We start from the raw sequence: 121,896 nt of genomic DNA, 5'->3' as shown, positions 1-121,896 counted from the left end.
CTGGGCTATTGTGTAAGACAGCTTTACAGACTTACCTTGTTTTCTTTGATGACCTTGACTGGCTTGAGTACTGCTCAGGTAAACTGTAGGATGCCCCTCTATTGGGATTTTAAAAATAATTTCCCCCATTTATTAGGCCGAGGTTCTCGGTGTTTGGAGGAAGACGTCAGAAGCAAAGTACCATTGTCAGCCAGCTGTACGGAGTGTGTGTGATCAACTTGAAGCATCAGCACTGGCGTTGATCCTGATCACCAGGCAGAGGTAGTGTTTGTCAGGCTTGTTTGTAAAGTTATTCTCTCTTCTCTTTTCCTAACCCACTCCAAACTATTCTAGGGCCCCCTCCTTTGCTCAGCCCTGTCCTGCTCCTCTGACTGCCCATCTATGCAGGTGGTTTGAGCACCCAGTGCCTGGCTTTCCCGATCCAGTTCTACACCCAAGCCTTTCCCCATGAATTCCTGTGGAAGGGCACTGGATATCACGACCTGGGCGCGAGGCCTGCTCACTGCCCCGTTGTCAGCCCACTGAGACGAGCGTCGTGTGCGTAGACTCCCCAGTGGCCGCGAGCGTGCCAGGCCAACACGAGCTGTCTGACGTCCGGCTCCGACCCTGCTCCATCTGTCTGTGCAGTGCTCGGCTCACGGCGGGGCAGGGAAAGGCAGCAGACCCCGTTCCACTTCCCAGGCCCCTGGACCTGCTCGGGCTTGGGAAGCAATGGCTGCGGCCTGGGAGACGGCGGGGCGATGTCTGAGTCAGCAGAGCCCGGCCGTGCCCCACCTAGAGCTCAGGGAAAGTGAGTCCTCCGCAGAACCGTAGAACCATGGCCTGGATAGAGTGGCTGTGGGCAGAGCCCGAACTTATGGGCGGGAATCAGAATTTATGGGTGAGGCCTGAGTCTGTGGGTGGGGTCGAAGGGGCGGAGCCCAGGCATGTGGGCGGGCCAGGGTATGTGGGCGTGGTCTACAGACCAGGCCACGGGCTGTGGGCGGGGCACGGCCCGGAAACCTAACGCAGCATGGCCCTGGGGGTCCGGGGCTTCTCGTGGCTCCGTGGCCTCCTGGGCGGGAGCGCGACGCCATCCGGGGCCCTTCGGGGCGTGGCCGGGCGAGGTGCGTGGGGCGCGGCGGGGGAGGTGTGTGGGGCGCGGGCGTCGCCAAGTCCCCATGTAGGGCACGGGCCGCGCGTCCGGGGCGCCCTCTAAACCCTGGTTGCGCGTCTGCGCTGTAGTGTCCGTGGCGAGGGGCGTGGACGGTCCCGAGCCCTCGGGGTCGCACTGTCTGTGTGGCACCTGGCCCACACCGGACGCCCAGCGCCGCCTCGGATCCTCGTTTCCAGCTCAGTGCTGGGGAGGAGTCGTGAGCGCCAGCACGGGGGCTGTTTAATTTGAAAGTTTATCCCCCACATGTTCGGGTCTCAGTCTTGAGTGACTGAAATTAAACATGATTCCATGTCAGGGCCGTCCAGGGTTCCTATGACTGTGTCCTTCACAGAGACCTATGAGGGACACGGTGACTCTGGGCTCTGCCTTGACCTCGCGGGGCGTGCGTGAGAGCTTCCACCTGGCTCTGAAAATCAGCGAGCTCTGCTCTGAGTCTGCACAATTCCATTTCTGTGACAGAACTGACTACGGTCATTCTTAAATTATTTCTTTAGAACATTGTTCTTTGAATTTCCAATCTTTGGGGGCTTCTTTCCAGCCCTGTCAAATGGTGCAAGGTTATTAATCACTGTTCATCAGCTCCGCGTGAACTGCTCGGTCTCCCTATCCTGACCTGAGTCACAGCAGCAGTTATAACGCAGATACTTGGTTGTAGCCGCGTGGTACCTGCGCACAAGCACATACACACCCACTCAGGCAGAATTCAGGTCTTCTCTTAATGGCTTCTTTATAATTTACAGTAGTGGAGTCCAGTGAGACTATTGGAATGCTATTTTTCGTGTAGATGTTGGAAAGCTATTTTGGAAAGCTCTTTTTCATGTAGATGACAGGAAGTATTACTTTCAGCCTGGCTCCATTTCATCTCACTTGATACACGTTTTAACTATATAAAAGCAGATATTATTTTTATAGTGTTTTTTTAGACAGCACTGGTCAGGTTAGGGCAGGGTAATGCTTCTGATACTCTCTTGGCGCTGGATGCAATATCTGGAGGTGAGAGTGGTTGTGAGGTTGAGATATACCTTGGGCATGTGGTCTCTCTTGCATGTTGATGCCTACTGGTTTTTCTCTTTTCTTCCAGGACCAGAAGAGAGGAGAGAGTCCATCTTCCCGAGGTCACCACTGTCTGCCACCCCACCTGTTCTCACCGCAGACAGATTTGTAAAAATACATTAGCTGTATAGTTCCTCATAGTGGATGTCATTTATATTTGATGTCATTCCTGTTGACATAATATTTGCACCTCAATATTATTTTTACTAAACATTGTCTTCGAGTTTGATAAAATCCCCAGTGATAGTGACTTTTAATTTAAGCGATTTATCACCAGTTTCTGAGCTACCTAGAGCCTTAAATTAGAAAGTTTTAGATTATTTTTCATAGTATTTTTAATTACGTACCTATAATAATGGAATGTATTAAGTACATACATTTTGGGAGAAGTTTTTAAAAATAAATATTTCAAGAAATAATATTTGACAGAATTTGGAAATTACGGAATCTTGAGGTATTATTTAACATTTCTCTTTCAGTGATTTTTTTTCCTGTGTATGGATGAGAAATTAGTTCTTATTAATTGAGGGGAAATTAATGTCAAGTAAGCCCTTCTATTTGTCGTAACTTATTTCTCGAATGTATTACCTACACAGGCGAAATTTAAAAATGTTCTTAATGATTAAATGTTTTACATTTTGCCATGTTGGGTAAAGAGTTTTTGAATTGGGTTATAAACCTCGTGTGATTGCATGCTGTGCTTTTCAGTGGATAGAGGCTGGTGGGGATGGTACAGACCTTTACTTCACTGCTTTGAAGGTTCCTGCAGCCCCATACCAGGACCTCCCCAAATCCCACCCTTGATTCTGCACCTGGACTACTCATTTCAGTAACTAAATGGAAATTCCATGCATTTGTTCCATGTTTACCTGCTGCTCAATTCTCTTTTTTCCCTCCTTACAGATGCTATTGTCTCTTTTACCATCTGTAGAATTTTGTGTACCAGCCTAGAGTTTTTAATGGAAGCTTCATCTTTCTTTATGTCTCCTGCTAATAGCATTATATTTGCAGCTAGACCAGCATTTATTTATTTATTTATTTATTTTATTTATTTATGGGACCAGGGATTGAACTCAGGACCTTGTGCTTGCCAGGAAGGTACTACAGCATTTTTAAAAGAAAATTTCCATTTTTGGAATAAAAAACACTAATGTATGTTATTTAAATATTCATGTCTAGGGCTGGGGATTTAGCTCAGTGACACAGTGCCAAAAAAAAAAAAAAAGACAAATATTCATGTCTTTTAGAGTGAGTAGATGAGTTTAATAGTTTAACAAAGACAAGTTTTAACAGTAACACTATTCATTTTGCTTCTGGCTTTCCTTCTAGTACTTAATATTTGTATCTCTGCAGTGGAATGATTTGATTTAAAGATCTTTTTATTCTCATATGAAGCTTGAAGGACCCAGACTCCAGTTAGAACCTTAACCAAAGCTGCTTTTTTATAGACTGATTTCAACCAAGATAGAATTAGTCCTACTGGCTAACAAAGGGAGTTTCTCAAAATCATGTTCTACTTTGTTGGCAATGTGATGTTGTGGTTTTCCTGTCTTAGTCCTGCACCTATTCTAATGAAAGTGAGATATAGTAGCGCTCTGACTACAGTTTTGATTTCTAAGCAGTTCTTAATTCAGAAGTAAATGATCCACTGTTTGGTGTATTACATTCTAGTTTTATCAGCCAGTTGTGTCCCAGTTGTTTAGAGACATTGTATTCTAATGCACTGTCTCCAAAAAATCAAACTTTCTGATGGGCATGGATCAGTAGATGAGAAAAGGGGGCTGATAGTAATGTTGTATCTTGTTAGTTGTGGTCTTAATTTAGCAATTTCCTTAGTGATCTGAATTTTTGATTTTCAAGTGGATTGGAGTTATTCTTGTTGATACCCTGGTGGGATGATACAAACAGCAGGGGAAAATAAAAGAAAGTCAAGGCACTAGATGGTCTTCTGTGGCCACATATGCTTTCCATTAATCACAGGGAGCTCAAAGAAGGTTTTGTTGAAATAGTCGGGTTTAGAGATGATTAAAGTTGTTGGTGGAGGAAGTTTGAAGAGAAACTTGGGTGGAATTTGAACTGTTAAGTAAATGGGATAAATTGAAGGAACAATTAGAAACTAATGAGATTCTCTAAGAAGTGCAATTTGAATCTGCTAAGAAAGTGCTACTTACCTGATAGAAAACTTTGTGGTGAGAAAGGAACATAACCTAAGCCTACCTTAATAGTAGAGCGGGAGAGACTCTCAGGGCTGGGTATATCCAAGAAGGCTGTGGCTGCCCTACTTAGCGTCACATCATAAGCTTCCATGTTGTTACTTTATTAACATCTTAATGTGTACATTGTATGACATTAAATCTGTGTCTCTAATTTACTTAACTGTCCTGTTATTTTTTAATGACTAGTTCTTGGAAAATATGAAATATTAACTCTCAAACTCAAGTCATGTTCTTGTCAACATTGTACCAACCAGATTTATTCATTTAATGTGAACTCTAAGTAGGTTTTTGCGACAGTGCTTCTTAAAGAGTGTGCCTTGAGCCAATGGCCATCTAAAGATTCAGAATACTAAAATATTGGGTATCATTTACTTAAATTTAATATCAAATTATGGCCTAACACAAAATGATTGAAATATGGTATACGTTAACATCATAGAAAACCTTGAACTACTAATGATTATATTGGGCTTTTTCACCTTTATAGATCCTAAAACGGTTCCTTGAAGCCCTAATTAAAATTGTGATTAAAAATGAGATTGAGGGCCTGGGATTTAGCTCAGCGGTTTTGCTGCCTGCTGCACAAGTGCAAGGACCTGAGTTCGATCCCCAGTACCAAAAAAAAAAAAATGAGATTGAAACAGATATAGGATGATTTTCTTTTTTCTTTTTTTTTGCAAATTGACTTTGTTCTAATTTTACTAAACACCGTGTTAGTTCTAGTAACTATAAATTACAAAGGTCACAGTTTTCTGGAAGTATAGGTAATTAAACTCATAGGAACAGTGCTAAGTACAAATGATTTCCTATTTTCATATTGCTTAAGTTATCTAAATATGCCTCTATCTGTTGTTTAACAGAAAGAGAAGACAGACAGATGACAGAGAGCGAGAGCCATTTTTGCAAATTAGTCAATAACCGCAGCATAGCCTCTTAGATGAGATCAGCAGGGAGTATTCCCATTGTACAGATGAGGAAATTACATGTCTTGCAGAGAGCTAAGCGGTTTGCCTAACCTTGTTATGGCTGCTTACGGTGAACCCTGGCTGACACTCAGAAGTTAAGGCTTCAGATGAGCAATTTTTTACTGCATACAGCTGCCCAATACTGTCCCCTCCCAGGACCCTTCTGCTGTGCTGAAATGATTCCTAATGAAGCCCCATGTAGTGGCTAGCCCAATACCACAGGAAAGAGAAAGTATGGGGAGGAGAGAAAATTTGGGAAGAGCTCCTGTCCTGCCTTCCTTGGGAAATGATCACAACATTCCTGACTTTTGGGGGAAGCAGACCTCTACAAACTGTGAGAAGGTGTGTTGTGTGAAGAGTACCTAAACGATCAAGTTGACTGCACTTTTGATACATTAATGGCAAGGGACCACATAATTTTTTGACCAAATTAGCATATATTTGAAAGTTAAAAGAGGGCATAAAAATAGTGAAAATTGCACATTTGAAGTATTTATTGGATTAAAAATGTATTAGTGGACCTATAAAATAGTTTCTACTCAAACTATTTTCAAAAGATAACATCCTTATAAATTTAAAAATTTATGTTAATTTGTGATTTTTAACATGCTGAATAATTATTCTTGATATATATTGACTTGAATCCGTTTCTTTAGCTATATCTTCCTTTAATATTTCAATACTAATATTTTCTGAAAAGTTATTGATAAGATCTTATGCTTAATTTAAAAATTAAATTCCCTGCAATTTTCTTACAAATTGCAACTTAACTGTTTTGTTTAATAATAGTAATAGTTTTAAAAATACTTTATCAAAACAAACTAAAGCACTTGGTAAACTCAGAGTGAACAGCCAAATGGATATCCCAATTTCAGATTTTCTTGTAGAAATGTCAAGGTATTTCAACTGCATATTCTTAGGTGTTTTCTGTTCTTTCAGTATGTCCTTCTTTGACAGATACTTAAGATAAAAGCCACCAAGTAAGTTGTCCCATTTATGGGATTTTTCAAATATCCTGCCACATTTAGACATTGTAAAATTCTATTTCCTCAACTATATTCCATGATGTTATGAAATTAAATTTATTCAATCAAGTAGAACATTTAAAATTGGAATTGTGGTACCCTCTTCTTTTCATTGTTTCAGTTTCACTTTCCATGGTTTCAGTTACCTGAAAATTTTCTACATGGAAAACTCAAAAGATAAGCAGTCCACAAGTTTTTAATTGTATGCTGTTCTGAGACATGTGATGAAATCGCGGACTATCCTGCTTCATCCCACTCAGGATGGGAACCATCCCTTTGTCCAGGATGTTCAGGCTGTCTATGCTGCTCATTGCTTAGCAACTGTTTCATTTACAGAATCCACTGTGGTATTGCAGTGCTTGTGTTCAACTAATATATAGGGTTCTGTAATTTTCGTGATTTCAAAATAATCTAGAGGTCTTAGAACACATCCCTCACAGATGAGGCAGGAACTACTAACAATGCTGTAAGCAAAGCACCAGGAATGAGGTAGGTGGCTTAGAACAATGGAAATCTATCTTCACCTATCTGGAAGCTAGAAGTTTGAAATGAAGCTGTCTGTAGACCTACGCTGTCTTGTAGCTTCTGGTTGTGGCCCGTAATCCTTGGCATTCTGTAGTCTGCAGCTGTATAATTTTATCTTTGCCCCTGTATCATGTGGGTGTCTTTTTACATGGTATTTCCTCTTCATGAAAGAACAGCAATCCTACTAGAATAAGACCCTACTCTACTGCAGTATGATGTTAGCTTGCATCTTAATTATATATGCAAAGACTTTATTTTCAAATAAGATCACAGGCACTAAAAGGTAGGAGTGAGCATGTCTTTTTGGGGGACATAATTCAATCACAAAAGGATTTCAAACTTACTTGTACATTGCTAAACTATCATTTAATTTGATCAGTTCTTCCCCTTTTTTGAAGGTATGTTTCTGTTTGGAAGCTTTGTTTTCATTGATTGCAATTCACTAAAAGCTTCAAGTCTGAAGGAACCTTTCTCTCTTTTTGGTGTATTTGTTAAATATATTGACTAACAATTTTCCACAGATTTTAAACAAAATGCAACAACTGTAGTCCTTCTAGACTGCTTTATAAAATGATTTTTCAAATTATAATTTCTAAAACCTGGTATAGGCAGCAAAGAGAAAAGAGTATATTCTGCTATATTAAAATATTTTTATATTAAATTTTATCACTAGTTTTTAAATGCAGTTTTAATGGTGTGTATAATATTTAACTTTGTTATGGATATATACTTCATTTGATAGACAATTATTATAGTTTGTTTGTCCACAGTTATAGATAGTAATATGTTCCATGAACAATTTCTAAAAGACAAGATAGGTACCTCCTTTTTAACTGCTCAATCACCAGTGATTCAGTGTTCATTCACAGCATCACAAATAATCAGGAAAACATGCCATTACCTATGGAACAACCTATAAATACTGATAACTGCCCTTAAAGTAATGGAGAGCTTCAAACTGCCTAACAAAGAATTCTAAATAGCTATCGTAAAGGAGCTCAGTGAGCTACAAGAGATTATCTATAGACAACTTAATGAAATCAGGAAAACAATACAGAAACAAAATTAGAAGTCCAACAGTAAGATAGAAACCATTTAAAACAAAAAACCAAATTCTGGAGGTACTGACATACTAAGACAAAAAGTTCATATACATCTTACAGCACACTTGATCAAGTAGAAGAAAGTTGAAGACAGGTTTTTTTTTTTTTTAACTTACTCAATTTGAGAAACAAGAAAGAAAAAGAGTGGAGAAAGTCTATAGAACTTACAGATCACTAGCAAGGGGAACAGTATACAAATTATAGGAGTTTTGGAAGGAGAGCCAGAAGAGAGAAGACTCAAAGTTACAAATGAAAGAAGTCAATACAACTGATACCACAGAAATATAAAGGACCCTAAGAGACTCCATGAACATTTATACACTGAAAAATGGGATAACCTAGAAAAAATAGATAAATTCCTAGAAATTTTCAACTACCAAGATGGAATCATAAAGAAATAGAAAATATGAACACACTAAGAATGAGTAAGGGGATTGAATCAGTAATCAAAAAACCTTGAACAAAGAAAAGCCTAGAATCTGATGGCTTTTTTGATGCACACTATATATTTTGAAGAAGTAATGCCAACCCTTTAAAAACTCTTGCAAAAAAATGGAAGCGGGGAAACATTTACAGTCTCATTCTGTAAGGCCCAGAAAATCCTAAGAAAGGAAAACTGTAAGCCAGTGCCTCTGATGAACATAGATGCTGAAGTACTCAGAAAAGTATTAGCAAAAGGAATTCAACAGCACATTAAAATGATTCTATACCATAATCAAGTGGGTATAACTCTTGGATGCAAATAAGTTCCACTTACGCATATCAATAAATGTGCTACTCGACATGAACAGAGTGAAGAATAAAAATCATGATCATTGGTGAGCACTGTGTTCTTTAGCAGTGAGTCTGAGGAAGCTCAGGTGGAGGTATATAAGCATTAGGAAATTTGGGGTTTAGTGAAAACTCCTTTTTACTAGTTTCTGAGTTAAAAAAAATTGGCATTGTCTTTGCCTTTTGTTATTTTTTCTCATGCTCTACATCCTACATCATGCCCTGCAGTCTCAGTAAATGTCATTGGATGCCTCTCTCAAAACAGATTTAGAATTAGAGGACTGATCACCTCCACTACTATAGTCTTGCCCAGCAAGCCATCATCATCCCTTGCCTGGAATACCACGTGGGCCTTTCAGCTGGCATCTCCTCCCTTTGCTACCATAAAATCCATTCTCTATATTTTCACCAGATGGCTGTTTTTAAAATGAACAGATTGTGTCACTCTTCAGAAACTCCAAATGCCTGCCTGTGTCACTCACAGTAAAGCCGTGCTTCTTTCAAAGGCCTATAGGGCCTCATCTGATCTGAGATCCACTTTTCTGACTTCCGACCTTCTCTTGTCTAGTTGTTCTTTCCAGTACAGTAACTCTGTCCTTGAATTCACTGTTTAAAATGAAAAAAGAATGAAAACAAGTGGAGAAAGCCTGTGAGACTTATAGAACATTGACAAGGAACCAATATGAAAATGATGGGGATCTCGGAGCACAAAAGAGAAGAGAGAAGACTCAAGCAGGCCAGCAGCATCCTGCCCTCATACTTGCTATTCACTTTTCCCTGGGCTACAATTCCTTTCCCTCTGATACCCACACTGTATATTTCCTAATTTCCTTTATTTCTACTCAAAGGCAACCTGACTTACCAGAGAAATGATACCTTAATCTATTGATAGAAAATAATTCTGGCTTTCCTTAGTTATGTCCTTTCTGTTCATTATGTCACACAATGATAGATTAAATTTTTACTTTTTAAAGGAAATTGTTTATCTCTTCAATCACAGTATAGTTTCCATGGAAGTGTGTATTTGTTGGGTGCACTATTACTTCTCTTCCCAGTGTTTATTGCCTCATATATGGAAGACTTTCAATATGGATTAAATGAACAAACAAAATTATGAGGAGTTTTAACCTAGGGGATTTACAATTAAATTTAGAAAAATCACTCTGGCTGCAGTATTGAAAATGGATTAAAGAGGATCAAGGATTGATCCAGGAGTTCTCTTGGGTGCTTGTGTTCTCCAGTGGCTGAACATTTGAATTGTTGCTGATATTGTTGCTTTTTTAGCCTTTCAACAACATGTATATTGAAAAATCTCAGTTTTTTGTACACTGGACTCTATGAGCCAAATAATGTATGTTTGCCGATTATTCCAGCATGTGGGCCAATGCAGGCATTTTCTCTTTGGGTCTCACTAGTTCTGGGGAGCTTGCTACAGCTGTTTACTGTGTTTCTGCAGAGGTAGACTTACTGGTGTTCTGATGACTGAGGAAGTCTGTGGTAAGGGGCGATTACAATTGAAAATGCTTAGAGTTTCAATTCCTAATTTACCCATAGCCACCAGCTAGGGTATGTCATGCCACCTATAATTACCAAGCTGACTTAGCACCTCAGTGCTATAGTGCAAAGTAAGACTGCCAGAGTCCCAGACCCTAACCTGCAGCGTGCCAGCAAATTGAGTCCCTGTAGACAGTTTATCTCTTTGGAAGACAGGATTCATTTCATGCCATTACGACCTCTGACATTCTGAAGATCACACATCTTTGCATGGTCTAGGCTCCAATTAGCCTAGATTGTGTTCAGCCATTGCCAGCTTTACAGTAGTATGTGTAATAGAGAATCAACTAATGATAGCATTAATAGTAGCATTGCTACTCATATGCTATAAAATGCAAGATAGAGATCAGCTGGCTTGGAATTTTAAAATATATAATTATGTTCTTTACTGTGAGTAAATTCTAGCTTATTAGAGGTGTGATAATATGATGAATGTTTAAATGAAAAAAATTAATACAGTAAAAGATACATTGCCATTAATTCTTCTTAAAATCTCCTCACTTCAAACATTTACACCATCATTTTTGGCAATGTGTCTTTTACTATAATAAGTTTTAAAAATATTTATAAATGTATATATAAATTTTTAAAATATATAAATGTATAGTATCTTAACTGAATACTGCAAATTAACTTATAGAAAGTATTTGCTTCTTACTATCTCTTAGAAATGAGCTGTGCTGGAATTAGTGCCATATCTGCTCTCATCTTAGTAATAGAATGTTGATTTAACATTTGAATTAGTGTAAACCACCATATTAACAGACTAACATCAAAAACTCCTATATATGATCATTTCAATAGGTACAGAAAAATAATTTGATAATATATCAAACTAGCATAGAACTAAATTACAGAACTAAGTGTATAACCTGAACCCATAAAACTTCTAGAAGAAAACATTAGAGAAAACTTTTGAGACCTTGAGTTAGGCAAAACTTTCTAATATACAGCATTCAAACATGATCCATAGAAGGAAAAAACAATAAATTGGAATACATCAAAATTAAAAAGTAGTTTTCTTGAGACACAGGCAAGAGATTAGAAACACAAAGCTCAGACTAGTAGAAAACAATTCAAGTTATATATATGTTAAAAGACTTGAACCTATGGTATATAAGGAACTCTTAAACAACCCGTGCAACAATAGGCAAAAGTTTAAATTATGCAATTTACTGAAGGAAGGAGATGGAAAATAAGCACGTGAAAGAGCTCAACATTATTCATTAAGGAAATACAAATTAAAAGCACATGGTGCTGCTATATATCCACTAGAATACCACTGGCCATACCAAGTGATGGCAAGTACATGCAGCAACTGAAATTCTTATACACTGCTTGTAGGAGTATAAAATGGTGCAACTACTTCAGAAAATAGTTTGATAGTTTCGTTTAAATATACATAGCAGATGACCCATGCATTCTAATCCTTGGGATTCCCGCAAGAGAAATGAAGCATTTGTACATACAGTAATTTGCACATTAATGTTATAACAGCTTTCATTTGTCATGACTAAAAACTGGAAACAATTCAAATAGCTTTCAACAGTTGAGTAGGTAAACAAATACTGGTATATCCACACAATAAAGTACTACTCAGCAGCTGTTGTTTTTTTTTATTTAAAGAAAAGAACCATTGATACATGAAACAATATGAATGAACCTTAAAATAATTGTGCTAAGAAATAATAGCTGGACAAAAGAGAATATGTAGTGTATGATTTCATTTTAATGAAATTCTTGATAATATAAACTAACATGTATTGGCAGAATCTAGATCAATGGGAGCCTGTGAGTGAAGGGCAAGTCTTGCAGAGACAGGTTGCAGGGGGATTACAGAGGGACACTTGGGAACTTTGTGCGGTGAAAGATATATTCATTGTATTAATATTTCCTGGCTATAGACATTTTAAAACTCACCAAATCATACATTTTGAGTATATGTAGTTTATTATATGTCAGTTATATTTAATAAATACATTGTATTTATTAAAAGTAGGACAGTGGAGCAAAATTGATATGTTGAATTTACCCTGATCTTCTATATCCTGAAATCTATTAATTTTTTTAACTGAAGAGCAGGCAAAGTTAAAATCAGAAGTAGAGTTTATTTAGGGTCCACGTGTAATTGTTTTGTGTAACTGTTTATTTTCTCAGTTAATTGTCTACCAATGAATTATGATTTTTAAGATACAGCTTTGTGTTTAATTGCAGAAGTAGTTTTCACATATGGTCTTGTACAAAAATCATCTGTGGAAACTTAGATTTCCAGGCTTTACCCCTAGGGATTCTGAACTACAGGTGTGGTTCTGTGTAAGTTCAGCAAGCTTCTCTTGTGATTTTGATATGTGTAGCCATAGACCACTCTTGGGGATCACTTGTTAACAATATACTCCACATCAACATTACATGAACCTGAATAAATGTCATGGACCACTGATACTGAGCTGAAATTGAGTAACTTTGACTTGGTTTTATCTATCTGTATACAAACCTATTAGACAGCACAGTTTACTTACTTGGTGAGGGCAGCAAGTTTGCATTTGTGTGTTGACTGATAGTCATTGTGGATACTCTTATTAGGAAATAAGCATGCAGGTGCTAGAAAGAATTAAGATTCTCCTTTTTGTCTTCTGACTCCCCCCTCTTTCTCCTTTTTCTCTTCTTCATAATGGGTGCAGACCTAGATCTGGTGGGGTTTTTTTGTCATGTGCTGTAGGTCACGCTTTGACCAAGCCTTTCAATAGTGAAAGGGCAGACAGAACAGGGAGAAGGAGCCACTTTCTACTTTGCTCTGTACCTCTAAATCATCAGCACACAGAGCAACACAGTTCACCTGAACATAATTCAGCTGAACATTAAATACAGTTTGACATCATGGAGAATAGAAACACCTTCCTGCAGTACATTAATTTGTGCCTTTCTAGAGATGGTTTATGTCATCTATCAAGTACTTATAAATTGCCAAGAATAATTTTGTATAGAATTTTGTTCTATACATTTCTCTGTTAGAAATGATGTCATAGTGCATCATTTGAGCCATCTGCTCACTGACCTGGTCCCACCATGATCATTATCAGCAGTAAGCATGATAAGACTGACAGCTCTTGTCTGGGGTTGGTCTGGGACTGTGACATAAGAGCTGTGTAGCACAAAACTTGTAACTTCAGGGTCCTCTGGGGGTTATGCTAACCAAGAGTGAACTGGTTGAGCCTAAGATCTTGTGCCTGGATGGCTACATATATCCAACATGAAGCATAACTTTGAGGGATAGTGCCGGGGCTAACCAGGCTATGCTAACCAGGCTATGCTGATGTACTTTAGAAAAAAGAGTTTTTATTACAGTCAGTATTGTAATGCCGATCTTGAGTATGCGGTTTTGACAGTTGCATTGAATGAAAGTTGTGAAAGAATTCATCCTGTAGATAACAGCACACCACTCTCTCTGGCTTAGGAACAGCAGGCATTTGCTACTCACACTTCTGGAGGCTGACATCGGCAGAGTCCGTATCTGTTGAGGGCCTCTTTATTGATTCCCACTTGGTCACCTTCTTGCTGGGCACTCACATGGGGAAGGATGCAGGAGCTCTCTGGAGTCTGATGAGGCTACTGAGCTCATTCCTGGGGTCTCCAACCTCATGACCCAAGCACCTCCTAAGGCCCCACCTCCTGATTCTGTAACATCAGCAGCCACGATTTCAACATAGATACTGGAAGTTGGTCATAAGCATTCAGCCTGTAGAAGACAGATTATAAGGTAGAATTAAAAAGAAGAATTAGAACCTTTCACAAAATTTTTATGAACCTGAAGAATGAGTATCAAATATAATTGGAAAAAAGCAAATTTTGGATTCTTATGGTTGTTTTGTCCATTTTTGTACCTTAAATGTATGCAGTTGAAGGCTATTTATTGTCTTTTGAGTATTATACTTTTGCTTTGCTTTCCATAGACACGAAGCCATTATTATCTCTGGTACTGAAATGGCCAAACAGATCCAGAAGGAAGTTCAGCAAGGTGTGGAGGCCTGGCTCACCCTTGGGAACGAGAGGCCTCACCTGAGCATTGTTTTAGTGGGCGACAACCCAGCAAGCCACACATATGTGAGGAATAAGATACGAGCTGCCTCTGCTGTAGGTGGGCATTGTTTAGTTGTATTTGTTCTAAATGTTTTCTGTTTTTGCTTAAAAGTGATGATTTTGTGATAATTATAATTTTGTGATAATTTTGAACAATAATTATCAGATAAGTCCCATTTGAATAACATATGTTAGAGATTATTCAGTTACCAAAGTTCACATTAATTTCTTGCAATTTTCTTTAGATTTTTTTATACTGTATAATCAGTGTGATTTCATAATTTACAGATGTGTAGGATACTTCACATTTAAAGGGCCTACGTTTGTTACATTTGCAGTCAGCAAAAAGTAAATCTTAGGAGTTTACTCTGTCCAATTTGGCCTAGTAGTATCTATGGTAGCAGTATTTCTACTCTCTTCAAATCTGCTAACAGGAGATTAGGTTGTCAAAATTAGTGCACATTGTGGGGTCGGGGATTTAGCTCAGTGGTTCCGCCGCCTGCTTCGCAAGCGCAAGGTCCCGAGTTTGATCCCTGGTACCAAAAAAGAAAAAAAAAATTAGTGCACATTGGCCTCTCAGATAGCAGTCAAAGAATGCATGCAAGTTATGAGAAAACACCTGTACTACCTGAGAAATCTCTTGTGGTACGTGGATCCATATCTTTGTAGAAGGCTTTCCTTCCAGTGGACAGGGGCTCGGGCAACCAGTCACACACTGTGTAACACACCAATCATGAGAAGCCACATCTTGGTTCGTCCAGTGACTTTCTCTGCTTGTTTTTCTTGCAGGTATCTGTAGTGAGCTCATTCTAAAACCTAAGGAAGTTTCTCAGGAAGAACTTTTGGATATAACTGATCAGTTGAACATGGATCCCAAAGTCAGTGGTATATTAGTTCAGTTACCACTTCCAGGTACATAATGCTCTTTTATATATCTTGTTTGGTTAGGAGAAAGGGCATCTTTCAATATAATATGTATGACACTGTGGGTAATTTGTAAAATATATTCAGGAGGGGACTAGCTGTTATATAGTAATGGGTCAATAAGTGAAAATTTCGAATGATTTATGCTTACAGTGTTGAAAAACTATGAAATAAAATTTAGACATTGACCATTATGCCCTTCTTGCTTTTACATAGTGATGTATACCCATTAAAAATGATCTTAATCAGTGGGAATGAAAACAATTTTTTGTGACTTTGAAAAATTATTGTCAAAGATTAGAAAGTCAGTCGTTTTCAAATGTAAAGTAAAATAAAAAAGTAAAATAGTATATATTTAATGCACTATAGATCAAAACAGTACAAACATTGAGAATTAAAGTTACTGTTTTGCAAAAACATCAAGTGTAGCTTGAGTAGTGCTTGCCTTCTTATCATTGTATAGCTTATGGCATGGAGGGAGCATCTTTTCAGTGCCATGGAGAATTGAATTGTCACATTCTTCTGTACGTTTGGCTCAGGTTCCAACATTTTATCTTTTGTACTTTCAGTGTCATGAAATAATGCTGAGTAGGAATTCCTCTAAGGTAAAGTCTATGATGGTGGCATATCCTGTGGGACACTGTCGTTCCTCTCATAGTCAGTTTTTATTTATGAGGATCAGTTGACCTTCACTGTTTCTCTGGCTGTGTAACTACGTCTCTTCAAAGGCAAGCTGCCAGTATCCACAGTCCATGATGCAACTATTGTCATTCAGTGAGAATCTGATTGAAGCGACTTATCTTTTTATGTTCATCAGTCTTTTTCAGCATAGTTCTTGCAAGCCCTGGTGTTTGCTGTCTTTGCTCTTTTCTCACCATTTTTCAGATCTGCTAGAAACATACATCTCACTTCCAGCATGAGCATGGTTTGTGCCTTTGCTGTACTTTGATCTTCGTAGGCTAATCCCCTCTGCAGGGACCCACTTTGTAAGATGCCATGAGGATTAATCTGCCTGTGAGATGTGGAGACCACATAGGCTGCTGTCCATATTTGAAGTGAATAGCAAACAAGCAGGGCCCAATCATTAGCGGTCTGTGAGAGAGGGGCCACGATTAGTCACTGGTTATGACACACACCTCTTGTTCACATGGTGATGTGTGGCCTGCAGAGCCGGTAACTCTGATATAATTGCGGCTAATACAGTGTGACAGCTGAAATTTGAACTGTGTTGTTAGAGAACTGGTGTTACTCAACTAAATTGTGATTCTGAAATTTGTGCATTTAAACTGTGCAAAGTGAGGGCTACTGGTATAGTATAGATTACAGTAGCTTTGAGTTCTGTAAGTTTTGATCAGTAATTATATAACATACAGAAAGTGAAGCTGTGTGATGCTATTACATGGGATCTTTATATGGTAGTAGTATTTTCCTCTGTCTATGATACAACACCTAATATCTGTTATAGATTTTTGTGTATTTAAATCATATTAAATTTCACATTTCTAGTCCTTTTCCTGCAGTATCTTTGCACTTAAAATTATGATCAGATTGGAAGGGACCTTGGAAGTTGTCAAGGTTTCTCTCAGAAATAGTGTAGATTGATCATAGTAAAATTAATGTAGTGATGTATCACTTATTTTTAAAAATAGAAAATAATTTAACATGTGCAACATTCTCATTATGCATCATAAGAAATTGAGACTTACAGAAGATTAGGAATTTATTAACACGACAGATCTCTGTAGAAAGTTGTAGCAGTGTTTAGCAATTCTTTGTCTTATGCAAAAAAAAAAAAAAAGACTCTACTTTTGGTATTGTGTTTGCCAAGCAGTCATCTTATAGTTTGTAGGCTTTGGAACTTCTCTTTCTTGTACATTTATAAGATTCAAATAGTTTTATAAGATATATCACAGTTAACTTTAATTCTTAAAATTTCCATACTACCTACAGTGATCTATGGATTTATTGTAATCCCCATCAAAATTCCAGTAGTCTTTTTTTTTTTTTTTACAGGAGTAGGAAATATAATCCTAAAATTCATCTGGAACTGCAAAATACCCCCAAATAGCCAAACCAATCCTGAGGAAAAAGAATAAAGCTGGAGGCATCACACTGCCTGATCTCAAAGCTATAGTAATCACAGCAGCATAGTACTGGCTCAGATAGAGACATCTAGATCAGTGCAACAGAATAGAGCCCTGAAATAAATCCATAGTCACGATCAACTAATCTTGATGAAGGTGCCAAGACTACACATAGGGAAAAGGACAGTGACATTAGGGAAATCGGATACCCACATGCACAGGAAGGAAATTAGATCTTATTTCACCCGTTATACAAATACCAACTCAAAATGCTTAAATGTAGATCTGAAACTGTAAGCTAGTAGAGGAAAACTTGCAGAAAAACTTCTTGACATTGGTCTGGTCAAAAACACAGGCAATAAGAGCAAAAATAGGCAAAAAGGATTGTATTAAACTAAAACATGTATATACAGCATAGGAAGCAATCAACAGAATGAAGAGACAATGTACAGAATAAGAGAAAATATCTGTGAATCATACAACTGATAAGGGATTAATATGCAAAATATATAATATATAAGGAAATCAATTTGATAGCAAGAAAACAACTTGATTTTTAACATGTGTAAAGGGCCTGAATAGATATTTCCCAAAGAAGACATATAAATGATGAACCCTAATGATTCGGGAAAAGCAAATTAAAACCATAATGCTGATGGTATATGAAAAAATGCTCAACCACATTAGCATTAGAGGAAATCAAATTAAAACCACAGTGAAGTAGGATGGCTATGACTATGAAAGCAAAAAGTGGGTGTTGGCAAGGACATGGAGGAAAGGGAACCTTTGTGCATTGTTGTTGAGGTTGTAAACTGGCACAGCCATTAGTGGAAACAGTGTAGAAGTTCCTCACAAAATTAAAACTAAAACTACCATATGATCCAGCAATCCCACTCTTGGGTGTATATCCAACAGAAATAAAATCAGCTTGTCAAAGAGACCTCTGTCCTTCCATGTTTACTGCAGCATTCTTCACAGTGGCAGAGTTAAATGCCCACCAGCAGATGAATGAATGAGCAAAATGTGGTACACACATAGAAGTGAATACTACTTCCCAAAAGGAAGTACATCCTGGCATTGCAACAGCAGGGGCAAATATGGGGTGTATTATGCTAAGTGAAACAAGCCAGGCATGGAAGATAGGTATGCATGGTCTTACTCATGAAAGTCACACTCGTGGAACCAGAGTAGAATGGTGGTTACCATGGCCTGAAAACCAGGGTGTTTGTGTGTGGAAAGGTTGGCCAGAGAAGGCAAAAATTTGGGTACACTTGATAAGTTCTGGCGATACATTGTACAAAGTGGTGACTGTAGTTGATAACACATTATAGACTGAAAAAAGTAGATTTTTACATATTCTTACCACAAAAAATAAGTATATGATATGTTGGCTATATTAATTAGATTAATTTAGCTATTTTATAATATAAACATGTTTCAAAACCATGTTACCAAAAATAATGTCATTTTGTCAATTAAAATTTTTAAGAATCTCTCAAACTATTCAGTTTGTGAGAGATTTCTAAATACATTAGATTTAGTTCACCTTATCAAAATCAAATTTGTGTCTATACAAATTTCACCCTTTATAAGCAGTTCCTCATTTGGTGACTTTATTATCCACTTGCCAGTAGATGGCACTGGTGATCTGTCTGTACCAGAGACATCTCTTGAGTCCTTTTTGATTTCCGGTAAGAAGCATAATTAGAGGGACCACAGCAAATGTTGGTTGCTCTGAGAAAGGATAGTTTTCTCTCTAGCTGAAAAGCTAGTAGCATATATAGAAAGTAATAATGGCTAACATGTATTACATTAAGAATTATGTCAGGCACTTTACATTTATTTACTCATTGAATCCTCAATAGTCTTGTAGAGTTGGAGCTATTATTATATATGTTTACCTGATGCAGTATTAAAGACAATAGCTAATGTCTCCCAACATCACTGAATTGCGGGATTGAGTTGAATCCAGGCCAATGCCCCAAATCATTGTTAACACCCTCCTCAGTGGGTCAGTATTAGCTGTGCAAAATGTGAATGTTGGAAACACATGTGCTTGCCTTACAGTAGTCTAAGAGGCAGTAAAATGTAGCATAAATTCTGAAGGCAGGCTCAGGTATCACATGTCTTTGGTTTGGGTCTTGGCGCTCTCATTTACTCACAGGTGATACTGGTCACTTTATTTCTCTAGGTTTTAGGCCCCCTACCTGTAAAATGAAAAGCATAATTCCCACCACACAAGGATTTTTGTGGATTAAATAAATAAATATAAAGGAGTACCTGCCATATAATCATACATTTAGATTTCAAATTATTTCATGATTGGAAATCTGATATTTTTCAAAATTAGAGCAGCATCTTAAGTAAAAAGAAATTGCAAACTAGAATCACAATTCTAATATTGAAAGACAAGTCTGCATGAGGATTAACCAGAATGTGTAAGTAGTTTCCACTTTCTGGGAGGGAGAAGAAAAAGAGGTAGAATTATGTCCTGTGGAAGGATGCTAGCTGTGGCACTGGTGGATCTCTGGTTATGTCAAGAGCTTGTAGCACTGGTGAGGATCACAAGTGCTGAGAGCTGCCTGTGCCTGCCACCCACACTGCTGCCTTGTTGCTCATCCTCATACTGTGGTGGCATAGGAAAACCTTAGGTAGATGCGTCCATATCCTGTACTGACTGTGTGCGTATTCTGTCAGCATCAGTAAGTGACCATTTGGTCAAGGTGAGAGACAAGTTATTTGTATTCTTTCTCCTAAGTAGGCATTTTATTTGCTTTTAATTTTTATTGTTATGTCTGTTAAACTGATGTTACATTGGAATCTTTTAAATCTTTTATGAAATATGTATCTATATATTAAGTCACAAAAAATGGAATGATGATCTTTTAAAACTAAGTACTAATGATATCCCTTTCAAACTAGAGTAATGAATGGCCAATTATAATATCCAGAAGCTTGAAGCCACTGGGATTTTGTTATTAACATTTGTCATTGTGTGGGATTTGGTACATGGTGGCCTTTGTTTAAGAGGGTAAAGTTATGAACTGTGTGAAAGCATTCAGATCTAAGCCTATGAAACAGTAATCACTCATTTAACACTCAGAAGCCTTACTATGAGAATCTTATTTTTATCTGTGGTTTATTATTACGGAAACTGGGTGAACTTGTAGTCATGTGAGTGCACAGAGGCGGTGAGCAGCAGAGCTTTGCCAGATGAAACAATGCTAGCACCTTCCTCCCAGTCAGGGGCCCATGGCAGAACCTCCACAGTAGGCACCTAGAGTTGCCCACCTGTGTGCTGTTTACTGAGAAGTCTCCAGCTCATTCATTTTTTGTTTGTTTGTTTCTGGTACCGGGGATCAAACTTGGGTCCTTGTGCTTTTGAGGCAAGCATCGGAACCACTGAGCTAAATCCCCGGCCCTCCAGCTCATTCATTTTTGAAGCACAGTTAATTAGAATGCAAAGACAGCCAAATCATGGCTTTGTCCTCCTAGTTTCATGGCCTTTGGGTTTGTGAGGTGCTCCCCTCCCCATTCCAGAGGCCCCTATGTTCATACACCCCAGGCTGTGTCAGCTGTCTAAGCCAAGGCATGTTCTTTGTGGATAGGGAAAGCAAATAGGTCCCTGATTTCTGAGCTGGATGTAGGCAGCAGAGAAGGGGTTCAAGCAGGCTGCTAGACTTAATACCAGTACTTTCATACCCAGCCATCTCTAAAAGCCACACATGACCAGCCTCCTTCTCACTTCAGAGGGTAGGGCCCCTGCATCCTTCCTGGCCTAAGGTTTAACTTCTTAGAGGGTCTACATCTAACCTGTACCTGCTCTGCAGTTATCTTGTGATTGTCTCCCACCCAGTTACTATGGTAGGGTAACACTGCAAGCCCTGAAGTAAAGTTGTTCTGTAGTTGTTCTGTGGCTCCATCTTAAATAATTAACCTTTTCCCAAGATGACTTCTGATTAAACCCTTTAAAATATTGCAGGCACTGCTCTGGATTTCTTCTCCAGCTCTAGCCTGCCACATGGAAGGAGTCACTTTCAAAGTAACATCCATGCTATTTTTGCAGTTTAAAACAGCCATGTGCTTTTCTTGGGATAGCACCGCTGGCCTGGTCCATTGTTTCTCCTTGGGTCTGCTGGCCCTCTTTGAGCTTACCTGGTCAGGGGGTCAGGACTCCCTTTCCAGGAGCCGGCCTCAGCTTTCCAGACTTCTTCTTTTTCTGCATTGTGCTCCATTTCTCCTGCTTCTCTGGAGCTTCTCATTTTCCTGTCAGCTCCTTTCGATTCCCAGAGATTTACTGCTTTATTTCTCTTTATCAACTTGCTATTTTCCAGATATCTTGATTACTAGTTCCAGAGAGACTATATTTTGCTGTTGATTGCTACTATGCCATTTTGTCCTCTTATTAGTGTATTTTTGAAAATAAAAAATAGGCAATGCCATATATACTGTTTTGTAACCTGCTGTTTCACTTAGGGGAGTATACCTTTTCACCTCAGTAGATTCATATCAACATTGTGATCCCTTAATAACTAAATAAAATTAGTAACTTTTTTCCATTCTTTCTACTACCTTTCCTTATACCTCACTACCCCCTTTCCAAGTCCTCTATTTTTTCTAAAGAAATTGTGATATATATACACAATGGAACATTATTTGGCCATAAAGAAGAATGTCATTTTCAGGGAAATGGGCCCCTGCATCCTATTACATGAAATAAGCAGACTCAGAGAGACAAGTATCATGTGTTTTTCCTACCACATGTTAGCTAAAAAAAATGGTGTTAAGGTAGAAAGGAGACTATTATTAGGCCTAAATTATTATGAAAAATAACTAAAATTATACAGTATTTGGACTAATATTGAGGTTGTGTTTTAAGCCAGGAATTATGATTAATCCATTTTCTACACTTGATGTTCAGTCAAAGAAAGTAGACCGGATTTCAAATGGAAGATTTTATTTCAACTGCTTCTTGACATTATTTACATGCAGAGTCATCTCCATGTGTCATTTATCCACTTTAGAAATATAGATGCCCATAGGTAACTTTTTTTTTTTGGTACTGGGAATCGAACTCGGGTCCTTATGCTTTTGAGACAGGTGGCGTAACCACTGAGCTAAATCCCCAGCCCCCATAGGTAACTTTTTACTTCAGACTGGGGAGCAAGGGGAAGACCAATGTAAGCCAGTGGTCCTGCAGTGGAGTGTGAGCCACAGAGAGCGGCACTGAGCAAGCAGTGAGTTTTAGAAAATCACAAGGTCTTAACAGGTTGGTGGGGTTGGTTGATCTGGAAATCATCCTAAGAGGTTTTTCTAGCTGCTCAAATCTGTAGAATTACATCTTTTTTTTTTTTTTTTTTTGGTACTGGGGATTGAACTCACAACCTTGCGCTTGTGGGGCAGGTGCCAATGCCACTGAGCTAAATCCCTGGCCCTAGTCATTATAAGTTTACAGTATTATCTAACTTCAGATCATTTACTTCAAAAAGCTGCTTGAAATTCAGGGATTTCTTAAACAGCAGTAGTTACTGCTTTTCCTTTTGATCTTTTGTTTTTCCCTTACGTCCTTTCCTTATATATCCTCATCTGTTTTCATTTTTGTTCAGCTTGAAATGCTAACAAAAGATTTACCAGAATTAAAAGGCCCTTTGAATATTGGCTATTTCTCCATAGAAAGTCTTTGAACAGCCTACTTTATGATAGCTCTCTGACCCTTTCAATTCATTTGTTGGGTCAACAAATATGTACCTGGAGTACAGTTTGTGTGTGGCTGTGTCAGGCACCAGGGGAATGGGACAGTTAGGAAATAATCTGGCACTAACTTGCTGTCCTTGAGAAGTTTGGATACCAATTCTGGGCAACAAAGACAAGGCAGGAAGCATCACAATCCCTGACTTTAAATTATAGTACAAAGCTACTGTGATAAAAACAGCATGATACTGGCAAAAAAAGAGACCTAAGGATCAATGGAACAGACTAGAAGATGCAGGAACAACTCCAGACATACTCAGCCACCTTATCTTTGACAAAGGAGCCAAATACCTTCACTGGAAGAAAGCCTCTTTAATAAATGGTGCTGGAAAAACTGGCTTTCCACATGCTGAAGACTGAAACCAGTCTTCTGAAACCATAGCTTTCACCACATGCTAACCTAAAATTGAAATGGATCAAAGATCTAAACATTTAAAAAGAAACACTAAATCTGCTGGAAGAGAGAATAGATAGAATGTTTGAGGGCATAGGAGTACCCAAAGACTTCATGAAGAAAACCCAGACCACACAGGAAATACTACAAAGAATCAACAACTGGGACCTCATCTTATTAACAGGCTTTTGCACAGCAAGAGAAACCACCAACCGAGTTAAGAGACAACCCACAGCATGGGAAAAATTTTTACCAGCTATTCAGATAAAGGACTATTATCTAGAATATATAAAGAACTCAAAAAAATAAGATCCCCCAGATTTAAAGACCCAATCCAAATATGGGCATCTGAAATGAAAAGATACTTCTCAAAAGAAGAATTAGAAATGGCAAGTAAATATATGAATAAATGTTCAACATCACTGGTCACTCATGAAATGCAAATGCAAAAATGCTGAGATTCCACCTCACCCCAGATTGGGAGCTATGGCAAATCATGGTTAACAAGAGCATCTAGAATTTAACCCTCTGAGGCTTAGCTCCAGGCATGCCCAGCCCCTTCCTGTCCTTTCCTCATCAAATTCCTTTTCTAAGATCAAAATTTGCCATTTGTAGAGCATCTGAAATGAAAAGACACTTCTTATATGAAGAAGTAGAAACAGCAAATAAATATATGAAAAAACGTTCAACATCACTGGTCATTCATGAAATGCAGATGAAAACAACACTGAGATTCCATCTCACTCCACAAAGAATGGCTGCTATCAAGAAATCAACCAATAATAAATGCTGGTGAGGCTGTGGGGAAAAAGGAATCCTCCACTGTTGATGGGAGTGTAGACTGGTGCAACCACTGTGGAAATCAGTATGGAGATACCTCAAAGAACTAAAACTAGAGGTTCCATTTGACCCAACCCGAGAGTCAGCCTATCTGGGATCTCCTTGGTGATTTCTGGGCTGTAGGAGAAGGAGGCTGAGGCAGGGTGGGGAGCTAGGTCAGCCCTGTGGCCTAGAGAGCACTCTTGGTCCACCTTTAAGCTGCAAGCATTGTCAAATTGGGGGTGGAGTAGCCTCAAGAGGCGGTAGAGACACTCATTCCTTTTCTTTCCTCTCATCCCTGATGATGAAACAGGCCAAGGATGTTGTTGGACAAGTGCTAGGCACCTGGGAAGTGTTTTCTCTCTTGAAACTTTATCTAGAACCCAGAGAGCATTTGTGGGCTTGAGAGCAGTGAACATGGCTTCAAGAAGTATGTAATTTACTCCATTAAGAAACTATAGCTAAATAATTTGATTAGGCAGACATTATTCGATTAGCGTGTGAATTCCAGAGGGCATGAGAGTTCTATCTTTCAGCTAACTTACATATCCTAAGCCCCCACTGGGGACATGAAAGACACCCAGTAAATATTTGTTGACTGAATAAATGAGTGAATTCCTATAGGCCTTACACCCACACTGTGAGTTTAGACTTTAACCTAGTAGCATAAATATTTGCCTGGAATATTTTATTTTTCAGGCCCTGAAAGGAAGAAATAAATGACAAAACAAACAAATATGAATCTTTTACCTTAAATTTATATTGGAGGATGTACTAGTCCCAGGCATCCAAAATATGAATGCAAAGACATCGACAAACCAAGATTTTTTCCTTCCTTCCTTCCTTCTTTCTCTCTCTTCTCTCTCTCTCCTTCCTCCCCCTCCCCTTTCTCTCCTTCTCTCTCCTTCCTTCCTTCCTTCCTTCCTTTCTTTTCTCTGATTCATTCATTTTTTGGTACCGGGGATCAAACTCGGGACCTGGTGCTTCCAAAGCACGAGGCGGCACCTTCTACAGCTAAATCCCCGGCCCTTCTTTATATTTTTAAAAGAAGGATTGGACATTTTTCCTTATGCTAACCAATTCTAATTGTTCCCTGTTATCCACTAACTTTCTCTTAGCTGCTTCATCTGTAAGTTAAGGATGATAGTAGTCATTTATTCAGTAACTATTTCTTGAGTGCCTCCTATTTTCCAGGCACTATTTGGCTGTGGAATATATCACTGAAGGAAACAAGACCATAATTTCTGCCCTTGTGGAATATCAGGGGAGATAAAAAATAAGCATAATAAGTAAGCAACTATATTTTCAAAAGCTGCTAGCTAAGGGAAAAAAGAATAAAGCAGACCATGGTAAGAGGGATGAGGACATTAGAAAAGTTTCTATTTTTGCCCCCTAACCCAACAGTTTGTTATGAAAGATTTCAGGCATAAAGAAAAAATTAAAGAATAATATAATGAACACTCACATGCCATCAGTCTGGATTCTGTAGTTCTAAACTTTTTGCTCTGTTTCCTTTGTTATAAAGTGTATCTGTTCCTCCATCTGTTCCTCCTATTTTTAGGGCATTTAAATGTAGGAATACATATTATACTCCTAGAACTTCAGAGTGCATATTGTTAACAAATTCAGTCTTTAGGCTTTTCTGTGCAATTGAAATGCATACATCTTAAGTGTACTATCCCATATTGTTTGGAAAATGCAAACTCTTATGTAACTTAAAGCCCTCTCAAAATATAGAACATTTTCATCAACAGAGGTTTCTTCATATGCTTCCCAGTCAACCCCTGTCTTTACCTGTCATCTTCACCATATGATAACAAATGATCTTATTTTTTCACATTCATATTATCCATTGGAATGTTTTCTTTCTTATTTAAGTATTTAGCTTATTTAGAAAAGTTATATGTCTTTTAATGGTTATTTATTTATTTTTTTTTTGGTACCAGGGATCAAACTCAGGATCTTGTGCTTGTGAGACAGTTGGCAGCGCCACTGAGCTAAATCCCCAGTCCTTAATAGTTAAGTTTTATGTGTTCTTTATGTATCGCAATACTAATTTTGTATCAGACATATATGTTTAACAAATATTTTCTCCCAGTATCTTATCATTATTTGATGGGCATAAGATTTTGATTTTTCTGAAGTTGAATTAATTTTTTTCTTTAATGCTTTATACATTTTATATTCTAGAAGAAGCAACCCATAAAGATATTCTTTGAAGATTTTACTCAGTAACTATATAGTTTTAGCATTTATGAAGTTTATAATTGATTTCTTGTTAATTTTCCTGTGTAGTGAATATTTCTTTTTTGCAGATGTTCACTCTCCTGAAAATCTGTCTTTGACTCATTTTTTTTCAGATAGTTGATTTTTTTTAGTGATTTCTCTAAAGTTTGCAGTTCTTTTCTGTGAGAGGTTTGATCTAATATGAGCTACTTCTCCATTATAATAATTGGAACCCATATTTTTAAGTAGTATGACAAAAATAGTGTGATTGTTACCAAAAATGTGACATTTAAGGAGATATTTGAAGGAAGGGAGGTGACAGTTAAGGTGATAGTGTTTATCTGGTTATTTTTGTTATCATTTTGTTTATTAAAAGCTTCCCAGGCAGATAGAGAAGGCTTAGCAAAGAAGGGAAAAATGCCTGTTTTTTTTTTTTTTTTTTTTTTTTTTGAGGAATATTGAGGGAACCAGAGGGATCCTGACAGATGAGAGACAAAGACAGTAGCTGGGAGTAACCCGTGATGAGACCAGGCCGTGATGGGGTGGGGAGGGGGGCGCGTGTTTGAGCAGGGTGCATCATGGTGGCCCTGAGATGAGCCATCATGCATTTCCAAAGTATGCCTCTGGTGCTGTTTGCAAATAGATGATATGGGTGCAGACAGAGAAACAAAGAACTAATTAGGAGGCTGTTTCAAGAACTCACAAGAGGGAAAATGTCTACTCAGCTAGAGTAGGATCAGTGGATGTGGTTAACTGGTGGTGTGTGAGATGTATTATGAAGAAAGAGCCCAGGCATCTTCCAAAGGATTGAATGCAGGTGAGAAGAAGAAAAGTGTTTAGCACAATGCCAGGGCTTTTGGCAAGCAGCACAGAGGGATGAGATTGCCATTAACTGAGATAGAAAAGCAAATCTGGTTTTTTAAAATTCTTTTATTGGTACATTTTAGGTATACAACACATTTACATTCCATATTGGGAATTGTACCTTTATATGATGCATCTTGGTTCCTATTTTTTCCCCATTCCTAGCCCGCCCTTCACCCCCTCCACCCTCCCCTATTTACAAAGACTTTGTTTCCATTTTTTCCATTTCTCATCATTTTTCCTTTCCCTTCTTTCCTTTCCCCTGCCCCTCCCACTACCCCTACCACTTTGGACCTTTTCTTCCTATTTTGCATTAGCAAATCTGTTTCATAAGACAAGGTCTGTGTCCTAAAATCCTCACGGCAGGGGGGAGGGGGGAATGAGGATGAATTAAACAATGTGATCAAGTAGCTGAGCTAATGTGGAAGAACACAGGGAAAAAGTATCATTTTAATCTTGACGAGGAAGCAGGTGGCAAGGATCCATGTATTAGAGAATGAGGAGGATGTGAAAATTGAGAAGGGGTTTATTAGTGGAAAAATCATCATAAGAAATAGCAATGCAAAAATAGTGTTTAGGTGGAACTTGGAGAGTAGGAAAGCATGTATGACCAGTGTGGCAGCCAGGTGCTGAAAAGGATTGGGGCACGCAGAGAGGAAACTATAGGAGAGATATGGTCAGGTATTGGCTAAGTCACAAACTCTGCCCTTCATTTTCAAAATGAAGATGATGCCTTTTCAATTTGAGTCCCCAGTAACTATGAAGATCATTGTAAGCCATTATTCAAATTAAAGTATGCTAATTTAAATCAGTGCTATGTACTTTACATTATGTACTGAAAGGTAGATCTTTTCTGAAAAAGGATGCAGGTGAAATTTAATCCACTCCTGAGTTTAACAGAGTTTGAATTGTACTTCCTGCTTTTATGATCTTGACATTTTTCATTTATTCATACTTTTAAGCTAAGTAATGTCAGTGTTTATGAATCCTTTATGTCACACTTTGTGTATGTCCACACATCTCTTTTTAACTGCCAGTAATTAAGTAGCTTAAGACAAAATTGTTCTGAAACAGTGATCTAGGTTATGATTTGAGTTGAAATTGTTTAAGCACACAAGCGATAAACATGTGCTTACATAAGCAAGGTCCTGGGTTCCATGTCTACCACCAACCCCAGCCAAAAGAAAGTGAGGAGGAGGGGGAGGGGAAGGGGGGGAGAAGAAAAGGAAGGGGAAGGAGAAGACGATTTGAAAGAAAAAAGTACAGTACACAAGAGGACAGGTCTATAATCACGTCTCTAGCTCTGACTACCAAATTTTCAGCTTTTTCAGATGTTTCTATTTCAAGTATTTCACCTAATGTGTGAAATGAATAATATGTTACAGTTTCAGCATGTCTTTCAGGGAATGGGACAGCGAAGACCATTAGATAGTGGAATTCAGGGTAACTCGAGCTCATTGATAAGATGACTCTTAATATAGATAGGGTCCTGTTTAAATTCCTTAGTCAGTGGCTCAGGATATACATGTATTAGTGGATTTTGCTCTTATCAATGAACTAATCTGAGCCCTTGCTTTAAAAAAGAATCTTCAAATATAATTGTTCTTAACATTTACAAAGCCTTTAATTCTGTTGTGAGAGACATGCATGTCGTGAGGGGTAGGTTACTAAAACATGACTCAGCGCCATCATCATCACCGCTAGAATAAGCATCGTCCAGATTGTTAAAGCCATTATTTTTTATTTAAAAAGTGAATTAAGGGGACAGGGATTTAGCTCAGTGGCACCACCCCTGCCTTGCAAGTCCAAGGTCCTGAGTTGGATCCCCGGTACCAAAAAAAGAAAGAAAAAAAAAAGTAAATTAAGCATGTAATTTTTAAGTTTCTATAATGTCCTTCTGGTTTCAGAGAAAACAGATGAGGTTCACTCTTCTAGAATATTCTAGAAAAAATGTCATCTTTGGAAGTGAAAAATTTGCATGGAAGGACATTTCAGAGACCCAGTTTATATTTGAAAATGATTCAAGTGACTCTTTTATATAGTTAAAGGGCTGGTTAAAGTGTTGACGTGATGGTAAATTGGATCTGTCTAGAGTAATAGGGGAGTAGCCATCTTCAGAATATAAAAGACTTAAGACAAAAAATAGCTCATAGTTGGCAGTTTTTTTTTTCTTTTTGGTGGTACTAGGGGTTGAACCCCTAGTACACTGGCTACCTCCCCAGACCTTTTTAATTTTTTACTTTTTATTTTGAGACAGGTATTGCTAAGTTGCAGAATTGCTCAGGTTAGTCTCAAACTCATGATCCTCCTGCCTCAGCCTCTCAGAATGCTGGGACTATAGGGGCATGCCACTCTGCTTGAAGACATAGCTATTTAGAAGCAGTTCTAACTTGTGCTTTTATAAAGTTTTTTAGTTATGTCTAAGCAGCCATTGTGCAGTGGATTTATATACCAAATACATTTTATTTTAATATTTTAGGCACATGGTTTAGTTATTGGCTTAATGGTAACCTAAGCTACTCTGCACAGAGCAGAAAGAGCCTACTATATTTTATACTTCGTATTTGTATACTTTTTTGTGTGTGTGTGGTACTGGGGATCAAACTCAGGACCTTGTGCTTGCAAGGTAGGCATTGTGCCGCCGAGCTAAATCACTGGCCCATTTCTATTCTTTTTAAAATGAGATGGTCGGCATCCCATATTTTCTTTAATTCCCTCATTGTTCAGGTTATATTTTTTCCTCTAGTATAGTGATATTTTGGATTTCAGTGTGCTATGCTTCAGGAAAAGGAAAGGTGTGTGTGTGTGTGTGTGTGTGTGTGTGCGCGCGCGTGCGCGCACGCGGGCATGTGGGTGATATTTACTTTTTTATTATGTAATTTAAGGCAAGGCTAGGAACTAGCAATGTTATGACTGTTTTTCACCCTAATGAAGCCCTTTTAATGTGCAATGGTCAAAGTTCTTAATAAAAGCCTATTAGTGGAAATTTCTTATAGTGGAAAAACAGCATTTAAAGAATGTTTCAGTTGACTTCAGATGTTTAATTTGCTTTTTTGATTGCTTTATTATTCTTATAGAATCATACATGTAAGCCTTAAACCCTCTAAATATGCAAACTTCTTGAAGCAAAGATTTCAGGCTCAGCTTCTCTCAGGTCTCACTAGAGTTATCTTAATTCACACGTTTCCCCCTTTCTCCAGGCCAGCTGCCTCTGGCCCCGTAGAAGCACGTGCTCCAGCAGCAGTGAATTCCAGTGCCAGCATAAGCACTTGGTTCACTGTTTGGTGGCCAAAAGAGAGTGATGATTTCACATCTTCCTGGAACTGAATCATATGTGACCTGACTACAGGTCCCATGTTTCATATTCCAGGTTTGTATATCACAGCAATTTAATAAAGAAACCATTTTTATTTTCTTCTCAGATCATGTGGATGAGCGGACAGTGTGCAATGGAATTGCCCCAGGAAAAGATGTGGATGGGTTTCATGTTGTCAACATGGGGAGACTGTGCCTGGACCAGCATTCGTTCATCCCTGCCACTGCCAGTGCTGTCTGGGAGATCATCAAAAGGACAGGTAGTAACCTGCAGGACACAGGTGTCAGTTGCTGAACTGAGCATTTGTCCATTGCTTTGATGAAACTACCTCAGTCTTGTAGAAGGGCAGAATATGATAAGCCATAAAGCTTCAATCCCTAGGTAGGTAAAAAGCTATAGAAATCAAAAAATAATTCAAAATGAAATAAAATCAAGAACATGTGCCAGGTTTCAGGTAACTGCAGTTGGAAGTTGTAGGGGTGAATTTTCCAGATAATATTTATGGCTTGCTACCTTTAAACTAAATGTTGTACATTTTAATGAAAGCTGATCCAAAATGTATACATATTACATTTCTCCTACTACAATGATGTGCTGATGGTCTAGGAACCCACCACTGTTGCCCCAGGTATCTGTTGTAAGCATTCCCCTTGAATCACATCAGACACAGTCACACTCGCTCACTGTCAGGTGTACAGAGCTGGTCACCTCTCCGTGAACTGACCCCTGTCATTCAAGATATCGCCTGCCTGGAGGTAGAGATCACCTGTATCCACCACTCTCCTGCCATTTCTCGTAGCATCTTTGCCTCTGTAATCTATTTTCTATTTTTTTTTTTTTTTGGTACCGGGGATCAAACTCCGGTTTTTCTGCTTGTGAGGCAGGTGGTGGAACCATTGAGCTAAATCGCCGGCCCCTCTATTTTCTAACTGACAAAATATTTCGAAGAGAAAGCAGAACCTAGAATCATACATGTAGGATGTTAGTACTTGGACAGTCATTAGTTCTAACTTCTTTTACTTATGAAGAACTAAGCCCAAAAGAGGCTATGTTAAATCTGCAAGCTTTATCTTTCACATCCTTCTAAATCTCCCAAGTTTAGTGCTTCTTTCCTCTGGTGTAAAGTACATGAACTTTGTGAAAAATACTTTTTCCCACTCTATTTTATCCCACCTTTGCTCAAATGTTTGATTGCTGATTAAGCCTGATATTATTACTTGGCATATTTTATAATTAGTAATTAATATAAAGGCTCTGTACTTCTTCATGTAGATTGCAATGTTTAAAAGTAATTTAATGGTATCTTGAAGGTGTTTGTGGTTTTTAAATGAGGATATAATCAGAGAGGAAGTAGGTGACAAATCCACAAAGCATAAAAGGAAATACTCATAAATAATTGAATACAGGCACATAAGAGACAAGCCATGTAATTCAGATTTAATTAGAGCTTTTTAAAGAATGCTTCAGTTGACAATGTATGCTTCTTGTTATTGATTTTTGCATTTAAATCAACTCTGTATTTCAAGGAATTGAAACTTTTGGGAAAAATGTGGTTGTGGCTGGAAGATCCAAGAACGTAGGCTTGCCCATTGCCATGCTTCTGCACACAGATGGAGACCACGAGCGACCAGGAGGTGGGTAGGACCCAGACTCATGAAGTCTTATGACTCCCTTCCTTCTTAGGGCATCAAGTAAAAGTTATTGATGATGCGAATTTGCATAATTTTGGCCTTAAACAATTAGTTTCCTTTATTCCTCATCTAATAGTGTGAACACCTAGGAAGTGAATAAAGGAATTTCTGAAAATATTTGGCCCCTTTGTTCCTGTTGTTTCTTTTGGCCACATATATTTCTTTAAATCGTTAATAATTTAGACATAAAGAAAGGTGAAAAGTCACTAGATACATAAAAATTACATTTAAGAAAGTTCTCAAAATCTTGGAAAAATGGATGTGGCATTCTTGAAACGGCAAGGTCCTGGTATTTCACATGACAGCAAATTAGTTCACTTTACAGACAAGGGGTTGAGGTGTAGGCGGTAAACTGGTCATCTAGCTTAGGCAAGTACTTACTGAGCTGCTGGGAGTAGTCATTAAGAAAGCTGGGTAACTTGCTAGTGTTTGTGAACGTGTGGCTGGTTCTCCAGCAGCACACCACCTCACCACCATCCCAACAGCCTCTTAGCCAGAGGCAGAGCAGTTCCCTGGGGTGAAAAGGGGGTGACCAAGAGGAGATCCAGCAGAGGGATGCTGGGGTGCTGTTCATGGTCATCTGAGCCAGTGTGGTAGGTAGAGAATAAAAGATTACTTGGCTCATTGCCAATGGCTAGATTCTGCATCTTGTCCCAACAGGGCAAAAAGACAAGGTTCACGTTCTTATTAGAAGTAGTTATTGGTCTATGTGTGTCTTAGAGATTTTTATTACTTCCTTTTCTGCTAACTATTCTTAATATTTTTAGGGGGCAGGAGAGGAGGCTAATCTTTTATATAGCAAGTACTTCCTTGGTTTCTTTAGTTCCAAAAAAGAGAAGCGATACTTTTTTGTTTTCTAGTATTAAAACAGAGTATAGACATGCATTTGGTTGTGTATAACGCATACACATACACACACACACACACACATACACACACAGAGAAAGAGACCATGCGTAGGTATAATCTTGGTGAATTATTTTCCCTTTCTGTGCCTAAGAATTTAAATATGCCAGAAACCAATATGTATATAAAGATCATAGTAAATTACAGCCTGATAGTGACTCCAGGTAACTTTTTAAGTGCACAGTTATGAAGAGCTCTTTGAGAAGCCAAATCTGGTGGTATGATAAGTTTTATTATATCCATCTCCAAAGCTGAATTCTTGGTTTCAGTGTTCCCTTTAGATTACTCTATTCCTGCTTATCTATCTCATAGGTTATCATAACAATATTGATTTGCATTTGTCTTTACATGATGGCTTATATGTTAAGCAAGGTAAAATAATCAGGAACATTTACCTGGTGTGGTATTTTTCTTGGAAAATTTTGACCAAGAGCTGATAAGTAGGTTTTTCTTTATTCAACAGTTTGTTTTCTTATCTCAGTAACAATAGGCAGCATTATGTAGCTCTATGTTTTACGCAGTACTTTCTCATAAACTATCAATATTACTTTCATTTTGTAGCTAACAGAAATGAGCTTTAGAGAGCTTGGAGAATGTGCCCAAGGCCACACAGGAAGTGAGGATTCCAGCATAGGAAGGTGACACTGAGTCTTATCAGGAGGGCAGGCCTGGAGTCAGGCTCCACCATACTGTGCCCTTGATTTTGGACAGATCATTTAATCTGTGTAGAACTCCATTTTCCTCATCTGCAAAATGCAAATAATATTAACATTTCCTTTACTTGGTTGTTGTGAAAATTAAATGAGATACAAATGGAAAACAATGACAGTGCCTGAACCACAGTGAGTTAAGTCTATGGGTATAGTTGTGGCTGTTGCTATTATTTCAGTTATTATGGTTAATAACCATAACTATGGTAACCATCAGGTATAGAGTAATGAGATCTGAGATGAATTATTTTTTTTTGTTTTGGTACCAGGGATCGAACTCGGGTCCTTGCGCTTGTGAGGCAGGTGGCAGAACCACTGAGCTAAATCCCTGGCCCAGATGAATGATTTTTAAAAATTTTATTTGAAGTTTTTTTTTTTACTGGGTTTGAGTTGGCTTGGCTTTTTTGGTTCATAGTTTTTTTTGGTAACAATTTTTTTTTTTTTGATACCAGGGATTGAACTCACGACCTTGCACTTGTGAGGTAGGCATGGTGCCACTGAGCTAAATCCCTAGCCCAGCTTTTATAAATTTTGAAGTCATTCAAAAAGTCACTCAAAAGTCACACAAAAAGGGCCAGGGATTTAGCTCAGTGGCACTGTGCCTACCTCACAAGTGCAAGGTCCTGAGTTCGATACCCAGTACTCCAAAAAAAAAAAAATTATAAAAGCTTACATAGTATTTGATAAAAATGTGACATGACATTATTCCGGTTAGTACTTTACAATGCACTTTTTCTTATAGGCATGTGTATATTATATGCTCACTTCCTGTTAAATTTCAATTTTGAAACTTTGTATGTAAAGTACCTAAGAAAATTATCTTAGCCCTTCTTAATGCAGTTGTAGACTAGCTAATCTGTATAATAAACAGTATATATTTTATTATATATTTTATTACTATGGCTTACTTATAGGTACATACATATATAATAAAAATATTGAATTAACCATGAGAAATACAAACACAAATTGGTGGTAGCAATGACCTCTGAGCAGAGAATTGTAAAGCCATATTACTTTTAAAAATATTTTCTGCTTTGTATAATAGAATATTCTCACTTAAAAAAGCATGTTAAAATCAGATAAATATGGAACTGCTTATAATGCTGCTTACAAGCCAAATAGTTAAAGTTAGGTTTATTACAGTGGCTGATGCCATCACAGTTACAGCACGTAAAAAGTAAGAAACTACATAGAAATGTCCATGGAAGGTTCACAGCATGGATGCTGTTGAAGGTTGTACACTTGTAACAGGAGTGTGGTGACATGTACTCTTCAAATAATGACTGTCGAGAACTGCTTCCAGAAGACTGGCCATCTGTGGGAAGATGAGCATTCTGAAAGCTGGGGTCTGGCCAAGCAGCAGCTCTGTGGTGGGCTTCCCAGGGTATCATCAGCTAATGGAGACAATGCAGGACATTAACTTGGCAGGTTCCTGCCTCTGGGCTCATTCTAAAGACACCCCCAATATGGAGCATTCAGCTTGCACTGTCTCTGCCAGAAGAGATTCAGAACCCTAATGATTCATTTTTTTAAAAAATATCGAAGCCAAAGATAATTGCATTAAAAGAAAAAAAAAGCCATACTGTAATTTAGCTTGATTTGTATGTCTCTCCCCTGTCTGACTTTGAGTTTAGATGCAAAGGATGCAGACCTGAGCTGTTTAATGCAGAAAATGTCCTTTTAATTCACTTATGGCTAGAAATACTTCGTGAGAATATACTAAAATCTTGAATTGGAAGGGTAATGCTGACATGGGCTCCTCAGGAGGGAAGGGCTCACAGAGGCAGTTTGAAACCTGTGGTGCAGAGAGGAGATGGGGAGCCGGTTCTTCTACCTGAAGGTGTGGTCTTGCAGATGGTGACAGAATGCAAAGGGACACTGTGTAAAAATATGGGGAACTTAAACTTTAAAGATTCATGGGCACAAAATACAAGTTGGCATCCATCAGCAAATATACTCTTTGCTTAGGGAAGGCCAGGGTTAATTGAAATGACGTACAGAGATGGGCTGTGACAGGTCCCTTCCTGTGACCCCACTGGTTACCTGGACAGTTGAGTACATTGTGCCCCTCCTCAGGTTTTTCAGCTTCTTCCTGTGTAGTGTACTTTGAGAGTTTCACCTTCTTTCAGAATAAAACTGAATACCATTAACTCTAGCAGAATGTCTTTATTTTTTTTTTGTTTTATCGTGAGAAAGGAAGAGAGAAACTCTCCAAATTCTAGAAAACAGTTTTTTTCTTAAAAATAAATTGTCATAATGACTAAAGTATTATTGTTATTATTGCCAGAGAAATTCAGGATCTAAGTATACCTCAGAATTTAGTAGGCTAAGTTCTTCCCTGGATTTTTTTTTTATATGTAGAACATCTCATAAAACAGGCCCTGCAATATGTCCACACACAAATCACATGCGACTCCTTTAGCTGAAAGGTTGTGGTCTGACTGCAGGGCACTGACACTGACATACTTAAAACAACCATTTTGGAGGGACCGGCTCTCACTGCTCTTTTAGCCACAGAAACTGTAAGTAATGTTCTTGACCTTATGCAGCTGGTACCCATGAGGTGCTCACTGCATACCCAGCAGTGTATGCTCTCTGGATGCAGCAGTCTCCTGAAGCTCCCACTCTGCGTCTTTAGGATGCTTCTGTGGAAGGTTTGTCTTCTTCAGCCCTGTCTCTGCCTTTGCACTTTACATTCAGGCTGATCTGCTGGTGAATTTTCTTCATTGCAGGCATTTTTGTTCAAGAGACTCCCTATCTAAAAGGAAAATCACAAGACTTGCCAGAAGAATTTCTTGACTCCATTTGGGAAAATGAATACTTTGCCAGCCAGGGAACATTATGTCCCCTGCAGGACGCATTAACTCAGTAATGGATGCTCAAGGCAGTGTGTGATACTATGTGAGTGGCTTGTGTGAAGTGCTGCCCAGGGGCAGGTGGGGCCAAGCTTGCTTAGGGGCCAAAGAATGGAACCACACATAAGCACACAAGAAGGCAGGGGTTAGGCAGAGCCGTCACCCTCCAGGACTGAAGCGCTCAGTCATGAGGCCACAGAGCACAGTGGGATGTGTACTCTCTCTTCAGAAAGAACTATTGTCAGCTCGAACCATGGAAGCATTTTGTCTCTGAAAGCTGGAAGCATTTCATCTCTGCTACTCCGTCCTAGTGGCCCAGGTTACGAGCATTATAGCCAGATGTCAGGATACAACAATTCACAATGCCTCTGAGACTTCACTGAATCAAACTCATGAGTCTCAGTAGTTGATATGGTAGCAAAGAACAAATGATGATTCTAATCTCCTTTTCTAAAATGAGTAATAACAGCACTATTTCATTTTCATTGTCTCCTAAATTCTGAGACTAAAAACTGAAAACATCACAGGCACATGGTAATATATAATCCATGATGCAAATGAGCAATAATGAAGAAAAAGGAAAGGAAAATAGAACTAAAATAGAGCCAGAGAGAAGACTTCTAAAATGAACAGATCATTTCTTCCTGGCTCACTTCCCATTGTTGCACACAATCTTTTAAAAACAATGTATGTTTGGTAATTTTATTTAATTAACTTTAAATTATACTTGCTATGCTTGGGTAACTAATTTCATCCTGAGAGCTTATTAGTAGCAAAATAAATGACTAGTTACTCAAGTAAGTGCCTTTAAAATTAAAAATAAACATATGCTCGGGAAAAATAAAACATTTTCTGTTATTGAGATGGAAAAGTAATTTCTCCTGAAGGTTCTTATATTTTTCATTAAACAGAAAACCATATGACAGATCGACTAATGTTCATAACATGCTTTTCAACTTAACAAATGGCCACATTTTATGGGCTGTTTCTCTTGTTATTTAAACACAGATTTGAGCTACCACTGGCATGCATTGTGGGCTTTTCTCATTGGACTTTTCTGATTCTGTTTCTGGGTCACTCCCTTCTTTGCAACTTATGGACTGGTGATTCCTTGCCCCAGGTGCCCACTAGAATTGTCAGGGGGCTTTAAAAGGAGATACCTGCCTGCCTACAGCACAGAAGAAAGTTAGATCTTCAGGACTTAGACCTGCACATCACTTTTTTTTTTTTTTTTTTAGAAAGCATCATAGAAGAATCTAATATAGTTAGTACTGAGAATGATGGCTCAAAACATTGGGACGGGCACAGGATTTCTTTCTCTGTAGCCATTCCCTAAGTGACTCACTGCATCCCCATAGCTCTGAGTACCACCTGCATCCCTGTGGACTCTAGACCCTTATGACTATTGTCCAGCCAACACCAACCCCACTTACATGGCAAATGAGCATTCCAAACTTAGTGCATACAAACTTTTACTCCTAATTTTACCAAGTTCTTCCAGCCTGCCAGGGCAGTGGTGCAGGCTTATAATCCCATCTACTCAGGAGGTTGAGGTAGGAAGTCTCAAGCTCAAGGCCAGCCTGGACAACTTAGATCCTGTCCCAAAAGAAAATGAAAAACAAAGGGCTGGGGATGTAGCTCAGTGGTAAAGTACCTCTGGATTTGATCCCTTGTTCCACAAAACAACAACAAAAACAGCAAAACAAAGCTAGAACAAACAGCATCACCTGCTTCGCTTTTTAGTACCTTTTTTTTCCTTAAAATTAATGCGTTCACTTCAAAAAAATATTTCTACACTATTGTCTACCTTCATTTATTCAATAATCAAGAAACAACCCTGGAATTATGCTAGACAATAGGATGCATGGTTCTCTGCTCTCATACAGAGAAAGGCATGGAAATAGGGGTTCCCTTCAGAGTCCCAGGTTAGAAGAGGCAGGTGTTATGGTGCTGACCGGGTGCACTGTCTGCTGTGGTGGAGGAAGGCACATCATGGACTCTTACCATGTTGTGTTGTGGGTGTTCTGGGAAGCCCTGCCATGGGAGTGTGCACTGTGTAGAGGAGGAGCACGGTGGCTGCAGGGAAGCCAGCTCATAACAGTGTCATGTTCCACTTGAGAGGTGGCAGGGGCCTGGACCAGGATCTGCTGACTAGGGTGGTGACAGCATAGGCACATTCCACACTGCTTACTATTGAGTCAGACGTGTGTGAGAGAGACACCTCAGATGGACTGAAGAGCTGAGGAATCCTGGGTGCTGCTTAGTAAGATGGTCTGGCAGTCAACTTTCTGTTACTGTAACAAACACCTGAGATGATCAGTTCACAGAAAGATTTATCTTGGCCCACCATTTAGGGGTTTCATCCACAGTCATTTGGCTCCATTGTGGTGGAATGGGTGGTAGAACAGAACTACTCACTTTATGTTCAGAAAACTAAAGAGACTGGAGGCCCACAGTCTCCCGGAGGGCAGGCCCCCCAACACCTGAAAGCCTCCCCTAGGCCCCACCTCTTGAAGGCTCTGTCTCCTCTCAACAGTGCCTCCCTGGGGAGTGAGCTTTACCATGCGGACATTCGAACTACCTCAGATGTAACAGCAGGCATTTCCTCAGATTAGCATTCTGGGTTGATTCTGCACTACCACCTTCTCTACCATGTTACTTTACATAAATTCCTGAGGTGCTGATAGCCTGGAAAACTGCTCAGGTGCCTCCAGTGAACAAGTCTTGCTTAACTGAATTTTATATAGTCAGAAACACATCTTTCCCAGTAGTTAATTATAGAATTCTTACAAAATTCTAGGAGATAAGCTCTGAGTCTTTTATTCTTTCTATGTTTTATAAGTGTAATGCAAAGCACAGGGCATCAATAAGTTGCTTCAAACTCTGTTTATAATTTTTTAAAAATCTGGTTCTCTGTGCTATTTAAAAATGTAAGATGCAGTCTGTGGGGACAAACTGAGCATGGGAAAGTGCCATTGGGGACCAGGAATGAGCACCCTTCCCTGGAGCAGCTGCTGCAGCTTGCGGGCCTGCCCTCTGAGGAGGTAGAAAGGACCAGAGGAGCAAGCCAGAGGTTCCACTGGAGAAAGTTAACAAGACTTTTCACAGAGCCAAGTAAGACAGGTTAAATAAGGTGCTAATGACCAGGAAAGCCAGGTGCCAGGCCAGCAGCAGACACCAAGGCTTTACCAACAAGGTCAGAAGCAGAAGAGTCTGAGGCATCTCTGGAAAACTTTTGCTTTGTTTCTCTTGTAAGCATCATTGGATCTCTAAATAGCAGACTGAAAGCTCCACTGTGGCCTAGTTATTACTGTAGTCATAAACTGATCAAGCGAGTCTAAATATGATTGTCAGCTTTGATATTTTCCTGGACATTGCCTGCTAAGCTCATGTTGGAATCTCAAGGTAACCTGATGATACTTAAAAGATTTTGCCATGCAGATTGAAATTTATTTCTCTTCTGCCTGAAACTTTACAGATTGTTAATTATATGTATGTACATAATCACTGGATTATGCTGTATCTCTCAATTCTTTCCTGAAAATAGCATGGTTGGAAGGTGAGAGGTCTTGACTTTGTTTTGATTTTGATTGTGTGTGTGTCTGTGTGTGCATGTGTGTGTGTATGTATTGGAGAAGTTCTTATTTGGAACTAGAGAACATTTGTATAGTTGCTGGGGTACAAGATGGTCCTCTGAGTAGAAAAGAACTAAGAAATGGGAGGGTGCTTCTTAATGTTGGTGCTTTAGGATGTAATGCCAACATGTACTTTACAGTTGTTGGTTTTATAGTGAGTGGAGGAAAGATCAAGGGGCACTCAGGCTTTTACTCTAAGTAACTGGATTGATGTTGGTACCATTAGCAAAAAGGGAAATACTATTAGTAACTTCTTATTGTTCTTCTTTTGCAAAGTTTTCCTGGTTATCCTTTCATTTTTTTTTTTTCATTTTAACTTTAGTGTCAAATTATATGCTTCCTCTAAAAGGCAAAAGTGTTTTATTAGAATTGCATTATATTTGTAATGAACATAGGAAGAATTGGCATTATTGTACTGTCGAATCCTTTTGTCCAAGAGCATGGCTTATCACTTAGGCATACTTCTGTCTTTTGATGTTGACCTAGAGATTTTCTTGTTCCACATAAAGTTTCTACATTTTTTTGTTAAGGTTATTTCTAAGTATTTCATCTGCTATTATAGCAGGGCCTTTTCTTCTAATATATCTCTAACATTATATATGAAATCTCTTTACTTCTACATACACAGTTTTTCCTTGGAAGACTTACTGCATTCTCTTTATGTTTTTTTTTTTTTTTTGGTACTGGGGATCGAACTCGGGACCTTGTGCTTGTGAGGCAGGCAGCAGAACCACTGAACTAAATCCCCGGCCTTCTTCATGTTTTAATAATATATTTTTAGGTTTATTTATCAAACACACTTTAACTTTTATGTTTATTAACCTTTTTCTCTTTTATTTTTCTTTATGTAACTAAGTTAAATGATTATTTTATTTCTGTCTGATTGGTATAATAATTTAAGCCTGTACATTTTCTTTAAGAATTGGTTTGTATTTGTACTAGATTTGTACTGGGCTGCGTTTGCATGTCTTCCAGGAGGTGAAGAAAGAAAGTGTGTTCCGTGCTGCCACCCTCTTAGAGAACCCCCTTCCCCACTTTCCTGCCGTGGCTGGCACTTTCAGCCCTGGAATGCCTCAGGCTGCCTCCTTGTCCTGTTATCTACAGCTCCATGAAAGTTTTCCTCTGATATTCTAAGCTTCTTCACTATTTCCTAAACACAGTATTTTAAAGTTGTTTTTTCCCCCCTGCTTTCCTTTAGCTTGCATTGCTCTTCCTTGGCATACTCATGTTCATGCTTTAAGACTTCAAACATAGTTTGTCTTCTTTCGAAATCCTTCCTTGACACCTCTTCCGGTGGAATTAATCTCTCACCTGTGTGCCCCCATATATTGTCCCATTATTAGTACGTCTTACCTTGTTGCTTCCAGTCTTTATCTTCCTGTCATCAGCAACCCAGTGAGTAATCCATACCAGTGTGTTACCTGCTCAGGATGGAATTCTCACATCCTGGGTTTCTAGGGTTGATAGCCCTCCTTTGATAATCAGCACTCACCTCACCTGGCCTTGTCGATGTTCACCCATCCAGTAAAAAGGTACAATATTCTGATTTGCCTTCAGTTCCTTATCTTGCTTTTGGTCTTGGAGTGACTTAGTCATGTCAAGGCAATGTTTCTGCTCTGGGGCAGTAACTGAAACATCTCTTGATTTACAGCTTTCATACAATGTGGGAAAGACTGTGATCACTAATGGAAGCCCTTCTGCATTGCAGGTGATGCAACGGTGACCATAGCACACAGATACACCCCCAGGGAGAGGCTGAAGACCCAGACTCGGCTGGCAGACATTATTGTGGTCGCTGCAGGTGGGCCTCTGTGATGTTTTGTGGGGGAGATTATCAGCAGAGCGGGTCTTGCCCTGACTGCTAACATATTTGAGAGAATAGCTTCTTGGGAGATATGTTCATAGGGGTGTGTGTCACTTAACCTTTGTCGATCCTGTCTCTTTGCAGTCATCATACTGGTCCATTGTGTCTCTGTCAACATTTGTCCCTTCATTGTGGAAAATGCAGGTAGTTTAGGATGACAGATTAGGCACAGGAAGCTGTTATTTGAGACCAAAAACTAGATAAGGAACTGAAGATATTGTGGCTGTAGGGACAAAGAAATAAAACTTGTAAGTAGTCTTCATGAAAATAGAATGTCCAGTGGGAGGAAGAGACAGACAGCTGCCAGGCATACCCAGGCTGAAGAACCAGGTATGAATTCCACACTCGGAGGGCAAAGTTGCTGGACTGGACCATGTCCAAAGCCCAGGACCTGGGAGGTGTTTCCTCAGGAGGGCATGTGTACTTGGAACTGATGGACTGAGTATGCTTGGTCTACAAGGAAGAAAGGGTGACTTAGAGAAGATACAAAGGACATTTTTCTATAACATAAGGAAAAAAAGCTAAACCCACTGTTAAATTCTAATAAGACCTGTAAGTTACCAGTTCCTGAAACAGTCAGTTCCCTCTCTCCACAATTAGAAAGATGGATAAAATTATAATTGTGTATTAATTCTTCCTGTATTTTAGTGACAAAAATATTTTGTACCCTTTTGAAGATTACTATTTTAATAGATCATATATCACACATGTGAGCAGGTGTGATTGTTGTGAACATGTATTCTTGGGGGAAAGATACCTTCTTTCTTTCCTCTTGATGTCTAGGACCATTGTAGAAAATGTCTGTTTATTGAGCACAGGGTTGGGCATGAAGCATTCTAATTTTTTTTCCAGTTCTGGGATTCTGTTATTCTGTAACAGGGACTATTACTTCATTCAGGAAACACTGAACTCTTGCTGTGAGGTAGGAGCTGTTTTGTGCAGGGATTTGGTAGTCAATATGAATGACAGAATCTCAGCCCCTGAGAAGCCTATGTTTTAGAGGAAGAGGCAAAAAAGAAACCAACAACACAGAGTAGAGATGAGCATGTGACAGAGCTATATGCGTGGGTGCCATTTAGGCAGGTGGATTGGAGGCTCTTCTAGGAGGCGGCCTTTGGAGCAGGGTCCTTACCCTGGCCATTCCGCACTTGCCGGGCAGACCCATGCCCACCCTGCCTTGCCATGTCCCAGAGAAGTGTTACTGTGCCACTGGCTCTTGGCAGGGTTGAGAGATCCAAGGCAGGAGCAGAGAAAAGACAGGCTATTTCTTCTTTCCTCCTTCTCCTCCACACTGCCAACTTCCTCCTGTGTCCATGGCTCTGCTAGTGGACTCCTACAGCTCTGGTTCTTACTGAGCTGCAGGGACACTGCCCTCTCCACCTGCCTCTCAGGCTCAGGGATGGCACAAGCACCTCCTGTTTACAGTTTCCAAGCCCCTCAACAACCCTTGTGTTTCGCTTAACCCTGAATGCGTCCCTGGGACAGTTCCTGCAGGAATTTCTCTTCCTATAATGATCAGAAGTGGATTCTGTGTCCTGTGGGGACATTGCTGGTATAGCATGAAAGGAAGGGATAATATAGGAATGAAAGGTATAGCATGAAAGAATGGCACAAATCCAGGAAGTATCTGGGAGGAGAGCCTTCCAAGCAGAGGGAGAGGCACACACAAAACTCCTGAAGAGGAGCTCAAATTGTGTGTTGTGGAGCATAGAGCTATGAGTTTAGTCAGGAGGGATAAGTGTAGGAAATGCTGTTGGGAGGATAACCAAAGTTGGCTCACGGGGACCCCAAAGGCTGTGAAGAGGACTGTGATGCTCACCACTAGTGGCAGAGAGCAGAGGGACACTTGTGGATCATGTAGGCTCAGACAAGTATGTGCAGGAAAACTGATGCCAGAGAGGTAGGAGTAGAAACAGAGAGCAGACTTATTGCAGTTCATTGAATGGATCCTGGTTTTTCCTTAACTTCTTTTATCTTTGAACACACAAGATAGTTCTACTTTTCACGTCTGCCTTTATTCCTGCCACACAGTATCCCAATACTTCCTGCTTTATCCAAGGCTTGAGTGAGAGCTTTTACTCTTTTGCTTATCAATTAGATGTTACTGTCAATTTCTAGACTTTAAACTTGAATATATGAGCATTTACTAAATATGAAGGGAGGGTAAAGTTCCAGAAGAAATAAAGTTTGATGAGGAAAATACTGATAGTTCACATTAGTTTCAACCAAATTAACTCAATTTCTTGTTTTTATATCTGCCGTTTTCTGGAACCCAGACTGTAACTGTGGCTGGTGCACAAGTAATTTTCGCCTCACAGAGTAAAAACAGAAATGCTCCCTTTCCAGCAGTCATCAGGAAGTAGGTACACCTAATTATAGCTAACAAGTTATATTCAGGTGACAGCAAATGCAGATTTTTGAACCGGATCACCAAAAGTCAGATGTGATTAGAGAGGCAGTGATGGCAAACTTTTCTAGAGCTTTCAATGATAATAAACAGCATGCTGTGGCATGCGTGCTGTAGGGTTGCCATCACTGCAATAGTGTGTTTCAGACCACCACTTAGTAGGTAAAATACCACTGCAGGGCTTGGCGTGTCCTAGGAGATGAGCATCATGTTAACTTCATCTCAGAAACACTTGCTTTCACACACACACAGGGCTTAAAATTGGTGAGTGGAGAAGCATTTTCCATCTCTATCTCTTGACAGAATGAAGTTTTTGTTATATTTTAACAGTGTTGTTTGACACCCTGAGCAACTCCTAAGGAACATGGCTCAGGTACCCTTAGTTCCCATCCATTCTAATATTTGGCAAGCATTTTCTTCTCATGGGGCAAATGCTCAGCACACATCTATACCCATGTTTTGTATTGCTTTCATCACAACAAATGGCAAATGGGTGATTGATGCTCTTGGATGATCCACCGATGTTCTTATATGGCTAAAGATGCCTGCTGTCCAAGTCACGATGCCAACATTGTTCCCATCCTGGAGTTTCTCCCATAACTTCCTTTGTAAAGTCCTAAATCAGCATATGGTATTTAAAAAGGTGAGAGGAAAGAAGAAGAAAAAGAGAATAAAGGGAGGAAAGGAAAAGGAAGCATCACACTTAACAAACTGGGAGCCAGGAGGTATAATGTCCCCTGTGTGTGACTGCGGAGCCTGGTCCTGTGCCACAGCTGTCCCACTAGGGTCCTCTGACCACCTTAAAGCTACAGTCAGAGAGCAGTGATTTTAGATACAGGTATTTTGGCCACAACCCATTCTAGTCCTGGCCAGTGGCATTTTGAGCAAAGACGGTGGGTACAGCTCTGTCCCCTGCCTGAGTTCTGCTGGTGGTGACTGTCTAGATGCAGAGGTGTGCTGGACGTCAGGAGACTGTCCTCAAGTAGCCTTGTCCTCAACTTGGAGAAAGAAGTATTTGGTGAATAGGGAAGAAGACTGAGACTTCATGAGAAGTGACTAAATACTGCTGCATTTCAACTTCATTAATCAGAGCAAACATGAGTTAGTGAAAAAATAGATTCCAAATAAGCAGACAATAGGAACAAAGTCTTACCAAGGTGACCATGTGGTGCAGTGTGGGAAACAAACATGCAATTAGCCATGGGTCCATGGGTCATAGCGATGGTGATAGTGATCTAATGGCAGAGGCAGCTGCAGCAGGGCGGGCCGGGCCATGTCATCACTGGGCGTCAGCATCTATGGAAGCAGCCTGGTCCAGGAGCCAGGAAGAGTGGAAGGAGGAGGATTGCGTGTGTGAGGTGTCAGAAAGATTGATGAGGTTTCCCAGATGACAGTGAAGAATGTGCTGATGCAATCTTGAAATGGGCCTGCAGAAGTAAAAAGGAAAAGGAGAAATCGTTGTGTGAAGATCCTGAGGCGTACATGAATTAGCATATGCTAATAGTAATATCTTCCCTCCAGTTTCTCATGTATTAATATATATATATATAAACTGCATATCACTTACTTTTTAAACATCTCTGCTAAAATAGTGATTTAGACTAAGTTAGAGACTCAGATCTGAACATCAGACCGTGCCCATGCAATTAGAAATAAAAGGCTTCAAGCCTCTACTCAAAGCCACTGGTTGGAATTCAGAGAATGAATTGGGTTCTAGGATACTTTAATGAAATAGGTATGCCATTTAATAGTTGTTTGTAGTTGTCTGTCTCCTGAACTAAATTACAACAGGGATAGGCCTGATTTTTTTTTCTAAGCTTGGTAGATAAATTAAGTTATCGGTTCACAAACTTAATTTGTTCTATGATTCTGGAAAAGATGGCCATGTTTGTGTTTGTATGGGAAAGCTGGCCACAGTCATGTTCGTTATCCAATGCAGAGTTTGCAAACCAAAACAAAATTTTACCAAACGCTTCTGTTTGTGAACCAAATTGTTTGCAGAAAAAAGCATTCATGAACCAAGGTAACACTGTGCTTAGAATAATACCTGGCACATAGTGGCTGCCTAATTACTGTTGCTGCTTTGATTTTGAGATTATAAAAGGAACATGTACTGTCTCAAATCCATACAGACCTAGCTGGTACATTTTAAGGTACTTTTTAAAAGATGGAATCATTATGCTGGTTACTGGTGATTTACATAGTGTAGCTCTATTTAGAGGAGCAACTAATCATTCCTAGTTTGTCACTGTAATTTAGTTAAATCTTAAAAATGAAATATTTATTCATAAAAGAATAATTCATGACATTAAGTGAATGAGTGGACTGATTTGAGTTTGATATTAAAACTGAGAGATTATGAGAAGGGAGAAGAAAGAGGACAGTCACAGGCATTAAGCGCAGGGCTGCATGGAAGGAGTGTTGAGTGGAAGGCCAAATTAGCTTTCCAGAAGGTCAGTGAGGAAGAAGGGGCAACAAGCTTGCATAGGACATCAAGTCTAAAGTTGCACCAGAGATCCTTGGGTCTTCTATCTTGTGCTTCAAAGAAATGGGGGGAGGGAGGTAATATTCCTTATTACCAGGCAGGATAGGCAGATGCTTTGCAGACATGCCCCCCTGGACCAGTTCTTGTCTGAGTGAAGTCTCTGGAACTAAGCTCATCCGGGAGATGAGCTGCCGAGTCATGAGCTGTCCCCTGGCTGGAATCACAGTAGTGAAACTGTGTTTTGTCCACTAAGCCATCTCCTTGAGCACAGTGATCAAGCCTTCGCAGTTGCAATTCTAGTGTCTCTGTTACAACACTTTTAATGATGGACGTTGTAATATAAAACAAGATAAATGGGAAATTCAGTGGAGTAATTTGGAATGTTCATACTTACTCATCATAAAATACAAAGTGACCTACTAACTCCCTGTCGCCATTTCTTCCAAGACGATACCAAATCTCAGACACATTCCCATCAGACATCACCCTGTGTTCTCAAAAAAATTTCCCCTCAGGTGGATTTCTTCCTCCTTGGAGCAGGATTAGCCATGTTCACTGAGAAGTTCCCAGGGTGGGGCAGCCATCTGCCCCACCATCTGCAGCTCCTCCAACTGGGGAGGGAACCTGGCTTGCTTTCAGCCCCTGCAGCCTCCCAAGCGGACGCCAGCACCTTTTGTAGCTTCATTAATGCCATTGTCCCTCCCCTGTCCTGTTTCTCAATCTCCAGTCCTGCCCCTCTAGCTAAACTCTGCATCTCCACTTGGGGTTCCTTCCTTCCTAAAGTTGCCATTTATCACTTTTGTCAAGTGTTTTAACTGGTATAGAGTAGAGTAAATGCACAGGCCATGCAAGGTAAGAACTCCAAGATTTAAATCTCAGCTCCGCCGCTTACTGCCTGGGTAATGTTGGTCAAGTCACCCATTCTCTGAACCTCAGACGCTTCCTTGACACAGCGTGAAGTGTCATGGCCTTTCTTTCTCAGGGGTTGTGACACCAACCTGTACATGGAAGGAGAACAGCTCAGTGTCCAGCATGTTGTCAGTATTCAATAAATAGTTTGTGTCAGTCATTACATGCCCATCCTTCTTAGGCTAACATATATGAAGATTTAAACAATAATTTAAAAATAACAAGCCCATTGATTATTAAGCTACAGCTTGACATAACTAAAGGAATATGCTTCTTGGATCATCTTGATACTAACAACATCAGAGTTAACTGATGATCATAAACATAAACCTAGAAGTGACTTGCACATGAGTCCAACTGTATAAAAACTTTCTTTTTACTTGTGAATTATAATTCTCAGGATGACATTAGTATTTGTTCAGAGCTGTGTATTGTGCTGTGTGCTGGAAAAGTCCTGATTGCCTCTCCTTCTGTGGGCACCTGACTTTGGGAGGGGTTGGGAGGCTGAGGCCCTGCCCCCAGGACCCACTCCCAGCCTCCTGCTCTCTCTCTCCGGCCCCTCTCCCCTCCCAGCTCCTCCCACTGTGAAACACGGAGCCTGAATTGCCAACTAGGAAAACTGCTTGGAATCCATGAGTTTTGTTCCTGTGTGAGAGGGCAGTAGGACTCGTGAATTCCCCCAGCTCAGTCATCCTTCCTCATTGCCAAAGCCCAGAAAACGGCCCCAGAGAGGCACGGAAAACCCGGCTAAAGTAGGACTGAAGGCAATGATTTTATTATGTTGGCTTTCCACTATCCCATACTTAGAGTAATTCAAATATTTAAACAGCTCTTTCACCCTGCACATACTATTTGTATTTTGCAGAGCTGCGCTCTGTACCTGTTTCTTCTTATGACTCCATGTTATTGCATACTATTATTTATTCCTACAGTTCTTGGATATGGGACATTTAGATGGTTCCTAGTTTTCCACTACAATACTATAGTAAATAACTTTGAACATCTTTATAAACACTTAGGATTATTTGCACACAGTACCTAGAATATTTATCATATTGATCTTAAGTCCTTTATTTACTTATTAATGGCCATTCATGTTCTCAAAACAAAATCAACAGTTAAGCCTTGTGTATAACAAAGGTACGTATGAGGTGTGTTATGGAACAGGTTTAGAGCACACAAAGGGAGTGTGTGTGTCATCTGTGCAGTCTATAGACCTGTGACCTTAAAGATCAATACTTGGAATGTCAGGGCCACAGAAGGAGATGCAGCCTATGTCCAAAGGGGAAGGAATTGGGAAGTAGGCAGGATGTGTGGTAGTGAAAGACAAGACTGTAAAGTAAAAGGACTTGGTTTCAGTTTCAATTCAGTGTTACAAAATAACATGTAACACTATGGGTTCGCTTTCAACTCTTGTACAATGGAGGCAGGAGTCCCAGTGTCACAGCTGCTGTTAGAATCCGGTACCTCGCACGGAACCACTGGTCAGTGGAGGCCTTTCCCGTCCTCTGTCTCTGGAGTTGGGACTCTCTCTATGCCTAACATCACATCATGTTAAATGTAAATACGCTAACGTTTATCATCTAGCACCAGAATACTTCTTATGTTGCTGATACTTGAGTGATATAGACGGGAAAAATGCATGCAAACTTTTGCATTTTTCCTTGACTCCCATTAGCCTCAAATAGGCAAAAATAGGCCTCCAAAATTGAGTACCTAAGAATCATCCCAAGGCTTTATTTATTTTTCTTCATTTGCCTAAAACCCTAGTAATTTTTTTCTAAACTTGCTGTATTTGCAGGATTTTTGCAGAGGGGACCATCATCTCCTCCTCCCCAAGAGCTCCCACTCTGGTAGCAGGACGTGCAGCAGAGGTGGGCATTTCCCTTGCAGGTTTGTCATGCTGCACACCTCTGCAGTTCTGATTTTTCATGAGTAAAGCAACCATTCATGCTGATAGTGAAACAACTTTTGCAGTGAAAACATTTAGATCAAAGATCTTTTTTCCTCATGTAGAAAGGCAGATTTCCTTAGAAATGTATAATAGGAGGCTGGGGCATGAGGATCACAAGTTTGAGCCCAGCCTGAGCAGACCCTGCCTCAAAAAAGAAAGAAAGTAAAGAAAGGCAGGGGATGTAGCTAAGCACAGGTTTCCTAGGTTCAATCCCCAGTACTGAAAACAAATGTATTATAAATGGTTAAATGACAGGTTGTTTCATCATAATTCTTCCTGGTTGCTTATGTGGATGTCAGGGGCAGTGAGGGTAAGTCCTTTCAGATGTAGCTCAAGCCCTTGCCTTTCCCTGCTTTATAGCTTTCTATGGCTAAGTCTCCAGCAGGTTATATTATGAAAAACTTACAATATGCATAAAAGTAAGGAAAGAATAATGTTGGCACCTGTATAATCACCACCCAATATTTGTCATGTGTACTGTCAGTCTCTATATGTTGTATATTCCTGCAAATTGCTGTGTTCTTGTTAACATTGTGATTTAGAGCTCTTCCCAGGCCAATGTGGGCAGCACTAGTTGTGTAATATTCGACTAAATGACTCTCCAGTTTCTGTTTATGGATATGCATATTATTTCCAAGTTATTGCTACCATAAATAGTGCTGTAGTTTAGAACTCTGATATATGTTTCCTACCTATATTAATGTTGCCATTACTACATATTAGTCCCTATATTAGGCGCTAAAAAAACAAATTATGTAAAGTATGTTTTCAAAGCTTATCAAGGCCAGAGTCTAGTAGAGGATAAAGATGTATAAATAAGTCTGTGTAATACAGTTTGCTAGTGCATGTTATTGCATGTGTGTGGGTATATAGGTAAATGTTGCCTATAGAGAGAAAAACAGACAGAGCATGTTACCAGAGAGGGAGCAATAGTTACGTTTCACTGAACATGAAGACTAAATGATTAGGCTGGGTCCTGTCTCACAGAATGAACAGAAATTCATGAGGCAAAATAAAAAAGAAGGGGGTTTCTGGCAGCTTCTAACTGTAAAAATGCTATCATATCAGAGAAAACATTAACTCCACAGATACCTGTCTGTAATGAAAGATGAAGCAGAACATTTAAGATAGGTTCAGACAGTATAATAATCAAGAGATTTGGATTTTATATAGTAGGAGCATGGGCAGCCTTATGTAGCTGTGAACAGAGGAACAACAGGTTGATTTAAGTTTTTAAAAGGTCTCTGGGCCAGGATGAAACTGGAAGTAGTATTGATATGGTTCTGAAGTTATACAGTAATGGGTGGAAGAGAGGAGAAATGAGAAGTAGACTTAAAGACATACTGGCTTTGGAGCCTGGGCATATGGTGTTACCGTTCACAGAAAAGAATACATAAAATGGAAGTGAAGAATGGGAGAGGTAAAGATGAGTAGATTGGAAAAGATGCTGAGTTCAATTTGAGCTTGTTAAGTTTAAGACACTTGTGGTGTATTTTAGAGGAAAAGGCCAGTAGCTGGCTGTGAATTTGGGTTTGGTAGTGAGCACTAATCTGGAGTGATAGGTTTGAAGCGTCTAGCCTTGGTGGTAGGGGGCCAGAGGCATGGATAAAGCCATCTGGAGTAGGTTTGTTTGTATTTGTAGGTTGAACAGTCCTGTCCTGTTGTGTGTGAAGTGTGCTAGTTGATATGGTTAGCTCCAGACATTGCCTTCTTGCCTCTGTGCATAGCCAGTGCCAACAAAGGATGGCCCTTTCTTGCTTCAGCATTGACTTTGATTGATGGTGTAAGGAAAAAATGATAACTTCCTGAAATGATAACTTCTTTTGCCTCATGCCTGTCGTTCTCTCACAACCCCAGCTTTTATCATCTCTGAGTGTATTGTATATGTAATATGAGAAAATATTTGATAAACCAAAATATACCACATGATAGAGACAAATTCAGGTCCTACAAATGAAATGATTGACTTAACTTTCTAAATGCCGAAGCCTTTCCTTGGATAAATGTTAGTGTTGTTAACATGGTCTTAACAGCCTTTGTCTTCTGTTCCCATTGCATTTCCAGTGTGCATGGTGGACATGTCATGGCCAAGCATTGTCAGCTGTTCCACAGGATGTGGCCTGGCCAAGTTTTCCAAGTACCAGCGTCCTCCCTCCATTCTCACAGCCCAGTGTGTCTCCATTGTGGTTTTAGTTGCCACAGAGTTTGGTTTTTAGTAATCATATATTTCTCATACCTGTTATTTCATTATTTAAATGCTTTATAAAGTGAGAAGAAATTATTTTTTAAAATCTTTATTGTTTGTCTCATTTCTGGGCCTGTGTTGACTAAGTTTTGTTTGAACATTAGTTAACTCATTACTTTTCTTTAAAAACTAGTTCTATGTCTGTGGATGAACTCCCTAACTTTAACCAGCCATCTGCCTGTTCCCTGTGGGCTGTTTATTCTTCCACACCTGTGCTGTCCACTCAACAGCCTGGAGGCTCTGATCGGGTCCTTCATAACACATCAAGGCCTGGACGCTAGTATGGTTGGAAAGTTCCCTCCCCTCCTGCTAGTAAATGATTATCTCTGTGTCAAAACAAGATAAATTCTGGAGTGTCTATATCTAATAAAGAATGGTGCCTACAGCCATTCTGTTTTTCTTAGTGTATCAGTAGATGATTGGACACCTACTTTAAGGTCTCTGTGTCCTTTTCAGATAGTATCTCTTGAGTACTATCACTCCAATAAGTGACTCACTCTACTATGTGAGACTCACTGAAGAGGAGATTAAAGGCATATTTTTCATCACATTTTAGTGGACTTATGTCTTTGTAGGTTTACTAATTTTTTAATAGTCTTACTTTGTAGGAGGCTATATCCAGTTGCAGTTTATGATTGTAAAAAGGTACTTAACCTTCCTGTAAGGCATAAACTATGCCTCAGTATTACATAAAATATAAATATGTCATGACAAGGTAAATATGCGAGAACATGAGCACCAGGAAAGTCCTTTCCTAGGGATCACATTTTTAATCTTGAAGTATAATAAAAAAATAAAATAGGAGAAGGAAAATAGAAACACAAAGGAGCTGGAAAGGGTAGAGCTAGTAGGAAAGACAGGGGTAGGGTCAAGTGGCTCCTGCCATCTTGGACTTCCAGCAGTTGGGGTCAATCTTAGGTATCTCTTCATTTCTTAACCCAGCAAAGAATGTTGTTCTCAGGCTTGACACCTCACTGTTGAATTAGCGAATATCCTCTTTAGAAGTCAGATGCTTATCTTGGCTTTAGGCCTTTCTCCCAGAAGGTGAGGAGGGTTTTCTGCAGGTAGATGATCTCTTAATTGGACTCATTCAGCCTTAGCTTCTCTTTGCACCTCATCTGGATCTGTCCTCGCTTTGTGAAGGCTTAATATGGCATTACACCAGCTCCTGTGACTCAGAGCTTACGCTGCAGAGTTTAGAGGTAAGGCAGGGAGGAGAAAGAGAAACAACTGAGAAGCGATGACTGCCTGCAGTGAAAGAACTAGAGAGTACTATTGGTTTACTTTCTGATGTAGTAGGAACTGAGCCGTCTGAGGGTGGAGTCGTTGTCGCTGTGGTGTGTTCTGCTTCCAGACGTGTGTTGCCTGGGCAAAAGTCAAATGATTTTATTCAATCTGCTGTCAGTCAATCTTTAGTTGTAGCTTTGTAACAGCAGCATTCACAGATCTGACTAAAATCCAGGAAGATTGAAAATTAAAAATAATTCAGGGATCAAAATGTTACATCCATGCTTGCATAACAGATGGAACAGAGGCACTGTGGAGAGCTGGCTGTCACCTGCTACCTGCTTCAGTGGCACCAGTCCTGATGGAGGGCACTGAGCAGGAAGGACTCACTGTCTGGCACATGTCTATGGTGACTTCTTGAGCAGCTTTCCACGACAGTCTGTTCTTTATATCCATTTATACAGTCATAGCAAGATTCCTGCCTCATGCCTTCATCTTTCATCTAAGTGCCTTTCCCCCAAATTTATTTCTGGTTTGATTAGTTAAAATGTCTTCACTTTGTTACAAAACCCGAGAGTCAATGGGTACAATATACAAGTGTGGGCCTTGCCACTGTGGGCAGAACAAATTCAAATACATAGCTTTTGTCTGAGCAGGCAGACCACAGAGAATTCATTCTTAGTAGTTTATTGATAGGTGCCCTATAGATCAAGATAATAATATCAAAGATGAGATATTGCATTGTTTTAAAAAGGCAGGTACATTGCAATAATGTTTCTATTGAATTTCTGTAGTGTGTTTCATAACTCAAAGTTACATTTATTTTGAAGATAACCAGGAAAATTCCTTGTCTCTGCAAAATGCAAACATACATGTACACCCAAAGACACATTGTAATATATATCTCTCCTAGGGTAGTAGGTTAAGATATTCCTAAAAATAATGTGGAATGCCAAATCAGAATGAGTGAGAATTCCTCTGTGTGCTCTACTCACATTGTTTTAGGTCACTAAGATCACACTCAAATTTACCTCTTTTGAATAAAAAAACACGTGAAGGGCTTCACCCTACACCACTTCATGATATATTTTATGCTCCATGTAGGCATCTGGTATATTTTTATTACAGTGCATTTCAATTTTTTTCAGTCTTCCCCACAGCAAATCCCAAATTCCCTGAGCCCAGGTGCTCTGTCAGCTGTATCTGTACCCAAATGAGAGGGTACAATCTCCTTCTACTCCTTTAGGCTGCCTGGAAAGAGACAGTTATGGTAGAAGTCAACCATAAAGATCCGTGATGTATTTCAGGGACAGCCTGGAAGCTCTCTTAGGTCCACTTTTGTTTATTTTTAAAAAAGAAACATTTGATTTATTTTGGCGTTTTATTTTTAATCAGCATTTTTACCTCAAAAATTATTCCTTTGATTTACATGATTTTATCTGAGGCCTGTTCAGAGTTCCTTTCTCTGCATGTCTGTAGTGTTTCCTCATGAGCGTGATGAACATAGTACCCTCATGTTTTGTTTGGCCTTTGCATCACAAAGTATATTTCATTAATTCTCCCAAAACAATGCTTTGGGCAAGGTAACAGAGTTACCCATTAAATCCTCACAAGTATGGACAGGTTTTTTTTGGTTTTGTTTTTGTTTTTTTTTAAAAAAAATTCCCATTCTTTCTTGACTTTGGCTTCTAAAATGAATTTACGTGTGGCAATCTACTCTGCACGATATGGCCCCAAACACTGTAACATAGTATTGTTTTTATGCTTTATATAACCAAAATTAGAAATAACACCAGATATAGCGGAACAATCCTCTTGTTACTATTTTTCCAGCTATCATTATGTGATTCTTATGTGTTAGCAGTTGGACCTGTGGGAAAAAATACCAACCCCTTTTGTGGGGGCTGAGGTCTTGCAGGAAAATTGAGATCATCTTCATATTCATCTCCACATGGTTTCAGATCTGCTGAGATATGTGGTAAAATTCTCAGACCAGAAAGATGGACTGGTGGTACAGGTAGAACCTTCTCCTTTCTTTGCAGAAAGGGGGTCAGAGTGCTCCTTCATCTGCATGTGTTGGGGGTAAGGAAGAGATCAAGCCAAAGACTGGTAGTGGATACCAAAGACGCTCAGGCGAGTTGCTGCAGATTTGTACCAGCCTTCTGAGCTAGGCTGTAGTGTGATTTTGAGGAACATAGGAGTCTGCAAAAGCAGTGTTACCCACTGTGAACTTGGCAGTTTCCCAATACTTAACACTTTTTCTGATGAGATCAATGATGATGTTAATGAAGACATCTTTTTATATTGCATAGTGACAGAAAACAACTTGTGGAAGTTCTGTATAACCTGGTGAAGTGATATTTTTCCAAGTATGCAATGCATGGTGTCATTAAATCCATTCAAAATACAAGGTAGATCAATGACTTTTTTTTTTTGGTACCGGGGATTGAACTCGGGTCCTTGCGCTTGCGAAGCAGGCACCGGAACCACTGAGCTAAATCCCCGGCAATAACTTTTAATATTACCCAAGATAAGAAATTTAGGAAATCACCAGTTGTCAAGTTTTAGTACTAGAGTACCCTGAATTATTATAAAATATTATTAAAATGTCACTTCCCCAGCAAATATGGTCAGTTATCACAAGATGTTCTCTCATGTTAACCCTTTCAGCACGTTTTCTCCATAGCGCACAAGATCATGTATGTTTTGGGATGAGGTCCTATTACCCCTGTAGAATAGCCTCTAGCCAGCCTGCCTTTCTAACCAAGATACACTGGATCCCTCCTGGGAGAGCTGCATGGAATTTTCTTGCAGAATGGAAAGAAAGGCCTCTTCCTCGTGGTGCCCTCCCTCAGAAGGACACTGACACAGTGCAGAAGTTTTAGGGAACTCAGTTCAGAATCCTTACTTATGATTTCTTCTCTGTGACTCCCGTGGACTCTGTGGGAGCCTGGAATAGCCACCAACAGGAGTGATGAACACTACACCTTCCCAGGCTCACTTCTCCTTAGTGACAGATATCATATGGGCCGAGCCAATCATAGGGACTCCACTGGGCCATCCCTCCAGGTCACTGGCCAAACCCAGTCATGGTTTTCATGTGAGTTCAGTGTAATGTAATCCTTGCTGTTTCTGATATTTTCAGTAAAATCTCATGAATAGAGAATATGCCTGAAATAGAATGTGATCTCTTAAAATGAGCCAGCCTTTCTTTCCTCTCAGGTGCATGTGGGAATGAAACATCGCTTCATATCATTCGGGGTTGTGTTCAGATGTCGGCTTCATCTCCAGCTCTGCCCTCAGCTTGCGTGCTAGACTATAGCCACCCCAGCTCTTCTGTTCTGTAAGGCTTTCAGGTTGATTGGAAGTCCGTGTTTTTTGTGTTGTGTGTGACTCCTCTATGTGAAAAAGCTTTTCTTTTTTTATTCTTGAAAAGTTTCTTTTTTATTTAGAAATTTTATTTTAATTTATTTTAGCCCATATTTTCACTTTTTTTCTTGCCTCTTCCTTTTTTTCTCCCTCCCTCTTCCCTTGTTCCCCTTCCCATTTGAACACTTCCTTCCCATTTCCCAGCATCCATTATACATTTCAGTCCTTATTTCCACTTTCAGCTTCTCACACCAGAGAAACAATGCGGTATTTAAACATGTGTGTCTGATTTATTTCACTTAAGAGTATGGTCTCAGGGTCCATCCATTTAGCTATAAATGTCTGAAGCTCATCCTTCCGAAAAGCTTTTCTCACTACATTCTCCTGATATCCTTCAAGACTCTCCAGAGAACCAGTGTATGCCTCTGGAAAACATCCCTTCATTGCCACAAGCTGGCCTCTATGTCCTTCCATGAATCCTTTCCTGGGTGATATAACTGTTTCCTGGGCATTTCCGCATCACAGTCCTGTACCCTGTTATAACTAACATACCTCTTCTGTGACAGTAGCTCCTAAACAGATCATAGATTTTTTTAAAATTTCCAGCATCAAGACAGAGTTTTGCATAGTAAAATAAGGTTTTACAAAATAAGTGCTTGTAAAATGGATAAGTAGGAAGACGTATATTACATGTTGGGAAAAGCTAGTGAATAGTTTATAAAATATTTATATTTGGAGTGTTTTCATGGGTTACATATTCACAACTCTAATCTTACATATGATTTCCAGAGAATCATAGGATTTTTCTTGGCTTATACAGTTAGTAGTGGTATGCCTAGAATTAGGACTGGAAATTTCTGATAGTTGGTTCAGTTCTTTTGATGTTTAAAATTTTGTTGTGGCTTTTTATTGGTCTTGTGTTTTTAGACTTTGATTTTGGTTGATTATTAATGGTTTAGCCAGTGCTAGGGAGGAAAACATATTTCTTAGTATAACTGAGATATTTGGAAGAAGCTATTAAGTTCTCATACTGTTCAGCTACCACAGTCCATGGTATCTGCACTCATGGTCCTTTACCAGCCTATAGTAAATGCTCAAATAGTTTCTTTGAAATATATCTATATTTCAATATTCTATAATTCAATATTTCAATATATCAGTATTTCTTTTAATATATCTAAAACATAGTAAGAGATGCATAGTAATTGCACTTAAAATTTGTACTAGATAAAATTTTAAAGCAAGATGAAGAAAGCAAGAAAGAACATTTTAAATAATACAAGCTGTATTACCTGACTATTAGAGTATACTGGTAAGTTAACATAAGATGGGAAATACAAATATACTCACCCTTCACACAGTGACAGTTACTGCAAGTTGCTTCCAATACAAGTGTTATGCTTCATTGTGGGAAAGTGTAGAAATGAAAGATATGATTTACTTTTCATTCAACATGGTCCCTAAATCTGAGCCAGCTACAACATCTGACATGAAGCAGGGGAACAAATCTGATCAGGGAGGAAACTGCCATGTTGGGTTCTCTGAGAGAGGGAGTATGTTCTCTGACCTGGTACCATCATGAGCAGCTTTCATAGACTTTAAAACCTACCATCCCACTGAGTGTGTTTCTAGTCTATGTCTGAATAAATAATACTTCTCCATGTGTCATATATATGTCATATATGCTGAGTATACTAGGTAGTAGACAACATGGAACATTTTATGTAAAGAAATTGTTTGTTTGGTTGCCTGGTTGGTAATGATGAATAGAGCACATGTTAAAACATACCCTACCCCATCTGTTACAAACTCAGGCATTAGGGGAAAAGTTTTTTAAATAATAAACATTGTTTTAGAAGACAGCTAGAAATAGAAGAACAAGCTATACTTAAAACAAGGAGAATGAAGGAAATAATAAAGATTATAACAGAGATTTGTGAAAAACAAAATAGAAACAAAAGAGATTATATGTATAGTCTTTATAATTTGGTTTTATTTAAAACCAAAAATTGGGGTTTTTTGAAAGACCAATTAATTTTCAAAATTTTACTTATATCGACCAAGAAAAAAGAGATAAGCATTAAATTAGTAGTGAAAGAGGGGATATCACTACTACATTTATAGAAATAAAAATAATTATAAGGAAATGCTAAAATGGACATAATTGTAGAGAGACACAAATTGTCAAAATTAATCAAGAAGAAATAGAAAACCTGAGTAGACTTATAACAAAGACATGGAATTAGTCATTTAAAAACTTTCTTTTTTTTTAAAAATTAAATTCTTTTATTGGTACATTGTAGGTATACAACACAATTACATTTCTTATTGGGAATTGTACCTTTACATAATGCATCTTGGTTCTTATTTTTTCCCCATTCCTAGCCCTCCCTTCACACCCTCCACCCTTCCCTATTTACAAAGACTTTATTTCCATTTTTTTCTATTTCTCATCATTTTTCCTTTCCAAAGGGGTAGGGGTAGTGGGAGGGGCAGGGGAAGGGAAAGGAAAAATGATAAAAACTTTCAAAAAGAAAAACCCAGGTCGAAATGGCTTCGCTGATGAATTCTCCCATATTTAAAAAAACCTATTTTTAGTACATGTTTACAGTACATAATAATGATCACATTCCTGGTGGGGAGTTGGTACATGTGCACAACATATCCTACTACTTTTTAAAATTCCTTTTCCCTCCCTTCCTTTCCCCTGTCTCCAACTGTTGGTATCCCTTCTCATTTGAGAAAGATCTTTCTTCCCATTTCCTGTTATCTATCTTTTATTTTACTCTTTATTTATATTTTGGGTTACTCATGTAAAAGAAACCACATGACATTTAAGCTTGTGGGTCTTATTTATTTCACTTAACATTATGTTCTCAAGGTTCATCCATTTCTCTAGAAATGACTCAAATTTATCCCCTTTTATAGTAGAGAAGTACTCCATTGTATATAAATAGCATTTTCTTTATTCATTCATCTGTTGATGGACATATAGGCTGCTTCCAAGATTTAGCTATTAGGAATTGTGCTGCTAAAAACATGGATATGCACATATTGTAATATGATGTCTTTAATTTTTGGGAAGACAGCTAGAAGGGGAACCATTGAGTCAAATGGAATTGGTATTTTCAGTTTTTTGAGGAGTCTCTATACTGATTTCCATGGTGGTTGCACTAGTTTACATTCCCATCAACACTGTAGAAGGGTTCCTTTTTCCCACATCCCCATTAGCATTAGTTATTTGATTTCTTGATGATGGCCATTCTTTTTGGGGTAAGATGGAATCTCAACATCTCTGACTAGTAGAGAAATACAAATCTGCCATATTTAAAAAACAAATTAATATCACTTTTTCAGCCTTCCAAAAATAAAAGGGATAGGAGCATTTCCCTAGTTGTTCTATGAGACCAGCATTACACTAAAACCAAAACCAGACAAAAGCATCACACAGACATCAACAGCAGCAACAACACTGCAGACCAAAGAGCTTATAAAGCATGGATCCCCATATCATCAACAAAATATGAGCACATTGACTCCAGCAACAGGTGAAAAGTATATACTATACAATGACCTTCTGCACTGTGCCCTGGGAATGTAGTGTTGCTTTAATCTACAAAACCAGTTAATGTAATAGTGTTAGAATATAATAACAGAATAAAAGACAAAAGCTATATGATCATCTCATAATATATATAATATCTATACACAAAATCCAGCATTTTATGGGCATGGTGATGCACACCTATAATTCCAGCACTCAGGAGACTGAGGCAGGAGATTCATCTCGAGTTCAAGGCTCGCCTGAGCTACATAGTGAGTTTAAGGCCAGCCTGGGCTACATAGTTTAAAACCCTGTCTCAAAACACCAAAAAAAAAAAAAAAGAAAAAGAAAAAAAAAAGGGAAAGAAGAAAAAAGAAAAAAAATCTGACATTCTTCTAAGTTAAAAACTCACAACAAACTAGGTTTAGGAGGGAACTTTCTTAATATAATAAACATCACTGAAAAGCCCACAGCTACAATCATGTTTATTAGTAAAAGACAACCATCTCTTCTAAAATCAAGAACAAGACAAGCTTGTTCATTCCTACTACTAATATGCAATATTGGATGAAAGTTTTTACATACAACAAAATGTAGTAAATGGCATCCAGATTGAAAAGGAAGAAATACAACCATGTCTATGTACATGCATTATGACCTTAAATACAGAAAATCCTAAAGAATCCACTAAAACTAGGAACTAGAAGTAGGAAAATGAGTCTAGCAATATTTCAAAATAAAAGATATGATTCATAAAAATCAGTTGTATTCCTACATATAAGCAGTAAATAATTTAAAACTGAAGTTAGGGAAACAATTGTAAAGAGAACAACACACTCCATATTAATTTTAACCAAAAAGCAAAAAAGGAAAGAAAAGCTTCAATAATTAAAAAACAGCAAAATAGTGTAAGTGAATTAAAGAAACTCTATTAAAAGCCATTCCATATTCATTAATTTTCATATTATTTTAAGAATAGATTTAGGGGCTAGGGACATAGCTCAGAAGAAGACATGCTTAGTGTTCACAGAGTCCTGGGTTCAATCACATCCACCACCAAAAATTAGAGAAAAAGAAAAGGACAAAGAGGGGGAAGGAGGAGGAGCAGAAGTGTAGATTGTAAATTTCTACAAAAAAACTCCTGCACTTATAATAAGAATTGCATTGAATCTGTGGATAATTTGAGGAGTATTGCCCCATCTTAATCAGTTTTCTGTCACTATAACAAAACACCTGAGATAAACGTGGTTGAGGATCTAAAATGTTCTAGAAAAGTCTCCTGTGTTCAGACCTGGGGCTTTTGGAAGGTGATAAGAGCATGGGGTGCTATACTTATCAGTGGATTCATCCATTGATGAGTTTATAGCTGAATTTGCAGTTAGGAGGTGGGGCCTGGTCAGAAGAGATGAGTCACTGGGATGTGACCTGTAAGAGTGCATTTTTATCCCCAGCTCCTCCCTTCTCTGTCTGCTTCCTGGCTGCTATGGGCTGAGCAGCTTTCCTCTGCCATGCCTTTTTGCCACACCATTTCTGTCTTGGAGTATCAGCCATCGACTGAATCCTCTGAAAATTATGAGCCAGAAGAGACCTCTCCTTTTTAAAGTTGCAGGTGCTAGGTATTTTGTCCTAGCAACAAGAAAGTGACAAATAAAATGTTTAAAAAGAAAAAGTTTATTTTGATTCACAGTTTTGATTTAGAAGACAGACTTGAAGGCAAAGATAAGATGGTGTTTGCTTGAACACAGTGTACCTTTAAAGCTCAAAGTAATCAATTGATAAAATATCAGACCCAATGAAAATTCAGCAAGGTTGCTGAACATACCAACATAAAGGTACATATTATCCACAGATATCAGTTACATAATATTAGTAAAAACCTACCTTACTCACAGCAGTAACAAAAATATAAAATTCCAGGGAAAAATATGTGTAGAAATAATATATGCAAAACTATATAATTAAGGGGCAATTCTGAATAAATGGAGATCTAATCTATATTCTAACATGGAAGAATATATTCACATAATGATGTTAATTATTCCCAAATTAACCTATAAATTTAATACATCAAAGTCATGATTTTGAAAATACTGATAAACTTCATTCTTAAAAGAAGGTAACAGAAATAATAAGGCTACATATCATGATTTGTTTGAAATATTTCAGGATTATGTCTGGTCACTTGCAATTATTATTATTTCCCAGTTTGCTCTCAGAATTGTCTCATTTGGGGCCATATAAATATATAATGACCTTATTTATAAGAATAAAGTACAACTGAGGAAAAAGTAAAAAGTAGTTGCTTCTTTGTTTTTACTTGTGCCTCTCAGCTTTTGTACTTGCTAGCTGTGTGACTTAATTATTCAACTTAGATTACTTAAGCTCATTTCTAGATGAGCTCAGTTTCCTCATCTCAAGGGTAGGGATGGAAAAGTGTACATTATATGTTGATCTAACTTTAATAGATATACATGTAAAGCAATTAGAACACTGACTAAAGCAATATAGGTATGCAGCAAGTGTCAGTTATCATGAATAGGAGTGCTTTATCATATATCAAGTTATAAAGTACCAGTAATTAAAAAGTATGTATGGGTGCAAGAAAATACAGATACAGCAGGGGAAGGAAATGGGAAAGCAAGAAACATGCAGTGTAGGAACCAGCCTATGAGTTTATCCGGGCCTGGAGGGGACAAATGAGGATCAAAGACAAAAGATACAAAAATAATTTGCAAGAGGAGGGCCATGGGACTTCTGTCTCTAGTGGACAAAGAGCCCCAAACTGACAGTGCTCCTCACTTTTATGAGACTCGCACAAAGAAGAAGCAAGCAAGCATATGATTCAAGGTTCAGACAAAGATCATCCAGTTCTCATAATTTACAGACTGTACCTGAATGTGTATTTTCTTTAATCAGACTTCAGCTGTAGTTGACCTTCTCCTTGAAACTGGCTGGCACTGGCATGCTAATGTGCAGTCCAAAGGAGTAACAGCTTGCTATCCTCCCTCATGTCTCAAGGAGAGGCCAACCAAGGCCTCAGTCTTTATACCTGGTTTCCTTTAATACATACATGTGAATCTTTGTACAGGACAGGTCCATTAAACACTGGGGAAAAGAACAACTTAATCATGTTGACATTTAACTTCACACTTGGAAAAAAAACATTTACCATCAAACCTTGGATTATGAGTAAGTTGGTCTACAAGTTTTCTGCAAGATGAGCAGACATTTCTAAGAAATTTTAACTGATAAATGAGTGATGTCTTGTAATACACGTAATATGTGATGCTGAATGTCACATGATCACAACTGAGCCAGTGGTTCCTCTCTCACCTCTCTCTTTCCTCCCTCTCTCTCCTTCCCTCTCTCCCCCTCTGCCTCTCTCCCTCTTTTTCTTTCTCCTCACTGCTTTGATATACAAATGTTTTGAATTGAGAGCAGAACAAATTATTCTGGCAAACTAAGGTTTTACTGTAATTAAATTTCCATCTTGCACCATACATAAAAATTAATTCCTGATGGAAAAATTAGCATATAAAAAATAAAATCATTGGATAATTATTCTCATGAATTTAGAGCAAGCTTTCTTAGAAGAAAATACACAGACATACAAGTAAAAATCAAGAGAAAAACTACACACAAACATTGGGAGGAAATATTTGCATCATAACTAAAGAATTAGTATTCAATATATATAAATGCATTTTTAAAAACATGACTGACTTTATAAAATCTAATTTTCAAAAATGATCATCTATAGAAAAGGATTATTTTTCTTATCAAATGTAATTTCACTTTATGATAATGTTATGAGCACATTTTAGAAGGCTTTTGTGGGAGTACAGCCCACACACTTATGGTCCAACTCTCTAAATAATTATCACTGGACAAAATGGATACCCTCAGACATATGTACAGATCTGCATAGAAAAGTGCACGTGTGCTTCAATTTATCTTCCTTTTCTAGTACGGTAGGAAATAGCATACCCTTCCTTTGCCAGAAGCAGCACTTGTACTATGGCAGCTGCTTGCTACTCCTATTATATAGTAAAGCAGTGAGGGGAAGGGCAGGGACAGGAAATGGGGGTGAATTAGGGGAGGGTGGGGAGTTGTCAACTTGGGCAGGAGATGAAGAGCACAAAGGAAGGTCTCTGTTGTCACAGACATGCACAGGCTCTGTAAGCTAGGACACAGGAGACATCTCAGTTTATGACCCCCAAGCCCAAAAATGTCACCTCCTTTTCTGTTCCCTCTAATACAGTACTTCTGGATTCCTCCTAAACAAGAATGCAGAAAGAGCATGGAAAATTGCTCACTGAAAGGAAACCTCTGAAGAAAAGTAAGGGAGGGAATGTAGAAATTAAGAAGTTATACAGAGCACTAAATTATAATTAATTACATTTTCCTATCTTTATAGTAATATAAAACAGTCACTTTCAGAACTGGTTCAGGTTACTTAAATACCACATATATTTTTAGTGTTTGGAAGTTACTTATAAATAAGTGTATGAAATGAAGCTATTAATATTTCCTTCAGTAACTGTGTGCTAGGAAGACCAACCCAAGCAGAAATTAGGGAAGAGCTGCAGTGTGCAGAGATGACAAACAGCTGACCCCATGCACATGGATGGATTCTTAGCTATAGGAAATCCAAGGGAAATAAGAGAGTGGAAAAAGAGAAGGATGACAAGCAGTATGCATTTAGTTATCAATCACTTTTGCTGCTGTTCAGCTCCTGCACTCTCTGATGTCATTGTGTTAAGTCATCTCTAAGCAACTTCATGGTGACCTCATAAGGTCTTTGTGGAGTGTGTCGAGTTGTGCAATGGCCAAATCAAGAGCTGTTTAGCTACAGTACAGACAAACTCTTGTCTGGGTTCCTGAGGAAGTCATTAAATGCAGAGAGAATGCCTTATTCTCTGGATTAAGACATTGATCTATAGTTCTCTTTTTCACTTGGATCCTTGACTAGTTTTGGAATCAGGATAATTGTAGCTTCCAGGAATGACTTTGGGAGTACTCCTTAAAGAATTCAAAAAAATTAACCCAAAGTAAAGGACCCGATGACAAAATGGACAACTAAAATGAATAGACACTTCATAGAAGTAGTACAAATGGACAATAAATATATGAAATGCTCAATGTTGCTACCTATTAGAAATTTAAAACAACAAATTTAAAACAACACTGAGATTCTCTTACCCAAGAAAGAATAGCCATGATCAAAAACTCAAATGGTGGTGAGGCTGCAGGGAAAAGAAAACCTACACTGTGGTGGGAACGTAAGTTAGTACAGCCACTTTGGAAATCAGTATGGAGGTTCTTCAAAAAACTAAAACTAGCAAGTCCATTTAACCCAGCTATTCTCCTTCTAGATATCTTCCCCAAAGAGTTGAAGACATCATATTAGATGACACATGCATACCTATGTTTATAGCAGCACAACTCATAATATCTAAATCTTGGAAGTGGCTGTGTGTTCATTAACAGTTGAGTGGGCAGAGAAAATGTAGTTTCTACACACAGTAGAGTACTACTCTGCCATAAAGAAAGATAAGCAAGTCATTTGTAGGAAATGGATGCACCTTGAGACCATAATGTTAAGTGAAATAAATCAGACACACAAAGTTAAGTATCACAGTTTCTCTTATATGATCTAAAGATAAAGAATATGATAAAAGATAGATGATAGGAAGTAGGGAGACTGATCTTTTTAAAGGGGGATTAAAAAAGAATTAAGATGTGTTATATACATGTACCAACTTCACAAAAGAAATATAAATAGTATATACTGCAAACAAGCACTAATAAAAAGGGTTGGTTAACAGGTATAAAAAATATTAGATCAGAAAATTACACTTAGGTGTTCCATAGCATTGTAGAGTGCCTATAATTAAGAATTTATTGTATATTTTAAAGTAGCTAGAAGAGAGGATTTTTAAAATTGTTTCCAACACAAAATAATGATAAATGTTTGAGGTGATGGCTATTGGTAATTACTGATTTGATTTCTGGTCACTGCATTCATGTGTTGAAATTTCACACTGTCCCCCACAAATATGTATAATTATTCTGTCAGTTAAAACTATAACTCTTCAGGGCCAAGGATTCAGCTCAGTGGTTCTGCTGCCTGCCTCACAAGTGCAAGGTCCTGAGTTCAATCCCCAGTACCAAAAAAAAAAATTATATATATATATAAAACTCTTTGTCTTAGACTTTCTATTAAAAAGAAAGAAAAGTAAACTGAGACCAATGTCCCTCATGGATATGGATGTACAAATCCCAAACATAATTTAATCCAGAATAACATTAGTAAACTGACAGAATAGGATCTCTTAGCCCTTATCTTCCCCTAGAAACACCAAGAACAAACATCCATAGATGAAAATACTTTTATGAGAGCTTTGCAGTTCCATTGAGAGGATCCGATATGTTATGCTCAGCTCCCTTGCCTCACCTCTTTTAATTAGCACAACTCTCCTTCTTTTGACATGTTATATGCTGAGCTTCATAAGTATTTTTCCTTTAAAGAAGAATTCAAAAACTATTTGAAATCCATTCTGCTCAACTCTAGAATTCTGTGTATAACATGGCACCTGATGATATGGACCCTTACCTGCTATTCCCTCTGGCCTCTGGGCTGTGCTCCTTCCCTAATACACCAGTGTATTGTTTTAGAGAGTTTAAAATTACATTGACTAGAGGAAGAAAAGAGAATCATGCCTTTGGATGCCATAGGTCCATTGACTTTGCAGAAAAATGGTTCAAAGCAGAAGATGATGGAACTATCCGAGTGCTCTAAAGATTTCTAAGTACAAAGAGGTTCTGTATTCCCAGTTCCTCAAGTCTAACACAGGACAGGACTCTGCTGGCCCTCAGCTCTGTAGGAAACTGATCATCGTTCTGGTTTTCAAGAAATAGAAGCTTTGAGAGCATCCAGACACTTTCTCAGCATGAACATTTTTCTCTGGATGGGTGTAGAGAAGATGGATGTTCTTGAGACTAATGTTAAGTAAATAAATGAAACACAAGCCTAAGCACCTTGAGGTTTGTCTCATATGAGAAACCCAAGATACAATTAAAGAGTGAAATAGAAGATAGATAGGGGGCCAGGGATTTAGCTCAGTGGTTTTGCCGCCTGCCTTGCAAGTGCAAGGTCCCAAGTTTGATCCCAGGTACCAAAAAAATAAATAAAAAATAAAAGATAGATAGTAGGAAATAGGAAGAGAGATGTTTTGCAAATGGAAAGAGGACTAAGATGGAAGAAGAGGGTGGGAAGTGGAGAGGAAGGGGGTTGTAAAAAGAATTAAGATGTGTTAGGTACAAGTACCAATTCCACATGGTAAATGTAATCATTATGTACTGCAGACATTACGGATAAAAACAAAAATTTTAAAAACTATCAGATAGGAACTGAAGAAGTGAGGGAAAAAGAAAAAAACAGGATATGCTAGGTGGTTACTGTCACTGACTCACAGGTTTGTAAATACTTCTTGAGAATCCCTAGAAATAACATGAGACTCTTGGAAGAAGGCACCCTTACCATTAATTGGCTCAGTTGAACTAGGATACATTCATCTACCACATGACTCTGCAAAACAAACTATGCTGAGGAGAGTTTTTCTACTCTAGGGAAAAGCTTGTGCATCCATACAAATTCTATCTATGTAGTAAGATAACTTCCAGCTGAAGGAGTGATCCCCTGAATAAGCATTTCTGTGGTGTTTCTTTCATATCTGTACTAGAGTTCTGGTGTCATTCCTAGCCTCACCTCTGACTCATCATTGTGAAACTGAGAGATCATTTAGCCTCTCAGCACCTCAGAGTCTCTCTTCTGTGAATGAGGATAATGGGTAAACCTTCTCTTGCTTCACTGATTTGTTGTGAAGTTTAATTAGGTAATGTTGCACAGCCCTTTGAACTCTTCTAATTAAAGTAATGTGTAAATACCGTGTGTCTTTTTATCAGGACACCTTGACTGCACCGTTTCATAAAGACTTAAAGATGATTGTGATAGGAGGAGCTGTAGGAAGGGACTACTTTTTAAAAACTTCATGTGAACTCAATTCTAAGATTGTCAAATTGGCATAAGAAAATACCCTGTTGGGGCTCTAATTGGTGAGAATAAGGAGACAGCCTCATAATTGCTCAAGAGGTAATGGTTACGCCTTCTGATAAAGGGAAACTTCATTCCTATATAGATGATGCCCTTCATTCCTATGTAGGTAGTAGGTATGGCTCTCATTGTCAAACCTTACATTGTTCAGTATATATTGCTAAGACAATAGTGGTAATTTATTTTATGTTGTCCATGTAAGGAATCACAGAAAAGCAAATTTGCATCACCTAATAAGAAAGGAATTACCTTGAAGCAATGTGATTCTGTGTAGATCTCCCATTATTCAGATTACTTCCTAGTCAGAATCTTAGATAAGTTAGAGATCTTTCTAAGTTTTCTGATGAGATCATTTTACCCTAACATATTTATATTTATTACCCTAACATATTTATATTTATATTGGGATAAATAGATCTTTTCTTCTGCCAGAAATAAATTTACAGATGGATTAAGTAGCTTGGATAAAAAACAACAAGCTTATCTTGAGCCTGTGCTTTCCTATATAACTATATTTGTAGAAACTGGAATTTTTTAATGATAAATATATAACAATTTGATTTTAAATGTTAGTGATGATGTAAAAGTTAGAGTTAAAATGTTTTATTGGAAACTTAAGGCAACTGGTAATAAAGTTTGAAAACTGCTAAATATAAAAGTGGACATTTGTAACAGCAAATGCTTCTATAAAATCTAATAAGTAGCTTATTATATTTGCAATGTTTCTTATTACCTGTGCACTTTGAGAATATATCTGCTGATGCATAAACATAACATAAAAGCATTTTAAACTGTTAGAAACTTTGAATCCAGAGTCTGATTCACATAATCTAAAATGTATTTCTACTTAAAAATCCCATCAACCCTAAAAGAGTAAAATTACAAGGAGATTCCAATTTTCAAATACAGATCCTTGTGAAAGACTTGTGAAAGGTATGACGGCGCCTTCTTAAAAACCTAGGCCGTAAAAGGGAAAGGCATATTGTTAGTACTTCCAGTGGGTGGTTAAGTGTTGATTATATTGATATAAAGAGACATTAAAGTAACAAAAATACATATCTAGTACTGTAAAATATATAGTTTCATGAGGCACAAAGGTAAAATAGAATTGAGTTTGCCAGTGCAAGGAAGTGAGGAATGAATATTCTGTTTATAGCTCAATGGTCTGAATGAATGTGTATCCCCACCTGTCAGCGTTTTTACTAAGATGACATGATCTTTCTTCCCTCACATCTTTTTATTTTGACTGGCCACCATCTGCTGATAGGTCCTCATGAAATGCCAGACCAATGGGGCTGCCTGGTCTTGGACTTCGAACCTCCAAATCTATGAGCCACATAAACCTCCTTTCCTCTGTAAGTCACCCACCTCAGATATTTTATTGAAGTGACAGAAAGCTACTTAATGCAAGAGCTCTGAATTATAATGTGCCAAAAGCTACTCTTAATTCCATTACAAAGTTTGTTGGGGCTGGGCTTTAGAAAACTTTTATTAACAGTGAATTTTATCTAAGAATGAGACTAAGACTTAATGTCAACAGTAAGGGGTTTTCTCTGTTTTTGTGGTGGGGTGTAATTTTATGAGGTTATTGCCCGTGAGGAACTTCTGGCCAACCAGCCTGTCTGTCTGTCTCTATCTCTGTCTCTGTTCATTCTCTCTCTCTCTCTCTCTCTCTCTCTCTCTCTCTCTCTCTCTCTCTGCCTTGGCCAAGGACTGTAGTAAGGGAAAAAGATGCAGACTATTGGATGTTTGAAGTTTTATTCTTTTATATTCTAAGGTGCTTCTTGAATATTTTTTTCTTTATCAAAAGTTCTTGAATGGTTATTATAATTTTAAATTATCATTAGTGAAGTGATGCCATTTATAAAGGTAATAAGTATGAGAATCTGGGGCTATGTTATAGACACAGTAAGCATCAGGGGTCCATATCAGAGGGGTAGAGGTCTGCAGTTTAAACCCAGGAAAATCCAGCAAAGAGCCCAACAGGGCTTAGCTCACACTGCTACCTCCTGCTGACTGCCCCACAATCCAGTGGCTGTTGCATCTCCAGCTACAGAGCTTGACTAATTTGCAGTTCCCCACAGGTGGCAAGGTCTAGACAAATTTCACAGACAAGACAGACTAAGAGAGTATTCTAAATATCTTGCTAAGTGATCAGACTCAAAGATTTTTCAAAGAATTTTTTTAAAATTTAGGAGAAACCTCTGTACTTCTCAGTCCTAAACTCAGGTTCAGAATGGGTTTTTCTAACTTACACCTATCTTTTTCCTGTAAACCTCCTTTTTATGAAAAACAACAAAATGACAGAGACAAGGACAAGTAGTGTTGTTAGTAATGAAGCTGATTTCCAACAAAGACAGCATTTTTTTCATATCTGATCAGAAAATCAAAGGATTCCTAAGGAGGGTTCTGAATTCATAGGGAACAAAATGAACTCAGCATTTGAAGAGTTTCAGTTAAAGGAAGTTTCAGAGTAGTCAGTGCAAGACTTGTCATCAAAGAGAGATAACAGCTTCTGCTCCAGCAGGAAGCCTAGGGAACTAGAGAGACACTGATGATTTCTAACTTGAGGTCTTGGGTCATGGCCAAGAGAAATTCTGGGTTAGATCTTTGGGGATCCCCAAGGTTGGAAAATGGTGACTTTTTGTGGTTTCTATCTAGATGTCCCCCAAAGTCTAATGCACTTATAGGTGGAGATTTGGAAGGTGTTTGGATCATGGGGAGCATGGTACTTATCAGGAGATTAGCCCACTGATGGGTTTATAGCTAAATGTGATGTTGGGAGGTGGAGACTGGCTGGAGGAGGTGGTCACTGTGGGCATAGCCTGGAAGAGTTTGTCTCCTCCCCTTCCCTTGATCTCTCTCTTCTTCCTGCTACCATGCCATAAGCTGCTCCTCTGCCACACCACCCTGACTTGGGGCCAGCTGACTATGGATCAAAACCTCTACAAACTGTGAGCCAAAATAAACCTTTCCTCTTTTGAGTTGTGGATGTCAGGTACTGTGTCCCAGCAATGGGAAAGTAACTAAGACTTGGCTTTCCAAAAGCATTATCCTGACAATCCAGTGGCAAGTCAAACCTGCGAGATGTGTGGGAATAACCTTGCCATCCTTCACAGTAGAGGTGTGCTGGGATCAGTTCCAGTCAGCCTGAGAAGGTGAGCTTCCAGCATCCCTTCCATGGTCTGTGTCCAGTGATGTTACACTAGTAATTTGAAGACAGACACAGTAGGAATGTTTATTCCACAGAAATCAGTCGACTCTGCAAATCATGAAGTCTCCTCCCCAACAAGTGTCAGCTTACCTTAACAGCATTTTGGTGTGTGAAGGCAAAGTTGGGATATTGATGAGATGTGGGAGGGTTTTTTGTAAAAGGCAAACCTTCTAACTTGAGGGCTTGATTAGGATTGGGTAAGAATCATATAAAAATGTTAAATTAGTAACCACAATAGGAGAGCTCTGGTTTTGATGCATGAATTTCAAAGTCATGGAGAACAAGAAGCCATTCCACTTAATGCTACCCACTGAAAAGTGATAGAGTTTGATGCTCACTACATCAAGTTTTCTGTAAGTCCTGAGACAAAAATAATTAACTTTCATCTTTCTAAGCAAGTCTACTGGAATAAGAAAGTCATGTTAATGTATAAAATAAGCTATGCGGGAATGGATGGTTTCCATTCTTGTATGTGATGCTTGAGCCTTCAAATTGTGTGAGAATTAAAGATAGAATTCACGGGGTATATAACAGCAAAAAAGAAATAAGGCTCCTAGGAATTGTTCACTTAAAATAACTCACCTTCAACTTTAACAAAAAGCCAAAAAAAGAAAAATCTGACTTCACATCATAATGGTATATGTCTTTTCTTAACTAAATATTTAAGTAGCTTTTAATGCTATTTTACATACATCACATGATTAGATTTTATAGTGTATATTTATAATTGGGGAATTAAATCATGTTTAAGAAATTTATTTTCAATATCTTTAAATGGACAATTGTTGGATAACTATTTCCAACCATTTGCTCCTGTGCAAGAGAGCAGTGTAAAGCAGACTACTTATAGTACTTAGCAGATCTGAAAGAGAGGTTGTTGTATGTCCGTTTGTTACAGTTTCAATCAATGCCAGTGGTGTTAGTCAGCTTTGACAGAGTACTGAGATAAAAGGCTTGATTTTGGCTCACAATTTCAAGATTTCATTCCTGGTTGGGTGGCTCTGTTGTTTTGGGTCCTGTGGCCAGACAAAGTGGCAGAGGAGACCACTCCCTTCGTGGCAACAGGGAAACAGGGAGTGGGGAAAGTGCTGCTCCAAGGGGCATCCTGTTCCCATCGACCTAACTTCCTCTGTCCAGGCTCCACCCCCTAACAATGCCACTGCCTCCTACAGTGGCACACACAGGTAGCTTGGCTCCGAGCCTTTGGGGGGCATTCAAGATCCAAACCATAACACTGATTACACTTGCATTATTTCTTCTTTTTCTTAAGTGGAATGAGAGGATCAGAAGTCACAAAGATTCAGAAAGGAATTAGCCAGGAAAAGAAAAAGGTTATATTTTTAAATTGTTAAAAGAAGATGAAAGTTTGAATTCTGGACTTGGAAGGCATCACCAGGCACAAATTCATGAATAGGGCATATGCTTAGAGTGGAGCTGCACCATAACAGCAGCTATGAGGTCAAAAAGAACCCCACTGCCCCTCTACCTGTGTGCATCTCATGAGATAGAACACCCGCAGCAAGCCAGGAAAGCAGATGTATTACAGAAAGCCCACAGAATAAACAGAAGCCTAGGATCTACAGTAAACCAGTCCCCTAAGGGTCAGGGAAGAAAAAGTCTCTTCTGTGCCAGGTGCTCCACTTCACACAGCTGAGGGACCCTAAGGCAACGCACCCCGAGCTTATATCCCTGAGGCGCCACCTGGCTTGTCCAGCTCAGGCTCTGCAGAACAGCTGTTTCTAAGAGAGATGAACCTAGCGTGAGTGGTGCATCCCTGGAGGTCTCATTCTTCGTGCACTGTGAGAATTACAAGTGGGAAGGGAGAGGGCTGGGCTGGCTGGGGCCATCTGTAGACCAATCCTCACACAACTGACCTTTCCAATTCAGTCCCTCTTTTACTCTATTCTGAGCAGTTCTACTGAGGGAAAAGAATAGTTAGAATGTTTCTCATTGTAGCATATTTTATTCTTAAAATCTTTATACTGAACTAAATTCCACTGTCTTCCTTTGTGTACCTTCTTTTTAAATTCTTCTCTCTGAAACCATACACAGTTTAACATATGGAAGACATTACCACAAATACTTTTTTTGTTTGTTTGTTTAGTTTTAGGCTCTTTTTTCTGAGGCCAGAAGCTTGAGTTCAGTCTTCTGTTTGAGAGGCTCTCAGTGAGTGGTCTGTACGCTGTTGCTGCTGGTAAATGTTTCTCACCCTCTAGGAATGTGATGTTTCGGGTCACCAACAACATAAGGCACTTATAAATACGCAGAGCACAGTCCAACACACTGCTTCTTTCATTGAGAAAGTCTTGGTATGAAAAAATAGAGAAAGCTAAACGTACTTAAAATTATAGCTGGTTTACATTCCAACTCAAGCTATTTGATCTTGTTCCAGACTGATAATAAACAGTTGAACCAAAGAGCAGAACAGTCGGCATGATTTCTAGACAGTTCTCATCATTCTTAATCTGGAACTGCCTCTAGAATGCAGCCTACTTTCCCAGCGACAGTCTACTTTAAAATCTAGTGGAAAAATATCACACCTTTAGATTTCAACATCACTTGACTTAGTTTTTAGTACATTTTAAACCAAATATATCATCTGGTATTCTTCTCCCTTCAGATTCTTTTTGCTGCTTGTAATCCATCATTCCAAAGTTATAACCTGCTAGCTATTTGTTATGATTTATATCTGGATGACCCTAAAAGTCTCATGTATTTGTAGGTGGGGCTTTTGAAAGGTGGTTGAATCATGGGGGTGCATAGCTAAAATGTGATGTTAGAAGGTGGGGCCTGGTCAGAAGAGGTAGTGGCTGAAGATGTGACCTACTAGGGTGTCTGTCTCTCCCTCCCTGGCTCCTGCCTTCTCTCTCTGCTTCCTGGCTGCCATGAGGTGAGCAGCTTTTCTCCACCAGACCCTCCTACCTTGCCTTCCTGTCTTCGACTCTCCAATTGTGGACTAAAAATGTGAGCCAAGGGCCTAGGATTTGGCTCAGTGGTTCCGCCGCCGACCACACAAGCGCAAGAATCTGAGTTTGATCCCCGGTACCAAAAAAAAAAAATAGCCCAAATAAACCTTTTTTCTCTTAAGTTGTGGGTGTCGGGTACTGTGTTTCAGTGATGAAGGCATTATTCTATACAATTTTATGTCATATGCAAATGTGGTCTATTTAGTTATTAAAGTATTTTAAAAAGCCACAGAACTCCAATACCCAGTCATTTACACAGCAGTTATTTTTTATTTATTTTACTTTTTTTGTATATCCTTTTATTGGTACATTTTAGGTGTACAATATAATGACATTCATAACTGGAGATATGTACCTTTACATACTCTCTTGGTTCTTATTTTTTCCCCTTTCCGCTGCCCTTGCTTCAACCCCTCCATCCCTCCCTATTTACAGAGACTTTGTTTCCATTTTTTCATTTTCTCATATTAATTCCACTCCCTTCTTTCCTTTCCCCTACTCCTTCCACTTCCCCCTCCCCTTTGCCCCTTTTCTTCCTACTTCACATTATCTATTATACCTTTTAGTACTTATTTACACTTTCAGTTTCTCACACTAGAGAAACTATTTGGTATTTACACATGTGTATTGTATTTATTTCACTTAAGAGTATCACCTCAATGTGCATCCATTTAGCAATAAATGTCTCTAATTTCTCATTTTTGATGGCTGAGTAGTACTCCATTTTATAACAAACCACATTTTCTTGATCCAGTCTCCAGTTGATGGGCAAACACCCTGACCAAGTGGGATTCATCCCAGGGATGCAGGGATGGTTCAACATACACAAATCAATCAATGTAATACACTATATCAATAGAGCCAGGGACAAAAACCATATGATCATCTCAAAAGATGCAGAAAAAGCATTTGACAAAATCCAACATGTATTTATGATAAAAACCCTACAAAAAATTGGAATAGACGGTCTCTACCTCAATCTGATAAAAGCCATCTATGAAAAACCAACAGCCAATATCATACTAAATGGTCAAAAACTGAAATCCTTCACACTAAAATCAGGAACAAGACAAGGATGTCCACTATCACCACTCTTGTTCAATATAGTTTTGGAAACATTAGCCATGGCAATTAGACAAGAGAAAGAAAAGGAATAAAGATAGGAAATGAAGAAGTCAAATTGTCATTATTTGCAGATGACATGATACTCTACATAGAAGAACCCAAGAACTCCACCAAAAGTCTTCTAGACTTAATAACTAAATTCAGTGAAGTAGCTGGATACAAGGTCAACATACAAAAATCAATAGCTTTCCTTTACATGAACAACAGACTCACTGAGAGAGAAATAAGGCAAACAATTCCTTTCACAATAGCATCCAAAAAACTGAAATACCTAGGAATCAACCTAATGAAAGAAATCAAAGACCTCTGAAAACTATAGCACTTTGAATAGAGAGATTGAAGAGGATATCAGAAAATGGAAAGACACCCCTTGCTCCTGGGTAGGAAGGATCAACATAGTCAAAATGACTATACTTCCAAAATTGCTATATACATTCAATGCAATCCCAATTGAGATCCCAGCAGCATATTTCATGGACCTTGAGAAAACAATCCAAAAATTCATTTGGAACAAGAAGAGACCCAGAATAGCAAAAGCAATTCTAGGTAACAGAGACATAGCAGGGGGTATTACAACCCCCAAGTTGAAACTATACTACAAAACTACTGTGATAAAAACAGCATGGTACTGGCAGAGAAACAGACCTGAGGACCAGTGGAACAGATTAGAAGATGCAGAAACAACTCCAGACACACTCAGCCACCTCATCTTTGACAAAGGAGCCAAACACCCTCACTGGAGGAAAGATAGTCTCTTTAATAAATGGTGCTGGAGAAATTGAGTTTCAACTTGCCAAAGACTAAAACTAGACCTATATCTGTCACCATGCACTAAACTAAAATTGAAATGGATTAAAGATCTAAATAAAAAAGAGAAATGCTGAACTGGCTGAAACAGAAGTTAGGTAGAACTCTTGAAGACATTGGAGTAGGAAAAAACTTTATGAACAAAACCTCAGTTGCCCGTGAACTAGCACAATCAACAAGTGGGATCTCTTTTTACTAAAAAGCTTCTGCACAGCAAGACAAACCACAATGTGGGAAAAAATTTTCACCAGCGGTCCTTCAGACAAATGTGTACTATCTCAAATCTATAAAGAACTTTAAAAAATCAGACCTCCCAAATTTAAAGACCCAATCCAAAAATGGGCATCTGAAATGAACAGACATTTCTCACACAAAGAAGTAGTCATGGCAAATAAACAGCAGTTTTTAAAACTACACTTTCACCACTCTCACCATTCCTGTTCAATATAGTTCTTGAAAGTTTAGCTAGGGCAGTTAGACAAGACAAAGAAATAAAAGAGATACAAATAGAAGAGGAAAAAGTTACATTATTATTTTTTTGCAATCATTACAATCCTATACTTAGAATACCCTAAAGACTCCACCAACAGACTTTTAGAGCTGATAAACAAATTCATAGAAGTCACAAGATATAAAACTGACATTTAAAAATCAGTAGCTTTTCAATACACCAATGATGGACTAGCTGAGAAAGAAATCAAGAAAACAATTCCATTTACTTTAGTTAAAAAAAAATAAAGTACCTAAGGATAGTCTAACCAAGGAGGTAAAAGACCTTTACAATGAAAACTTAAGAACAATTGAAGGAGAAATTGAAGAAGACACTAGAAGATGATAAGACCTATGTTCAATGTTTAAAGATTTACAGAATTAATATTGCTAAGATGGGACACCCTACTGAGGTCCAGAGTGTCATGGAACACGCCAAATCAGCCCACTGCAGACAGGCAGCCACCTGGTTCCACACTACAAAGACGCAGAGGACACCGGACCACCAGACCATGGTACTGAGTCCTGCTGCTCCCGGCCCAAAGGTAGGGACTTTTGAGCTGCCGTCCCACTGCTCCCAGCCCAGAGGAAAGGGCTTTTGGACCACCTTCTGTCTCGCTGCTCCTGACCCAGAGGAAGGGGCTTACGGGCCACCATCCCTCCCACTGCTCCCAGCCCAGAGGTAGGGGCTTCTGAGCCACCATCCCACTCCTCCTGGACCAGAGGAAAGGGCTTCCCGCCACCATCCCTCCCGCTGCTCCCAGCCCACAGAAAAGGGCTTTTGGGCCACCATCACTACCGCTGCTCCTGGCCCCTGTCCCACCTCACCCAGCTCAGAGGAGGTAATCTGTGCAGGTGCCAACAGCCCCCCGCCCAGTCAAAATGAGAAAACACATAAATAAGTCTCATAACCAGACATCCAGATTACCTACAGCAACCCCAAAGGGAAATGAGATGGAACACTCTGATACTCAACCACCTGGACCCACTGAACTGGCAACAAAAGGGGATCTGGAAAAAATGAAATCAGAAATAATTTCTCAGATAACAGGAGAAATTGTGCCCCTACTGCAAGACATGATTAATAAATCTAGAGAGGAGCTCAGGAATATGATGAAATCCCAACATAGGAAACAAATGGAATCCATAAAACAGATGCAAATAGATTTCCAGGAGATGAAAAACTCCACTGAAAGTCTACACAGCAGAATGAGCCAATGTGAGGACAGAATTTCAGATATAGAAGATAAGATTGCAATTAGTGACCAGGAAAAGAAAAATTGCTACAAAATTATAAGAGAACATGAGAAATCAATCCAGGAGCTGCTAGATGATGCAAAGAAGAATAATATAAGACTGATTGGAGTCAATGAAGAAACAGGAGAGAGTGCAGATGACATAAAAAATCTCTTCACAGACATAATGGCAGAAAACTTCCGAACCAGGGGAAAAGAACTTGACATACAGATAAGTGAGGCATATAGGACTCCAAATAGCCTTGATCAAAAAAATCTACACATGGGCATATAATTGTTAAGATTCCAGAAACACAACAGAAGAACAAAGTTCTACAAGTAGTCAGAGAAAAGAAACAAATCACATACAAAGGAAAGCCCATCAGAATCACAGCAGACTTCTCAACACAAACCATCAAGGCAAGAAGAGCTTGGAGTGACATATTCCAAGCCCTAAAAGAAAACAGCCTCCAACCCAGATTGATGTACCCTGCAAAACTATCTTTCAAAATGGATGGAGAAATAAGATACTTTCATGACAAAGAGCACCTTAGGAACTTTGTGAATACCAAACCAGCACTCCAAAGAATTTTACACAATGTCCTAGGAACAGACATTGAGGATCACGACCTCAGGAAGCAAAGCAGAATGAACCCATCTGGCATGACAAGAAATTAAATGTAAAGGGGAAGAACCCAACAAAAAGAAAAAGTCATGGCAATGACAAGTCAATACATTTCAGTTATAACCATCAATGTTAATCGTCTCAATTCACCAATCAAAAGAAATAGACTGGCAGAATGGGTCAAGAAGCAAAATCCAACAATATGCTGCATACCAGAAACACACCTAATTCAAAAGGAAACTCATAGACTGAAAGTTAAAAGGGTGGAAAACAATACTGCATGTGACAGGAACCCGAAAAAAAGCAGGAGTAGCTATCCTCTTTGCAGATCAAGTAGATTTCAAACCAACACTAATTAAGAGAGACGAAGAAGGATACTACATCCTTGTAAAGGGAACAATCCGAGAGGAAGAAATGACAACCATAAATATCTATACACCAAACACTAGTGCACCCAACTATATAAAACAAATACTAACAGACATGAAAAGTCAGGTATGCACTAATACAATTGTAGTGGGGGACCTCAACACCCCACTGTCACAAATAGATAGATCAACTAGACAAAAAATAAGTAATGAAATACTAGAACTCAATCGAACTCTTGAACAAATGAACTTAACAGATGTTTACAGAGTCTTCCACCCCACAAAATCAGAATACACAATCTTCTCAGCTGCACATGGGTCATTCTCCAAAATAGACCACATACTCACACATAGAACATGTTTAAGTAAGTGCAAAGGAATTGAAGTTATCCCCTGTATATTATCAGACCATAGTGCGATGAAGTTGGAGATCCATAGCAAAAGAAACTCAACAAATTTCATAAACACGTGTAAATTGAACAACACACTTCTGAATAACGAATGGGTCACAGAGGATATTAAAGAAGAAATCAGACAGTTCCTTCAATTAAATGACAATGACAATACAACATATCGGAATCTATGGGACACAATGAAAGCAGTCTTGCGAGGGAAATTCATAGCAGTGAATACACATATTAGGAAAACAGAACGAGCCCAATTAAACAACCTGATGCTGAACCTCAAGCTTCTAGAAAAAGAGCAGGACAACCCCAAAGCTCATACAAGGGAGGAAATTATAAAGATCAGAGGAGAAATCAATGCAATGGAGACTAAGAGAATGATACAAAAAAATCAATGAAGCCAAGAGTTGGTTCTTCAAAAGAATCAACAAAATTGACAAACCCTTAGCCAATCTTATCAGAAAAAGGAAAGAAAAGGCCCAAATTCATGCAATTAGGAATGAAAAGGGTGAAATTACAACAGACCCAGCAGAAATCCAGAGGATCATCAATACCTACTTTGAGAATCTATATGCCAATAAGATGGACAACACAGAAGAAATGGACAGATTCCTAGATACATATGAATTACCAAAATTGAATGAAGAAGACCTAAAAATTCTGAACAACCCAATATCAACCAATGAAATTGAAAATGTAATTAAAAACTTATCAACTAAGAAAAGCCCGGGCCCTGATGGCTTCACTGCTGAATTCTACAAGACATTTAGAGAGGAACTGCTGCCACTACTGTTTAATTTCTTCAATGAAATTGAAAGGGAAGCAATACTCCCAAATTCATTCCTGGAAGCAAACATCACCTTGATCCCCAAAGCAGAGAAAGACCAAACCAAAAAGGAGAACTATAGGCCCATCTCACTAATGAACATAGATTCAAAAATCCTTAATAAATTTCTTATATTCTCAACACCACCTGAGCACCTGCTTCCCAGAGAACCCAGCCTTCAGCAGTACAACCATGGCTATTTGTATCTCTGTTCCAGCCAGATACCTTGTACCTCCACAAAACCTGTCTTTTGTTTTGTTGGTACCGGGGATAGAACTTGGGTCCTTCTGCTTGCATAGTAGGCGGCGGCACCACTGAGCTCAATCCCTGGCCCCACAAAACCTGTCTTTTATCACCTATCCTCCATCCTTACTGTTAAAACTCCTTTATTAGTCCTTTAACACAATGCATTCTTTTTCTTTTCTTCTATTTCTTTTTTCTATATTTTCTCTTTCTTTCTTTCTTTCCTCAGTATTATGGATTGAACTCAGAGCTTTCACACTGATCTACACCCCCAGCCTATTTTTTTTTAATATTTCATTTTGAGACAGTGTCTCACTAAGTCACTGAGTTTCCCAGGCTGGGCTAGACCTTGCCATCCTCCTGGCCCAGCCTCCTAGACTGCTGCAATTACAAGTATGCACCATCATCTCTGGCCCAATCAATTCTTAGCCCAACAGCCACCATCTTTGTTGCTCTGCATGTGTTGTTCTGGACCAAATCTTAACCACACCTTTACTGTCACCTGATTTATCCTCACAGTTAGGACATTCCCCAGACCTGGGATAGCTACAGTAAAATGTCCTTTCTTCTCTCCTACTGTGAGTCTACTAAAAACCTGAAATCTGGGTTTAATGGTCTAATGACAAATCCATGCCATCTAACTTTAATTGGACCCTCAGGGCTAATTGCTAATAATTTTACTGATCTCTATAGACTCCCATTGCTTTGAAGCCAAAAATTTCCTTCTCTCTCTTACCAATGTCTCTTCCTCCTAATTTCTTCTCATATCCTAAAGATAAACTGTTAACATCCTTTTTCTGTCATTCAAGTACGTAGTCTTTAAATTTCCTTTTTAGAGGGGTAAACTTGAGTTATTTATAGGAAAATGGATGCATCTCGAGACCATAATCTTAAGTGAAATAAATCAGACACACAAGTTTAAATATCACATTGTTTCTCTTGTGTGAGAAACCCAAAGGATATATAAGAAGCATAATGGAAGATAGATATTGGGAAGTAGCAAGAACATGTTCAAATGGGAAGAGGAACAGGGAGGAGAGAGGGGCAAGGGAAGGAAGGGAAAAGGAAAAAAAAGAATAGAAGGAAAAAATGGAGACAAAACTTTTATAAATGGAGAAAGGAAGAAGGGTTGAAGGGAGGAAAGGGGAATGGGGAAAAAAGAATTAAAATATTATGTACAGGTACAAATTCTTTATGATTGTGATCAATATGTATGACAATTTGTACTAATAAAAAAATAAATTTCCCTCTTAAAAAAACATTGCTAAGATGGCCAGATTACTGAAGGTGATCAACACATTCAGTGCAATCCTCATCAAAATACTAATGACAGTCTTCACAGAACCTGAAAAAAACAATCCTGAATTGCATGTGGAAACACAAAAGATCCTTAATAGCCAAAGCAATCCCAAGTAAAAAACAGCAAGGCTGGAGGCATCACAATACCCAATACTCTGCCAACAGAGATTTACTATCTGGAATATATAAATAACTCAAAATTATAACATAAAAAATGAATAGCCCAAATGAGCAAAGGAATCAGACAAACACTTCTCAAAAGAAGAAATACAAAAAAAAAAAGAAGAAACACAAATGGTCAGAAAGTATATGAAAAAATGCTCAACATCTTTAGCCATTAGGGAAGTGTAAATCAAAACTGCATTGAGATTCTATCTTATCCCAGTCAGAATGGTTTTCATCAAGAATACAGAAAACAATAAATACTGGCAAGAATATGGGGGAAGAAACCCTTCCACACTGCTGGTGGGAATATTAATTAGTACAGCCACTGTAAATAACAGTATAGAGGTTCTGCAAAAAACTGAAACTAGAGCTACCATTTGATTCAGCTATACCACTCCTTGGTATATGCCCAGAGGAATTAAAAGGGATAAAAGTCAGCATACTGTAGAGATCCTGCCTACCCATGTTTATTTATTGAGCACACTTCACAGTAAGATATGGAACTAGCCTCAATGACCATCAGATGAATGGATAAAGAAAATGTGGTATATATACACAGTGGAGTAATACTCAGCTGTCATGAAGAATGAAACTTTGTCATTGGCAGGAAAATGGATGGATCTGGAGATAATCAGTCATCAGGTTGAGCAAAATAAGTCAGACTCAGAAAGACAAATATCACATGTTCTTCCTCATATGTGGACTCTAAAAGTTGTGACCTGAAAGTAGAAGGGGAACTATTAGACAAGAGGAAGAAAATAATGTGAAGGGAGGTTTAAGGGTGGGTAATAGAGGGATAGATATGGTCAAAATATATTATATACATTGAACCCCCCACCATGTGTAACTACAGGGTATGCCAGGGGACAGGAGATGAGGAAGTGTCCAAATGATCCAAGTATGTTATGTGCTTGTACAAATCTTTCAGAATGAGACCCATTAATCTGTATAACCAATATGCCCTAATTCAAATTTTGAAACAAAAACCAATTTTGGATGAATCTACAGTTCAGCTGGTCATTTATGGTGACTGGGCTCAATTTCCACTGATCTTACCAGGGTTGCGCATGCATCTGCTGTGAGCTGGTGGCTAGCTGGCGCTGGTCAGTTGAGGATGGTCTCTGCTCCACAGGACCATGTGCCCACCTGGGGCTGGAGCCTCTGCCATGGCCATGACAGGGTTCTAGAAGAGGTAGGAGGCATACAAGGTCTCCACAAGGACATCCTGCTACAGCAGAGCAGAGCAAAAGAAGGTGGAAAATAAATCTGAAGGAGGATGAAGACAAAACAATATCACAGTGCCAGCCTGTGCCTCCAAATTCTTTATAAAATTTTTGGAAATAGCTCTGAAAGATGTTTTTCACAAAAAACCTCAATAGATCTTGTTATAGATGTGTTGGTCTGTTGACTTTTGAATATGTTATTTAACCAGTGATGAATCTCCCAATAGGTGCTTCCATTCAGACCACATTTTTTCATACTGTTAACAAGGATTCAGTGAAAATTTTTGTCACATTTGATGCTGCAACTAAGAAGTTACCTATAGTTTTCTGAACATAACTGATCAGTAAATGATCATAATTTAATTTGAATGGCAAAGAGGTAAAATAGTGAGACATAATATGAGTGAAATGAAGGCATCATATTTTATATGTAATATGTAAATATTTTGAAATCCTAGAAACACAATAGAAATACTACCTCTTGTTATCTTTAGGTGGTATGAAAATAGTGATTTTCATTTTCACCTTAAACTTTTGAATATTATCTAAAATTTCTACTGTAGACAATATATAATATCATTATCAGAAAAAATATGGCATTTAAATGTTCCCATTTTGTAAGTTTCCTAGGAATTAAAATAGAGCTCCCATTTCCTTCCCTTTGGAAAATTGTAATATTGGTCCATTGTCATTCTAATATTCTCTGAGATGTCACAGTAATCAGAGGGTGACTTGAATCTTTGCTCTTAGTATAACCACTGGGATTTTCATGACTATTTTCATTTTTAAGTTTCCTGGAGCTATGGGATGGCAAGAATAAATAGGATTTTATAGATGTCTTTAGACATCTCAGTATTTATACTAGAAGTAATAAAAAGATAAAGTCTTATGTTACTGGATTGGAAAGCAAGGTAAAATACATCTCAAACGATGATGCCTCTTTGGTAAGGTCACAGTGGACTGTCAGGTTACTGGCCATCAGTTTGGTTTATAGACTTTAAACTCTTACTAGCACTAAAAATCACATGTCACAAGGTGACAACATTTAAGCCACCTAGCATCCTTAAGTGGCTAGTCTGGATGCTAGAAGAAAGTGTTTGATAACAGGCCAACTTAGGGCAAAGGATACAGCTGTGACATTGTGTGAATTAGCTAGGGACACATGTTCCCTAGAGGCAGCATGGTGAAAACCACAGACCCCTTGATCTGCCTCCTGCTGAGAAAGGACTCTTTTCCTCCTCTTGCATCTGAATGGACTGTGGTATGGTTGAGGCAATAAAAGATGACAGACAGGACATTCTAGCTTCAGACTCCCGTCCAGGGAAGCTGGCAGATCGCACTGCCTGTCTCTTGGCACACTCACTCTTAAAAGCCAGCTGCTGAGCCAGGAGAGTCACAGTGCAGGAGAGTTCACATACACATGTGCTCCATTTGAGCGATCCATGGCCACCTCAGCAGGCACATGAAGGAGCTGCAGACTGGCTACGCATGTCATCAGATGATCCAGTTGCATGCAAGATCCCAAGCCAGAGCTGCACAGCTGAGCCCAGGTAGCCCACAGAACCATGAGATGCAAGAATACATTCCTGTTCTAATACACTAAGTGTAGAGATGTTTTAATAAGCATTCACTCAAAAAAACCCTGGAACATGCACCGTTGATAGCAGGTACTATGTACTTGAAACAAAATTTGAAAGTGGTCGCAGGAAACACGATGACATAAGATCTCTGTAGAGCCACCATTTCAGCCAGAAGGAAGTAACAGCTAGGAGAACTTACTGTTCCTGACATCTGTTCCAGTCACATGCAAACAAAATGAACCAAAGACATCAAGAAAAAATAAAAAGACAGTGCTTCACATTTGGAGTTGATGAGAGGCCAGCGTGTGGATGGCACTTAGCTGCTAACTGCAACCCAGAGGCTTGTGAAATATTGTCTTCATTTTCCCCCTCTTCTCTCCCTTCCTCTCTGCTCTCTTCCTCCAATCTGCATGTTGCTTTCCCTCCTCCACATCAGCAGAGCCTGCACATGCCCATGATCTCCTGTGCTGCTGAGAGTGCAGGAAGCACAGGATGAGGCCGCCCAAGCAGGCGTCGCGAGGAGGCAGGTGAGCAGGTGCTGAGGTGAGGGCAGTGGTTGATGGGCCTTGTCCACAGGCCCTGAGCTGCCCAGATCTTCTGCTTACTGCCTTGTGGAAATCACTGGAGCACAGCCGGCCTCTTCCTTACAAATGATGTATTGTGTGGATTTTTGAAATCCGCAACAGCAAAAGCAAGAGATATATATCCATTGTTACACTCAGGCACAGGGTCAGAGTATTACGGGGAGTGTCTCATGATTCTGTTCTGTCTTCAGGCATTCCAAAGTTGATCACGCCTGATATGGTTAAAGAAGATGCTGTAGTGATTGACGTGGGCATCAACTACATCTGCGATCCAATGACAGGAAAGACAAAATTAGTTGGCGATGTGGACTTTGAAGGTAAGAAACAAAATCTCTTTTGATAAGTGAAAGGAAAAAATCCTAACTTTCGTGCTTTGATAGACAGATAGTAGAGAGAGACCATTTCTATTTGGTGGGGAGATGAGAATGGTAATGACCATCCCCTCTCTTCTCTTACAGAAGTGGTTTGATGGTCCTCTCCCTCCCTCCATCCATCCCTTCTTTTCTTCTCTTCCTTCCCCCCTTCAAATTGTAATATTTGGCTTTTGGATTAAATTTCTTATAGTGCAGTTTTTAGTGAAAGAATTTAGCTGGCCCTCTGTAGACCTGTGTGTTATTCTGACATTTTGGGAGTGTTCGCTTAGCTATACTTAACCATATACTTGACCCAGTGCTGGGCCAAGACAGTTGTCTGTGAAATTGAAGCTGATGTTCTTCCCTTGTGCCTAAAGAAGATGAAGAAGAGGACTTAGGCCCAAACTTCCATGGCTAATGAGGCTTTAAGACAGCAGTGTGTAGAAGTAAAAAGAGGAGCTCTAACCCGTGACAGATATGTTTCTTAGATGCCTGGCCCCTAAACCAGTTTTACATAATCTTTGTCAGCTTCTTAACCTACATTTGGGAACCTTAGCTACCTACAAAGGTATGAAGATAGTAAAGTGTGTGGAGACATTTTCATATTGGAAATATTTTATGCATAAGACTGACTCTGGCCAGAAAAGGCAAGGGCTACATCAAAAAATTATTAGTGACAGGCATATCACAACCTCACAGACAAACTAAAAGAAATTGGCAATGAGATTTTTAAAACTCAGATTTTAAATTTTCACTTGGAATCTGATAACCATCCTGGCATGGTGTTGAATAAAGTTGAAAATTGCGGACAGCCAGAAGTGTCCTAGGATGTTAACCCCACATACATGAGATTCTGGGGATAACAGGGGTCAGATCCAGATCAGGAGTTTAAGCCTGGTGGTCAAAGACGTACGTGCGGCACAGGTGTGTGTACGGCCCAGCACAGGCACCATCTGCACAGCATGCATGGAGGCCGCATGGAGCCCGTGTGGGCTCAAATTCACAGGGGCTCAGCACTGGCTTAGATTCTCACAGAATGACCTGGTCTCTTTATTTGACTTTCATGTTCCCTCTGTCCAGTGAGTAGTAGTACTTTATTTGAACTTCTTAACTCCACTGAGTAAAAATGTATTTCATCTGAAAACCTGACTTGCGGCACTACTATTCTGTTTCTTGGGAGCATTGTAGCTCCTAAGAGTATAATGCAGAATCACATAACTGAAGCACACAGATGGTGCTGACAGCATTTGGTGAACCTCTTGGAGCTTTCAGTGACACAAACAACCTGCTGTGGCACATGTGCCATAAGCTTGCCACAACTGGCATAAGGAAACCTGCTCAGAGAGAGCAGAGCAGGGATGTGTGCAATGCCCACCCTTGATGGCATCTGGGGCAAGCTTGCCCTGTGGCTCACCGCACTCATTTTCAGGCTCTTGCTGTGTAGCTCAGGCTGGCCTTGAAGTCACTATGTAGCACAAGCTGGCCTCAAACTCATGGCGATCCTCCTGCCTCGGCCTCCCAAGTGCTGGGATTATAGGTGTGAGCTACCACACCCAGCCATGCTCACCACATTTATAGGGTTCTTCACTTGTAGAGTATTTCTGTGGTCTCAGATCATTTCTGTGGTTTCTTTTTTACTGAAAATAGGTTCGCTCCTGAAGGTATTCAGAAAACATTTTAAAAATGAGTACCTGGGAGTGGGTGTGTATGCTTCATAGCACACACACACATATGCTCTTCCAGTTGCATACTGCTCAATTTGGAGAAATCTGTCAAACCAACTGTAGTTCTGTGTATCTGAGTGTGTAATAAATGTTTTATGAAAAGGAAATGGCAAGAGAAAAAAGCTATAAGATGAACAGGAAAGAGCTTTGGGCTGGGAAACGGAAGAGGTTACCCTAGACAAAGCACTGTTGCCCAGAAGCTTTGCTACCCCACTGGCCATCAGTGTTTCATTCATTACGTTTTTAAAAGATAACCATTTTAAAAAGGATCTCTCATTGCCAGCTAATACATATTCATATGTATTCTGGAAAATTCAGAAAAGTAAAATGTCAAAATCGCCAGAAATCCCAGTGGCTTGCTGACCTGGTGCTAACCCAGGCCCCTGCTGGGTCCTCTGTGTGGGCATCCGGGATGGATCTGCAGCCCTGGGCAGCCCCCTGCACCATCCTGATGGTCTGAATGATCCAGGGCAGGTCTTCCTGCACTCCAGTGTCCTTGTCCTAACAGAACCAGTGCCTGCCTTGAAGAAACAGGATGAGGGTGATATATTCATGCATAGCTGAGAATTCTTTGCCTGCAGCGAGTCTCTAGAAATGAGTAGTGAGCTGGTTCACTTGTATGCTATTTTAAGGCTTTTGACAGATACTGCCAATTCTCCAGAAGGGTTTTGCAAGCCTGTAGTCCTACTAGCAGTTTATATCCATTCATTATGTATTTGTTTTAACTATTACTATGGGGTTTTTTTTGGTACTGGCCATCAGTGATACTAGTGTCCCCTTGTCCTGGGTTCACATTCCTGTTACACTCAACCAGGAAATTATCACTGAATCATCTGACATCATTGCAGAAAAAGGGATGAGCACAGTGCAGTAAGGTATCCTAAGAGATGGGGACCACATTCCCATAACTGTTAACTGGTTTCTATGGCTATAATTGTTCTGTATTCTTATTAGTTATTGTATTAGCATCTTACTTTCCCTGGTTTGTACATTAAACTTGATCTTGGGTAGGTATGTACAGGAAAGAGCATACTGTACAGACAGCCAGGACTGTCTTCAGTTTCAGGTGTCCACTGGGGTCTCAGATCACACCCCACAGATGAGGGGGCCCATGATACAGGGCTTTCATGTTTGGTGAGTCCTGGACATTGAGTAGAGTGCTACCAGACAATCTCGTGAAAGCACAGAAACTCCTGGAAGGAAGATCACAGCTTTCTGCTTTCATCATGAAATATACCTCCATAATTATTGGTACTTTTCCTGCTGCCCGGAGTGTTTGTGGAGCCAGCACACTGAGGAGGGTCGGTGGGGTAGAGGAGAACTTGCCTGTGAGGCCGGGCGTGACTCAGCCACCACTGAGGAGCAGCAGTGCAGGTTCTGACAGGCTGCTGTAGGTTGTTGTCAGGACTTCACCTGGGGTGAAGGACAATCACCTACCAGGAGAGAGAGGGACTTCAGCCTGGGCTCTGTTGCAGACTCATGGGGAGCCACGGGGCAAGTGTGGCTGCTCTGTATCAGTGAAAGTTTCACTGTATCTGCTGCTAAGATCAATAAAACGGGTATGGGTGAGAGAAAGACGTGGAAGTAAATTGTGGTGGCAGAGTCACTGGCTTCTTAGTAGAAGAAACTGGGCAGCTCAGGTACAGGAGAGCCCATCGATGGGAAAGATCCATCAACCGAAGCGCTGGTGTGAACCTTCACTGCAGGGCCTCTCGGAGATGCCCACAGCACTGAATGCGCAGAGGGCGGCACTCCGGAGCCAGCATAGTCAGAAGGCAACCTGGGAATGTGTCATGGTAGAAAAAAGATGCGGAGAGGAAGGCAAGCACCATAGTCACTGTTCTTGATAAAATAATTCAATCCTAGTGTTTCTGCACTTTATGTGCACTAAGTGAATGTTAGTTTTATTATTGCTTTCAACTCTATTTATAAGTCATACTAGGAGGACTTTAAATGTTTTCACAAATTTATTAAAGATCATTGAGCAAGTATAATTTCTCCCATTGATTACTAAAGTTGCTTTGCACACTTGCACAGTCACTCTTATGGTCTTACATTCCTGTGAAACTGAGCACTGCTATCTTTAAACCTAATAAAATACAATGAAATTAGTGGTCATGTAGCTCAAATTCACATCCAGTGCCATAACCATTCTATGACTTGGTTCTTCAATTTGTTTTATCACAGCAATTTCTTGCTTATTATTATTATTATTATTATTATTATTATTATTATTATTATTTGAGACAGGATCTCACTGTGTAGTCCAGGCTGGCCTTGAACTCTCAGCAATCCCCCTGGCTTGGCCTCCCAAGTGCAGGGATTAAAGGTGTGTGTTCCCATGCCTGGCTTCTTGCTATTATTATTGCAGTTCTATCCATGCAGGTATTTCAGTATTGGAGGTATTGTTTGCTTAGCACTTTTCTACAGTATCACATATGGGTGCCTTTTCTTCATATAGCCGCGAGTTGGACTTTTCCTCAATTCCATGTTCCTCTCTGGGCCCTTAGAAGAACAAATAGAGCCTTGCCATAGGCATACCACAGAAGTGCTAGTTTGGTTCAGTATTGATCCTCAGAGAACTCAAGATCATTCTGGCCACTGACAGATACTTATCATTACCTTCAATTACCTGAACAAACCTCCCCCTCCAATTTAAGAAGTTCAAAGAAGAAATAATTTAAAAGTATCTTTTAGAAAATTATTTTTATGTCTAAGAGTTGTTTTCATTACCAATAATTATGGAATGAATGATATATTTGAACATTTTAGATTTGCTCAATAGATTAAGGAATTTTAATAGTGGGACACACTTGCTTTCACCTATGATTTCTCCTTACCATTCTGTGGTGTGACTTTGGAAAAGGCTTCATACACTTCCGACAAGAAGCCTGTATTCTCGAGAGCTACACGTGGAAGTTACATGGTATGGGTGGCTGGGAGATTCTCCTGTGTAAAAAGCTGGAAAACAGTCTACAGTGCTGGACTCCGAAGCTCGTACTCGCACTGCTTTATAGCAGCAGTTTGCCAAATGGATGTGGTCAGCTGCACAGTCAAATTAATGATTTCCTCTGCTGCTACAGCAGTCAGCACTGCTCCCATTGGTGAACCCCGGGCCTTGCTCACACTTCACACCCAGATGTTTCTGTAATCCTTTGAAGCTTTAATAGCTTTGCCTCAGTTTTATGATGCATTCCACAGGGAGGGAGGTGGAGTGCAGAGAACTGGAATGTCTGCTTCCTGCTGCCCCTCCCTTCTCTTGGTCTTCTGGTCCCCTGGTCCCCTCCAGCCTCTTTGCTGCTCTACACCAAAACAAGGGGAGGGTGCCATGCCACAGAGGCCTGGGAAAGGGAGCAGGGAGGGGAGAAGGGGAAGGGTGAGAGGCAGTGCTCCCAGGGCAGTGGGGGCTCATGTCTAACAGCAGATGTCCTCTCTGAGGCATGGAGAGGATCATAAGAGAGGAAGAAGACCAAGCACATTCCACTGCTGATAAAACTGATTTACCTTATACAAGTAAGGCAGCCACATTTTATGGAAAGTCTACCCTTCTAACACAACTGATGCTATTATGAAGGGTTTTCCTTTCTATAGCTGCTCCCAGAGGTTGTGTGTGCATATGTTTTACATAGCTTGAGGGATATATGACTTGTGTATCTATGCCTTTATCAACCATTTTTCATGCTAAGGTTATAGCACATAGTTATGTTCAGCGAATGTAATCATAATTTGCTTCACCTTTCTCTCTTACACAATGCTTGGAATGTTTCCATTTTTCCCACAAGTATTATGTTTGAGTGTAGGGTAAGCTGCATGACAAAGGGACACCTAACCCACAGTTAGGCAGTTAAGGGAGGTAGGCAAGTCTCTTCATTCCAGGTACTTTCTTGCCCTTTTTAATGTCTGTAGTTTTTTGCTTGAGCTTTCATAACAAAACATGACATCATGGCTTAAAGAGCAGAAGTTTATTTCTTACAGTTCTGTATGATAGAAGTCCAAGATCAGGGGACCACAAGGGATTAGTCTTTATTCTTTCTCCTTGACAAATAGATGTCCGTCTTTTCCCTGTATCTTTATTGTCTTCCCTCTGAACATGTCCATATCCAGATTTCCTCTGCTTCTAATGACATCATCATATTGGATTAAATCTTAATATAATAACTTCCTTGTAACCTGTCTTCACTTTTAAAGACTCCACCTGCAAATACAGACACATTCTGAGGTGTTGGGTCTAAGGACATCAGTCTAAGAATTTTGGGAGAACACAATTTAGCCCCTAACATTGTTCCACCTGAGCACGTGGTCCTCATCGGCACAGCAGATGTGAAATGGTGTGTAGGAGGGTTCCCCTTTAAGAAAGTCAAACTGAGAGTTAGGTGATCACTTCTGCTATATCCTGTGGGCCTGAATGAGGTCAGATGTGGGAGTAAAAGGGATGTGGAATCCAAAGTTTGGAGATGGGAAGCCATTCTTGGGTGACACATAACCCGCCCTGTACATAAGAATGTGAAGGCTACTGTCTTACTTGGAGGAAAAAGACTAATCTCTTATTTTTCATCCAGTAACTATACACCATTCAATGTACATGTTCTGCATTCATGCAGTTGCGAGGACAATGTTATCACTGTCTGTTTGCTTTCTGGTTGGCTTCGAAGTGCACTGCACTTAGAAATTTCCTGCAGAGTTCATGGATGCCCTCTGTCAGAAGCCATACATTACCGCTGAACTTTCTGTAAGTCAACATATAGAGAATTGCAATAAAGTTTGTATAGAGAGTATGGCCTTATCTGAATGTCTTCATTTCTGACTAAACTCAGTTTATTGTTAAATCATGGATAGATATTTGACTTTTTGTCCACTTTATTCAATTTTGTAAATTATAGGATCACTTTCCCGTGAAGTTACTATAAAGGCTCAGTGTGAACTTGAACACAATAGGGAGAGAGCCATGTGGACATAGGAGACAGGAGCCTTCCAGACAAACAGCAGCTGGTGCAGAGACCTTGACAGGGACCCTACTCGATGGCTTTGATGAGCTGCAAGGGGGCACTGTAACTAAACACAGTAAATTAAGGGGGAAATTGTAGGTGAAATGTTAAAGAGGGAGCAGCTGGGGTGCCACATCATGAAGGGCTGGATAGACCATGGAAAGCAATCTGGATTTTACTCTAAGCTCAATGGATAGTCACTGGAGGATTTGGGCAAAGAAGCAACACTTCATTTGTATTGTAACAGGATCACACCAGCTATTGAGTGGTGTGCAGGCTTTGTACAGGTGAGGATGTAAATCAGGGTACCAGCTGAGAGGCTATGTATAATTATCCAGGTAAGAAATGATGGGGCGTGGACCAGGGTGGTAATGGGTGAAAGTTTTAAGGGGTGGTTAGATGGTAGATATAATTTAAAAGGGGAGTTGGAATGATTGGTTCCATGATTACATATGAGAGAAAAAGAATCAAATCTGACTGTAAAGGTTTTAGAACAAGCAGGAGTAGAGATGGCAGTTCTACAGTCTTAAAGGATCAATGGATTTCACTCAACTATGTATATTTAGGCTGGAGAGTGGGCAGAGGGGATGAAGATGCTCTGCTAGGTGGACAGAATAGCAGATAAAAGCAAAGTGGGAAAAATGTAAAAGGCCGTATGTACTTTGTGATAGATCCAGCATAGTTTACCAAAGGAGAAAAGTATGATGCAAATAGTTGTGAGTGTGCCCCCAAGTAGCTAGAGTCTTACCTGGCATATTTTAGAACTCCCACTGGGGAGGAAATCTCTCCCACAGAGGAACCATGCAATCTGGAATTCTATCTGGAAAGAAGAATCTTTCAGTTTCTGGCCCCATAGTAAACATGAAGACAGGAGAGAGAGATTCTGGAATTCTGTAGCAACCCAGCATCATTTACCTAAGAAAATACTGTATATGAAGCAAAACCCCCAGAGTGGCTTTTAAGATGTTTGACTTATGTGTTATGTGTTATGTAGTGATGGGTTCACTTTCACTCCTTTCTCTTTTTATCTTACGTCTAAACTTTCATGAAAGACCACTCTGGAGTCAGGCTGGCTTGGGTTTGAATCCTAGCTCTGTCCCTTCAAAGAATTATGATCTTAGGTAAGTCATTTAACCTCTCTGAGACTTGATTTTATCATCTGAAAAACTGAGATAATAGTACCTATCTTATAAAGTTGTTGTGAAGAGTAAATGAAATAATCACCTCCCCTGAGCTAATTAATGTATGTGAAGTGCTGAGCCTGATGGTTGGCAGAAGACATTGTGTGCTTGTGTCTGTAACTAGAAGTTTACAGCTTCGCACTGCAGTTACCACCATGCTTCTCATTAGTTTCCTGTCCCCAGTTCACCTCAGGTTCTGTTTGTCTTCCACTCAGCTGTCCTATGAATCAACTTTAAAGCATTCACATTTACTCCTTTCTTCCCCAAACTCCTCTAGCAGGATTCATCTGCCTTCATGATTCTGTTCTCAGTACCATGCCACCAGTGTACTTTCACTGAGTTGTTCCCCACCAAACTGCACACTTCTGCTATGTGAGCATCGTGTCCAGTTTCTTTTTCCTTACCATGACACACCAGGTCTCAGAATTCATACACTACCAGCCATTTGTATAAGCACCTTCTGCACTTCTACATCTGTAATGTCACTCTTATTCTAGAGAAGTAACTTCCCTAGAGTTGCCCTAATGGGAGCCAATGCTTCCACTGGATGTAGCAGCAAATGCAGTATTAACCTACAATAGTCTATGCAAGGCTCCAGATTCAATCCCCAGCATAATAAGTAAATTGCAGCGGCCCATATCCATTACTGATATACCCACTCACCGGTTGTTGCATTGATTTACTCAGCAGATAGTGTGTGAGTGGGGCTTGATGGTGGGCACCATTCCAGCCACAGGGGATAAAGTTGTGCACATAGAGTACCTGGAATTCACACTTTCTGTATTATGTCAAAATCAGCTTCTTTGGAAAGTGTTTTTGGTACTTCATACCTGGTATGTGTTCTACCACATGGGTAAAGTAAGAACATGTTACCGGTTTCTCAGGAAACAGGACTGTTTTGAACTGTATTACTTTTATAGAACTATTGATCTGTGATATTGTAAAGAACTAAATTACCAACTCAGCTTTCAGTGGTAATCATTTAGTTTGTTGACATGATTGCAATTGGTCTGATTCACACTGTCAGCATTTTACAGTAGATGAGTGTATGTGGCCCCAAAGTCTAGCTTTAATATATAGGAAGACTAATGCTTCAACCTAGAACTAATCTGTCTCAATCACTGAAAAATTTGATGGAAGTTGCAAAAGAAATTCTCTGGGAGAGACTGTCACTAACCCTGTGGTTACAGTACCCACACAGGTCATTTCATCACCGGAACAAGAACAGTGTCTGATACCTGTGAGTTTCTTTTGTTCTTACAGTACAATGAGAACCTGTGGTTGTTCTCAGCATCCAGTGTTAAAATACAAATATCTATGTGAGAAAAACTTCACCTCACATCTCGGGTTGATTGTGGCAGACTGCTGAGATCAAGGCCCTGCCAAGAGATTTGGAGGTTATCCAAATAGCCTATCTATTGTGGATTTGCCACTTTGAAAAATGTCCAGTGGCTTGGGACACAGGGTTAGGAGGGAAAAGAAAGGATTAGGGAAGATGACAGGAAATTATCACACTGGGTTTTTTAAAGACTGTATGAAACAGAGAAATGTTTTGTCATTTCCTCAGATGTTTATAGGGTTACCAGAAATGCCATAGCAGTGTTCTTATGCCCATCAGCCAGAATGGAAACAGGCAATGTAGCTGCCACCGTTCATGGTCACCACTGATAAGTGATAGAGTTTGCAGGAAGCAATGCCAACTTTTACCAGGTGACTGATTTGCTGTTTTGCTCCACTAAAGGTTTTCTATATGGTATGTTTTTCGATACTCACATCATGGATGCAGGAACCAAGTATGTGGAGATTTTATTTGATATAAAAGCAAAAATAAAGAATGAAGCTTTGATAAAAGACTATGCTGTGAAGTCAAGCTGACTTGGGTTTGAATCCTAGCTCTGTTGCTAAACCACAGAGTGCTTTAAAAGCAACACGCTCCACTGTGAAAAGGAAGGGAGGGAGGCAGGCAGACTTAGCCGTCCTACAGATATAGACTGGCAAAGAAGTCCTTCTAATATAGCTCACCAACCTAATAAAGCCAACATAATGCGTATAGAAATGTAGACCACAGCCTTCTGCTCTTTTATCCAATCTGGCAGTAATCTTCCCTCATTACTGGCCACCAGATGCCAGGACAGTGAACACCTTATGAGTACACATAGGAAGCTTGTGACCAATCAGAAGCCAGACATGCAGGTGAAGGCAGGAGGAAGCAGTCAACTGCCTGATTCCTGGCTCTTGCAAGAGTGCAGTGGCCAGTGGTCACCTGCTAAGGGGTCCTCTGCCATCCGGTCCCTTGTTCTCTTAAGCATCCCTCTTATGCCAGGCACCTGAGAAAGTGGAGTGTCTTCCCTCTTACCTCCTGAGTCATCCTGTTTCCCCAGACCTGTGCCATTCAGGTTTTTCTGGTTGTTATTCCTGTACTCATTTTTCTGAAGCCTGTCTCCCCTTCATTACTGTGGATATATTTGCAAGGCTGTGCCTAAGTGGTTTGCATTTAGCAGCATGGGAAAATTCCCTGAGCATTTAATTGAGCCAATTACACATCTACACTGAGAGGCCAGAATCCACAGGAAAGAAGCAAGACAGTTTTGTTCTGCTGCTTTGCTGCAGGTTTAGGGAATCACCCCTCTCCTCTTTGGAAAAGGAACTTGGTTTCAAAGATTAGTTGAAAAAAAGAATTAAGATGTGTTATGTTTATGTACCAACTTCCCACAAGAAATGTTAACATTATGTACCATCCACATGTGCTAATAAATGACAAAAATTAGTCTTTGGATTGTCTGAAATCTGACACAGGCCATAGAGTGACAGAGAGTCAGTCAAAATAGAGAAATAATGCTAGGAACTTGAGACATTTTTATCCTCTTCTATACTCAAAAATAGATTTATAGAGGACAATATATTCTTTGATTTTTTTTTCAGAATTCAGCTCACAAAACTTATTAGCAAAATTAATTGTTTGGATACATTTAGAAATTTCATTCTGGGAAATTTGGAGTGGTATATAATGCATAGACAAAGAAATTCACTGCCAAGCATTAGAGAATATTCCGCACAGAATGTGTTAGATAAGAATATGGATCTTTGAGTGCCAGACCAGGGGAAGTGGACACACAGTCTCTAGAGGAAGTGATGACAGGGGACACAAATTGGGGACACCCAACCATGGAGGTCAGGGGTCACAAGTTTTTTTCTTTCTTTTTCAGTGTTAAAGGGTATTAGCATTCTTTGCATCACTATCAGCATCCTCTGAGAGCAATCTTCCACGCCCTGTAACCACAGGTCACCCATGAATTTTTTTGAGGCACTTTCATGGGCCGAGCACCTACCCTCTCTCATCATCCCTGTCATTTCTTCACTTTACAGGTGGAATACTCTTTGTTCCATGCCTGTGGTTTTTATTTTGATACAGGAAAATATTTTTTCCACTTTTAAGAATCATGGAAATGATGTCCACCAAGACAATCTTCCTTTAGAAATCTGAGGCCAATCACAGAAAAGTCAAGTAGCCATCCATCTAGTGGGGAACAGTGGGCCTGCAGGTTGGATATATGTTCCAGCTGGCGACATTTCTTAAAGATTCATCTAACAATAGGCAGCAGCCTGAAACTTCATGAAAATACAGGATGACTTTCTCTTTTAATTTTCTTCTAAAAAGTATTAGTGACTATCCATTTTTCTCTCAAATTTTTCTTTTACAAAACTTTCCTGAATACACAAATAACAGTTCATTCATAAAAGACTTTCTTAGAAGCTTATTCACTGTGAATACAATAATGACAGATGGCCCAGCTCAACCTCAGTTCCTCTGTCCTGCCTCAGGGTCACACCTCTTAGGCTGTTTTTGTCATGCACTTCTGTCTTCATGGACTCTTTCCACTCCTTGCTGCTCCGCCCCTCCACTCCTCCATTACATCAGAGTCATTGTCGAGCTCAGACTGCCTTGCTTTTCCTCTTTCCTATGTCAGCATTGCTTTCTCCTTCACCTTCTTTGCCCTGTGTGGACCCTTCAGGTTTGGAAGATTTTTTGCAAATCTTTCCCCAACCCCGTATCTGATTTCTGCTCCCTCTTCGAAGTACTCTGATGAGATCCTGAATTTATTCTAACAACTGCATCTCTCCTTCCCTGATCTCCACGAGACAGAGTCCCTTCATTAGAGAAGTGTGCAAACACAAAACACACGTTTCCAGTTTGTTCTCACCCTGTCTCAAAATGTGTTTTCCCAAATGTTGACAAAGCCATTGCTATTAGTTTACAATCCCCAAATGTTGGCGTTGTAATGCAGGCTCTACCTCCCTTGTCTCCCGCAGCCCTGCCCTTCACTCCCATGTGTCAGCCACTGGTCTTGAGACGTTTCCCAGAGTTCAAGCTTCCTTCCACCTCGAGGACCTTCTTGCCACCTTTACCCCAGTGCCTCCTCTGCTGAGAACACCATCCACTCCCCACTCCTCTGTGTCCCATGGAAAGTGGCAGAGCTGGGTCTGTCACACGTTTTGTACAGTGCTCAGGCTCCGGTACATTCTCCATATGATTCACTGTGTAATATTTTATTTCATTTGTGGCACACATCATAGCCACAGCTCATTATTTTTTAGGGAATTATATTTTCAATGTGTCTCCCCAACTGAACTGTAAGCTACAAGATACAGTAACTATCTCTCTTGCACAAGAAATACTTATTCTGAATCTATTTGGGCTGGTTTTTTTTAGCATATATGGGAACAATGATCATCAGATATAAGATCAGGACATGATGCAAGGCAAAGATGTTGGGCCAGACAACAGGTTATAAAGAATCTGGATGACCATGACTAATAATTTGTATTTTATCCCAAAGATTGTGAAGATCCAATAAATGTTTATAAGCTGAGATGATCAAATCTGTATGTTAAAGAATAAATGTGGCTGTGTGGCTGATATGGTTTACTGGGAGCCAAAGACATAGTAGATTACACGAGTAATGGGCATAGTATGCACACACCTTTGCAGTGGGACTTTGCCCCTTTTTTACCCTGAGTGTTTGAGTTTCAGCCCTTGAGACTCCATTTGAACAGTGAGGCATTAGCATCTGCAAGGCAGGCAGAGTTGGGAGAACCGTCTGCATGGTGGGGACTGCCTGGGACTTTGCTGGAACCTGAGGCCACCCTGCAAGGCAGCCTCACTGCAGCAGTGAATCTCAACCATCTATAAACTTCCCCCAGCTTGGTTATATGTGCAGCGCTACTCTTCTAGCCTTAGTTAGAAATATCTCTGACTTAGGCAGTGATCTCAGGGGGGCAACCAGAGTCCTGAATCAAGGGAGGCGAATGTCATTTAACCACTTTTCATAGGGGAGCTCAACGCACTCTGTACCTCACATGGAAAGGGACTGTAAGTTTCATGGACCCGTGAATAAACAGCCACCTCAGCCTGGGGGTTAATGGGTCCATGAAGGATGTGACCTCTATGTTAGATGTAGGCAGGAAGAACACATGTTCACCAGGACGCCATGTAGAGAGAACAGTATGTGCAAAGCAGACTGCACAGCATGACCCAGGGAACCCATGTGAGTGACACTGTTACCTAGTTTGCAAAGGCTTCACCCAAATAAATTCTCACAGGAATTAACTGCCTCAGAGATTATTAAATTAAATAACTCAGAGATTATTACCGAGCCATTTCCCTCTAAGCCTCACCCCCACCCAGGGCAAGCTCCACACAGGGAGTAGGATTTGATGAGTGTTTTCTTTGCCTAGAATGTCAACTTCAGGAACTCAAATGGATAAAGACCTGATGGAATTGAACCCAACCCTGATTCCTCTATGTGTTCCTTCCCCTCTTAGGAAATTTCCCCTTTCAGTCAGGAACAATGCCTGGTTCTCACGTGTGCAGATCTTGTGCTACTTCCCTTAAGCACAGGCTCACATACTCCTGACCCCAGAGCCCTCAGAAATAAATCTTTAAAGGAAATCATTGCCCTATCACACTTCTGTGTTCTCTCCAGTAGGGCATATAGAATACTTTCCCCCAAACATAATAGGGTTAATCTTTAAAAGCATCATCTTCATAAACAGGGCAAACCCTCTCTGCCCTGAGGGAAAGATCAGCCAGTGAGGTTATTCTAATGATTTAATGCTTGTTATCTTCCTCTCTTTTCCACATGACTGAGGAAGGTGTTTTTTAGAGCATGAAGCAGGAACTGAACTGAAGTCTTTCTCCCATGACTAATTTCAGCTCTTCAGCCACCTCTGGTACTTCCTAAGCCCTGAAATGGTTATGCCAAAGCATTAGACTAGAGACTTTTTATTTCTTTTTATTAAATATAGGGTCTTGCTGTATTTTCCAGGTTGGCCTGGACTCAGGTGATCCTCCTGCCTCAGCCTCCCATGTAGCTGGGACTACAGGTGTGCACCACCCCTCCTGGCTGAGAATTTTTTAAAGCATTCACTTCATCCATCAGCATTTGCTAACAATTATCTTTTTGGAAAATCATTTACCAGTACTTCCATATCCTCATATTTATATAAAAAGACAATACATTAACACTAGCCTGCAGCACATAAACTTAAATATTTTCTCAGACAAAGGTACTCGGGAAAATTAAGTAAAAAGGAATAAAGAAGAGCAGAGGATGTAGGTCATTGGTAAAGCACCTGCCTAGTATATGCAAGACCAGGGATTCAATCCCCAGTACTACAAAAATGAAAGAAAGGAGGGAGGGAGAAGAATGAAGACCTAATAATATTCATCACCTAATCAGATGCATCAGTGTTTACCTCTTGTGACCATGTACAGACTTTACCTTCATATTTATACACTTGATTTCAACATAAAAATACTTGAAATAGGGCTGGGGATTTAGCTCAGTGGCACCACACTTGCCTCCCAAGTGCAAGGTCCTGAGTTCTATCCCCGATACCAAAAAAGAAAAAAACAAAAAACTTGAAATAATGATTTGAATAAGCAGCTGTGCTCACAGTGATGTCATAGTCATCTGCCTGCCAAATGATGCACAGGGCTCCACCTATGCTGCTCAGTGCTTATGACCCAGAGCCAGAGCATCCCCAGCCCCAGTCAGGCGAAGCCTTGTCCCAGCACAGTCTGAGTCTGGGAAGAGCAGGAGCAGGACAGGGGATGTGTGTTGCTTTCCACCAGGGCAGTGTGCAGAAACAGACACTGAGCTAAGGATTTTAGACAAGTATTATTTCATGCAACAGTTCATTTCCATCCTCTTATCCTCCAACTAAGCCTTGCTTTTTAAGTATGAATGCAATAGAAAGCATGTAAGAGAATCATAACGTGGAAGGGCAGGGTCATGATACCTGCAGGCCAATGTTTTTTGTGAGCTGACACCCAAGGAATATAGCAAGGCAGGCTGTTAAGCCCGCTGTGTAACTGGAGTGCCACAGCTGGAATTCAGGGCTGCCGAGCTGTGAGCGCCCACAATGAATGTGCAAGGAAACGGATCTTACAACTGCTCCTCTTGTGTCTTCTCTCAGAAGATCCTCCTAACCCTATGAGAAAACTGAGTCAATTTCTGGCACTTGAGCTATTCTTGGGGTTCTTCTCTTTGTTCAGGTCATGATAATACAGCTGTGTGGAGATGGAGTGAAATTGTAGAATCCTAGCATCTTTCAAACCTGCCTGTGAAAGATACTTCTCTCATGTGGGAGAGTGATAAGTCACACAGCTTCAGTGAGCCACACTGTTCTCTTGTGCTAACATAAATAATAATTAAATTATTCCAATAAGACAGATAAAGCCCAATGTGGTAAATAAAAAACAAAACAAAACCTGTACTCCCAGCTACTCCAGAGACTGAGCAAAAGGATCACTTGGATCCACAAGTTTATGATCAGCCTGGGAAAAACAAAAATAATAACATATGTGCTTTTGTCTAGTAATAGTCACTCAACTAGTAGCAGGCATGGTTGTTTGCTATTTTTCCATATACAAATAATATCCAAGGCACTTTACCTTTCAAAGTTGAAAACCAATCTATATAAAAACAATTATATACTCACAATGGATCTCTTGCTATAACTAATTTTATTCTACTCTGATTTAAAAATAAAAAATTTTGTTTTCCATGAAAATTAATTTTATACTTAATTCCCAATTTACCATATTAGTCAGTAGTATTTTCTTTTTATGTTTAATATTTCAAAGTTATTGCTTTACAGATACCTAACTTTGTATACTATTGGTGTAAACAGTAGTGGTACATTTCCTCAAAGTCCCTGTTTGCGTTTTAAAGGCATGATGTCTGCAGTGTTTAGGAAAGGGTCCTCAAGGCATTACTCATGCCACCAAGCCCTCTTACTGAAAAGGGAAAAATGCAGTTTATCCCCACAAGCAAAACAAAGAGCTTGAGTTATGCAGTAAGTTACCTTAAAAACACTGATATTGTTTATTTCCAGTCAAAATCAGGAGGATGCTTCCACAAATTAGTTTTAGATTTTAAATAAGGGCTGTTTTCATTTACTTTTTGGAGCGCCTCTCCTGTGCGAACAGAGTCGGTAAGACTGCAACTCTAGCAGCAGACAGGGCAACCTGCTCCGGCCCCACAGGCGGGTGAGAGAGCAGAGAGTGCAGTGGGTTCTTTGAATTGCTGGTAACTAACTGGGCCACTCATGGGTTATAACTTTTCATCATGGAAAGCTAGCTGAGCTGAATGAAGGTAGAACTGATAGTCTTGACCCCACTGTGTTCTTTCTGTACCTTAGATATCATGACATGGGCATGTCTGAGTGAGTGTGTGTGTGTGTGTGTGTGTGTGTGTGTGTGTGTGTTTATTACAGTCCCCTTTATCCTAAAAATAACTGGAGCTTGTTAGAATTGTATGTGTAATGCAGAACTCCCTATAGTAGTAGTGGCAAAACTGTGCCACTCGTGTTGTTTTTCTTTTAAGACAAGAGATGTTAATGTATGAGTTGTTTTTTCCTAAACTAAAACCTCAGTATTCAGGTTTAACTGCAGTGTTGGCACTTTGCGATAAAGAAGCGGGTTTGGGTTGCAGTTTGGGTGTTCGTCTCTAGAAGGTTCGCTATCACTGGTCTATAGGCAGCATTTGCAAACATGCGAAACTCGCGTAAATTTAGAAATGAGCACTATTTTCTGTCTCCTCTCTTAGCTGTAAGGAAGAAAGCTGGCTTTATCACTCCAGTCCCCGGAGGTGTGGGGCCGGTGACGGTGGCGATGCTTCTGAGGAACACCCTGCTGGCGGCTCAGAGAGTCATCTACTAGGTCACAGGGGAGAATAAAGCAGCCGGGGAACTCACAGTGCTCGTTTATTTAACACGCAGCAAAAATGTTTCTACTTTACCACGAAGCTATTTATTTCTACATTGTCTATTTTCTCATGGATGGAACCATCGTGGAGGAGATGATTCACATAATTTTGTGCATTTGCTGCCGACAGATGTGGAGTTTTAGGAAAAACCAAAACAATTTAAATGAAATTTTATTAATCATTTTATGGATGTTTGTTCATAATGTTAAAACAATAAAAGGTTCATAGTAAATATATTTTTGACATAATGCGATATCACCCACACTATGTTCTAACAAATGTTGTATCAGCCAGATGTGCACCCACATGAAATGTAATTTAAGTTTTACCATAAGCATAATTAGTTGATACATTTCATGTTTTATGTCAAATACTGAAAAGGAGCTATAGTAAAATAAATCTTGATCTTAGGTAGCTCCCAGATGCAACCAACAAGGGCATCCTAATGAGAAAGGGTATTCTATTGAGGGAAAGAAAAATATCCAAGGCAGATGAAAGACACAATGCCATTTGGAAAGTGGTGATTCTAACACAGTGTGAAGGAGTACTCACCATGGTAATACAGATGAGGAACATCTTAGGCTTGTCATCATTTCTTTCTTCTTTTAAATAGCTTCACTGAAGAATAATGGAAAATCCAAAAATAAATACACATACAAGATAAACCTAACGTTGTGTTTTCCTACAAATGTCAAAAAACTTGGTACAGCATGATGGAGGATACCATAAAGGATAGCAACTGAAAGGTTTGTTCCCAAATTCAGAAATCTGGTAAGAAAGCATAGTGCTTTCATTGTGTTGAAACTATACCTTAGGACACAACTGAAAATCTACAGCTGTGTGTCCACAGTTCCTCCCTTTTTTTTTTTAATGGCATTTGGTTCTCAAAAGAGATGCAGGCTCTCTAGTACAATTTAAATTAAGAAACACATGCAAACAGTAGTTGCAGGCTGGTTTGAGACTAGTAGAACCATATAACTGTATTCACTTTTTATGCACAAGTTCCAGTATGTTCATGAGCCAGTAATGATTCTTATTTAATGTGTGTCTTTATCAGTGTGTACTCTTGATCATTTTGTGAAAATAGATTAGATGTTTAACAACATTTCAAATACATAATAAAGCAATTTGAAGAATAGCTGTAGTCTCTCTTTTTTAAAAGATAGCTGTAAGTTTTTGTTGTTGTTACACATACATTTGTTACCTGTTTCTTTACTGCATGCTGGAAAAATGTAGCGGGTTTCCCAAACATGAAAGAAAAAATACTATAACATATTCCACAATCAGTCCAGATCAGTCTTTGTCCAGTAAATCCTGTCAGAAATTTAAATCCAAAGTTCACAAGGACAGATTTCGGAAGGGATCTCTTTAACTTCCCCCAAAATGTGACCAAAAATATATATATGGGAAAAAATATGAAGACTATAGTTCTGAGCCCTCACCCATGGTACAAGAGGGGTTATTCTGGAATAATAGGAGTCTGCCTTTCTGGAGACTTAAGTAAAATTATAAAAGGAAAATTCAAACAGTTGCTTCAGACAGTAAGGAAGGCTTTATTCAAGACTATTGCAATGGAATGGGAACTATGGAGTGGAGAAAATGGACTTCACTCTTTACACAGCAAAGACAGTTGGAAATTCAGAGCCCCTGAACAGAGGTGGAGTCAGTGGGCAGGAAAATTCTAAGAGGACCTTGGTTTGATATCAAGGGTAGGGCACTTCTTGCTAAGCTGGCTCGTTAGTATTTTGCTAATAACTGCCTAAAGATAGATATTAAGGGGACAGGGGACTTGGTCAGATACCAAGGTGTGGGATATTGGTGGAGCCCATAAACTGATTTAGCAGGATGATTCTCTGTTAAAGTCAAGCTTAGAGGGATAAGGTCAAGCCCTATTGAGAAGGAGGCTCAGAGGGTCCTGACTAAAGTTTGGGAAAAGAAGTCTTTGTCAATGCAGAAAAGAGATAAAGTCAGTTCACTGGTATTATGACTATTTATAGAGTCCACTAAATGCAGGCATCCTCTGGCTTTGTGGAGGAGCTTGGAGACATGGATCTCCTTCTGCACTGTCTGTGCCTGTGAACAATCTGAATCCTGAAAAATGAACGAGCGTCAAACAATAATAATAATGGAGGGGGTGTGAGAAGCTGAGCATATACATATGAAAGCAAGGGTTGCTGGTCAGATGAAAATAAAAAGTGTGAGTGGAAAAGTGCTGGAAATGTAGCTGGATTAACATGCAAAATAGATTTTGGGAAAACAAGGTAAATCAGAATGCAGACCGTACTTACTGATCTTGAGGATAGAGGTAGGACATACCACCGCTGATCAGTATAAGGAGTTGTAAGGGTGTGGAGTTTGGAGAAGAGATTAGATGTTCACTTTAAGACAAGTTGAGTTGGAGGTGATGACAAAATATGTAAATAAAATCCTGAAGTAATATCAGTCCCGGAAAAGGATTGGCATTCGTGGCCCCTGGTGAAAATTTAGGATTCATCAGCCCATGTCAACCACCTAGTCCCTGCCCTTCCTGGAGGTGGTGCACCAGCTGTGTAGGGACATGCTGCATCTGTCTATACTCGCCAAAGAGCAACCACTATCCTGGCTTGAGCGCCTCTCGTGGATCAAGTGCTCCCCTTTCTTTTCTTTCTTTTTTGAGGGGAGGGTCCTTTACTCTTTATTAATGATCTCTGCCTGATAGATGTGGAAGTTGGCCTGCTGGGTTATTAAAAAGTCTCAGCCAAGGCCAAATGGAGAGTAAAGTTGGGATCTGGATTTAAAATAAGGTCTGTCGGGATGATGGGAGTCAGAGCCCATGTCTTCACTACCTTGCCTTGCTGCCTTCAATGACTCCTCCCCCTAGAGTCCCTTCTCCTGTCAAGACATCTACACCCTGGAGAGGAGTAAGTGGTCCCTCAGCAGTGGCTGGAGTAACTTGAAGCTATTTTCTGGTATAACCCTTAGGCCACAGTGGTGAATGAGTTTCCATATGATGTGCTCTAGGCCACCACAGTGGGGAAACATCTAAAGAGGCAGAAGAGCTCTACCACTGAGCTGCTTCCCAGCCCCTACTCTACTCTGTTGAGCTTCCATTTTTCATTTGTCATCTGAAAATACAAAGAAGGCCAACTTTTTATTTCTTTATGCATTTAAGACAAATTCATTATTTACTATATGTCAGTCTCTTGATTTATTTGGGCCAGGATTATAAAGAAAGAATTGAGATGTACATGAAAACCCATAAAATCCAATGGGCTATGCTAGCTCCAGCTAATTGTTATTGCAAAAAGGATTATTATACTTCCATATCCCAGTCTTAGAAATAAAAATATTTGATTGGAGCTGGAGCTCAGTGGTAAGCCATCTTGCTTAGCAGGCACAGGTCCTGGATTTGATATTCAGCACTGCAAATGGAAGGGAAAGGAAGGGGAGGAAAAGGGGAAGGGGAAGGGAAGAAAAAGAGAGGGAGGGAAGAAGAATGGAAGAGAGTAAGGAAAGAAGGAAAGGAGAGAAGGAGAGAGGGAGGAAGATGGGGAGGGAGGGAGGAAGAAAAGGAAGGAAAGAAGGAAGGGCAGGAAGGGGGAGGGAAGAAGGGAGGGAGGGAGAAATTTCTAAAGCCAAATTCCTATTTGAATAGAGAAAGGGTCCTTTCTGCTAAATCCAGTTCCTTGCTGGATGGACATGATGTGAATGATACCACGCTTTGACTTGAATACGTTTTCGAGGCTCAGAAAACCAGCAGTTAAAATCCTAGGTAGAACAGCACCCACAACACATCAACAGAATATATTTATAATAATTCAGGGAAGGTGAAAATTTATAGGAACCCCCTAGTGTCAGAAAACGTAAGGGCAATAATTATATGTGTTGGCATTTATAATGGTATTCATCATAACTAGGTTAACATTGAGAAAACTCTTAAGTGTTGTGTCAAGACTTTCTATTCACGAGATATCTTTATTTCAATGGAGAATTTTTGTTATCAATATTATTCCTATTACTAGGAGTATACTTTATTGGTTCTTTCCAGCCTGATCATTGAGGCACAAAGTTTAGCATTGTTTGTGAAACTTGGCAGCTCATTATTCTGTTTACTCAGAAAAATATTAAATGGCAGTATGACAGAAAGGTAAATGTTGTAATACTGAAAATAATTATATTTACAGCAATTGTCAAAAGTGAATCTAAGTAACAAAATCTAAAACAAAATTTATTTATAGCAGCCCTGAAGCTGGAACCCAGGGCATTCTGCATGCTAAGCAGCTGGTCTACCATTGAGCTGCTTCCTCAGCCCCCACATGTAATATTAAATCTGGTTTTACATGAATTTAATTTCTCCCCTACAGCTACACTGACAAAGTGTTTTGTCTTGCAGGGCAATTGTCTGTAAGGAAGAGAGTGTAACTGATTAGGGTATTAGGGCTGGTTTTATTCACAGGTTTATATCATTTCCTGATTTGCAAATGTCTCTTGTTGGAAGCTGTCAACAGAGCTTATTTGTATGGTTCTCTTCACACTAAGGGGACCTTTCCCAATTCCTATTCTCTTCTGTTGTTTTAAGAACTTTCACAGACGTGAGTATGCCCACAGGTAACAGGAAACCAGTGTTTCAAAGGAAACCGGATCACACTGGCAGGTAACACAGGCATCCTAAACAAGTGCGGGAGTGCCTGGAGCCTTCATGCTGCTGCCAGAAATGCATATTTCGTTGATTGGTAAGAACTGGCAGATGACGCATCATGAAATATAAATGCAAGAAAGGTGCAGAGCTCAATAAAACCTGCCACCCAGCAGTCTAGGAGGATAGGAGAAAGAAAGTTAAGCAGCCATAGGATATGGCTCTGGGAGTTCCAGTGTCAGTCTATCTTTTCTTCAATGGTAGGTCATTTCCTTTTTGTTTAATTAACTTTGTGTCAGTGTTAACTGTAAATGGAATTTAATTTATCTGAATTAGGAGAAAAGCTGCCCAGCTGCTCACAACAAAGATCACAGCAAGGAATCTGTGGGGTAATTTAGTTTCTTAGGAAATGTATGTTCCTCTACTGAAATATTTTGATTCATCTTTTTTTAAGAACTCCCAAAATGTTTGCTTTCTACAAAGAATGTTGATAGCATTTTCCCACTGTAGTACAGTAGAGAAGTACTTTAATTTAATTGATGTGTAAATGTATTTGCATTCTCTTAAAAATTACTGTGTTTCTATTTCTTATAATTAGAATGTAGTCAGTGGAACAGCTGAGAAACAGCTGGAAAACTCCCCTTGTTAGGTTTTGTAGTTCAAATGTAATAAATTAAAAACAGAATGGAAAATGGGAATGAACAGAATGAGAATAACTGGGTCCACTGTTGCTACCTGGAAAGAGGCTCACCTGTTCAGGCTGCCCCTCCCCTCTGTGCAGCACTGACCGCCCTGACCACTGAGGCCGACTGGACCAGGACATCCCCAGGCACAGCCCCCCAAAGCAACAGGACAGCTAACAAGACCCAAGGTACTGTATCCCCGTCTTGATATTCCGAGTGTCTTCTTTAAAACCTTTGTCAGAAATTTGGATTGTGATAGAAGCAATGGTGGAAATTTTTAAGTATATATTTTATTAGATTATCAGCCCTTTTATTTAGCAAGATGGTGTAAGTTGAAGTGACAGATGTGTTAGCCGAAAAATGCCATTTTCGAGAGAGGAAGCGAAACGAGTGACAAAAGAGCTGCCTCCAGTGGCTGTCCGGCGTGTGACAAGTGCTCTTCCTGCTGGCTCTCGGCTTGGCTGGGAACCGTGTGCCTTGTGATGGTTCCCCGCCCTGTGTGGCATTCTCGATGACAGAAAGATAGCCATCTGTGACTACACACTTAGCAACCAAGCAATTCCCCTCATCTTTGGAAAGGTCTTTTTCTTGTTTGTTTTTGGGGGACCTTTGTTGTTTCAGCCAATGCTCCATTTCCTAACCACGATGCCCAGTTTTTGTTGTTGATGGTGATGCGTTATCTTCTTTCCTATTTTATTATTATTACTATTATTAGTAGCTTCTGACTGCTATTGAGTGTCAACACTGCTTTCAAACCTGCTTGAATTGGGGCAACCTTGGAAAAGAAAGCCTGCTGCCTGTCAAGACCTGTGCCTGAGCGGTGATGATTCTCATGGGCTCGCACAGTGTGCTTCGTGTGGTGCCCTGTAGTGTGACAGGGGCAACCAGATTTTTGTCCTCAGAGCCCAGCAAACAAAAGATCAGGTCAAATATTTTGTTTCCAAATATGAAGTAATACTTAACCGTTCTTCATTTCACCAGAAAGGAAACATTTTAAGCAGCTTAAAATATTTTGCCCACTTGATTTTTTTTAAGTATCAATCTGCAAAGCAAAATCAGTGTGAGCTTTAAAATAAGTTTTAGCCAACTTCTTCATGTTTTCTGAGCTTTTCAGTGAAGCAGGAACATTTTTATTAGAATATGATCAGTAATATTGTAGAAAGATGAGAGAGGTGTGATTTCCACATGTGATGGATGGCATACCATGATCCCCAGTGCTAGCTTTTACCTTCCTGCAAATAAAATTTTCCAAATTGCTCACAATAGGAATGGGAAAAAAGGGACTGAGTGTGTCACCTCTATTTTTCCTTTGCTTTCTTAGTAGAGAACTTTAGCTCCTCCTTTTGGTTTATATTCTTAAAAATATGACACCAGCATCTAAGAAAAATTTTCATAAAGTTATAACTAATATTTTTCAAAGGGGAAGGATGAGTCCTTCTTGCATATGCTTTCTTGGGACATGGCTTCTTTTAATCCTCACATTTTCTAGCAAATCTTGTTTCAGGCTTGGTTACTTGTTCAGTTTAAATTAAAAAGAATTCAGCATGGCTTCTAGTGGAAAACTCTCACTGCCTCAGAATTATTAAGATGATAAATTTGTCATGCCATATTCAACAAAATGAATGTGGATTTTAAAGTAATATTGTGTCTTCTCATGCCGGGGATTTAGCCCAGTGGTTCTTCTGCTGCCTGGCCCGCAAGTGCAAGGACCTGAGTTCGATCCCCGGTACCAAAAAAAAAAAAAAAAAAAATTGTGTCCTCTCAAAGTGAAGATACAACATAGGGCCAGGGATTTAGCTCAGTGGTTCTAGCGCCTGCTTTGCAAGCTGAGGACCTGAGTTCTATCCCCAGTACCAAAAAAAAAAAAAAAAAAAAAGTAAGTGAAGGTACAACATAGTCTCTTGTTGGTAATTTAGTACCTAAAAATTTAGCATTTTCAATATAAAGAAGAATACCTTTATCTGTTTTTCTCTAAAAGCAAATAAGTAGGATCATCTTAACCCCTTTGGCAAGGCAAATACAGTGTTACAGCATAATAGCCATAATGAAGAGCTAGAATTATCTATAGCAATGACAAAATAAAATGCCATTAATTCTGATTGAGAAAAATTTAAGAATTCATAATTAAAATATACCAAAAAGGGGCACTGGATTTAGCTCAGTGGCACTACGCCTGCCTCGAAAGTGCAAGGTCCTGAGTTTGATCCCCAGTACCAAAAAATAAAATTAAAAAATAAAAAATAAAGAAAGGAATCAATTCTCCAGTTCTACACAAACGCCTTTCCTCTGTGTAAACACCAAAGACAGGACAGGTATGTCTTCAGTACACCAGAGATCCTGAGCAGCCTCCTAAAACTATATTTGCCTAAACACCCTTTCCTGAAGAGCTTCCCATAGGAGGTTTCTGGACATTTGACTCCAAAAGTTACATTCCGCACTGACTATTTGCATAGTGTTAGAGCTAGAAATAAAAATCCCAAGTCCACAGATTCTACCACTGCTTCATAGTACCACTTAATTGAGTGAAACTTTAATTGCTATTCAAAGGTATTATCATCAGCTAGGTCTGGTGTCTTGTGTGGGTCACAGCAAGCCCTCTTCTGAAGTCATCAGGGAACTTGTCTTCTTTCAACTAGCACCTCGGGGAGGAATTCACATCACTCTTTCCACTGGGAGGAAAAAGATCGAAGTTTACTATCCCATTGGTGTAAATCCAAATCTTGCTAACTGACTACAGAGTGTAAGGGGAGGAAATGCAGAGATGATGTGAAAACTGCTATCTTTATTAGCACTCACTCTGAGCACTGCTCAAAATGACCTGCTGAGCCCAGAGCCAATGCTGCCACCTTTTGGCAAACCTGCCTCCATGCTTGCAGTGTGACTTCTAAATGGTGGACCAGTTATCAACCCATCCCATGCTCTGATTAATAAATGATCTGTAGAGAAGACATGAACCCAACCCTGCCAAAGGAGTCAGTAGTCCAAAGGACCAAGCGCTCCCCCAAACCCTCATATTAAGGGTCTCTTCACATACAATAGACAATTTATCATGAAAGCTGGACACGCTTCCTCCATTCACATGTATCTCCTTTTCGTAGTTGATTCTGTGGAAGGACCCATTGCCCTGAGGTTCTCACACCCCTGCCTGGAAGACCACAGCAGCTACTGCATCAATGGCATGTGTGCCTTCCACCATGAGCTGGACCAGGCCATCTGCAGGTAATGCAGAGCCTGCCCAGGCTGCAGGCAGAAGGGGCTCTCTGCCTGGGTCTTCAGCAGTGGCCTCCGTATTCCGCTCTTTGTCTTGTAGAAATGGTGGTTGATCTGGACATAACTTACCAGCCCTCTTGAACCTGAATATCTTAGGAGTCTTTTCCTAAACTACTTAATTCCCATTACTCAAAAATGTAATTCCCAGGTTGGTAGATCTGCATTTTTAACATGAAAAGGTGGTTCCTAGTTTTCACAGGATTGTTTAGGATAAAGTTTAACAGTCTAAAACAAAAAGCTTTTTGTGAATCTAAAGTTCTGAAATAACTAAGGTACATTTTTATAATGGCTGACTTGCTCAGTTTGCTTGACAGTTCAATCCCTGATACCAAAAAAAAACCCAAAAACCCACAAACACCCCCCCAGTATTTGCCTCTTTAGTTTAAATTACTTTCTATGGGGTGGGGTAGGGAGTACTAGGGATTGAACCCAGGGCCTTTGTCCTGAGCTGCCTTACTAGCACTTGTTATTTTTGTCTTTGAGACAGGGTCTAACTGAATTGCTAAGTTGCCCAGGATGGGCATGAACTTGTGATCCTCCTATTTCAGCCTCCCAGAGTGCTGGGGTTACAGGTGCAACTCCATGCCTATTTTTTTCTTATTCTTTGAAATATATTATTTTTACACTTCTATCAAAGAGTTTATAATGATTTATCCTCTTCTCTTTTTAAAGGTGTTACACTGGTTATACTGGGGAAAGGTGTGAGCACCTGACCTTAACTTCATATGCTGTGGATTCTTATGAAAAATACATTGCAGTTGGGATTGGCGTTGGACTACTACTAAGTGGTTTTCTTGCTGTTTTTTACTGCTACATAAGAAAGAGGTATGAAAAAGAAAAATTATGAAGTCAGTCTGTATGTGTTCATTTGACAATACTTATTGAGCCCCTACCAGGCCTGGTCATAATAGTTTTTTAATGAAAAAAGCAGTGTAAATCTGAGAGATTCCTTCATAATATTTTTATTTCTTTTCTCATAAACCCAGAAAAATGGTAATAGGATTCCAGTAGCATATTCCAAATTCACAATTTCCCTCCTATTTTTGTCTGCCTAAGTCAAAATTATAAAAAAAGGAGACAGCAGGCCCCAAGAAATTCAAAACTAAGCATGTCTTGCTGTGATTATATATTTAGCGTCTAATTTTATGCCTTACACATAAGAGACAGAGTAAATATTTGTTAGGCAAAAACAAAACTCAAGAAATGAGTGTTAAATGAAAATGTATGGCAAACACAGACTGCTTTCTCCCCAAACTTCAATTGTGGGAATCTTCGGAAAATATCATCTACTACTAAACCTCAAGATGATGAACTTGATCTACAAATAAGTATAAGCTACTTATTTCTAGTTTCTCCACGTTCATGATTATTCCCTAAGTCCATGTAAGTAGGAAAAATGCAGGAAATAATTGAGACACATTAATTTTTAAAAATACAAATACATTCCCCTTGCTGTTAGTAAGTTGTCACTTTCAAAATGACTAAAACTGCCTGTCCAAATCTAGAAAAGTTTGTTTTGCTTAACAACTAATCTTAGAGAAAATTGAACCTATACAGTATTATATCAAGTGCACATTTGTTGAAGAGACCAAAAATAATAATGAGAAGAGGAAGAGGTGCAGGAAAGACCACCTGACATACACAGCCTGCCTCAGGGCAGGCTCCCGGAGCAGAGCCTGGGGTGGGGTGAGGGAGCAGTGGCAGAAATAACCATCTTAGGGAGTTGAGTTCCTTCCTTTGCAATTATGTTTCTGCCACATAATTCAACCTGTAATAGCAGAAGGAAAGCAGGTAGAGGAGCAGTGTGGCTGGGCCTGAAATTGACCCTCTGCCCAGTTGCACATAAGATCTAGAGTATGAATGGTGTCACTGGCCTGTTCCAATAGAAGAGCAGTCTTAGATTTAGTCAGTCGTGAGCCACAAGAGCCCATGGGGTGGGGTTGGGGTGTGATCTCCCAGAACTCTCCTGGTGGGATGTGAAACAGTGAGGGGTGCAACTCAGGAGAAGGATGTGAGCCTGCGGATGCCACAGTCATGAGGGAGGGGAACTGGGTGAGGTGCCACATGCAGCCACTACAACAGTGCATGGGTGAATCCACAGTGATCAGTGTGAAACTGCTGTTCTCTTTTAGGTGTCTGAACCTGAAATCTCCCTACAACATGTGTTCTGGAGGAAAAGAACCACTGTGAGGCCTTTGGAAGACATCGTCATTGAGTCTTTTGTGAAAACCTATGGGCCTCAAATTGAAATCAAATGAAAAAATGCCAAACCTACTAGACTTGAAAATGATGGAAGCTGGGATCCTAGTGATGTGATCGGATAAAATTCAACACTCATTTCCAGACTTTGCCACCCTTGGGTGCCGTGGAGCCAAGTGCACAAACTCTAAGGGCAGAATTCAAGTGCCTGCTCCCTCTGTGGGTATGTGGTGCGGCTATTGTTCTCACTGCAGAAGAACTGTCCATGCTTCTGACCATGTCAGAGGTGACTCTTCCTGGTAATAACTCAGCCTCACAGCAGACCAAAGCAGTGCCAAGCATGAGCTGTTCGTGTGCTTGCTACTCACCATTGTGGATCATTTCTGTAGACCAGCTTTGTGTCTGTGCTCTCCCAGGACCTAATCCCAAGCTTTCTGCTTTCATGGTACTGAAATGATTCAGTGTCAACTTTTAGGATGAGATCAGTGTTACAGTACCTCCAGCGAATTGAGTATGGGTCTTGAGCCACTGAAAAGAAACTGAAATGCCCAAGGGAAGCACAAACCACTCCCAGCTTGTGACCACACCATGCAGCCTTTATCTTGGAAATATGGAATAAGCTAAAGAGATTCTGGGGCCTGAAAGCTATCCAGATGTCAAGTCCAGAGCAAGCAGAGCACTTGTGTTTCTGTATAGATCATGGAGCTTTCTGTTCGGCCCGTTTCTCCCATAATGCTTTGCCACTTCCTCTTGAACAGTTTCCTCCACAGCGATGGTGGAATTACCAGGTAGCTGTCCGTTTGGACTGAAGTCCTGGACTATCCTAATGATGAAAAATCTACAATTGTCATGAAACAGAAACTGAAGAACTAGATAAAGGAACTTTTTCACCAGTTAACAACATGTGGAAACGTCTGTATTTCTGAACCCTTGTAACAGATTTGGACAGAGGAAAAATGAAGCAGTGGTAGAAGAAACTACGGGGAATCAAATTCCTTCCTTTTTAATTCTATTTCTGAGGGGCAGGGATGTAGCTCAGTGACACTGCACCTGCCTGGCAAGCGTAAGGTCCTGAGTTTGATTACCAGTACCAAACCAAACAAACAAGCAAACAAAAAAACAAGAATCAATTCTATTTCTGCCATATAATTCAAATAGTCTGTGCAAGTTCCTTAATTTCTTTGGGCTTTGGATTTATTTTCTATAAAACCCTTGTACCTCTAAACTTTGATAGTGGGAGAAGCAAACAATGATGTGTGTGCCTCAGGTGAGATTATTCCCCATACTTCCATGTCCAGCGTCACTTCCAGCCCCAAAGCACACCACTGACTATCAATCTTAGGTGTAGATTTTAGTGTTCCCTTTGTAAAATAGTAATTTATTTTAAATGAAATGAAAGAAATTTAACAGCTACCATTTTTCTTATTAGAGTCAATCTAAAACGACAGACTCTTTTTTTTCTTCTTTACTTTTTTTTTTTTTTTTTCCAATTTGATGCACTTTTGATGATGGCTTGGTTAAAGAGGGCCAGACTTGAATGTTCTTATATCCATAGTCTGGTAACAAGCCTTTCATTTCCATGAACTTTAGGTTTTCCTCAGCCCTTTGAAAGGTGTACATTCTACTTTCCTTTCCTTGTTTCTCCTTCAAAAAGAATTTAATGCAGATGAGTGGTTTGTCAGCACTTTCTGGTGCCCTCCACCTTCTGTAAAGGTTACATCAGGAGGGTGGGGAGGGAACGTTCCTTCCAGTGACTCCTGCAGCCACACCTAGAAAGCTATGCACTTCCTGGACATTGCAAAAAGATGTAAAAGAACCTGGGAGAGTCGGGGAGAAACTGTAAAGGCCTGCTTTTAATTAACTAATGAGGGAGAGAAGAATTAATGATGGAGTCTGCAAAGGATACACACAGCCAGTCCTGAATACTTGGTGTCAGTGTTTGCCAATTTTAAACACAATAAATTGAAATTAGAACATTTGACAAAGAATTAAAATTCCCAGGTTTCTAAATCAAAATGTTAACCAAAACAATATAATACTCAATTTTGTGTACCTATGGAATGTTCATTAACAGTATGAAATCGACTCAGGGAGACTGTCCAGACACAGAGTACAGCTCATGAAAGCCATTGGTGTATGGCCTGTCACAGGAAATCATCCTGTGACCCCAAGATTGAATCATCTTTAATGCCCAGGGTTAAGTTTGCAGGAGGAATCTGGCGCATTGCAGTGGAGCCGGGCCACATCTGGCAGTGCTTGTGTATGTATGCGGGACTTGATGAGAAAATGTTTCACTACAAGATGGGCTGCACATGGTTTCATTTCTATTTTTTTCCGATATGCAATATGACCCTGAAAAGAGCCAACTAGTTAGTCCTTGCATCAGAACTGCACTTTCAGCTATCAATCAAGGGTGATTAAGTTGAGTGGATCATGTAACAATGAAATGATGACATATTTCTGGCATCTTTGACTAAATCAAACTACCCAAGGAATCCATCAACTTCTTTCACTCCCCTTTTTGTCTCCTCCCCATGTCTATCCCTTAATTTGCTGAGAGCACATTCTTATGCCAGCAGTATTCACCGGTGAATCACTGGTTAGCACTTTGGAGCATGATGGGGTGGGGGCGAACACCATTGTCTCTGCCATAACTGAGCCAGTGAATGTACATAAAAGGAGTTATAACTGCTTATCGTTGTATCTTCTTTCCCCAAATTACCTTTTGGTATAGCCATGTTTTCATTAAGTTTGCAGAGGGTAAAGTTGTAACATAGTCCATTTTTAGTGTTTCAGTGCAGGTCTAATCCTTTGATTTTGACATGTCTGTTGTGATAACATCAATAAGTTTTCCATTCATTATATTTAGTTGAAAAAACTGCCTTAGTGTTAACAAGACAGATACCAGAAATGTAAGCTTTTGATGTTCAACACAAGAAGAATTCACATATGCAGAGGATTCTGAGGAAGCCATCTAACCTCTCTGCCTTACAAAATGTGTCCTGCTTTCTGAGTGCAATGTAAATATTGATATTCTGCAGCCCACACTCCTGGGAAGGGCTATCAGAATCTATTGCAAAATACCACTCTTTCTGGCTTACATCATGGCTCCATGACATCAGGTCTGAGCACCTGCCAAGATGAACTAGAAGTGTTGAAATTTAATTTGTCAGAATCTGGCACTGCTAATCGGGATGAGTCCACATCTCTGTCCAAGCTTCAGCGCAGGTCTATTCAGTAGCATATTCAGAAGCCTACCCTTCAAATTTGGTATGAAACTTCTGCTAGTTAGTTAACCAATCGATGCCTACTCCAGAGTGACAAGAGCCTGAGCAATCAGTTTCTTAAGGATCCCAAGGCTAAACCTTGAGACTAGAGTATCATGTTAAATAAAAAATGAAGTGTCCCATCACAGTATTTGACTCCTCTGCCCAGACTAACGTGATGTACTTTCCAGATTGTGGGCAACACCTGCAGCTTATGAAGAAACACTCCACAACACAGGAATGTGACTATATGATAACAAGGAGAACTGAGCTGTTTAGTCAGGTCTTATCCAAACACCTCATGGCCTTTCTTTGTCATCTGTATGTCTCAGATATTGGAGCATAATTCATCTAAATTGAAATTTGGCCCAGACCAAGGAGCTACCAAACTAATAGTGCTTTCAGCCTCTAAGAAGATGTCAAAATGAAGCTTCGTATCTTTCTGAAAAGAATGGCATCTCTAGATCTTTAAAATGGCAAAAAATATATTGATTTGAAGCAACACTGTAACAGCTACCATTTATGAGCACTTATGCTTTTTGAAAATACTGTTCACATCATTTTAATTAATCCCCACCTGTGTGTAATTGAGGTGTAGCGATGGCAATTCCCTTGTTCAGCATCCCATGGTTTTTAAGTGGTGGAGCCAGAACAAGAACCAGGTAGATCCAATTCCAAAGCCTCTCCTCTATGTTCTAGAGGAGTCCAAAATGCCTCACAATATTTAAAGGGAAAATATTCATGTTGTGAGTTAATTTCTTTGTGAAATTAGCAATGTACCCAAGTGATCTGATCCGTATGCAGATGGGAAATTCTTTCCTTGACAATATATAAAACAACCTTTGTCATGGTTCAACCACAAAAATTTCCCGCTGTCATCTGGAGATTAAGATATGCATTTCATCCCTTGGGTGGAGCCTGCAGGGCTGAGTGCAGATGCAGAGACCTTGAGCTGTCAGTAAACTCTGACCTGTGTCCTCAGGACTTGGGCATGAGGGGGACACACCAGAATACCCCACCTTGGGTGGACAGGGCTCTCTGGCACTGTGTGACCTCACTGGGACACACCTGGCCAGAGTGGTGACAGGAGAAGGTGTGAGGCACACAGGTGAATTTCCTATCTGCAGTCAGACCTCAGTGACTCCCTCCTCTCTTTTGTTGTACACTGGCCCCGTGTGGGCTTTGGAGAGAAACAGAGAGTGCAGATCGTTGAGCTTAGGGTAAAAATTGAAGACAACTTTCAAAGTCTATGCAGTGGATCGACAGTCAGATGATCTGTGCTCTAATACAAGTGTGCTCTTACCCCTGTGTGGCCCTTTGGATCTGACAGTCTGTTGAGTGGAGAAGTTAGAATCTGAAGATGACTCCACATTCTCCACTGGTGGGACGGTGTGTGTTGAAAGCCTGAAGCTTATAAGCAGATCCAGAGCACAGATCTCTGATGACTCTCATGATGTTTGATTTAAATCAACCCCACATTTAGAAACCGAGATGTCTTACTATAAATATCTAGCTTCCTTTGAAAAACAAAAGATATAAAACACTGCCCTTATCTGCTCACACATCAAAGACTGTGTCTTTGACACCTAGCCAGCTTCCGCATCTCAGACCACCAATTCTGGGTTCCTTTCTAAGCCTGCAAACTTGGTTCATGGGTAATTTTAAGATCTTTGCTCATTTAAATTCTAATGAAGCTAATCACCAAGGTGCCTATAGGGGGCCCTGTTGTACCGCAAACCTCTCCTCCCACGAAAGACTCAGATCAAAGAGTAGCCCAGGAATGCACTCTCAGGAGAACCCAGACTCATCTGGAAGCTGGCAGACTGGCACCTGTTGACTCAGACTCTGCCCTGCCCACACCCCCAGCCACTCTCTGCTCCAGCCCTGGCCAGCTTTGCCCTCTCAGCACACCACCCTGGCAGGTCGCCTCTCAGAACGATACAGACAGATCTTGACTGCCCTGTGCTCCCCTTTAGTAAGGACACCAAAAGGCTCTCCTAGGCTTTTGTGGTCACTCTTCCCACCTTGCCCTGCCATCATCCCTGTGGCAAGGAGGGTACTCTGCTCCCTGGGGGACTCTGGGGTGCTTGTCTGTGTGTCAGCCTCCCTCATCAAGGGCTGCCTCCTTCTTGAAGAATGTGTTACTTACAGATGTCATGGCTTCCTCCTAATGCTTTTCTATTAACCTTTCCAGAGATATATTCATTCTGCCACACGTTATGATTATTAATGTTCTTGGCTAAGTTCCAGTGGTAACAATTAAAACAGACTTCATTCCTTAAATTCACAGCATAGATTGGGTACAGTGCTAAGAAAAGGGTACATACACAGTGTCTCTCAACCCGCCAAGAGCCAGGGGGAAGGTTTGATTGGGAGTATGGCAAATCATGGTTAACAAGAGCGTCTAGAATTTAACCCTCTGAGGCTTAGCTCCAGGCGTGCCCAGCCCCTTCCTGTCCTCTCCTCATCAAATTCCTTTTCTAAGATCAAAATTTGCCATTTGTAGAGCATCTGAAATGAAAAGACACTTCTTATATGAAGAAGTAGAAACAGCAAATAAATATATGAAAAAATGTTCAACATCACTGGTCATTCGTGAAATGCAAATTAAGACAACACTGAGATTCCATCTCACTCCACAAAGAATGGCTGCTATCAAGAAATCAACCAATAAAAATTGCTAGAGGGGCTGTAGGGGAAAAGGAACCCTTCTCCACTGTTGGTAGGAGTGTAGACTGGTGCAACTAATGTGGAAATCAGTGTGGAGGTTCCTCAAAAAACTAAAACTAGAGGTTCCATTTGACCCAGCTATTCCTCTTCTTGGTATCTTCCCAAAAGAATTAAAAGCATCACACCACAGTGATATATGGACACCCATGTTTATAGCAGCACAGTTTGTAATAGCTAAATCTTAGAAACAGCCCAAATGCCCATCAACTGACAAATGGATAAGGAAGATGTGGGTTTTTTATACAATGGAGTACTACTCTGCCATAAAAAGGATGAGTTTCAGAGATTTCTAGCTAAACGGATGAACCATGAGACCATATTCGTAAGTGAAATAAATCGGACATACATGTGTAAGAAACTGAAAGTGGAAAAAAGGACTAAAATGTATAATAGTTATTGGGAAATGGGAAGAAAATGTTCAAATAGGAAGGGGAGCAAGGGAGGAGGGAGGGAGAAAGGAACTAAGGGACAAGAAAAAAAGTGAAAATAGAAGGAAAAATGGAAACAAAGCTTTTGTACATAGGGAGGGGAGAAGGGAATGGGAAAAAGTAAAATTAAAATTTAAAAATTTGCCATTTGTAGGAAGAGGATATCTGTGCCTCATACAATGTTTGAGCATAATAAGTGCTCAATGAATGTCAGCTTTTTTACTGTGGTTGTCCCCTATTCTTTCTAGGAAACTGAAATGTAGAAAGTCCAAGTTATTTGTTCAGGACACCCCTCTGGTACATGGCAGAGCTTGTATTTGACCACAGGGCTGTCCGGTTCCAGGCCCTGTGGTCTTCCTTAGTGAGAGGCAGGTGAGCCTCTGGTGCTGGCCTCACTGGACGGGGCGCACTCAGCAGGGTTGCACTGTGACCCATGTTGTTAGATGTGGGGTCCGTGTTCTAACTCCAACTCTTTTCTACACTTGTGATTGAAGATGAATAATTTAACCCTTACAAGACCCAGTGGGATCATTTTAGGATCAGTTTAACTCAGATAGCTAATGTATATAGACCCAGCGGCCACCCAATGAATATTACTTATTATTATAATTACTAATCATTTGAAACTCTTCCATAGAGTCAATTTTAGTATACGGAGGTTGTTTCTAGAAATTATCATACTGCACACCTAAGGGGAAAAAACCCCAGGGCTTACTGGAAGATTGAGGTTGGGGGAAAACACTTAAAAACATCATCAGTAACACATTAAAAACAAGCAAAAGGAAACCCAGTAAAAATGGCGACATGATCTTACACATTATAGATGGCTGAGACAGACAAAAATAATCCAATAAATATGGCCCTTTATCTTGACAAAGACCAGAAGTTGGCTGGGGCAAGTGGGTGCGAGCAGAGCAGTGGCTTGTGGGTGACTGTCAGATGGTGGTGGGAGAAACAGTGGCACTGCATGGAGTGAGGAGGCAGCAGATGGGACCAGCGTGGCACCTGGTGCACGGGTGTGAGTGCCGTGCATGTGTGTGCTTGGGGTGCACACCATTCCGCTCAAGTCTCTCACACCCATCTAGCGTTTCTCTCAGATGGAATCTCACATAGACAAACACAGGATTCCTGTCATGTGCAAACCATTCCCTTATGTTGGAATAAACTAAGTTTTCAAAATGAGCATTAAAACAGAGCTGTCTCTTGAAATTATCACCTTTTTTGGACCTTAGCCTCAACTTTAATTATGATTATTAAGTATTTGAAATATTGTGATTACTTAGGCACTGAAGAC

At 39.6% G+C, this 121,896-nt stretch overlaps 2 protein-coding genes across 7 annotated transcripts; both read left to right on the top strand.

The window, feature by feature from the left end:
- Nucleotides 1-952: 952 nt before the first annotated feature.
- Nucleotides 953-104,549, top strand: Mthfd2l (methylenetetrahydrofolate dehydrogenase (NADP+ dependent) 2 like). Of its 6 annotated transcripts, none has more exons than XM_013069710.3 (9): nucleotides 953-1,106; nucleotides 2,238-2,271; nucleotides 14,319-14,503; nucleotides 15,235-15,357; nucleotides 30,930-31,082; nucleotides 32,350-32,457; nucleotides 42,332-42,424; nucleotides 86,088-86,213; nucleotides 98,451-99,010. In XM_013069710.3, exons 1-9 carry the CDS (start codon nucleotides 1,013-1,015, stop codon nucleotides 98,564-98,566), a joined length of 1,032 nt encoding a protein of 343 aa, XP_012925164.1. In that variant the 5' UTR covers nucleotides 953-1,012; the 3' UTR covers nucleotides 98,567-99,010. The 6 variants fall into 6 exon arrangements, with proteins under 6 accessions (XP_012925164.1, XP_021110554.1, XP_087042129.1 ...); XM_021254895.2 differs by having other exon boundaries at nucleotides 2,238-2,317; XM_087186003.1 differs by lacking the exon at nucleotides 98,451-99,010 and adding an exon at nucleotides 103,253-104,549 and having other exon boundaries at nucleotides 954-1,106.
- Nucleotides 104,550-106,961: 2,412 nt separating this feature from the next.
- Nucleotides 106,962-115,327, top strand: Epgn (epithelial mitogen). The gene is made up of 5 exons (XM_004833913.3): nucleotides 106,962-108,286; nucleotides 108,808-108,897; nucleotides 111,808-111,928; nucleotides 112,652-112,804; nucleotides 114,112-115,327. Exons 1-5 carry the CDS (start codon nucleotides 108,244-108,246, stop codon nucleotides 114,167-114,169), a joined length of 465 nt encoding a protein of 154 aa, XP_004833970.1. The 5' UTR covers nucleotides 106,962-108,243; the 3' UTR covers nucleotides 114,170-115,327.
- The last annotated feature ends 6,569 nt before the right edge of the window (nucleotides 115,328-121,896 follow it).

The sequence above is a fragment of the Heterocephalus glaber genome, unplaced genomic scaffold (assembly GCF_053883595.1).
Source record: "Heterocephalus glaber isolate CG9 unplaced genomic scaffold, H.glaber_assembly_v1.0 deba00001504, whole genome shotgun sequence".
Lineage (NCBI taxonomy): Eukaryota > Metazoa > Chordata > Mammalia > Rodentia > Bathyergidae > Heterocephalus > Heterocephalus glaber.
The sequence above is the reverse complement of the archived record's forward strand: the minus strand, read 5'-3'. Positions and strand labels throughout refer to the sequence as shown.

Bases quoted from the DNA above. Each gene is read 5' to 3' on its own strand.
- Epgn (XM_004833913.3), top strand. From the start codon at position 108,244: ATGGCTCTGGGAGTTCCAGTGTCAGTCTATCTTTTCTTCAATG. The intron at 108,287-108,807 runs GTAGGTCATTTC...CCCTCTGTGCAG, and splicing joins AGTCTATCTTTTCTTCAATG to CACTGACCGCCCTGACCACT. The intron at 108,898-111,807 runs GTACTGTATCCC...TCCTTTTCGTAG, and splicing joins GACAGCTAACAAGACCCAAG to TTGATTCTGTGGAAGGACCC.
- Mthfd2l (XM_013069710.3), top strand. From the start codon at position 1,013: ATGGCCCTGGGGGTCCGGGGCTTCTCGTGGCTCCGTGGCCTCCTGGGC. The intron at 2,272-14,318 runs GTCACCACTGTC...TGCTTTCCATAG, and splicing joins AGAGAGTCCATCTTCCCGAG to ACACGAAGCCATTATTATCT. The intron at 15,358-30,929 runs GTACATAATGCT...TTTTCTTCTCAG, and splicing joins AGTTCAGTTACCACTTCCAG to ATCATGTGGATGAGCGGACA.